General features: G+C 37.7%; 5 protein-coding genes and 2 long non-coding RNA genes across 12 annotated transcripts; 1 reads left to right on the top strand and 6 right to left on the bottom strand.

The window, feature by feature from the left end:
* Positions 1–44,309: 44,309 nt before the first annotated feature.
* Positions 44,310–48,180, bottom strand: LOC122298842 (U-box domain-containing protein 33-like). Its single transcript, XM_043108690.1, has 8 exons — positions 47,951–48,180; positions 47,708–47,814; positions 47,459–47,580; positions 47,036–47,137; positions 46,226–46,691; positions 45,960–46,064; positions 45,374–45,748; positions 44,310–45,183 (listed from the first exon to the last, which is right to left on the bottom strand). Exons 1-8 carry the CDS (start codon positions 48,135–48,137, stop codon positions 44,479–44,481), a joined length of 2,169 nt encoding a protein of 722 aa, XP_042964624.1. The 5' UTR covers positions 48,138–48,180; the 3' UTR covers positions 44,310–44,478.
* Positions 48,181–51,718: 3,538 nt separating this feature from the next.
* On the bottom strand, positions 51,719–53,825 carry LOC122298815 (U-box domain-containing protein 33-like). Of its 4 annotated transcripts, none has more exons than XM_043108669.1 (4): positions 53,679–53,825; positions 53,416–53,571; positions 52,809–53,180; positions 51,719–52,646 (listed from the first exon to the last, which is right to left on the bottom strand). In XM_043108669.1, the coding sequence occupies exons 2-4, from the start codon at positions 53,485–53,487 to the stop codon at positions 51,942–51,944; spliced, it is 1,149 nt and encodes a 382-aa protein (XP_042964603.1). In that variant the 5' UTR covers positions 53,488–53,571; positions 53,679–53,825; the 3' UTR covers positions 51,719–51,941. The 4 variants fall into 4 exon arrangements, with proteins under 4 accessions (XP_042964603.1, XP_042964609.1, XP_042964606.1 ...); XM_043108675.1 differs by having other exon boundaries at positions 53,340–53,520; XM_043108672.1 differs by having other exon boundaries at positions 53,416–53,520.
* Positions 53,826–62,311: 8,486 nt separating this feature from the next.
* LOC122298831 lies at positions 62,312–66,042 on the bottom strand. Its single transcript, XM_043108683.1, has 8 exons — positions 65,962–66,042; positions 65,565–65,803; positions 65,235–65,444; positions 64,951–65,043; positions 64,771–64,866; positions 64,018–64,677; positions 63,781–63,916; positions 62,312–62,681 (listed from the first exon to the last, which is right to left on the bottom strand). The coding sequence occupies exons 2-6, from the start codon at positions 65,628–65,630 to the stop codon at positions 64,315–64,317; spliced, it is 828 nt and encodes a 275-aa protein (XP_042964617.1). The 5' UTR covers positions 65,631–65,803; positions 65,962–66,042; the 3' UTR covers positions 62,312–62,681; positions 63,781–63,916; positions 64,018–64,314.
* A 10,566-nt stretch (positions 66,043–76,608) lies between these two features.
* LOC122298837 lies at positions 76,609–77,643 on the bottom strand. Its single transcript, XR_006239517.1, has 2 exons — positions 76,961–77,643; positions 76,609–76,846 (listed from the first exon to the last, which is right to left on the bottom strand). It is a non-coding gene; the product is annotated as an uncharacterized LOC122298837 (long non-coding RNA).
* A 24,373-nt stretch (positions 77,644–102,016) lies between these two features.
* LOC122298798 lies at positions 102,017–108,148 on the top strand. The gene is made up of 8 exons (XM_043108655.1): positions 102,017–102,775; positions 102,863–103,163; positions 103,450–103,672; positions 104,024–104,091; positions 104,218–105,874; positions 105,979–106,142; positions 106,534–106,720; positions 106,813–108,148. The coding sequence occupies exons 3-8, from the start codon at positions 103,522–103,524 to the stop codon at positions 107,448–107,450; spliced, it is 2,865 nt and encodes a 954-aa protein (XP_042964589.1). The 5' UTR covers positions 102,017–102,775; positions 102,863–103,163; positions 103,450–103,521; the 3' UTR covers positions 107,451–108,148.
* A 926-nt stretch (positions 108,149–109,074) lies between these two features.
* Positions 109,075–111,624, bottom strand: LOC122298805. Of its 2 annotated transcripts, none has more exons than XM_043108663.1 (4): positions 111,398–111,624; positions 110,887–111,004; positions 109,622–109,701; positions 109,075–109,540 (listed from the first exon to the last, which is right to left on the bottom strand). In XM_043108663.1, exons 2-4 carry the CDS (start codon positions 110,956–110,958, stop codon positions 109,279–109,281), a joined length of 414 nt encoding a protein of 137 aa, XP_042964597.1. In that variant the 5' UTR covers positions 110,959–111,004; positions 111,398–111,624; the 3' UTR covers positions 109,075–109,278. The 2 variants fall into 2 exon arrangements, with proteins under 2 accessions (XP_042964597.1, XP_042964594.1); XM_043108660.1 differs by having other exon boundaries at positions 110,887–110,976; positions 111,398–111,623.
* An 11,131-nt stretch (positions 111,625–122,755) lies between these two features.
* Positions 122,756–124,909, bottom strand: LOC122298794. 2 transcript variants are annotated; one of them, XR_006239516.1, is made up of 3 exons: positions 124,494–124,909; positions 123,262–124,392; positions 122,756–123,172 (listed from the first exon to the last, which is right to left on the bottom strand). It is a non-coding gene; the product is annotated as an uncharacterized LOC122298794 (long non-coding RNA). The 2 variants fall into 2 exon arrangements; XR_006239515.1 differs by having other exon boundaries at positions 123,262–124,266; positions 124,494–124,906.
* Positions 124,910–144,179: the final 19,270 nt, after the last annotated feature.

Genomic DNA, 144,179 nt, shown 5'->3' with positions numbered 1-144,179 from the left:
ACATTTATAGCTACCATTATAGTTATGAGGCTCTTAATTACCTTTTGTAGTGATTGGCTGATGTTGATCCCATAATAAGCCTCTTGATCATTTAGAGATGAGTTTTAAGATTCCCTTCCTGATAGAGTCCATTTCAATGGATAGCATTTGAGCATGTACCTAGATTTTGAAATAGTACCACAATCCCAAAAGATGTTAGAAAACTTGTTCCAATCAAGACGATAAGAATTAAAGATGCAAAGAAGAAATTTAAAGGAGATCTAAGGATCCATATATAAAGTATACCCCCGTTTGTTGGTAGAAAAGAAGGAATTCCTCCATGATTGTATGCATATTTTGTGTATCAATTTCCAAGCATTCTCTTACCTTCCTATCCGTCAGTAAGTTTTGCACTAAAGTACAAAAACAACTCCAAAACATCATAAATATTATACGTGCAAGAAAAATAAACAAACATTTTACGTGCAAGTCGGTGCGGAGGAAGGTCATGTGGAAGACACATCTACCTCGCACTACAACACAATTGGTCTTTTGTGACAGAAGAAAACGTCACAAAAAATGACTAAAATGTCACTAAAGACATTTGGTGACAGTTCGAAACCGTCACGAGTACTGTCACCTAATATGCGTCATAGAAAACAATTGGTGACTGTTTACTATTCAACAGTCACAAAAAACATTTTTAGTGACGGTTGGAGATCTTCCATTTGATGTCACGTTCGAACGTGGAATTTTTTGTGACAGTTGAAATCTGTCACAAAATGTAACATTCGAACGTCCAACAAAGAGTTCGAACGTTAACTCAACTGATTGACATTTGAATGAGAAAATTTGACGTTCGTTGGTTGTAGTTCGAACGTATCATATTTACGTTGGAACGTCAAACAAAACATTCGAACGTAAATCCTTTAAACATTCGAACGTTATGTTCATTTTGAGAGTGAATATGTTCGAAAGTTGGGTTGTACATTCGAACGTTATTTCGTAATTTTGTGTAATTACATTCAAACATTAGTTCTAACGTGAACCAACATTCGAACGTTTGTTATTTACATTCGAACATATAGATCAAAAATACTATTTTCATAAAATTAAAAAATATACAAATGTTATCATCATATTACACCATCAAATTATAAACTAATAATGTTTTATATAGTTGTAAAATTAGATATTAAAAGTTCTATACAATGAGAAAACTGAATTGATTTTATTTCTTCTTCTTTCTCGCCCACAGGGATTCTACTATAGTGACATAACACGCCCTATCTGGACTCTCATCTCTCTCTGCACTTGTTCTTAAACTTCACTTCACATTCTTTTCTCTTGGTCTATATGTTGCTGCTGCAAACGTATCTCTAAATCAGATTGTACAATAATAACTAATTCACAAATACCAAAACATAGTCACAAATAAATAACCACAACATATGCTTCAAATCCACATACACAATTGTAAAACATATTCATTTTAATCTATAAATATACACAAATATTTATATTTTCATTTTAAGAATAAGCATACACACAACACAATTTTTCATTTTAATTCATCATATTACATAATTCATATCACAAATATTTGCTTTTAATTCATCAACATAAACAATTCAATTCCTTCTAATTCATCAATAATATCCAATTCAAAACATATTCACAATATATATAATCAAAATTCACTACTCAACTCACAATATTATACCCATATCTAATCCTTCAAAATCCACAATCAACTCACATTATACACATCAAAATATTTATCATTATCCACAACAAAAGCACAACAAAATATATAAACATCTTAATAAAGTTTAGAAATATACCTATTACTCACAATATCCTCTTACAAATCACAAGTTTTGAACAAGTCACAAAACCAATCCTTCAAAAAAATCACAACACTAGTTAGTTAAAGACATATATATATAACAACACAAAATAAATATCATAAAATTGCAAAACATTTAAATACCAAAATCAATGGAGAGAGCAAAAATATTAATCATGTGACGCCCCCAAATCCCCACGCACGGACACGGGGAAATCGAGACGTCCGGATGGTGACATCACGGGTCACCACCCTAACGACGTGTGCCAAGTGTGTGCAAAGACAACAAAGTGCACAAGAATAACGCAGCGAAAGAAAGTCAATAACTAAGTACCAGAATTTTTCTTAATGTAATACAAGCTGTTTAAAACATACATAAATAAAATATTACAAAAATCACAAATACAGATTTAAAACAAATATAAAACCCAGCATCAGCAACCCAGCGGAGCCACATCCTCGGGCTCAGCCTCCTCCTCCTCGTCCTCGAACTCTGCACCAAAAGCTAAGGAACCAAAAATGGTTCCGCAGGTAAGTATAACCCAAACACTACCAGATAAAAACACATATAATCCAAACAACATGAATGCAAGAACAACCAAAACACATGCCCCGCAAAACACATTTTTTACCACGCACGCCAAAAACCCAAATGGCCCATAAAAAACAGTACCATAAAACCAAACCTCGCCATTATCCCAGATAATGGCCCAAACCACCATTTTCCCAGAAAATGGATCAAATGCCTCAAAATTACAACTCGCCATTTTCCCAGAAAATGGCCCATAACCGAAAACCATAACAACAATCCGCTCCGTATGCACCATGATCTCCCCTAGGGATCATCCACACACCCTGGCTCAGTGCCACACCGCAGAGAACGGCTACGCGTGTGACACCTAAACGAGCGATGCCCAGACTCGCGCCCAGCGCGTACCGGGCCAGGCCATCCTCTAGCCGTCGCCAGCTAAGGGCCACGGAGTCGGTGAATAGAGCGATGCCTAGACTCGCGCTCAGCGCGTACCGGGCTAGACCCATCCTCTAGTTCCGCTCCCGTCATCACCCAGCGACAACTCAGGGGACGTCACTCAGTATTAACCACTCCCGAGTGACCAGAGGAGTTCCGATTACGCATACACCATGATCTCCCCTAGGGATCATCCGTATACATGGCTCTGTACCACACCGCAGGTAACGACTGCGCATGTGGCACCTACACGAGAGATGCCCAGACTCGCGCCCAGCGCGTACCGGGCTGGGCCATCCTCTAGTCCCCGCCACTAGAAGGACCACGGAGTCGACACGACATCGTTACCATATCGTGCGATCCGGTCGTCGCCCTGCGACAACCCAGGGGATGTCACTCAGTATTAACCACTCCCAAGTGACCAGAGGAGCTCCACCGTGATAATAACCCATCTCGGCTTGGGCTCGTGAGACACACGCACCCAACAGCCAAAAACGCCGATAAACATGATTTACTCAAATAAAATAAAATGCACATGTATGCAATATGCAAGGCACGCAAATAAAATGCAACGCACGCCTCACGGCACAACCAAATCAACCAAACAAAGCACTCCGTCCTCAATCCATCCGACCCCCGAACTCCTCGGACTCAGTCCGGAATCAACCAACCAGCAAATTAAATAATTGAAAGAGCAATATATATTTAAATCTGAAAATAGGGTTTGGAAAATACTTACAGCGCTATATGGCAATTTTAGAAAACACGCGGCGTTGCAAACGGCGCCGGAAAAGCAACGTCACAGTGAAAATTCACTGTGGCCGTGGGTTGTGAAAAACCCACTTTTGAACGGGGACAAACTAGGACACGAAATTGATAGGGAATGGTCTAGGGATGGTTGTGAAGCTATTGGAAGTGATGAACGGCCGTGGGTGGCGGCGGAATCGCCGGAAAATGGCCAAAAAACCCAAATCGGAAACTAAGCTCGTAGGAGCTGTTCCGGTGGTCGTTGGAGGCCGGAAATGGGTGGGTTACGACGGCAAGGGACCGGTGATGAAGTGGTGAAGAAATGGTGGCCGGAGGTGGAGCGACGGCGGCGGATCGGAGCAAAATCCGTGCGCCCTTCTTGGAGCTTTTCCGGCCAAACGGCCGGCCGGTTGGGGGTGGCCTTCGGAGGGGTGGTGCGCCGGAGGGAGGGGAAGAGAATGGTGGGGGAGGTGTCGCCCACGGTGGCCGGACGGCACTGGGTCGACGGTGGGACGGGGTTCGGCCGTGGGTGAGGAGAGAGAAGAGAGAGAGAGCTCGGGGGGGGTTCGGATGCGGGAGAAAGGAAAGAAAAAAAAGAAAAGAAAGAAAAAAAAGAAAAAGGAAGGAAAAAGAAAAGAAGGGAAAAAGAAAAAAGGAAAAAAGAGAAAAAGGAAAAAAATGTAAAAAAAGAAATGAGGTACAATCCTCATTCCGGAAAACACGCCGATAAGAGATTAAAAAAAACATAAAACAACTAAAAGGAATAAAACACAACATCAAATAAATTAAATACAAATTTTAAAAAACGCAAATAATTTAAAATAAATAACTAATATATTAATTAAAATAAAAACAACCATTTCAGCGAAAATACACTCAAAAGCGGGTCATCACATCCTCCCCTCCTTAAAAACAATTTCGTCCTCGAAATTGCAGATCAACCACCAACTCAAAACAAGCCACAAGAAAGCACATAAACCATCTGTGATCAAAATTAAGACACATACCTTCCTTATTCGAACAAATACGGGTACTGCTCCCTCATGTCCGCAGCTCGCTCCCAAGAGAAGTCTTGAGCTAACGGATCTCCCCAAGCCACTTTAACTAAAGGTATCGTCTTAGACCTCAACTGTTGCTCCTTCCAATCCAAAATCTGCGACGGAACAACTTCATAAGTGAGATCCGGTTGCAGCTGAATACCCGTTGGGTCGACGAAACGTGGCTCTTGCTGCCCAAAGCTCTTCTTCAGGGATGATACGTGGAAGACATCATGAACATCCCCAAAATAATCTGGCAAAGCAACTCTATAGGCGACGGACCCTACTCTCTCCAGAATCTGAAAAGGGTCGACGTACCTCGGATCTAGCTTCCTCTTCTTACCAAAACGCTTAACACCTCTCATGGGAGAGACTTTAAGGTAAACCCAATCACCAACTTCAAACGACAACTCTCTCCTCCTGGTATCAGCATAACTCTTCTGGCGACTCTGAGCTGCCGCCATTTTATCTCTGATGATCCGGACTTGGTTTTGCATCTCTTGAATTATTTTGGGTCCAATTATCCTACTCTCCCCAACTTCATCCCAACACAAGGGTGACCCGCACTTTCTCCCATAAAGAGCTTCATAGGGAGCCATCTGAATGGTCGCATGAAAGCTGTTATTGTATGCAAACTCGATGAGCGGCAAATGATTTTCCCAACTTCCTTGGAATTCTAGGACACATGCTCGCAACATGTCTTCCAGGGTCTGAATGGTGCGCTCTGACTGGCCGTCTGTCTGCGGGTGATAAGCAGTGTTGAACTTCAACTTAGTACCCAAAGCTGCCTGCAAACTCTTCCAGAACTGCGACGTAAACCTCGGATCTCGATCCGACACTATACTCTTTGGTACGCCGTGTAGTCGCACTATCTCCTTGACATACAAACGGGTCAACTTACCCAAAGAGTCGGTGTTATTAACAGGCAGAAAATGAGCACTCTTCGTTAACCGGTCCACAATCACCCAAACAGAATTCTTTCCACTAGGCGCTCTCGGCAAACCCACTACGAAGTCCATCGTGACACCATCCCATTTCCACTCAGGAACAGGGAGGGGTTGGAGCATACCTGCAGGTCTCTGATGCTCGGCCTTCACCTGACGGCATGTGTGGCATTTCTCCACATATAAGGCAACGTCCTTCTTCATTCCATCCCACCAGTAATTTTTCTTCAAGTCCTGATACATCTTTGTACTGCCGGGATGAACTGAATAAGGGGCCGCATGAGCTTCCGCCATGATCCGCTCTTTGAATTCTGAGTCTTTAGGGACCACTCTGCGATCTCGGAACCGAAGTATCCCATCATTATCCATGCTATAATGCAACGGCCCTCGAGATTTTCTGACTCTTTTTCTGATGATCAGCAGCTTCGGATCCTTCCTTTGGAGAGTCTTCAATTCTTCAAAATCAGTTACCCGAATATCAAGAACTGAAGATAAAATCTCCACTTGCTGCGAACTCTCTATAAGGAGCCTTCTCATCCCATAAAGCAACGAATCCATTTCTAACGGTTCGGCTTCATCTTCCAAATGTGACTTCCGGCTCAAAGCATCAGCAACTATATTAGCCTTCCCCAGGTGGTACTTGATCTCATACTGATAGTCACTGATTAGCTCCAGCCAACGCCTTTGCCTCATATTCAGATTTTTCTGGGAAAACAAGTGCTTCAAGCTCTTGTGATCAGTAAATACCTCACAAGCTTCCCCATACAAGAAATGCCGCCAGATCTTGAGTGCAAAAACAATCGCAGCCAATTCTAGATCGTGCGTCGGATAATTCTTCTCATGGTCCTTAAGCTGACGAGATGCATAGGCTACAACCCGTCCTTCCTGCATAAGGACACAACCCAAACCAAACTTAGACGCATCGCTGAAGACTACGAATGGCTTATGCGGTTCTGGGAGTGCTAACACTGGTACCGTCGTCAACATGTTCTTTAATTCCTGGAAGCTTCTCTCACATTTATCTGACCATACAAATTCTGTATTCTTCCGAGTCAAGGCTGTGAGAGGTCCGGATAGGCGAGCAAAACCCTCTACAAATCTTCGATAGTATCCGGCGAGCCCCAAGAAACTCCGGATCTCGCGCACTGTAGTCGGGCGCGGCCATGACAAAATGGCTTCTACCTTACTGGGATCAACAGCCACTCCGTCTCGGGAAATTACATGCCCAAGAAATTTAACTTCTTCCAACCAGAATTTACACTTACTGAGCTTGGCGTACAGTTGGTGTTCTCTCAATTTCCCAAGTACCAGACGAAGATGATACACATGCTCTTCGACATCTCGGGAATAAATTAGTATATCATCAATAAATACTACCACAAAGGAATCCAGATAAGGTCGAAACACTCAATTCGTCAAATCCATGAAAGCTGCAGGGGCATTAGCTAACCCAAACGGCATCACCTTAAATTCATAATGCCCATACCTCGACCTGAAAGCAGTTTTAGGCACATCCTGGTCTCTGATTCTCAGTTGGTAGTATCCCGACCTCAGATCAATCTTAGAGAACACGGCTGCTCCTTGAAGCTGGTCAAATAAATCATCTATCCGTGGGAGAGGATATTTATTTTTGATGGTTACCTTGTTCAATTCCCGATAATCAATGCACATACAGAGGGTTCCATCTTTCTTCTTAACAAATAAAACTGGTGCACCCCACGGCGACGTACTAGGCTGAATAAATCCCTTCTCTACCAACTCTTGCAACTGAGTCTTCAACTCTTTCAATTCAGTCGGTGCCATGCGATAAGGAGCTTTATGCACAGGTGCCGCTCCAGGTTCCAAGTCTATAGCAAACTCCATCTCCCGTACAGGGGGTAGTCCGGGCAAGTCATCCACAAATACATCGGGAAATTCTTCTACAACTGGAATGGCTGCCACAGACTTCTTCTCAGATGGCGTGGACACCATCTGAACCAAGAATGCATCCGCTCCCCATGCAATCTCTCTTTTTGCCTGAATCGCCGATATGATCATCGGCTTTTCTTTTAATTTACTCCCCGCAAATTCCAGACAATCACCATCTGGAAGCTGAAAGCTAATTATCCGACTTCTGCAATTAATACTCGCAGAATATCGGTATAGCCAATCCATCCCGAGGATGATATCAAAACCCAACAGCTTGAACACCACCAAATCAGCATCCAAGAACCTTCCCTCAAAATTTAACGGGCATCCCATAGCAACCTTGGAACACCACACCATCTCACCATCGGGTAGAGCCACTACCATAGCCTTCGGTAACGGTTATGTGACCAAATCACACACCCGTACAAACGTGGAAGACACAAACGATTGTGAAGCACCGGAATCAAACAAGGTACAAGCATAAAACTCATACAAACGAACTCTTCCTGTGATTACTCCAGCATCATGGGTCGCTGGTGCCTCATCATCCACCTCTCCGGGTGTGACAGCATAAACCCGGGCTTGCACTGCTTGTCTCGGGTTGGTTCTTCCACCGCGCCTACCTCCACGGCTTCCTTGAACCATTCTTGGACATTCTCGGGAAAAGTGACCCTGCTGGCCACAATTATAACATCGAGCCCCACCAGAAGAGCACTCACCCACATGGGCTCTATTACAAACTCCGCAAACAGGTACACGTCCTCCCATGCGAACACTTGAGGATGCTTGCGGTCGAGTCCCGGTCCGCTGAACAAACTTCTGAGGCGAACCCGAGCTGCTTCCTTCACCAGAAAAACTCCACCTCTTTTGCCCTGGAGGGGAGCCCATACTCATATTATTTTCCCGCTCTATAAGGGTGGCCACATCCACTAACTCCTGAAAAGTGGATATCCGATGGATGACCACCATACGGCGTATGTCATGACGCAGCCCCTCCTGGAAACGATCTGCTCGCATCTCCTCAGTGGCGACAAGGTGAGGAGCAAACCGCTCAAGTTCTATGAACCTCCGAGCGTATAGTTCCACTGTCGCACCCCCTTGGACCAGATTGGAGAACTCTCTTGCCTTTTGCTTCCTTACCGTTGCAGGAAAGAAGCGGTCATTGAACTCCTTCTTGAAACGCTGCCAGGTCACCGCAGCGAAAGATCCCAATTCAGATTCCAACAGCACCCTCTTGGTATCCCACCAATCAGAAGCGGTACCTTGCAAGAGATAGCTGGCGTAAAGTACTTGCTGTGCCTCAGTGCACCCACACACCTAAAAAGTTTTCTCCAAATCTTTGATCCATTTTCCAGCCTGAAGTGGATCCTCATTTCTAGTGAAGTGTGGAGTCCTATGCGCCAGGAAGCGCTCATAGGTGCATCCGGCTTGCACCATGCTACTGGACCCTCCTGGATACATCCAAGGCCCTCCCTGATATGGCCAAGGACCTCCTGGTTGTGGCCAATACACTCCTTGTGGCGGACAAGGCCCTCCTGGTGGTGGACAAGGCCCTCCTTGTGGTGGCCAAGGACCCCATTGTTGTGGCCAAGGTCCTTGTGGTGGCCAAGGCCCTGTCTGTTGTGGCCTAACGTTCTGCTGCATAAACTCCGTCATCTGCCGTATTGCTTCGGCTATGGAGTCATCCCTGGAGGTATTGTCCTGTGGTTCCTGAGTAGATTTCCTTGGTCTCCCTGGTCTCCCCATTTTCCTGTCACAACACCACTCTTGACCCTCCTTTAAGCAAACAAATAAAATCATCATAAAACCAACAAAAACAAAAACAACACTACACAGCAAGAGATAAAAGAAACCAACATGCCAAAACATAACTAAATAAATAAAAACAAGCAAATAAGCCCAAACAGATAAACAAATAAAATAAATCAAATAACAACTTTACTTAACATAAATTTTAAAACACAAACTTTAAAAGCATTCTGGTACTACCTACGGGACATGTGGTTTTACCCAGAGCCAAACCGCTCTGATACCACCTGTGACGCCCCCAAATCCCCACGCACGGACACGGGAAAATCGAGACGTCCGGATGGTGACATCACGGGTCACCACCCTAAAGACGTGTGCCAAGTGTGTGCAAAGACAACAAAGTGCACAAGAATAACGCAGCGAAAGAAAGTCAATAACTAAGTACCAGAATTTTTCTTAATGTAATACAAGATATTTAAAACATACATAAATAAAATATTACAAAAACCACAAATACAGATTTAAAACAAATATAAAACCCAGCATCAGCAACCCGGCAGAGCCGCATCCTCGGGCTCAGCCTCCTCCTCCTCCTCCTCAAACTCTGCACCAAAAGCTACGGAACCAAAAATGGTTCCGCAGGTAAGTATAACCCAAACACTACCAGATAAAAACACATATAATCCAAACAACATGAATGCAAGAACAACCAAAACACATGCCCCGCAAAACACATTTTTTACCACGCACGCCAAAAACCAAAATGGCCCATAAAAAACAGTACCATAAAACCAAACATCGCCATTATCCCAGATAATGGCCCAAACCACCATTTTCCCAGAAAATGGATCAAATGCCTCAAAATCACAACTCGCCATTTTCCCAGAAAATGGCCCATAACCGAAAACCTTAACAACAATCCGCTCCGTATGCACCATGATCTCCCCTAGGGATCATCCGCACACCCTGGCTCAGTGCCACACCGCAGAGAACGGCTACGCGTGTGACACCTAAACGAGCGATGCCCAGACTCGCGCCCAGCGCGTACCGGGCCAGGCCATCCTCTAGCCCTCGCCAGCGAAGGGCCACGGAGTCGGTGAATAGAGCGATGCCTAGACTCGCGCTCAGCGCGTACCGGGCTAGACCCATCCTCTAGTTCCGCTCCCGTCATCGCCCAGCGACAACTCAGGGGACGTCACTCAGTATTAACCAATCCCGAATGACCAGAGGAGTTCCGATTACGCATACACCATGATCTCCCCTAGGGATCATCCGTATACATGGCTCTGTACCACACCGCAGGTAACGACTGCGCATGTGGCACCTACACGAGAGATGCCCAGACTCGCGCCCAGCGCGTACCGGGCCGGGCCATCCTCTAGTCCCCGCCACTAGAAGGACCACGGAGTCGACACGACATCGTTACTATATCGTGCGATCCGGTCGTCGCCCTGCGACAACCCAGGGGATGTCACTCAGTATTAACCACTCCCGAGTGACCAAAGGAGTTCCACCGTGATAATAACCCATCCCGGCTTGGGCTCGTGAGACACACGCACCCAACAGCCAAAAACGCCGATAAACATGATTTACTCAAATAAAATAAAATGCACATGTATGCAATATGCAACGCACGCAAATAAAATGCAACGCACGCCTCACGGCACAACCAAATCAACCAAACAAAGCACTCCGTCCTCAATCCATCCGACCCCCGAACTCCTCGGACTCAGTCCGGAATCAACCAACCAGCAAATTAAATAATTGAAAGAGCAATATATATTTAAATCTGAAAATAGGGTTTGGAAAATACTTACAGCGCTATATGGCAATTTTAGAAAACACGCATGGGAGAAGCAGAAGAAATGATTCTGCTTCCTCCCATGCGTTTCTTCATTAAAATCACTCTGATTTGATATGACGTTCGAACGTTTAAAAAGTAACGTTCAAACATTTAAAAAGTAACATTCGAATGTTAAATTTTAACGTTCGAACGTTATTTAAAAATGAGTGAAAAATTTTCAGCATTTTTTCACGTTCGAACGTACATGCATATACGTTCGAACGTTTAAAAAGTAACATTCAAATGTTAAATTTTAACGTTCAAACGTTATTTAAAAATGAGTGGAAAATTTTCTGCATTTTTTCACGTTCGAACGTACATGCATATACGTTCGAACATTTAAAAAGTAACGTTCGAATGTTAAATTTTAATGTTCGAATGTTATTTAAAAATGAGTGAAAAATTTTTTGCATTTTTTCACGTTCGAACGTATTTGCATATACGTTCGAATGTTTAAAAAATAACGTTCGAACGTTAAAATTTAATGTTCGAACGTAGGTAGAAGAAATATACTCTATTATTATAAATAATATATATAATATATTAACTATATATAATATTAACTATATAATATTAATATATTAACTATATTATATATTATATGTAATGACTATATATATAATATATAATGAGTATATATATACTATATATATTATATAATATATACTAGACTATATATAGTATAGTATATAGCACTAGACTATATATATAATATATATTATATACTTAACTAGTATATAATATAGTGTATTATATATTATATATAGTATATAATATACTACAGTTAACTTATGGAATTTTAATATTAAATCATTGCGCTTCAAATTTCAATCTCTTTAAATTTGTAATAATTGTTCACAAAGAATGCATTATTTTATTTAAAAACTACATAAAATTTAAATTATAGTCATATTTACGAAATATTATATCTAACGTTCGAACTTCACCAACTAACGTTCGAACGTATGTGAAAGAAATGTACTCTATTATTATAAATAATATATGATAATATATATAGTATATTAACTATATATAATATTAACTATATACTATAATATATACTATATATATTAACTATATAATATTAATATATTAACTATATAATATATTATATGTAATGACTATAGATATAATATATAATGAGTATATATATACTATATATATTATATAGTATATACTAGACTATATATAGTATAGTATATAGCACTAGACTATATATATAATATATATTATATACTTAACTAGTATATACTATAGTGTATTATATAGTACAGTTAACTTATCTAATTTTAATATTAAATCATTGCGCTTCAAATTCAATCTCTTTAAATTTGTAATAATTGTTCACAAAGGATGCATTATTTTATTTAAAAACTACATAAAATTTAAATTATAGTCATATTTACGAAATATTATATCTAACGTTCGAACTTTACCCACTAACGTTCGAACGTATGTGAAATGAATGTACTCTATTATTATAAATAATATATAATATATATAGTATATTAACTATATATAATATTAACTATATACTATAATATATACTATATATATTAACTATATAATATATTATATGTAATGACTATAGATATAATATATAATGAGTATATATATACTATATATATTATATAATATATACTAGACTATATATAGTATAGTATATAGCACTAGACTATATATATAATATATATTATATACTTAACTAGTATATAATATAGCGTATTATATAGTACAGTTAACTTATCCAATTTTAAAATTAAATCATTGTGCTTCAAATTTCAATCTCTTTAAATTTATAATAATTGTTCACAAAGGATGCATTATTTTATTTAAAAACTACATAAAATTTTAAATTATAGTCATATTTACGAAATATTATATCTAACTTTCGAACTTCACCCACTAACGTTCGAACGTCACTGATTAACGTTCGAATATTACTGATTAACGTTCGAATGTCACTCAACATTCGAAAGTCACTGATTAACGTTCGAACGTTGGCGCTAAAAAATATTACGTTTGCACGAAAAAATATTTAATGTTCGAACGTTCATATAGCGCTCGAACGTTAGACGAATTCTCATCCAGATTTAGTCACAACAACTGATTTTTTGTGACAGTTTAGAGACTGTCACTAATTCTAAAACATCACTAAATCTTAATTTTGTTATAATGCCAGCTACGTCCTCCACACCAACTACAAGTCGAAGGACTCTGGACAACCATTTTTGGTTTATTAGTTTTTTCAAAGACATGAATAACTTGCCTATGGGGAACAGCTTTGCAGGCTCGTGAACATGAATGATGCAAATCGGCCTGCTTCCTCCGTTGTTTTCTAAAGCCCAAGACAGGATTGATTTGCAGTCTTTCACATCTTTTCCCACCGCAACGTATATGATCATATCCTCAGCCATGGGATTTCCTGGAAGTCTTATGGCTACTACTCGTCATAATACTTATTGGAAGAAGAAGAAGAATATCCTAGGCTACCACAAAGGTGCTATAATTTTCAAAACCCTTTATATCAATTCACCCACCAGTACAACTGCCAACACTACAAAAAGGTGCCGTAAAACTCAATCATCGAAGACCTACGTACCCATCTTTATATAAATAAGGAAGCTCGTACGTATATGGTCAAAAAACTAGTGTGTATATATATATATATATATTTATATATATATAGCCACAGCACAAAAGTCCGACAGCTTGCAGCCAAAAAGGATATAAAATTAATCCATTTCAAGGAATTTTGTAGTCTAAACTCTGAACACATATTTTCTACTTGCTCACGCGGTCCAACATACATTACAAAACTCCCAAGTGTTAAACACATATTGTGTTTAACACATGCTTAGGTAGACTGCGGTAATATTCTTAAAAATGTTTAAACAGTCTTAAAAGTTTTTTAATAAAAAAATCAAATTATTTAAATGTTATTTTTAATATCAAATAAGCTAAAAGTACATTTAAAGAAAATTTATTTTTTCCTCAAATTTGTTTAGATAATGCGAAACGTAATTTAAATTTTAAAAAAATTGTCAATGAGCAAAAATACTTATATAACTTTTGATAATTAAAACTTTTAAATTTTCAAAAATATATTCATAATTCTTAAAAAATCAAATAATCGTCATTTTTATTTTAAAAATCACTTTTTTAATATGTTTAATGTTTCGAAATAAATATAATATATTTGAAAATATTTTGAACATATGGATACGAAACAGTAAATAACTTTTTAATAATAAAACATATTAATTAAGGTATAAGCCCTAAAACTATAATATATATATATATATATATATTTCTCACCTCAAGCCCAAATATACACTTAATAAAAACTTGTGTGTTAAGACGTGGTACATGTGCGGCCGTACATTTTTCTCAAAATAATTTTTATGTTGATAAAATAACTAATACAAAGAGAAAGTCCGATCAGAACCTAATTATACAAATGTTGATTAATTTTATATAAATATATATATATATATATATATATATATTATTTATCTTTTCTTCTAACATGCAAGAGCTAGCTTCAGAGCTTATATATCAATGCATAGCAGTTGATGATATAAATCTAAGAGCTTTGCTACTCTGTCAATTGAGTAGTAGCGTTCATTGTTACTGTTAGTATATTTTAAATTTTTTTATTTTTTTCATCTTTTTTTAATATATTTAAATATTTAAAAAAAATACACTAGTACATTTAAAATCACTTTTTTAATCATTAAGTAAAAATAAATAAATAAAAAATTAAAATAACAAGTGATACACTTGAGCAGTACACTTTAGGCGGCAAAGTAGTGTTTCTCTAAAACTAATTAGAATCTTTGCTCGAATTGTTTAATTTGTGTAATAAATTATTAGTTGAGATTCGTTATTTAGATCATATAAGCTGGTTTTCAGAAAATAATTCAACTCATTGTTCTTACTAATTTTGGATACATATATGGATTCATTCGATCACCTCAGTTAGCTAGCTAGTTAGATTGCCATGCATGAATTTTTAAATTAAATTATAGTAATTTGTGATGCAAATTAGTGCTTTTGGTAATATGCATGGGAAGTAATTACAAAAAAAAATTCTAAATATAAGCCCAAGCATTATACCTTTTTTATTTTTTTTTATTTTTTTCTTTTACCAAATGTTTGGTATATAGATGATGAGTAAAAGAATTCAATTAATTTAAAAAGAATAAACTCAAAAATATTTAAAAAAAAAGAATTAAAAAAATTAAAAATACGTGGTGTATGGTGTGTGGTGTACATGCCTGTGTGTAGTAAAGCTTGTAATTCAATTGGAGAAAAAGTTACTTTCAAAAAATATTTTGTTCAAAATTAGCTTTAGTACTGAATAGTGTTTGGAGGGTGCGATGAGTGGATGGTTCGAATTCAGATATAAGATGAAATGATTTTATATAAAATATGAAAGTGAAATAAAATATTATTAGAATATTATTATTATTATTATTTTAAAATTTAAAAATGATGAATTATTTATTATATTTTATATAAAAATTTAAAAAAACTATAATGATGAGATGAGAAGAAATAAAATAAAATAAAATGTTTTCTAAATCTTAGAACGACGTTAATCTTCTTTGCGAATGCTAAATAAAATTTTTAATAGTATTTGGGGACGTTGATAAGTACTGCGCAACGGATGCTGCCCTAAACAACGCATCTTAATCACTTATATCTTTTCTAAGGAAAAAAAAAAAAAAAAAGGAAATAATTAAAATTTATCAATAAATAAATAAAACAAGCACTCCAAAGACCAAACCGAAGAAACTGTGTGGGTAGATTCTGAAGTCGTCAAGTCCGGTGGTTAGCGTGTAAGCAATATTTAAATATCTAATCTTATTTAATAAAAAGAAGAAGTTACCTATTAGCGATTTTACATATTAATATATATATTTATTTAATATGATTGATCAGAAAATAAAAATTTAATAAAAATTGTGTTAATTTAAATTTTAAATATAAAGGTAATAATATTCGTACATAAATTAATACACAAATCATTTATATGTAATATAACCCTTAATAAAAACTTGTAAAAGATTTAATACTTTAGTGCCGATTGCATGCCATTTTGCCATGAGTTACACTATTCAACTACCCACTGTTCATTCAATCTCCGCACTCCAGCCTACGTGACTTTTTTTTAATTAAAACACGCGTTTTGATCAGAACATTTCAATTTCTCCCCCCTCCCCCGGTTCGTCTTCATTTTCTTCAGAACTCTTCCCCTCGTTCTCTCCTCCATGCTCCCAACTCGTGTCCTTTGCCAGCCTGACCCTCTCCCCGCCCCGGCATCACTACGGAACTGTATGGGTTCATCACTCCGTCACGGTGGAACAAAAGTTTCCCTCTGAGTGCACCATTTCTGTACGAGTTTTCCAGTCTCACGGTTTCGACACGGTTTCAGTCCTCCAGCCTCACAGTTTTGGCACGGTTTCAGTCCTCCAGCCTCAAGGTTTCGGCACGATTTCAGTCCCCGCCCCGGCATCACTACTAAATTTATGCCATTCTCGAATGAGAATATACCCAAACTCAGCAACCATTAAAAGATAAAACATAGATCTAACAAACACAAAATTAAGGAAAGAAAGAAATATTTTGGAAGGTAGAGATTAAAAAGAAAAAGAAAAATAAAGTGCCTTCGGGGATGACGAGAAGAGGCTAAAAGAAGTGAGTCAGATGGGTGGGTCTTGGAATCCGTCGAGGATGATTTCTTCTAGGGTTCGGAATTGAAGAGGGTGAGAGAAATGGGTCTTTGTTCAAGGGAAAGAGACGTGAAGGGCGATGGGTGAGAGAGAAGAATCTCACAGTAATGGTATAGCGTAGCTGCGTTTAGGGGAGATGAAGAAGAGAGAGAAGAGTCTGAGGTGAGGGCGTCGGATTGAAGGGTGATGGAGAAAAGAGAGTGCGTAGGGAGTAGAGTAAAGGGTAACCCGGTTTATTTTGATAATAAACCGTGACGTGAAAGGAGTGTAGCGTGCGTTAGGCAAACCGGAGGCTGAATATCTTTTTTTTCTTTTGCCATTAGCATTTTTCAAAATAGAAAAGCTAAACTGACGTGGCATGCAATCATTTGTATCAGAAGCTTGCCATTAGTATTTTTCTATTAAAATAAAAATAAAAGTTTCGTAATTAGCATGTAAGTAGTACTATTAGGAAATATTAATTGAGAAATAATATTTAGAAAGTTTCGTAATTAGCATGTAAGTAGTACTATTTGGAAATATTAATTGAGAAATAATATTTAGAATTGTGAATATGTAAATATCGTATATTTATTTTTAAAATTAAATAAATACAAAACTTACAAAAATTAATTTTTTAATAATAAATTTCATTTTTTAACAAAATAACTAATATATAAAATCGTAAGTATATATAACACTATTTCTAATAATTTACTTTATTACTTTTCAACTAATACGCCTAATTTGTGTGGCGTATTTAAAAATAAAAATAAAAAAATAAAAACTAATTTGTACAATTATCAGGAATGTGAGTTTTGTACATTTTTTTTTTAAATTCATATTAAATATATTTTTAACGACCATGAATTTCTTTTCTTCTCTTTTTTTAAACAATCTGCTAGGCCTGCCATCTTCAAAATATATCTAGAGTTAAAAATAAATAAATAAATAAATTCCTTATATACATAGTCCTGCGTGCCTGAAAAATGGAAAATGATATACTTATCGCTCCTAAAAGCATCCGCATCTAATTCTTCATCTCTATCCTTATAATTTAATTCAAAATTATCTTTTCTCAAATTTTTTCTTAAATTTTGTTTATCTTTCAAAAACTTCCTACATCTCATTCCTCATCCTTATATCTATTCTATTAAATAATATTTTTCTATTCTTTTTTTGTTACTTTTTCTTTCACTTCTATTTACAAATTTAACTACTCAATATTTTTTCTTATTTTTTGAATTATTACTTTAGTGAATATTTTAAACAAAAATTTAAATTATTTTTTGTGGGTATGATAATATTTTTATAATTAATTTTTTTATATTTTCGTAATTATTTAAATTATTTTTAAAATTATTATTTAAAACTATAATAAATATGAGTATAATAAAATGTAGATAATTGGAAGTAGATAAATATAATAGAAAGTATACATAATTAGAATAAAATATTAATAAAAAGTAATATGGGGATGTACAGTAATAAAAAATAATTAGACTCCAACCTGCATGTTAATTCAGTTTATATATAAACTTTTTTCAAAGATATAAATAATTACTTGCCTAAAGTGATGCAAATCAAGAGGGAAATATGGATGTAGTTATGGACGTGGAGGCAAATCCGGAAGGTGCTATTAATGTAGAGGCAAATCCGGAAAGTGATGATTATCCGTAAGCAACGTAGCAGCAAAGGAGTTTTGGAAGTTCACGTCTTTTTTCGTGGCAAATCCGGAAAGTGATGATTATCCGTAAGCAACGTAGCAGCAAAGGAGTTTTGGAAGTTCACGTCTTTTTTCGGAAGTTCACGTTTTGTTTTAGTAGTCTAATTATACGGATTCTATTGTTTGTTTTGATCGTCCGAGATTATTGCTTTCTTTATTTAATTTTCCTAGTATGTTCTCGCTTTCCTAGTTTGGATTGGAAGTTGTTAATGTGATTTGATATTTAAAGAAATAATGAAAAGGAGGAAGGGGATTGTTGGTTCAAAGTTTTCGAGTTATTGTTGGTGTGATTCCAACGTTGCAGAGTGATTCTGCAGTAGCCAGCTCTAGAGTTCAATGAGAGATTGAACCTGGGGGTCGGCATCAATTTTGGCATCAGAGCAAGGTTTCGATACTACGGAGTTCTTCGTCTCATGCCTGTAACTCACAGTGGTACTTCATACGCCATGGCGAACAATCCAAACCCGAACAACCCAAATCCAAACGACCAAAATCCCACCAACCAAAACACAGACCAACCCCAGCTACAGCACCAAATCGACCAACTCGACACGGTCTTAGAGCAAATCAGTCATCGGCTTAATGTTATGGATGAGCGTTACGTGCGAGAGGAGTATGGGCCTTTCAATCGACGAAGGCGTGGAGCAGTTCATGGGGAAAGAGTGGATGAAAGTGACGGAGATGTGGAGGAAGAAGGGAATGAAGAAGAATATCAGGAGCTTGAGGACCATGGGCCGCGAGTCCGACGTCATAGGCGGAACTTTCGCCGAGGACATGTCGATCACGGTGCGGATTATCAGCCTCTTGATGAGCTGACTAAGAGGATGAAGATCGATGTGCCGGATTTTTATGGGAAGTTAGAACCCAATGCATTCGAGGACTGGTTAACAGCAATCGAGGATTATTTCGATTGGTTCGCTGTCTCGGAGGATAGAAAGGTCCGTTATGTTCGGATGAAATTGAAGGGACATGCACGAGCATGGTGGGGAAGTGTGGAAGAACAGTTACGCCGTACTCGACGTCCTGCAGTCTCCAATTGGGAAGAGATGAAGGAGCGACTGAAAGAAAAATATTTGCCCATTGATTATGAGCAAATGATGTTTGAGGAGATATTACAGCTCAGGCAGGGATCGATGAGTGTCGATCAATTCACGGACCGTTTTCATGAGTTGACTGTCCGCAGCAAGATTGTGGAAATCGAACAACAAACGTTAGCTCGATACTGCACTGGCTTACGGAGTGAGCTACGTAGAGAAATGTGGACTGCTCGTTTAATCAACGTAGAGGAGGCATACCAGTTGGCTCTCCGTATTGAGAGACAAACCGGCCCTACGGTTGGGAGGAGGATGACGTCGACAGATGCAAGACAAGAACGTATTACTCCAACTCCATTCCAAAGAGCACCAGTTTCGAAAGATCAATTTAGAGGCTCGGGAAGTGGGGATTTGAAATTGAAAGCAAAAGTTACAAATGATGGGCCACAGTGTTATAAGTGTAAAGGCTTTGGGCATTATGTTGTCGTGTGCCCAACAAGAGATAAGAAACTAGCCTTTATATGTGAGAAAGAGTTATTAGTGGTGGAAGTTGATGAAGACACAGAAGCAAGGGAGCTCAACGAAGATGATCACAGTGAAGAGGAGCATTTGAGTGCGTCGGAACTACCCAGCTGCGTGATCAAGAAAGTATTGACGGGATCAAGAAAAGAATTCAAGGCCAATTCCGAGTGGCTGCGCACCAATATTTTTCATACACAAATGGAGCATAATGGACGAGCTTTGAATGTCATTATTGATAACGGGAGTGGTATGAACGTGATTGCTGAAACTGCTGTTGAACGTTTGGGATTAAAAACAGAAAAGCACCCCACTCCCTATCGAATTAGTTGGGTTAATGAAACTAATTCAGTCCTTGTAAAATGACGGTGCTTGATTAAATTTTCATTAGGAAAAACGTACGTGGATGAAGCTTGGTGCGATGTAATTCCTATGACTGTTTGCCACATGTTATTGGGACGCCCATGGCTTTATGATCGGAAGGTTCTTTACGATGGGTATGCTAACACTTATTCCTTTGATTTTAAAGGTAAAAAGTTTGTTTTAGATCCTCTACAGGTTTCAGAATTTGAAGCAAAGAAGGAGGCTTGCCCAGTTTTAACGATGCGACAATTCACTCGAGTTATGCATGAGGACAATCTGGTGCTTATGGTAGTCCAACGTGAGGCAAAGCAGGGGGATGGTAATTTTCCCGTAGAGCTCTTGGCACTGCTAGAAGAATTCCAGGATATCATGCCAGATGAAATGCCGAATCAACTCCCTCCAATGAGAGAGGTCCAACATGCTATTGACTTGATCCCTGGTTCAACTTTGCCTAATGTACCACACTACCGGATGAGTCCAACTGAAAATGAAGAACTTAGCCGACAAATTCAGCAGTTGCTAGACAAAGGATTTATTCGAGAGAGCCTTAGCCCCTGTGCTGTTCCAGTTTTGCTAACTCCAAAGAAGGATGGTAGTTGGAGGATGTGTGTGGATAGCCGCGCAATCAATAAAATAACCGTGAAATACCGGTTTCCCATTCCACGTCTCGACGACATGTTGGATTTACTAAGTGGATCTTCTCTTTTCACTAAGATCGATCTCCGGAGTGGATATCACCAAATTCGTATACGATTGGGTGATGAATGGAAGACAGCTTTTAAGTCAAAGGATGGTTTGTTCGAATGGTTAGTTATGCCTTTCGGATTAACTAACGCGCCCAGCACTTTTATGCGTGTCATGACACAAGTTCTCAAACCATTTTTGGGAAGGTTTGTTGTTGTGTACTTTGATGATATATTAATTTTCAGCCGAAGTGTGCAAGATCATCTGAGCCACGTTGAGCAGGTAATAAAGGTCTTGAGAGCTGAACAACTCTTTATCAATAAGGAAAAGTGCTCGTTTATGAAAAATAGTGCCAAGTTTCTGGGTTTTATCATTTCAAATCAGGGAGTCGAGGCCGATCCTATAAAGGTACACGCTGTCCAGACATGGCCGACCCCCCAGAATTTTTCTGAAGTCCGAAGCTTCCACGGGTTGGCCACTTTCTATCGGCGATTTATTCGCAATTTCAGCACTATAATGGCTCCGATTACTGAGTGTTTGAAAGAAAAAAAATTTGTTTGGGGTGCCGCAGCAACCAAAGCATTTGTTGAAATTAAACAAAAGATGGGGCAAGCACCGGTGCTCAAATTGCCAGACTTTTCAAAAATTTTTGAAGTAGCTTGTGATGCTTCGCATGTGGGAATCGGAGGTGTTTTGAGTCAGGAAGGCCATCCCATTGCTTTTTATAGTGAGAAGCTTAACGACACTCGCAGGCGTTACTCGGTTTATGATATGGAGTTTTATGCGTTAATACAGACGTTGAAGCACTGGCGACCCTATTTAATCCATAGAGAATTTATTCTGTATACAGACCATGATTCTTTGAAACACTTAAATTCTCAAAGCAAGTTGAATGCACGACATGCACGTTGGATGGATTATTTGCAGCAATTTGAATTTGTTATTAAGCATAAGTATGGAGCTGAGAATAAGGTGGCTGACGCATTGAGCAGGAGACCCCATTTGTTACATATATCTTCCATTAATGCTGCAGAGTTCGAGAGTCTAAAAACAGAGTATGCTAATGATGAAGATTTCGGCAAAATATGGAGTGAATTGTCCAATCATGACCGACCATCAGATAGTGATTATATGCTACGCGAGGGATTTTTATTCTTCAAGTCACGCTTATGCGTACCACGTGGGTCCTTTCGGGAGTTTCTAATTTCAGAACTCCATGGTGGGGGTTTAGCAGGACATTTCGGGTATGATAAAACGTATGCTATTGTGGCTGATCGTTTCTATTGGCCTCGGATGCGGAGGGATGTACATACCGTGGTTGATCAATGCCGAATTTGCCAACTCAATAAGGGAACCAAGCACCAGTCTGGACTCTATACGCCACTTCCCATTCCAGACAAACCATGGCAGCATCTAAGTATGGACTTTGTTCTTGGGTTGCCAAAGACTCTCCGGCAACACGACTCAATTATGGTGGTGGTTGATCGTTTTTCCAAGATGTCTCATTTTATTCCATGTCACAAAACATTTGACGCATCCAAGGTTGCAGCAATATTCCTGCAGGAAGTTGTCCGTTTGCATGGCATTCCAACTTCCATCGTATCTGATAGAGATGTCAAATTTGTTAGTTATTTTTGGAAAACCTTATGGTCGAAACTGGGGACAAAGTTGACGTTTTCCAGTGCATTTCATCCCCAAACTGATGGCCAAACCGAGGTCACTAACAGGAGCTTAGGGAATTTATTACGCTGCCTTGTTGCGGATCACGTTACCAGCTGGGATATGGTACTTCCTCACGCCGAGTTTGCTTTTAATAACTCTGTTAACAGGTCAACAGGCTGTGCCCCATTTGAAGTGGTCTATGGATTCCGACCAACTACTCCACTTGATATTAATTCATTGTCGTTGCCATCCAGGCCAAGCGAGGCTACCTTGGATTTTTCTAGTTACATGCAAAATGTTCACGAAGAGTGCAAACGGCGCCTTACTTTCCATACAAATTCTTATGCAGCTTCAGCCAACTCCAAACGTAAGGATCGACAATTTAACGAAGGTGATATGGTCTTGGTTCGTTTAAGGCCAGAGCGTTTTACTCCAGGGAGTTTTACCAAGCTTCACGCACGCCGAGCAGGTCCTTTTAAAGTTACCAAGAAATTGGGAACTAATGCATATGTTATTGAGTTACCCTCTGATTTTGGTATTAGCCCTGTCTTTAACATTGAAGACCTTACTGCATTCAAAGGTGATACCAATGACTCTTCTGCATTACCAGCTCCAGAGGTCACCCCAGTTATGCGTATACCAGAAAACACAGCGCCACGAGATGAGGTTGCTGCAATTCTTGACCATCAATTTGTTTCCACTCGACGGGGCGGATATTACAAGTTCTTGGTCCAGTGGAGGAATCGTCCAAATTCGGACTCTGTCTGGTTGCAAGCATCGGAACTCAAACGTTTACATCCACATCTTTTTGTTGCTTACATTCAGCAAAACTTGCCGGAGTCAAGTTCTTCAGGAGAGTCGGCAATTGATGCAAATCAAGAGGGAAATATGGATGTAGTTATGGACGTGGAGGCAAATCCGGAAGGTGCTATTAATGTAGAGGCAAATCCGGAAAGTGATGATTATCCGTAAGCAACGTAGCAGCAAAGGAGTTTTGGAAGTTCACGTCTTTTTTCGGAAGTTCACGTTTTGTTTTAGTAGTCTAATTATACGGATTCTATTGTTTGTTTTGATCGTCCGAGATTATTGCTTTCTTTATTTAATTTTCCTAGTATGTTCTCGCTTTCCTAGTTTGGATTGGAAGTTGTTAATGTGATTTGATATTTAAAGAAATAATGAAAAGGAGGAAGGGGATTGTTGGTTCAAAGTTTTCGAGTTATTGTTGGTGTGATTCCAGCGTTGCAGAGTGATTCTGCAGTAGCCAGCTCTAGAGTTCAATGAGAGATTGAACCTGGGGGTCGGCATCATAAAGGGAACAGCTTTGCAGGCTTGTGAACATGAATGATGCAAATCCTGCTCCCTCCGATGTTCTCTAAAGCCCAAGACAGGATTAATTTGCAGTCTTTCACATCTTTTCCCACCGCAACGTATGTGATCATATCCTCAGCCATGGAATTTCCTGAAGTCTTATGCCTACTACTCGCTATATATATATATATATATATAGAACTTACTGGAACAAGAATGATCATCAAGAATATTATCCTAGTACTAAAACTGTCAACATGAAAAGCTACAAAAGGGTACTGGAAAACTGAATCATCATCAAAGAACTACGTACGTACCCAGGATCTTTATAGTCATGATCATGAAGAATCTCGATCCTACGTATATGGTAAAACAAACTAGTATATGCTCAAAACTATATGGTAAAGTCCGACTTGCAGCCAAAAAGCATATAAAATTTAGACATTTTTGAACATACGTAGTCTAAATTCTGAACAACACATACATATTTTTTAACATATTTTATTATTTTCTATTTACGGTCAAAGAAAAATCTCAAATATTTAACATATATATTTTATATTCGTAAATATATAATATCGTTTTGCTTAGTAAAAACTATGTCAAGTGGTACATGTGTGATCATAAAATAAGTACTAATACAGAGGCAAAGTCAGATCAGAACCTAATCATTAAAATGCTGATTAATAAATAATAAGTATACTCTATGCCACCTAATCTGCATCGATATGTATAAAAAATTAAACTGGTATTTGTGACTAATATTTTACAACCAAAATGACTATTTACGATGAAAACAAACTCATTTTAGTTAGAACTAGTCATTTCACTGGAAATAACTGATCGTAAATAAGCATTTTTCTTGTACAAGTTCCAAATACATAAAACTCATACAAGCCCTTGTAAAAAATCAGACCTCACCTAAAAAAGTTAAAAAAAAAACTATTCTTTATTAGTAGGATCCACTTTTTTACAAAAGATTTGTATGAAATTTGTTTACTTGAAACTTGTACCTGCTACTCATATATATATATACATACATATGTACATACATACATACATACATACATACATACATATATATATATATATGTGTATAATATCTCTTTTCTTCTAGCATGCAAGAGCTTTAGAGCTTAATTATATATCAATCATGCATAGTAGTTGATGATATAAAACTAATTGGAATATTTGCTCGAATTCTTTAATTTGTATAATCAATTATTAGTTGGGATTCGTTATTTAGATCATATAAGCTGGTTTTTAAGGTGGAAAAAAAAAATCAACTCATTTTTATGACTAATTTTGGATACGTGGATTCATTCCCTCAGTTAGTAAGATTGCCAGTACACGGAACATTTAAAAAAAATATATAATTATTATTAAAATAAATTATAACAAAAATCATTATGTCAATAATTTGTACCTCAAACCATCAAATCTGTTTATTTATTGAGAAATACTTTAGACACAAAAATTAATCAAATTTTATAAAAATAAATTTATAAATTAACGTATTATTTTAATGTCAATTTATAAATTTATTTTTATATAAATTTCTTTATAATTGTAACTATTCTTTTATTTATTTGCACCAAAATTACTCTGTAAATTAAATCTAGCATGCCACTTTTGCATGTATTTGCACCCAAAAATACATCCGTTTATTTAAAATTACTTTCCTTCATCGGCGGCCTAGCTAAATCTAACCATTAACATCGATAAAAATCCGACGTAGTTTTTTTTTTTTTTTTAAATAAGTACATAGAGAATTAAAAGATTAATTTTTTTGATAAAGATCCTATTTTTTTTTAAATGCGTAATATTTATATTTTTTATAACTAACATTACTGGATAATGAATAATATATTACTGAGAAAGGCATGCTGTCCTAGACACGTATCTGATTAGTTTCTTTTTTATAAAAACAAATAATAATAATAATAATTTAAAAAAGTTATCAACAAAAAATATCCAAAGACCAAACCGAAGAAACCGTGTGCGTTGACTCTGAAACCGCCAAAGTCCGGTGATTAGCGTGTATGAGCTTTTACTCCTAAAATAATTAAGGCCTTTTTGGATTGGGAAAATATTTTATCTTATTATTATAATTTTTTTAAATTTTTATATAAAATATAATAAATAATTTAATTTTTTTAAATTTTAATTCAATTTTTTTAAATTTTAAAATTATAATAATATTTTATTCGATTTTCATCTTTCATATAAACTAGCCTAAGTAAATTCAATACATTCTTTTTAAAAAAAATAGATAAATTTAAATACTTTTTAAAAATTATAAATTATATTTTTCTAAAAAGAATTTATGAAATTTACATACCTTAGAATTATACCTAGAATTAAATCTTTTTTTATAGAACGTCCCAACATATATTAAAAGGGACAATGCTAGGATGTCGCCCAACATGTGCCGATTCAAAATTTTTGAACATATTTAAACATTTTTTTTTAATTCTTGACATAATATATAATATATGACGAAAGTGAGAGAATCATAAAATGAAGAAAATGTTGAATTTGAAAGGGTCATAAGTCATGATCCTTTTTCAAGAGCCAAAAAAAAAAAAAAAATGGAAAGCATGGTTCATGATAAGATAGTTGCTTGGTAATCTAATCAAAAAGAAAAAGGACGAAAGTTCCTACCCACATAATATACTCAATTCAAATAAATATAAGAGCATTTACATGATTGCCTACTAAAAAATTCACCCAATTTTTAATTCAAAGTGTTTTCTTCTATTTTAATTACACTTTTTTTAAAAAAAAAAAAAAGATATCATACATTCCACACTTTTTTTTTTCCCTTGCTCTATTCAAATATTTTTTTAGTATATAGTTGTTATAGCAATTTTTTTTTTTTTTTTGATAAATTGAAACCTTCATTTATTCATGGAAGCAAAATTACAACTATGACCTAATACATAGTGCAAGCCATCTACTTACTGTTGGAGCTCCTATCAATACCCAAATTCTTTCAAGACTGGTATTATCTTAACTTCTAAAATTCTTTATAGATAAACTGTAGAAACAACACTCTGCCTAAAACAGAGACAGTTTTCATCCCCCTCTCTCCAGAGGAGGAGAGGGTTTTCATCCCTTACCCTCTAGAGGAGGGGAGGGTTTATAACTACCTAAATACAAAAATAATAACAATAATAATAAAATACGTACATAAAGATGGAAAAATAACGAATTATAATATAAAAATTGTATATCCAAATTTTTAATTTTGAATGAAAACAAAATACATAAACACAAAATGAAAACACTATGGCGGCACATGATGGACACGGGTCACCACGCTATGAGAGTGGCGAATAGACAGGTCTGAAGAAATCAAGGGCCCTGAACCCATAACTGTTTAATTCAACATAAAAGGTCTAAGTATTAAGAGGTCTAAGTATTAAGAAGAAGTTTTTACAAATAAAAAGAAATGTTATAATGATAAAGGAATTTTACAAAAATAATTTTATAAATTTACACAATTTGATATATAAAAAGTCAATTTTGTATAAAAATGTTAACTCCAAATCTTTTTTTTTCCTTTTTTATTCAATGTCTTGCCCCCACCATTGGTTCTAGTCAAAGAAAAGTCAGTTGAGAATTGTTGAATTAATTAGAGCATTGGCAATGGCCAATGCAAGTGTAAAATAAATAGAATTATGCGTAAAGTTGTCTACAATGGCTAGTCAAAGTTGATAAGTTTGACTTAAATCCTACAATCATTCTTAGGAGCTCTCCAAGTCTGGCGAGACACTGTATAAAGAGCAAAGAAGATTTTATTGATTTTCTTCTACCCGCTCCTCTCTCTTTCCCTCGGTTTCTCGTTTATTTCCCAAAATCCTCCAAGTCTCTTTTCTCTTTCTTTCTCCCGAACTGCTTCTTCACCCGTCGCCCTTCTTCAGCCCGCAACTCCTATTCAAGTCCAGCAGTCACCTTCTCCAGCAGACCCCGTCGTCTCCGAACTCTCCCAAGTAAGTCTCTCTTCCTCTCTCTTCCTCGCTCTTCTCTCCCTCTTCTCTGTTGAAGAGCATCAATCACTTTTAAAAATATTTAAATAAGGCATACACATGTGAAATATGACAATCAATCACTTTTAATATTTTCAAAATTTAAACTTTTAATCATGTCATGCACATGTGAAAGATGACAATCAACCATCTTTCAAAATTTTCAAAATATTCATGCACATGTAGAAAATGTTTAATGTTTTATGATAAAATATTAATTTTGAGCCTTAATCCTAATTTCAAATTTTTAAGAAATTTACAACATTACTTTATGAGTTTTAATGTGAACTTGTTTCCTTCTTACTCATGCTTGATTCTTTGATGTGCTTGACTCCATTGTGTAGAAAACTTGAGTTTGAGACTCCTTTATTCTTTGAATTCATTTGTTATCATCAAAATCAATGTGTAAATATATAATTATACGAAACTTGAAACATTGGGTTCAACAATACATAATTACCTTTTACATATAAAAGCCTGTGAATATTTTAATAGAGAACAAGAAAACAATGAGAGTGGAATTTGTGATTTATTTGTATTTTTTAAACTAGAATTAAAATAGAAAAAAAGTAAAATACTAAATATAGTTACAAAAAAACTTGTTTCTCCACGTGTTAATTATTGATAAACTGAAAATTATGAGATTTCAAATTCAAAATTGAAATTTCAAAAGAAAACGAACAAAATGGATATTGAAAATAAAAGTGTAAGTAAAACTGTAAGTACATGTAGCACTATAGTAGAAAAGAACACTTCAGAATTAAAATTTATTAATTTTAAATTTTAAATAATTTCTTAACTTAAAATTTATTATTAAAATGTAGATTTTTTTTTTACCTATACCTTAAATTTATTAATTTCTTATTTAATATTGAAAAATTATACAAATAATTTTCCTATAAAACAAAATATGATGGCCCACGAATTGGGTAGTTGCAAGTATTAGGAGTGAAAACTATCCGATTCAGTTGGGTTCGGTCCGGTCCGATTCAGTCCATCATTTTTTTTGGATCGGACCAGACCAAACATCTAGTCGGTCCGTTCGGTCCAGTCCGCATTCGGTCCGGTCCCATTCGGTCCGATCCAATTATTTTTTTAATTATTTTTTTAAATAAATCAATTAAACATTTTATTTAAATAACTAAATTAAAATTAAATAAATTATTAATATAGATTATATAACTAACTCATTAAAAAAAAATTTATGGTCAATGATTACATATTATAAATTATATATACATACATAATACATATTATCAATTATCAATTATATTTATATATAAATTATAATATATATATATATATTATATACATATATACATAATGGGGAATTGGTATTAGGTTAGTTAATTTATAATTTACTAATTGCTTTATATTTACTTACAACTCAAGTATTTTACAAAAAATTTATCTAATAACTTTAATTAGATATAGATGTAGATGTTAGTAATTAGTTCATGGTAAATTAGTTATAAGTTAATTGTAATATACACTACTTAATTAATAGAATATTATTTTGTAATTACATATTTAAAATTTTATATTATAAATGGGAATACGTTAGATGAAAATTACATAATTAATTATATAAAATAATATATATAAAAAATAAATATATATTTTTTAATTCGGTCGGTCCGGTCCACTTCGGTCCGAGGAATCGTGGACAGTGAATCCGACCAAACTAGCTAGGTCCGAAGGATCATAGACCGAATCCGAATCCCATCTTTCTCGGTCCGGTCCAGACCAGACCAAACCAATTGGTCCGATCGGTTTTTCCGATATGGACTGACCGTTTTACAGCCCAAGTAAGTATCAATCAAAAGTTGACACAGTAATAGCACATGCACACCAATCACCGGACTTTGACGATTTCAAAGTCTACACGGCGGGGCACAAGCAGTTTCTTAATTCGGTTTGGTCTTTGGATTGTTTATATATTCTTTCGATATTGAAGTGGTTTTAGGTTAGTTTAATTTATTTATAAATAGTAATATTTTATGAATTTTACTGAAATGCATTTCAATATAAATAGTAATAACTACAACATTTGTTGGCTTTTCCCGCAAGGGCGTGTGGTCGGAAAAGCTATGGTCTTAGTAGGAAAATATCATTTTTTATTAAATTTATCTATAGGAGACTAATGACTTAAAGTTGGTGACACTAAATATTTTTTTTACCAATTCACAAACTCATGAAAAATTGTGACATTTTTTCACCAAATACATAGTAGAGAAAGCCAACGAATTTCGTGGCAAAAGGTTACTCAAATCTGGTTGGTTGGTGAGAAATACTATATTTTATGGCAAAATGTGCTAGTGAGTATTAGTATTGTCTACTAGAGCATTTGGTAGAAAAAAATGTCTTCTGGCAACAAAAAAAAAAAAAGTATTTTCCACGAGACATATTTGCAGTAAATGGTAAAATAATTCAGAAAAAAATAAATAAATGTAAAAGTAAAAAATAATAATAATAATAATAATGATATCGTTTCACACCTACTAATCAACATTCAACTAAATTACTAAATATCACAAACAAACATGTATGCAATTCACAAGAGGCGATAGAAAGAGAAAAAAAAATATAAAAGAATAAAAATACAATTGTTTTGGCAAAACTCATTTAACTGCTCTTTTGATCTCAAATGTATACTTGAGTTCCAAACAACATCTCTTGTCATCATATTCAAGAAAAGATGGCACCATAGTTCCAAAAAAAAAAAAAACAGACTTCTTGAGTTTCACTGACAAAAGATTCAACCAAAAAGAATATAACCAAAATGAAATGGCACCTTCTCATTTTCAACTACTTGGGATACACGAAGTATAGTGCAAACAACTTCAACAACATATTTGAGAGCAAAAGACATGTACAAAGCCCAAAAAAAAGATATCAATTAAATTAACTGACAGCACCATAAGACACAGAAAGGACTCAGGGTATTATTCCTTAACAAAATTACAATACTCAAATTTTGAGATAAGTCTTTAGATCCTGCATTGCATCATGCATTAGAAGTAACAAACAGGTAATACAAGCATACACAATCACATTACCCAACCAAGCATACCAATACAACCCTTTCTCCATACACAATCAAATCCAATCCAACACTAATCTAACACCAAATCAGGTTCCATTTATTTCTGACATCCAAAAGCATAACAGAAATAATATAACCATAGGTAAAGTTAAACAACCCCCAAACCAGAAACAATTCCCCCCCCCCCCCCCACACACATCCCGCAACCATAGGCTCCACAACAATGATCAGGTGATGGGCATAATACTTGAGGCATGAGGCATTTGCCTTAAATTTTTTATAAAAAACAACATTCATTTCTTTTCTTTTTTATAACACGAGAACAATGGCAACAACCATTCATTGGGCTGTAAATTATTTCTTCATTAAAGTGTATCACAGAATAACTAAAAGAATAAAAACAAAAGTTAGTTCGGAAAACAGATGCATATCACTTCCATGCCAAGCTTATCTGCTGTATCACTAAGAACTGTTTCACTTTCCTCCAAAGTAATAATAAGTGGATGTAACAAAATCAATACAAGTACTTAACAATCAAACTGATAGCTAAAGTTCTAAGGAGAAATGGATTTCCCACTTCTATTGACGACCTGCAACTCAGGGCCCACAACCATTATTTTCTGCAAAAGAATGACAAATAGGAATAAGGAAATATGAAAATTCGATTTTTTTTTTTTTTACAAAAAGCATATAGATGGAAGAGGCATAATTACTTGAATTTATTTTTCTGAAATTCTTGGGGTCATCTTGGTCTTCAAAAGGGTATGCTCCCACTAACATGACATAGAGAGTTACTCCACATGACCATACATCTACCGACTAAATAAAAGCAAGAAAAGATATTATCCTCACTAAAACTAACAATTTCAAGTTGTTCCCATTTATAGCTACCTAAAAGTAGGAATGTTAGCAAGCACACAATATATGAGTTGAGTTTATTAGCTAGAGCAAATTATGTTACATGTAGAATAAGCTTCAAATTGCTTATTGTTGGGTATCATTACCAAAACCGAAGAAAAGTAATTGATTTAAGAAATTAAACAAGCAGAAAGAGGGAGTTTTAGCTTCCCCTCAAACTTGGATTGGGGATCTACATGTAGTGAACCAAATGCTAGTGTAGGACTGTAACTGGTGCCATATGGTGAAGGGAAATGCCATGTCAGACCAAGTTTAGTATAGCAACACTCCCAACGTATCAAAAGCACTTGGATTTTATGAGCCGATGCAAAAATATGAGTGGCCTTAGATGATGAATAACAAAAGACACGCAGCTTGAAGGAATGGCCCATCTAAGATTTATAAACCTCATCATATTTCTAGAAAACAAAGATCCTTCCCTCTCTCCTCCACTCCAATAACCCTCCATTATTCAAAAGCCAATCAAATGCTAGTGGGTAACAAGTGCTCTACTAGTTGTCACTTTATAAAGTCCAAAAACTCAACAAGCATTTAAAATTGGCAAAACTAAAGTTTCAAACCATACACCCAAATGGGGTGACTATAAAGTCACTAACTATATTAGATATTAAAAAAAGGTAATTGAAGGGACAAAAGGACAAGCAAAGGAGCATCACTTCCATGTGCATCCTAGCCAATACATTCACAATACGAACAGGGCATAAACAATATTCTAATTGTCGTGACAATTACAAAATGTCCCTTACCAGAGGTGCCCAATACATGAGAAAGATGAAGTCACACTAATCCAACTATTTCCTGGCTTAGCTCATGCTTGCATATATGCATATCACACCAACTCAAACTTCATACACAAGAAACTTAAAGAAAATTATCCAAAAATAACCCAAACATAACCTAACATGCAGGTACAAATAGTTTGCTCAATTCCTTTCTAAGACTTCTCATACAAACATCAAATTCACGACAGCAAGCTGCTTAAAAAGAAGAAAACCCCCTCCCTCCCTCCCTAGTTTTTCAAAACATACAAGTAAGACATGTCAGCAGCCAAACTACAAATCGCAATAATTCAACAACTTTACCTCAAAATGCATCAGAAATCAAACAAATGAACAGAGACAATGGCATGGTTTAAAAGGTTTAAACAGAGAGAGGAGACGAAAGAGAAATCACGAGATTTGAGGAGATGACGGTGGATGATAAGAGCCGCCGGGAGGACAGGTTCTCTAGAAACTTGGAAGCTTTTCAAAATTCCCTCCTCAAGCAGTACGGTGATAAAAGAAAGAGGGAGTCAAGTGCGAGTAACCAAGGGGAGGGAACTAGGGTTTGCGAAATTGTGAGGAAATGAGATCCGAATCGAGTGGACTTGTGAGGAACTAAGGGTGAGTCGGGGAGGGAGTTGCAGGAGAGAGAGAGAGAGAGAGAGAGAGAGAGAGAGAGAGAGAGAGAGAGAGAGAGTATCAGATGGGGAAGAAAGAGGGAATGGTAGAGCTGCAAACGAACCAAGTCGAGCTGAGTTCAAACAAGGGGTCTCGAGCTCGATAAGCATATATACGTGCTCGAACTCGACTCGAGCTCGACAAAATTTACAAACGTCTGATCGAACTCGAATCGCATAACATATATGAGGATTGAACTCGACTCGAACTCGTATAAGATAAATAAACAAACTGATATGAGCTCGAGTAGCTCGAGCTTGAGTTAGAGTTAAATACTCTATTTTTGTTGAAACCCAATGCCCAAATTGGAAGGCAGCCTCACTCACCCCTATCAGAGAAGCATGCAGCAACATAAGAGAAACAATGCAGAAATTAATCGCAATAGAGAAAATCCAGAGCTTCAACATAGAGATTGAAAACCAAGGGAGAAACATTGCAGAACAAGATGCAAATAAAAATAGCACCAACAAATTGCAGAAACAGTGACAAACTGACAATGACCCACTCAAAGACCAAACAAGAGACGAGGTGGTGGCTGACCCAGACGAGGGGTTGCCGCTCGACAAACGAGTCGCTAAGCTGGACCGGTAGCAGCAGGTGACACGCAGAAGCATGGCAAAACCCATGAGAAATGATAGAGTGCAGCGCAAGGATTGGAAGGGTTACGACGACGATCAGAATCAACAGGAGGCCCGGCCGTGTGGTGCAGTGGTGGTGGCGATGGGAACAATGAGAGTAGCTCACAGATGGTGGTAGGAAGAAGAAAGAAAAAAAAATGAAAGTAGGAGAATGGGGAGATAATGTCGTGCGGTGTAGGGAGGGGGAGGAGAAAAAAGAAAGAAAATGAAAGTAGCTACAGGAGAATGGGGAGATGAGGTCGGGCGGCACAGAGAGGGGGAGGAGGAAAAAGAAAAGAATAGGAAAGCAATGGGGAGATGAGGTCGTGCGGTGCAGAGAGAGGGAGGGGAAAATTAGATGAAACTAGGGTTATAGGGGCTCCAAAATGATGTCGTTTTGGATGGGTTTAGAGGGCTGGGCTCTAGTGCACGGGCTGGGCCCTTCATATTACCAAAGCCTACAAGATTTTTATTATAGTATTTTTATTATTTCTTATAGACTTATAGTGTCTTTTAAAAATGAAATAAATTAAAAAATATTTTTAAAAAATACTTAATAAATTCTTTTACAATTGGTCATTTGTAATGTGGTTTAAATAATTCAATAAACTTGTTTCTACTTTAAAAAATGACATTGAAAGAAAAGCTTTTTTTTTTCATTGATAAAATTTTACCTATATTTAACTAAGATGCTTTAGGCCATATATTTCTCTTATTGTCAATTTATTTTCCATCATATTGATATTTGTTTTTCATACATTCATTTTTCTATTATACTTAATAATTATTTAGGTGAATGCTATATAATAATTATATTTTAATAAGAGCAAATGAAAATGTAAATATTTATAATACTAGATTTGTATTTTTCACAATGCACATGTGCCTCTTACTAGTAATATTAAATATGGCCAAATAATCAAAATAAAATTAGATAAGAAAGTGAAGTAATCAAATTAAAGTTGCTTACTCTTTATAAACATTTGACTCAATAATTCTTTTGTGAACTTAATACATTATTATACTCAACATTATTCCTTCGTCACATTGTTATACATAAAGTAATAAAATATATTACTTATATGAAGTATAAAATATAATACATATAAGTTTATAACACATAAAATATATACAATACAAAAATATATATGTAAGAGTATATATATAAATATTACGAGTATTCTGACGAGCTCAAAACGAGTCGAATCAAGTTTATACGAATATTGTTCTCGAGACTAAACCGAATCTAGTCGAGATTATACGAGTTTTGCTCGTTTAATACTCGAACCAATATTAGTGCTCACGAACAACTCATTTATTAATGAACCGAGTACGAGTCGAATTTATACGAGTCGATCTCGAATTGTTCACGAGCAGCTCTGTTCATTTGCAACCCTAGGGAAGGGGGATTTAATTTTAAAACTATTTTGCGGGGAGTCGCTATCGCCGCTATCACCGCAATAGGTAATACTTGTCACCGCAAAAACTAATCAGAAAACCCGATTTAATGTTCTTTTATTTGCAGCGATATGTTGTCGCCCCAGATTAACCTTTTTTGCCACAAAAAGCTGTTTCCACAAAAAAAACTTGGCTTCGCCGCAAAAACCAACCTGCTGAAAGCTTCATTTTTTTTTTTTTTTTGTAAGTTTATTTCCCACGACAAGAAGCTGACACAGAAAACCTTTTTCTCGTCGCAAAATATTTTTCCTCACAAAGTTTTACATGCTACTTATCTTGTGGCAAAAGGCTTTTTTTTTTTCCCGCAAACCATTTTCATGTAATAAGCTATTTATTTTTCATGATATAATATCGTGGAAAAAAAATTCATGGGAAAAAGTCATATTTGTTGAATTGAGTTGAAATAAGATAAAAATTTAAAGTTAAATAAAATATTATTAAAATATTATTTTTATTTTTAAGTTTAAAAATTTTGAATTATTTATTATATTTTATTTAAAATTTTCAAAAAAATATAATGATTAAACAACATAAATTGAGGGTGTTAATATGCTAAATATTTATATGAGTTTGGTAGTTAAGTAGAAAATGTGTTCAACAATTTGAACTACAAAAGTCTTTGAAATGAAATGTAATAAGTGGTGATTTCACACCTTTGATGATCGAGTTTTCCATTCCTTTTGTATTCATGTCAGCAGGAGTACTGGTGACTTGATAATAGTTTTGAAATGAATAATTCTCCTTATCATTTTCACATTCACATCTTATATATTATTCTTATTTTAATCTTTTTTATATATTTTTTTTTATAATAAGTATGTGATAAATGGATAATAAGTAGAACAATTCAATTAGTTTAACAAAATTAAAATAAAATAAAACATAATTTTAAAATATATAAAATATATGATGTGGGATGATGAGTAGCATCCCTCCTAAGGTTGTGTATATAAAAGGGCCTGGCCCAATGAATCTGAAAGGCCTGACATGGGCCCACCTAACTTTAGTCGGGTTCAGCGGGTCAAACCCTTTACCGAGTTAATACATGTCGAAACCAATCAAGCCAGGACCTAAGATCACGAAGAAAAATAATTGATGCCTCACTATTCTCCATTTCTGTCTTGTCTTCAATCCCTAACATCTCTTGGAATTAGCCCAAGATCTTCAACTCCGGCCACACCCCTAGACATGAAGTTGCGGCGGCCACAAAGTTGTTGTTGTTGATGGAGTCGTTGAACTGTATTGTAACATTGTTGTTGTTGTTAGGGTTGAGCAACGTCGTATCATCAGAGAGGTTTCTTGGCTTGAGGTCCCAGACGGCACGGGTTTTGGCAGGGTTGAGGTTGGACCAGTATCTGTGACTGTTGTTGGTGATGGTCATGAAGGTCTTGGATAGTGATTTGAAGTGGGTTTAAGAGAGAGATTTGAGATGGGTTTAAGGTGGCGGCATTTGAGGTGGGTTTAATGAAACAAACATTTTCTTGACGAAGATCGAAACCAAAATCGAAATCCAATACTTGATGACGATAGGAGGAATAGATAAGAAAAATCAGACTTGATGCACCAAAACCGAGTTCTTTGAAGGAATCGCATTGTAGGCTTCAAACCCCTAGTTCGTAACGGAGACAATCATAGATTTCAGAACCACAGGGTTGATCTTGGAAATGGCAAAGTAGGAGAAGAGGAAGTGGAAGAGGAGGGAGGGGAGATGAAGGGGGAGGGGAGGATCGAAAGCAAAGTAAGGAGAACAGATTCAACCCGATCCGAACATTATGGGTTTGGTCGGGTCGAATTGCTGTGTGCTTTTCTGTCGGTCGGGTCGAATCAAATTCTGGTTTGGACAGGTTAATGTGCAGGTCTAATCCCTCCCACGTGAATGTATGTATATACATGGCGAATAGTGCGGATGAGACTTCAGGAAATTCCATTGCTAAGGATATGATCACATATGTTGCGGTGGGAAAAGATGTGCAAGACTGCAAATCAATCCTGTCTTGGGCTTTAGAGAACAATGGAGGAAGCAGGATTTGCATCATTCATGTTCACAAGCCTACAAAGCAGTTCCCCATAGGCAATTTATTTATATCTTTGAAAAACTTATAAACCAAACATGGTTGTCCAAAGTCCTTCGATTTGTAAGTAGCTAAGGATGTGTCTTCCACATGATCTTCCTCCGCTCTGACTAATTGCAAGTAAATCTTTTCTTTATTTTTCTTGCACATGTATTTATTTCTGAAGTTTTGGAGTTGTTTGAGTTGCTTCTCTTGTACTTCAGTGCGAAGCTTAATGACGGAAAGGAAAGTAAGAGAACGCCTGGAAATTGATACGCAAAATATGCATGCAATCATGGAGGAATACCTTCTTTTCTGCCAACAAAAGAGGGTATAATTTCTATATATATAGATCATTAGATCTCCTGTAAATTTCTTTTGTGATTCTTTAATTCTTAAATTGCCTAAGTTTTCTGACCTCTTTTGGAGATTGTGTTGTATGGTTTAATCATAAAATAAAAATAAATAAAAAACAATTCTCAACTGTAGCTCCCAGGAGCTACCATAGTGAAATTAACGTTATACTTCGTACTTAGCGCGTAAGCAGTACTATTAAAAAATAATGATACCCCTAAGTTTTATTTACTATCGCTCTACTACCCACAGCCTACGTGGTTTTCTTTTTATTATTTTCCGTCCTTTGCTCTCTTAGAATCAAAAAACTGTCCGAAATGCTTAATAACCCCATCTCCACCTGCCACGCTTGCTCAAAACTCTCCCTTCTGTACCCAAAAGTTGTCAATCGTTAAGATCAAGCAACCGCTAACTTAAACCATCCTCCCAAGTCCCAAACCATCCTCCCAAAATACACCCATGGAGAAAGACTCTGGCACAAGCCCCAAATGGAACTTCTTCGTCAAAAATTATCTTTGAACTGGTATATTTTGACTATTCATATTTAAATTTTTTTCTTTAAAACCTCATATAAAAAAGAATTATTTTTTTTTCTCATTCATGATTTTTTACAATACATACTAAGAAAACAGACGAATCAAAATCATCATCTTAAGATTATTCTAGGTTTTTGACGAGCGAATCTCAAAGAAATTAACGTCCACTTTTGCCAGAACATTTTTTTTTAATTAAGCTCTAAGAATTTTCTAAGTATTTAAAGATGGTGGGAATTAATCAGCCAAAAAGTGGAAGTTTGTTTGCAAGGGCATAAGTATAATAATATTATTCGATGAAGTTTACATTCCCTTGAAATTGTAGGAGAATCGATCTAAAATCATCCGATTAATCAAGAATTCCAAGAAATCAAAGAAAGCTCAAGAACACAGATGGAGAGAAAAACTAATCTTCGGTGAAAGTAAGAATGCGTAACTATTCAATGTACAGAGTAGTTCAACTATATATACAAGGAATGAAATACATGTGCAACGCACATGCAATAAAGTAAATTGACAATTAAAGGTTTTGTAAAACTAACTATTTATAATAATTGTTTATACTTCAATACTCCCCCTCAAGATGAAGTGTGAATATTGAGAACACCCATCTTGGAAAGAAAATATAGAAACTGATTAAGAGGCAAGGCTTCGGTAAATGCATCTGCTAGTTGATGTTGAGAGCTGACATGTAGAGTTCTAAGCACACCAGATTGTATCTTCTCTCAAACCAAGTGGTAGTTAATTTCTATGTGCTTAGTCCTCTCGTGAAAAACAGGGTTTGCTGCTATGTGAATTGCAGCTTTACTATCACAAACTAGCAAGGCTGGAAAATCATGAGTAATCCCAAAATCTTGAAGTAAAGCAATTAGCCAAGTTAGTTCACAAGCAGTGGAAGCCAAGGCTCTATATTCAGCTTCAGCTAAAGATCTAGAAATAGTATTTTGCTTCTTTGATTTCCAAGAAATCAAAGAATCACCCAAAAACACACAAAATCTAGTCACTGATTTTCTGGTGTCTAGACAGGTCTCCCAGTCAGAATCTGAAAAAGCCTTCAGTTGTAACGAAGAATAAGATGGCAGAAAAATTCCCTGACCAGGTGTAGCTTTGAGATACCGTAAAACATGATATGATGCATCCAAGTGTGTTTGAGCAGGTTTATCCATGAATTGACTTAAAGTTTGAACAGAATAAGCCAAATCAGGTCTTGTTATTGTCAAGTAGAGCAACCTCCCCACCAATCTTCTATAAACTGTGGGATCTTCCAAAAATGATGAATCAGTTTTTGTCAAACGCAGGTTAGAACTCATTGGAACTTTGGCTGATTTACAGCCAAGAAAACCATAATCAGCCAATATTTCTAAGGCATAATGCCTTTGACATAGTGAAATTCCTTTAGAAGTTCTGGCCACTTCTAAACCAAGGAAAAATTTAAGATCTCCAAAATCTTTAATCTAAAAAGCACTATGAAGAATGAATTTTATGTCTTGGACAGTTTTAAAATCATTGCTAGCCACAATCACATCATCAACATATACCAAAAGTGCAAGAAAAACTGAACTAGAAACTTTAGTGAATAATGAATAGTCACATTTGGATTGTTTAAATCCATGCTATAAAAGGCAATTAGTGAGCTTGCAATACCATTACCTTGATGCATGTTTTAAGCCATATAATGACTTAGTTAACTTGCATACCCGAGTCTCCCCCTTATTTCTATACCCTTGAGGTAGGGTCATATACACCTCCTCATCCAAATCTCCATGCAAAAATACATTATTTACATCCAACTGATATGAATACCAATTTTGAGAAGAAGCAACAACTAGTAAATAACGTACACTTGTAAGCTTGGCCACCGGAGAAAAAAGTGTCAATAAAATCCAACCCCTCTTGTTGAGTATACCCCTTAGCTACAAACCTAGCTTTATAACGTTCAATGGTCCCATCTTATTTATATTTAATTTTGTACACCCATTTACAGCCAATGGGATGTTTATCATGGTGACAATCCAGGCCTTTTTCTTGTTTCTTAATTGCTCACTGGTGATATTTCCAATTCTTGAAGTAGATCCATGCGGATTGCTCTTAGGGTAAAGAACGAGTTAGGGTTTATTGACGGTAGCTTGAATTTGGCTCCAAATTTGTCTAACCCTAAGTGTGATGCTTGGCTTCGCTGCAATGATATGGTGTTTTCTTAGATTTTGAATTATGTTTCCAAGAATATTGCAGCAAGTTGTATCTATATTGATACGGCTGCTGCACTATGGGCTAATCTCAAATAACGGTTCTCACAGTCCAATGGCCACGGATCTTTCAACTTCAGAAAGAAATTTCCTCTTTGCTTCAAGAGGACATGTCTGTAAGTGATTATTACACTCAGTTGAAAACTTTATGGGATGAATTGTCCAATTTTAGACCATTGTTGAATTGTGGTTATGGTCCTAATTGCAATTGTGGTATATTGAAAGCAGTATTAGAATACCAACAACAAGAATCTGTGATGCGGTTTTTGATGGGGCTTAATGATACATATTCTAATGTTAGAGCCCAAATTCTATTGCTAGACCCTTTGCCACCCATAAACAGAGTTTTCTCTTTAGTTTACAAGAGGAACATCATCGTAGTCTTCATGTTCCAAAATCTTCTAATCTGGACTCCACTGTTTTGGCTTCTACTACACATGATTCTTAGAAATCTGGTACAAGATTCAAGTCTTTTCAAAAATCGAAGCCCATTTGTAGTCATTGTGGACTGACAGGACACACAAAAGAAAAGTGTTACAAACTACATGAGTATCCTCTTGGCTACAAGAACAATAAACCTAGAATCAATTTTGTTGATGGTAATTTGTCTGGTAATATTTCACAGGATAGACAAGTTAGTGAGATACCTCCTTACTATTTACTCAAGAACAATGTGAACAGTTACTTTCTTTGCTTGAAATGCATAACTCCACTGACAAATCTGCTTCAGTTCATTTAGTAGATACCACATCTCGGCAAAATCCTCAGTCCTTTTTCAATCAGTCAGGTAAATCACTTTCCAATATGACTTTCAATCCTTGCTTGTTTTCTGCTAAGAAGTATCATTCATATCTTGATATTCCATGGATTATTGATACTGGAGCTACTGCCCATATGGTTAGCTCAGTGTCACTTCTTTCCTCTTATACAATTGTTCAATCAACTTTTGTTACATTGCCAAATGGTTACAAAGCACCAATTACACACATAAGAGTCGTTAAAATTTCATATTCTTTGGTTCTTAACAATGTCCTATGTGTTCCCTTATTTTCCTTTAATCTCCTCTCAGCTAGTAAACTTTTCCACTCTTCTAATTGTTGTCTAATCTTCTTAAACAAATTTTGCTTCATTCAAGACCTGTATGCATGGAAGACGATTGGTCTGGGTGAAGGAGTGGTCCTTACTATTTGCTACACAATAAAGCATCTATATCTGATGCACTTGATTCTAGTAAATCTTTTGTTTCAACATCAAGTTGTAATTCTGATTCTGTTGGTGTGGACCTATGGCATTATGGCCTAGGTCATCCTTCTTTTCTGAAACAAAGTTTGATACATAGATCATTTTCTGATGTAACTCCTTCTAGACATACAAATTATGATGTATGTCATTATTCAAAACAATCAATATTAGTAGAATTGTCCGTGAGATTAACACTCGGAGGAGAAACAAAGGACTCAGCCCTTGAGAGAAAAAAAAAATCAGAAATCAAGAGAAAATTTCTTCTGATACCATGTAGGAGAATCAATCTAAAATCATCCGATTACTCAAGAATTCCAAGAAACCAAAGAAAACTCAAGAACACGGATGGAGAGAAAAACTAATCTTCTGTGAAAGTAAGAATGTGTAATTGTTCAATGTACAAAGTGGTTCAACTATATATATAAGGAATGAAATACATGTGCAGCGCACGTGCAATAAAGAAAATTGACAAGTAAAGGTTTTGTAAAACTAACTATTTACAATAATTGTTTATACTTCAATAGAAATGGTTTTTCCGCTAAAGGTGGATATAGACAAAGAAGCTCAAGTTGCAACGTGGAGACCTTCGATTTGGACGTAGCGATTTTCTTTGGTAAGCAATACTAGGTTAATGTTTGGCAGAACTCCACCTTTGACAATGGTGAGTCGGTGACCCCTTGTAGTAGTTTCCCCAGTTCCTTGTCGTTCCTTACAGCCAAAAAGCACATGCCTTGGATTGATCCTATTCTTCTTGTTATCACATGTTGCACTCCTTGCCAACTCCAACACCTTCATTTCATCCCAACAATTCTTTAAGAACCATAAAAAAAGAGGTGATGCCGAGAAAATACATGAAAAATAAGTGAGGCTAAGTTGCAAATCTAAGAGTTTTGGCAAACAAAACAACTTGGATTTGAAATTTAAACATCCAGATTCCTTACATTTGCCTTTTCACTAAACAAAGAGCAATTAAAAAACAAAATGCCATTAATTAATTTTTCCAAAATTTCAACAGCCAAACACAAGAACAGTCAATCAAGATACATGGCATCAAAGACAGAAATGGCTAAAGAGTGTGTTTGTAGGATCCGAAAGTACTTCAGTAGCAAGAATTCAAATGAACGCAGCGAGGTAGATCGTTTTCTGGCATAAATCATCCAAAAGCTCTTTCATAGGCACTTGGACTTGGCCGATCTCTCTTTCACCCAAGCTCATGTCAGACTTGAGGTTGACGACGAGGGTGAGGTAGTTCTAATTAGCAGCAATCTCGTCGATGGTGAACTTGATGGGAAAGTTCTATTTGGGGTTGGTGCCATAATCTTTGTCGGTGGACGTCTGTTGGGTGCATGACTTGAGGAAATGGCATTTGGGCTCGAAAGGTAGAGTTATCAGTTTTAAGCGTGCGTGGCTTAAAAAGAAAAGAGAAAAAAAAAAGGGGTGGGGGGGGGGGGGGGGGGGAGAGAGAGAGAGAGAGAGAGAGAAAGCGTGTGGCTTTTGGGCGCCAACGGGAGATCAGTTTGAGCTTTTCTGACAAAGTTTTTAATCACAAAATGCAGAAGGGAGAAGAAAACGCAGAAAAAGAGGCCACATGGGCTGAGTAGTGGAGCGGTAGTAGTAAAAATGTAAGCGTACCATTTTCCATTAATTATACGTTAAAATTCAACATCCAAAGAAGTGTGTCAAGTCAGATGTGACAATTACACAATTCTCTATGCATTTTTAGTGATCCACTCTCATGCATATTGGCTTCAGAAGTCTTTGGGTTATACAAACTGAGCGAAAGAACAGTAGACTCCCATAAACTCACATGACCATGCATAATATCACCTCCCGTCTTTCATGAGGAATCTACTCTTTACAATTGAAATTGCATGCACAAACGATCTCGTTGACAAATTTATATATTGGGTTTCTGCCCATTACGTACACTGAGTAAACCCTTACTACTAATGATTCTGGTAACCTGGTACGTAGGTGGTTTATTGAAGCCGAGGGACAATTCTAATTTAAATCAGACCTTTTGTTTTATATGTATTTTATTTCATACACATATAAAACAAAATAATAATTTTAGGTATAAATTTCAAATAGACTAAGTAAAAAAGTAAGTCCCACTAGAAAAGAAGGTTTAATTTTTTTGCACTTTTTTAAGAGTGGATTCACGTTTTTACAAAGATATGTTTGGAGCATGTACAAATCATTTCTCTATAATAAAATGATACTCTTTTTCGTTTTGCAAAAAATATATATATATCAGAACATAAATGTGTGAGTATTTAAAGATCTAGCTATTAGTTTATGAAAACTTCTCTATCTTTGTTTGAAGATTTCTGGCTTATTGTACAGCAATACTATCCAAAAATATTTTCCAAAAGAAAATGATTATTCAAACAACTCATAAGTTCAATGGAGTTTTACAATGGACTCTCACCTACAAATACCACTCAAACTTCCATATTCCTGCAAAATACTTGACAATTAATCAAATTACTTGGCTGATAATCCTTTCAAGTACCTCCTGATGGATCCCTTAATGATTCAAGTAGCTCCAAGACACCCGTCCCAAGATCTGGTCTCCTTTTTCTGTTATTGTCAGAACACATCAGTGCCAATTCAGCCAAAGATTGAGCAACCTCAAATGGCCAACGTCCAGCCGAAGGATCCAAAAGAGATTCAAAATTGCCTGCACGTAAGGCAGATTTGACTTCATCTACTATAGAGTAGGGTGGTGATTTCCCTGTCAACAATTGCAGTAAAATGATTCCGAAGGAGTAAACATCTGACTTCACTGTAAGAACTCCTCTTTGAAGAAATTCAGGATCTAAGTAAGGCAAAGTTCCCTTTGGGACAGTGTTATGACTCAGTGTTACACTGTCACTTGAACTTTGATCACGGCTTAACACACGGCAAATTCCAAAGTCACTAAGTTTACATACAAAGTTGGAATCAAGGAGAATATTGGCTGGTTTCAAATCTCCATGCACTATGGTGTGAGGTCGAGTACTAGAATGAAGATACACGAGGACGGAGCATAACTCTATGGCGATCCGTAGTCGAGTCTGCCATGACAATGGAGGACTGTTGTCCTTGCATTTGAGTCGATCTTCAAGACTTCCATTAGGAAGATATTCATATATGAGTGCAAAAGCTTCAGGGCAAGATCCAATGAGTTTCACGAGATTGGGATGCCTCAACTGACCCAATACTCCAACCTGATATATATGTATAGAACCAATAACAGATCAAATTATTCAACCAAAATTTTTTAGATCAAATTACTATCATTAATACTTTTGAAAAACTTTTTTACTGAAAATTTCTCCAAACATATGAACTTTTTTAAGTAAAATATTTTTCAAATCTAAACAACTCTAGTGTTTTTCAATTAATGCATATACAAACCTCCATTTGGAACTCTTGCGAGCCTTGGGAGCCATGAGAATGTAACATCTTTATAGCTACCTCAGTTTGTAGGCGACCTATATAAATGTTGCCATATCCTCCTTGTCCAATTTTCTGGGATTCATTAAAGTCTTGAGTAGCTTCTACAATTTTAGAACGCGAGAATTCAGGCAGCTCGAGCATGTGTCCATTTGAGCCCTCTCCTAATTTTCTTTTTAGCCCTTCAGCTTCTTTCAGTGCATGATCACGCTCCATCTGCAACTCATCCCTTTCTTTCTGTAACTCTGCAATTTGGCTCTTTAATGATCTTTCCTGTTCTCTGGAAATTCGGAGTTCTTCTATGCAAATGTCTCTCTGATTCTCTGCATCTAGGGCCTGTTGATCAGATTATTAGCAATTTCTGTAAGATTTAAAAAGTTTACGAGTGTATTGTTTACAAGCATATTTGGTGAATGCATGTAGTAGCCATGTAAAATGCAGTATTTTTTGCAAAACGTGTAATGAGGTATGTAAAGAAAAACCCATGAATTCAAAGTGTTGAAGAAGTTTACTTATAAGTAGCAGAACCCGTAACTAAAACGCTTACTCTTCGTATAGCGTCAATCGTATATTCCTCTGCTCTTTGACGCACGAGTGCCTCTTTTTTGAAGGCTGCCTTCGCTTGTTGAAGCTGGTCTTCGAAGCTCCGGTCCTGTTGTGATCCATGAAACCTTTAATTTCTAAGCCTTGTCGTGTTTTATACCCATTTGATCATTGATTCAGATGAATAATGCCAATGAGAAATGTTAAACATGTTTTGGCATACAAATTTGCAATTGCAAAATAGAATGTAACAGAATGCTTTGCACATACCACAACATTGTGAGCTCCATTAGAAGAAGTTGATATGTTACTTGAACTGGAAATCAACCTTGGACTTTGTTGCAGAACTGAAGGAGCGAGCTCCAGAGTAGAAGAGCTTCTTGAATAATCCAAAGCCGCCGGCGGAGAGAGGGAGCAGCTATACTGCAATGCTTTGCCATTTCCATCATTCCATGAATTTAGTGTTATTTCAACCTCTCTTGTGGGAGAGCTTGCTGAGTAACTAGAACCCCCAGGACTCGTTGGCGATGAAAGCTCTTTAGAACGTTCCGGTAAAGGAGCAATTAGAGCAGCCAGAGCAGTGCTCCTATTGTGCCCAACCGTAACAGACCGTAATTTGGAGATGTCTGAGCATTCAATTACGGGACTGCCGACGCTGTTGTTGTTCGGCAAAGGACCAGACCGTGATCTATTTAGGTTTAATTGTCTAGTTTCAGTGTCTGCTGCACTTGCTTGCCTATTTTGGCAGGGTACTTCCATCAGGAGAATGGTAATGATCACATAGAAAAATTAAGGAGGATTTTGTAGTGTTTGCAGTGGTGTTTACATATTAACTTTTGAATTTCTTCAACTTTGAAAAAAATCAAGGATGATCCAAGAGTGATAAAAGTATCATATTGTACATGATGGAATGAAATGTTTGGAATTTCGTGGGTATAATGTTTTGCAGCCACAAATTATACAAAAGTAGTTTTGAAAAAAAAAAACAAAACAAAATGCTCAAGAGTCTAGACCTTATAGATATGAAAAGATCTGTATCATTACTGTATAGACCACCTCATTAAAAACTTGGAAGCAAACCTGGTAAAGATGAGGTGGCCCTTACAAATGACTTGTACTTGACAGGAGACGGGTGCCGTTTTACACAGATGCTTTGCTTTCGTAGACCCCAGTTCCACTTTTCTGCAAAATGGAGCAGTAATTAAGCAAGCTATCTCAATCCAAATATCAAAGCATGCACATGATGATCATGTTGAATAAACCCCAGAGAGATATTTCAGCCCTACAAAAATCTAACGTAGCAAGTTTTCACATCAGAAGTGTGTTTAGTATTGTATAATAGGCGGTTTACAGATAGATCACCTAAATCTTTAATACGGATTTGGATATGATCTTAGCTAGCCTTCTTGACTGAACTGTGAGCTTAGAGATCAGAGAAGAGGCAGACACAAGAATGACTCAACAATATCTATATATAGTTATAAGTAGGAGGTTCTTAATTACCTTCTATAGTGATTGGCCGATGTTGATCCTACGACAAGCTTTCTGATTCCATGTCTATAGATGAGTTTTAGGATTCCCTTCCTGATAGAGTCCATTTCAATGATAAGTGTTTGTGCATGTACCTAGATTTTGAAACACCACAATTCTCAAAAAAGGTCAGAAAACTCAGGGTGATCTACAGATTAAAGATGCGTAGAAGAAATTTACAGGAGATCTAAAGATCTATATATATATATATAGATATCATACCCCTTTTTGTTCGCAGAATTGAAGATATTCCTCCATAATTGCATGCATATTTTGTGTACCAATTTCCAGGCGTTCTCTCACCTTCCTTTCCGTCATTAAGCTTCGCACTGAAGTACAAGAGAAAAAGAGTACTCAAATAACTCCAAAACTTCATAAATAAATACACGTGTGAGGGAAATAATATATGAAAAATTTTACTTGCAAGCCGGAGTACTGGGATCGACGACATAAATAATTACTTGCCTAAAGGGAACAGCTTTGCAGGCTTGTGAACATGAATGATGCAAATCCTGCTTCCTCCGTTGTTCTCTAAAGCCCAAGACAGGATTGATTTGCAGTCTTGCACATCTTTTCCCACCGCAACATATGTGATCATATCCTCAGCCATGGAATTTCCTGAAATCTTATGCCTACTACTCCCCATATACATAGATATATAGATATATATATATATATATATATAGTACTTACTTGAAGAAGAATAATATCCTAGCTACCACGAAGCTCCAACATTTTCAAAAATATTACCAAGTCACCAGTAACGCTGCGCCTTGACTACAAAATGGTCGTGGAAAACCCAATCTTCAAAGGCCTACCCACGGTTTTCTCAGTCAAATATAATTATAAAAAAAAAAATTAAGTACAATATTTCTATAAAAAATATTTTATAATTATATATCTTCTTAATTATTTAATTATTTTCTTAGCAAAAATATTTTATTTGATATTTTATAAAAATAATTTAATCTAATAAAATTATTGTTATCTTATAATAGTATTATAAAAATTAAATTTTTACATATTTATAAATAAAACAAAATGATTACAAATACAATACAATAATTGGTTGGACCCCCCATCTATTAGATCTCCATAAAGTTAGAATCATCTCATTTCACTTCTTAATCCAAACACACAAAATTTTCAAAAAACATGTCAACTCATCTTAACTCAACAATCTCACTACTACTCACAAACTATCTCAACTCATTTCACTATTTAAATAACTCCATAATAAAAACTTGTTTGTTAAGTATTTGTGCCAATAAACATTTTTCTCAAAAATAATTTTTATATCCATAAATAACTATTACATAGATATAATGCTTGGTTGATGGGATCCACCATGTTCTCAAGTTTCTACAAAAAGAAAAGGTAAAATTCATTTTAATCTATTTCATATATTTAAACACATATTTCAATCTATTTATATTGAAATATATCTTAATAAGATTTATAAAATATTATTATTTATTTATAAACTTAAATAATCTGAAATTATCTCAATATCAATATATATATTATATATAAATAAAAGAGAATAAAGAAAAACAATCCCCAGAAGAAACTGTATGCGTGCCGCGTGCGTAGACTCTGAAATCGTCAAAGGTTCGGTGATTAGCCATTAGCGTGCATGTGCGCTTTTGATTAATTGATTGATACTTTCAACCACCCAGTTCGTGTACCACGTACTTGGCAGGCAAAAGTAAAAATAATTGTTCTCCTTAATAAGAATGTCGTCTGGCTGCTGACTTGAACAGTTCACAAAGTTGACTCTTTCTAATACTGTATTTATATATAAACGCACCTAGCCAGCTAGGCAGGAAAGTTTTCAACGTCCGAACATGAATGTGAAGTCAGATATGACGATTGCACTTACGTCTAGCAATTTGCATTGATCCTGTCACCTGATCGGGCTTCTGGTCTTTCCAACTCCTGCTTGGTCACTGAGAATTCTCATATGAAAATTTTGAATTTTAAGATTAAATATTAAAATATTATATTTTAATATTATTATTGTATTAGAATTTAAAAAAGTTAAGAAAAAGTTAAATTGTTTATTAAATTTTATATAGAAATTTGAGAAAATTGTAATAATGATATGAGAATTTTATGTTTGAAATGAAAATTTCTTGTGGCCAAACACAATATATTATTGTAAAATAACCACAATGTTGTGGCCAAACACAATGTTGTAAAATAACATTATAAAATTGTATGACCACCTTGAGCTAGCCGTCAAATGCACAGTGCATAGTGTCAGCATAGTACTGGATAGTAACTGGCATAGTAAATAGCCGACATAGCACAGTTTGCATAGTGCTAACATAGTATTGCATAGTAACTGGCATAGTAAATGGCCGACATCACACAGTGCATAGTGCTAGTATAGTACTGCATAGTAACTGGCATAGTGAATGGCCGACATATGCACAGTGCCAGCATAGTACTGTATAGTAACTGGCATAGTTCCCTTTGTACGCCTATATATATCGTTGAATTCTTTAAGAAATTCATAAGTTTCATAACTTCTCTGAGTTTTATCTCTCTCTCCTTTTAGAAAGTTTTATAATAAATCTATCCCCCTCTTTACTTTTCGATAGTTTCATAACAAAAATTAATTATTAATATTTTTTATATATTTTAAAAATATTTTAAAATGATAAAAAAAATATTTTAACCTAAGGGTCACGACAACTGTAAGGGCATCATAAGGTGCTCATTGAATTAATTAGCAATGGAGGCGGCTGTTTTTTATTTTTTTTATTTTTTTCTTTAAGGAAAACTTCCCTTGCCTTTGTGCAAACCACGTGTATATTTGTATTCGCATGAAGAATATTATATAACTATTTGAGGGAAAATCAATTTTATTATAAAATAAATGGAATAAATTTATATCAATTTATTAATTTATTTTATAAATTTTTTTTATAAAAATAATACTTTTTATTTTTCAAAAAGTTGAAATATTTCTTAAAACTTAAAAAGAAAAATACATGTAAATCATCTTCTACGACTAGCCCCCTTGAGCACAGAAGCTTTCATCAATCTAATATTACGATGAAAGTTAAAAGTTGAATAAAATATTATTAGAATATTATTTTTTAATATTATTATTATTTAAAAATTTAAAAAAATTAAATTATTTATTATATTATATAGAGGTAACAATATAATTATAAGTATCATTCCTTTCATATCCAATGACTTGCATTTTTAATGGATAGTTCTTTATGTAGATTATATGGATGTGACTTTTGTTGTTGTTTACATGTGTTTTTAAAGCAAGTATATGACTCAAGAATGGCAACTTAAAATAGAGAAAGTTGAAGTCGATCATTTGTGTGTAATATACAAATTGAGTTGCTTCTTCAGTGAACTTAAAAGAAGATTAGCATCGAGCCTAGCTGTGGGAATGGCGCTGCATGCAGCTAAATTCATCCATACAGGAAGAGCATGTGTAATGGTCATGAATAGAAGAACACTAACTAATAACTTGACAAAGGACCCAACACACCTTCTCCAATTCCAAAGACCTGAACCAAACCAACAAAAGAGAAACTATCCCCATCCCAAAAACTCACACCAGCACAGATGAAGGAAAAATGGAAAATGAATCAGTTTCTTATTATGACTGTGATTAAAAATGCAAGGTCATTATTTTAATGTAAACCAAAGACAAAACCATAAAGGTATAAGTATTTAGCAATCTTAATTAGCTTTTTTATTTTATTTTTCTTATCTTATCGAGTGCTAGAATTGTTTACAATTGAAATTACATGCACAAACGATCTCGTTGACAAATTTATATATTGGGTTTCTGTCCATTACTCTGAGTAAACCCTTACTACTAATGATTCTGGTAGCCTGTTAGGTGGTTTAGTTCAGACCTTTTATTGCTTGGAAAAAAAAAAAGAAAAAAAATGAAATTCAGACCTTTTATTTCATATACATATAAAACAAAATAATAATTTAGTTACAAATTCTAAATAGACTTTGTAAAGAAGTGAATCCCACTAAAAAAGAAAGTTTTTTGCACTTTTTGAAGGAAGGGTCCACGTTTTATAAAGACCTGTGCGGAGCAAATCTATTTGAGGCATATACAAATCATTTCTCTATAATAAAAGGATACGCTTTTGCTTTTTACACAAACAAATAAAGATCAGAACATAAATGTGAGTATTTAAAGATCTAGCTATTAGTTTATGAAAACTTCTCTGTTTTTGTTTGAAGATTTCTGGCTTATTGTATTGCAATACCATCCAAAAATATTTTGCAAAAGAAAAAAGACTATTCAAGCAACTGATCATAAGTTCAATGGAGTTTTAGAATAGACTCTCACTTACAAGTACCACTCAAAACATCCATATTCCTGCTAAAATACTTGACAATTAATCAAATCACAGAACATTTAACAATTTATAGCCAAGCTCCAACTTGGGTGATGATCCTTTCAAGTACCTCCTGTTGGATCCCTTAGTGATTCGAGTAGCTCCAAGACACCCGACCCAAGATCTGGTCTCCTTTTTCTGTTATTGTCAGAACACATCAGTGCAATTTCAACCAAAGATTGAGCAACCTCAAATGGCCAATGTCCAGCCGAAGGATCCAAAAGGGATTCAAAATTGCCTGCAAGTAAGGAAGAGTTGACTTCATCTACTATAAAGTAGGGTGGTGATTTCCCTGTCAACAATTGCAGTAATATGATTCCAAAGGAGTAAACATCTGACTTCACAGTAAGAATTCCGCTTTGAAGAAATTCAGGATCTAAGTAAGGCAAAGTTCCCTTTGGGACAGTGTTACGACTCAGTGTTATACTGTCACTTGAAGTTTGATCACGGCTTAACACACGGCAAATTCCAAAGTCACTAAGTTTACATACAAAGTTGGAATCAAGGAGAATATTGGCTGGTTTCAAATCTCCATGCACTATGGTGTGAGGTCGAGTACTAGAATGAAGATACACGAGGACGGAGCATAACTCTATAGCGATCCGTAGTCGAGTTTGCCATGACAATGGAGGACTGTTGTCCTTGCATTTGAGTCGATCTTCAAGACTTCCATTAGGAAGATATTCATAGATGAGTGCAAAAGCTTCAGGGCAAGATCCAATGAGTTTCACAAGATTGGGGTGCCTCAACTGACCCAATACTCCAACCTGATATATATGTATACAACCAATAAATTAAAGATCAAATTATTCAACCAAAATTTTTGAGATCAAAATACTATCATTGATACTTTTTCAGAAGTTTTTTATTGAAAATGTCTCCAAACATGCTAAACAACTCTAGTGCTTTTAAATTAATGCATTACAAACCTCCATTTGGAACTCTTGGGAGCCTTGGGAGCCTTGAGAATGTAACATCTTTATAGCTACCTCAGTTTGTATGCGACCTATATAAATGTTGCCATATCCTCCTTGTCCAATTTTTTGGGATTCATTGAAGTCTTGAGTAGCTTCTGCAATTTTAGAAAGCGAGAATTCAGGCAGCTCGAGCATGTGTCCACTTGAGCCCTCTCCTTTTTTTTTTAGCCCTTCAGCTTCTTTCTGTGCATGATCACGCTCCATCTGCAACTCATCCCTTTCTCTTTGTAACTCTGCAATTTGTCTCTTTAATGATGTTTCCTGTTCTTTGAAAATTCGGAGTTCTTCTATGCATATGTCTCTCTGATTCTCTGCATCTTGGGCCTATTGATCAAATTATTAGCTATTTCTCTAAGATTTAAAAAGTTTACGAGTGTATTGTTTACAAGCATATCTAGTGAATGCATGTAGTAGTCATGTAATAGCCACTATTTTTTACGAAACATGTAATGAGGAGTGTAAAGAAAACCTCCATGAACTTACAGAGTTGAAGAAGTTCATCGTCTTCATTCATTCTTTCTTTCTTTATTTCTAATGCACTCGTAACTAAAAGGCTTACTCTCTGTATAGCGTCAATCATATATCCCTCTGCTCTTTGACGAACGAGTGCCTCTTTTTTTAAGGTTGCCATCGCTTGTTGAAGCTGCTCTTCTAAGCTCCGGTCCTGTTGTGATCCATAAAACCTTTAGTTTCAAAGCCTTGTCTTGTTTTCTACCTATTTGATCGATTCAAATACATAATGCCAATGAGAAATGTTAAACATGCTTTGGCATGCAAATTTGTAAACAGAAAATAGAATGTAACAGAATGCTTTGCACATACCACAACATTGTGAGCTCCATTAGAAGAAGATGTTGATATGTTACTTGCACTGGAAATCAGCCTTGGAACTTGTTGCGGAAACGAAGGAGCGAGCTCCAGAGTAGAAGAGCTTCTTGAAGAATCGAAAGCCGTCGGAGGAGAGAGTGAGTGGCAATACTCCAATGCTTTGCCATTTGTATCATTCCATGATGTTAAATGGAGGGGCGCCCACGTGGGGCAGACCCCTCCCCTAGTCTGAATAACACATTGCTTTAAGGCATGCGTTACTTGGTTATAACGCATGGCTTAAAGGTCATGCATTACTGCCAATTAAATGGCAGTTTAAGGCTGGCCTTTAAGGCCAGTCGTGTAGGGGGACTATATATAGCTCCTCTTTTTTGGTTCTTAGTAATCATCTGAATTAGTAAAAATCTCTCTCTTTTTTGTTCTCTCTTAAAATAGTATTTAGGCTGTGGATTTGTTAAAATGTTACTCTAGTTTTAAACTACATAATACGCTTTACCACTAAGTGGAAACTCTTGAAATTTGTCAATCTGAAGAAACTTATGGAGCAAGTTTATAAGCTGAGCTTGAGGTACAACTCGCAGCCCAGTAGACAGCCCATCTCCTTAGTTTAGTAGGAGGTCTTGGGTTCAAAACCCATTGTGCTACTTTATTCTTTTATTTCATTTTTAAAAAAAATAAAAATAATAATATAATATAAAAAAATTGGCATGATTTAATATATGCTTAGATATATTGTTATATTACATGTGATCTTTTATTTAATGTTTTAGATTAAATGTGATTACATGTGAATATTTGTTTTTTTTCATGCTATTTTTTTCCCATAATGTTATATTATATGTGATCTTTTATTTAAGTTTTTAGATTAAATGTGATAACATGTATGTGTGTATTGAACATGTGGAAATGTGATATTTTATCATCTATGAATGTTAGATTTGAATGTTTAGACATTAGTCTTTATTTCTTTTAGTGATAAAATAAAAAATCTCACTAAGTAGTCTTAGTTAGAATTGTCAGTGTGAATGATAGGCTGAAAGAATTGCAATGACTCCAATAAGAACTGTAAATGCACTGTATAGCCAAAAGACCATGGTGACCCCAGTAAGAACTGTAAATGCACTGGATAGCCAAAAAGACTACAATGACCCCAGTAAGAACTGTAAATGCACTGATGGAATAAGAAAAATAGACTATAATGGTCTCATATGAACCATCTTTGTAGACTGGCCCAACAGGCTACTGTAGTCTAACTGTCTTTGTAGACTGGCCCAACAGGTTGCTATGGTCTGGGTAGCTGTCCTTGTAGACTGGCCCAAAAGGTTACTGCAGTTTTAGTAGGTTATGTCTTTACATGTGACTAGACCTAGATGACTACTTAAGATAGTTGGAGTATGGTTGAGATTTATGATAATAAATTCTCTCATATTTGTTTTTTAAAATTTGCGCGGGAATTAAGTTAGAAATTTAATAATTGGATATTGTGGCGTAAGAGATGATTCTGAAGCCTAACGATTTTTCGATCTTTTAACATGTCTAAATTATTCTTTTTCTAGCTTGAAAGGACGCGGCAGATTTCTTAGGTGTGTGAGTAATATCCCTTCTTTGCGTATTGTAGTGAAACGGCATCCAAGAATATTGTTGCCGACTTAAACAAATGGGAGAAATTAGATGGGAAGAGCTATGACATATGGCATCGCACGATCCAATATGTCTTAGATGAGCAAGAGGTCTTGGAGGCCTTATCTCACACCCTTACTATGCCCGAGGAAGGGAACTCGGAACAACACAAGATAGATCAACAAGCCTATATTCAATGGGCTAAGAAAAATCAGTGCGCGCGCATAATAATGTTAAGCAGCATGCACAATGATCTAATGTGCGAGTTTGAGTCTATGATACTGCCCAAAGCATGTGGGAGGCTTTGAAATTGAAGTTTGGTGGAACTTTAGCCACTAGGTTGCGTGGATTAACCATCAGGTTCAACTCCTATAAGATGCGCTTTGACCACACGATGAAGCAGCATCTTAGGGCTATGTCAACTATGATCTGCGAACTTCGGTCGGCAGGAAACAACCTGACAGATGAACAACAAGTACATGCAATGATAAGATCACTACCGAATTCTTGGGAGAATATGAGCCAGAACCTGATGCATAACGAGAATATCAAAGACTTTGAAGATGTCTCACGTCACTTGGAATTGGAGGCTGAATGCCTAGAGGGTGCTAAGCCCAATCATACAACCTATGTGGCTAATGCTAGTTCGTGTAAGGCATCAAGGCCTAAGCGCAAGAAGTTCAAGAATGGGGTAGCTGCTGGACAAATTAAAAATGTGTCAGGAACTTCTCAGTGCACCAAGAGGGGCAAGCGCAGAAAAAACAAATCAAAATTAGAGTGCTTCAACTGCGGAAAGATTGGCTACTTCACTCGTGACTGCACTGAGCCGAAGAAGGTACACTCTGACTTTTCTCGCATTGTTTTTGTAACTAGCCATGTGATGGTTGCTGACTCCTATCCTTTGTAGACTGTTGATTCAGGAGCGACCGAGCACATAGCGCGAGATAGAGTCGGATTTGTGGAGTATTGCCAGATTCCAACTGTGAGCCATGATATCAAGGTGGGGAATGGAGCTAGCGTAGAGGTACTGGGACTTGGTACCTACAAGCTGGACTTGCGGGGTGGCCGCACTCTTTTCCTCCACAATGTGCTATAGGCTCCCGAGATCCGACGAAACTTACTTTCAGTTGTTACTCTATTAAAACTTGGTTTTCGGATTGTTTTTTAAAACAATTATGTTTCCTTTCATTTGGGCCATGTGTTTTATGGCAATGTTTTTCTGCAAGACGGTTTTATGATATTGGATTTGGTTTATTCTAATATGAATGAATCTATTGCTTTTCTTTCTTCATCTGCTGATAATTTGGATTTATATACATGGCATGCTAGGCTTGGCCATATAGGGCAAGATAGAATGACTCGGTTAGCTAGAGAAGGCCTGATAGGCAATCTCACTAGGGTCATCTTGCCCACATGTGAACATTGTCTAATGGGAAAAGTTAAGAGAAAACTGTTTGGAAAAACCTTTAGGGCATCTTTTCCATTGCAATTAATCCACTCAGACATCTGTGGTCCAATGAGTATGAGGGCAAGACACGGAGGTGTCTACTTCATCACTTTTATATTTTTCACGTTACGGTCATGTCTACTTAATCTCCCATAAGTCTGAAACATTGGAATGTTTTAAGCGATATCTAAAAATGGTTAAGAATAAGTTAGACAAGAGTTTAAAAACTCTAAGAACTGACTGAGGACGAGAATATCTCTCTGAGTAATTTAAAAGGCTCTGTGATGAAAAAGGAATCAAAAGACAGTAAAACGATGCCGAATACGCTGCAGCAAAATGGCGTGGCGGAAAGGAGAAATCGAACACTGCTTGAGATGGTTAGGTTAATGATGGTGCAAGCAAACCTACCAATTTCTTTTTGGGGGATGCACTTTTAACTGCTACCTACATTCTTAACCGAGTGCCCTCTAAATCAGTAACTTCCACCCCATATGAACTATGGACCGGCGAGAAATCAAATTTGAGTAACTTGCGGTCATGGGGTTCAACGGGTTTTGTTCATGATCTTTCTCATAAGTATGGGAAATTAGGCCATAGAGGGAAGAAGTGTATCTTTATAAAGTACTCAGAACACTCTAAAGGGTATATGTTAATAGGTGAACAAACTTATGGAAGTGTAACTGAGATTGAATCACGAGATGTGGACTTCATTGAAAATGAATTTCCAAGTAGAGGTGAGGTTGATAGGAGTTTAGAACTTCATGAGATTGTGGAATAAGAAGAAAGTGCTCCAAGGAATTTAGTTGAGAATGAGGAAGAAATTCTTCAAGCTCCTACAAATAATAAAAAGGACTTAAATCCTAGTGAGAGCACACCACTTGTCAATCAATCACAACAATCTCAACCGCGTAGAAGCACGCATGAAAGTATTCCCCGTCGTTGTTTTGAGATTGAAGGGGAAGCTTTTACGGTAGCTCCGCATGATGATGATGAGCTTAGGACAATTCATGAAACTCTCTCATCTTTTACTAAAGATGAGTGGATGAAAACTCTTAATGATGAGATTGAGTCTATGAAGACTAACCAGGTCTGGGATCTGGGAACAAATGGGTTCTTAAAGTCAAACGCAAGTCGGATGGATCGATAGATAAATACAAAGCTCGCTTAGTGGCGAAAGGATATACCCAACAGGACGGTATAGACTATGAGAAAACTTTTTCACCAGTGGTGAGGTTTGCTTCAATTCGCCTGATTCTAGCTATAGTAGCAAACATGGATTTGGAACTCTACCAGATGGATGTTAAGATAGCATTTCTCAATGGAGAATTAGATAAGGAGATCTATATGGATCAACCAACGGGTTTTGTGGTCAAAGGTCAATAGTGCAATGTGTGCAAGCTCAAACGATCAATATATGGCCTAAAACAATTATCTAGCCAATGGTACCTCCGATTCCATCAAGCCGTTCTTTCGAATGGGTTTACGATGATCAAAGAGGACCATTGTATCTATGTCAAAAGGTCCAAGAAGAGTTTCATTATATTGTCATTATATGTTGACGACATACTACTAGCTGGAAAAGATAAAGGGTTGATAGTCGCCACAAAAGAGTGGTTATCCTTCAATTTTGAGATGAAGGATATGGGTGAGGCAGAATACATTCTGGGAGTTAAGATCTACAGAGATCGTTCAAAGAGACTTTTGTGTTTGTCCCAACAGACTTACATAAAGAAAGTCCTCGAGCATTTCCTAATGAATGGATGTAAACCCATTGACACCCCTGTTGCAAAAAGCGAAAGACTCAAGTAGAAAAAGAAAAGATGGCCCGTGTCCCTTATGCTAATGCTGTGGGTAGTCTGATGTACTCAATAATGTGTACTCAGCCTGACATATGCTATGCAGTTGGCTTAGTGAGTAGATTCCAATCTAACCCCAGACTGGCTCACTGGAAAGCAGTCAAGAGGATTATACGATATCTCAAGGGAACTGCAGACTATGTGCTATGCTATCAAGGTTCATATTTGCAGCTAAAAGGTTACAACGATACCGACTGGGGCAGTGACCTAGATGTACGTAAATCAACCACTGGGTATGCCTTTCTACTCAACAATGGCGCCATTACATGGAGCAGCAAGAAACAACCCTGTATAGCTTTATCCACCATGAAGGCAAAATACATAGCTTGTTCTGCAGCAGTTCAAGAAGCTGTTTGGTTACAGAGATTCCTCAAGCATTTAGACATTGGCACGGCATATGCTAAGGACTCTAAGTACCATGAAAGAAACAAACACATAGATATCAGATATCACTACATCAGAGACATTGTAGCGTAAAAGGAAGTGGTTCTGAAACACTTCTCTACAAGTCGCATGGTTGCTGATCCCTTAACGAAGCCCATAGCAAGAGATGTCTTTGAGGCTCATGTTAGGAATATAGGACTACGTAGACTGTAAATGTATTTTGTGTTTCAAATGACATTGAGGTGTAACCTTTCCTTTGGGATATTAATACAATATGATTCAGTTATTGTCTTTATCGTATTGTTTTCTAATTCACACACAAGATATGTCAACAGGTTTAGATCAGCTCACTCACACAAGCGATCGCCTCTAGTGCTTGAGAAGCGAGTAGAGATGAGACATTGTGTTTTTAGATACTTGTCCAAATGGATAAGTTAGTTAACATAAAGGTATGTCGTTTTAGTGGGAGCTAAGATAAGGTCTAATGAGAGGACTATGCATGGGTTACCCCACAACCTATGTAGCTTGTGGTTAGCCAGATGTGAGATCCTCTTTGACGCCTTGGGCGAGCAAATGAAGGAACTCGAGTTAGATGCTAAAGGAGCGGCTAGACTAAGATTTGTACGGTATTGATATAGACATATGCTCTTTGAGAAAGAGAAATCCACCGTAGCATGTGTTTCATACTACATATGCTTATTCGACCAAATGAGTAAGTGAGTAAATGGTTCCCCTCTTTCTCACTGTGTGAGTCTCATTTTTTAGTGTCCTTTACTTTTGACTATGTCACGAGATGGAGGTTATGATGTCCGCTACTTTGGCATATTGTCTATGGCCATGATTAATACGGTCTAAAGAGGCATTGCTGGGAAAGCGGTTCGACCAAAGTTGAATGATATGAGTGTAAATGGAAGATTCTTCGATATCGCATCTTCGATAGTGTTTGCTGACGTCAAACTATGACGCTACATACTGATAGCGACAAAGGTTGTGAACATATTGAAATGATTTGAAGGTAATCAAGCATTGTTCTGAGTTTTCTGAACTCAAGAGGGTTTCGAAAATGCTTGATCTGATGCGATCGAATGAGTCTAGGACATAACTAGATACTTTCGGGATATTACTATGCTAGTCTTCTCTGGGAGAGATTTAGTGTATGTACTCCCACCTTTCTACAGATGTGCTTGGTGGTCGCATGACCTATTTACTTATATGAATAAGATTGAGAACATTAGAGAGATGCTAACCTAGGATCATGCCCATTGTGTGCGAGTGGGAGATGTTAAATGGAGGGGCGCCCACGTGGGGCAGACCCCTCCCCTGGTCTAAATAACGCATGGCTTAAAGGCCATGCGTTACTACCAATTAAATGGCAGTTTAAGGCTGGCCTTTAAGGCCAGCCGTGTAGGGGGGCTATATATAGCCCCCCTCTTTTGGTTCTTGGTAATCATCTGAATTAGTAAAAATCTCTCTCTTTTGTTCTTTCTGAAAATAGTATTTAGGCTGTGGATTTGTTAAAGTGTTACTCTAGTTTAAAGACTATGTAGTATGCTTTACCACTAAGTGGAAACTCTTGAGATTTGTCGATATGGAGAAACTTGTGGAGCAACTTTATAAGCTGAGCTTGAGGTACTTTCTGCTATGTTTTCTTACACATGACTTTAGAGTTACTTCAACCGCTCTTGTGAGACAGCTTGCTGAGTAACTGGAATTCCCTGGACTCGTTGGAGATGAAAGCTCTTTGGAACGTTCCCGGAAAGGAGCAACTAGAGCAGCCAGAGCAGCATTCCTATTATGCCCAACTGTAACTGACCGTAATCTGGAGAAGTCTAGGCATTCAGTTACAGGACTGCCAGCCCTCCTGTTGTACCCCAAAGGACCAGACTGTGATCTATTTAAGTTTGCTTGTCCAGTTTCGGTGTGTGCTGCACTTGCTTTCCTATTTTGGAACACTACTTCCATTAATAGGAGAATGATGAAGATGATCACATAGAAAGAGGAGAATTTTCACTACTTCCATTAATAGGAGAATGATGAAGATGATCACAGAGAAAGAGGAGGATTTTCAAGTGTTTGCGGCAATGGCTTGAATTTTTTAAATGTTACATTATACATGGTGGAATGAAAGTGGGGTATGAATGTGGCTTGTAGCATTACTCTTTCTAAAAGATGATCAATTTTGTCTAAAACTTTAGTGTATTTTGGTCCTGTTATTTTGTCATCGTCCCTATTGTTGTTTTTGCCGTGAAAGCTAATGGTCGGAATAAGTAATCCCTTCATGAGATAAAAATTATTCCCACTAATTCCTCTGGTGGCTCCTTCGTGGCATATACTTCATGAGCATAGATAATTTACCCACCAACTTCCTCATTTCGTGGCAAAAAAAATATTTTTGCCATGAAAACTAATAGTGTCAATACGTAATTTCATCCGTGGGAAACTATGTTGCCAACCAAACTATTTTGGTGCAATTAAAACTTCTTCCCATGCGAGCATCTAATCGCTAATTACTTTTATCCACAAATAAGTATGTAGAGATTTTAGTGACATAAAGTTTTTTCCCATCCACTACCTCTTGGCTATAGTTAAATTTGGGTTGAAAACTTTTGGTGGCAAAAAATCCTATATGCAACAAATTAGTAGTCGGGTAAAATTTGATGCCATGCATCACTTTGTGGCTGGTTTAGTGGGTTAAAGTGTTTCCGCATCCAACACTTTTTGGCTATAGAGAGTTTTGGCAGGATGAATTTTGGTGGCAAATATGGTTTACACTTATTATGGTTACTATCCCCGTGACTTTTAATCGTGGCTAAAGAAGATTATCCATTAAAGATGTTCTTCACAATCGACTGTTGTGAATTTGTGATAATAACTTTTACGCTGCGTGTTAAAGGGGTGGGAAAATGCCACTGTGTTTGAGACTAATTAGTGGGAAACGTTTATTTGTTGTGAAATGTGGTGGTGGAAATCCTATTTTTGACCAATAGCAATATTGTTTAATATTTGTGGGGATCCAATTGCAGCATTTGGTATAACTTTTTCCCACGTAATGATTTAGTGGGCAGTATAATTTTTCCCATGGGTATTGTCACAACATCTGTACATTTTGTCACCAACAAAACACTATAAATGTCCAGATTTCAATATGACATTTATTGTTCTTAGGATGCATATATAACCTGTTTTTCAACTATAGTTCAATATGAGAACTATAGTTCTTAGGATGCAGTATACTTCTTGGCTATAGCCAGTTGATGCATATATAACCTGTTATTCAACAACAATAACTAATCCCAACAATGAACATGAACAACAATTTTAGAAAAAAGGAAGGGCTACCCAGTCAAAATATCAACAACAGATTGTATATTCTGTGTGTTTATAATCTGTCAACTCAGTTACATACACAACCACCAACAACTAGTACAAATCTGCCAACATTGTTCTTGCACCTATGATATAGAAAATCTCCTACAGAATATCCATAAGGGTGTTTACTTGAAGGCCATGAACCTAACTAACACATTTGGCAGCATGTTATCCAAGTACCTCCAATGGGATTAGTGCAGAGCAGGAAAAGAAGACCGATTCGTATGAGCATTAATGTAGAACTGGAGCCTATAATTTTTCCATTCTCCAGACATTCAGATTTACCAATATCCATCCACATAGCATGGTGCCAAATTGCTCCTGAAAGTGTAAAAAAGCAAAATCTATCAAATTTGACATAGTGATTTCAATGGGTTAAACTACATGACTAAAGCTAAAAGGTGGGGGAGCTTCTATAGTATTCAAATTATATCCATACCAGAAATAATAATTTTAATGCTTCCTTACTTGCCAATCATATTATATACAGGTTTGTGTATTTAGTTTTCTTGACTCTAAATGCAATTTTGGACAATGTCAACATCAAGCAATATCTATTCCCTGGGATTATCACTATATAAGCCACTACCAATTCTATGCCAACTGCTATTGCAGGTCCAGATTGCATATTAGTAGATTTAAGTGTGCTATTGCCTCATCCATGCAAACAATTAAATACCAAATGTTATATTCTATCCCAAAACTATTAGTACAATCAAGTATATGAAGTAGTTATTCTCAGAGAATGAGTATCGAAATTCAACAAACTTAACTCGCTTCATATCATATCTTGTTAAGAATCCATGACATTAGTATGAACTGTGGGAAAATATACTTGCTATAGCATGGGTAGCTGATTCCATTTTCTATTTTACCCAGTAATTCATAATTACTTTCAGATTCTCACAGTTCATAGTCGCTCATCTGTTTGACATTGACATACTATACCCCCGTGTTTGCTGAATGTAATTGAAGTTTACTATATTTAAAATCCACTCATGCTCCAAACTGTAAATATTGGTTGTCACTATTCTATGATAAACACAGCTCTATTTTGGCTTCTAGAGTATACTGTTATACCCTATAGTCAAGTTTTCATGTGGTACTTTTTTATATGTACCATGCAACTTAATTGTATACATTAGTATACAAATTGTTTTATCATAAATGGTCCTAACCAAGCACCACTCACAGATTTCTGATGGAAATTTATCCTAAGTTAGAGAAATTTGGTGTTTAACCTACCCAAGCTACTTAGTGTGTAGGTTATCTAGCTAATCTAACATACCTAAACAATTTAATTGAGCAAACCTGATGAAACAGTTCCACTGCCTATGTGTGTGATATTGAATAGGTTATTGGAGACTTTTACTTGAGTGACTAGAAATCTTAATTGATTTCAATAATTAAAGACACATACTGAGTTTGAATTTGCTGCCAGCCTTGATCATTCTCTAAGCATCTGAAACTGCTCTGAGATCTCCACCCACTCCTGCTCTACATTCCATGATCCATATGCTTCAGCTGAGCTTTTCCCCAACCTGTTAAAAGTTTCCCTGTCAATATATAACAATTAGCAGTTTCAGTATTCACAAGAATGTTACTCAAGGCTGCCATGTTTTTATTCAAAAATACTGGTGCATTCATCAAAACTTACCCTTTCCACATGGACCTAATCTTGTGAATGTGAAGGTAGTCAATTCCAAAAGTGATATTACTGCACCCCCAAAAAGTCAATGCTGAATACAAAAAGATGCAGATCCTAAACTACATTACTGAACTTCCCACAACTGTCTTATACATATCCACCCTAACTATACAAAACAACTACCAAAATTAGTACTACTTATAAACATAAGTCCATGGGCATTGGATTGAGCAAGCCATAATTGTAACAATCCACAAAAAACCCCCACCACCTACCCTTCACAAAAAATATCCTAGACTGAAATGCCTAAGCATCTTCATGAGTCTCTCTATGAGACTCACTTCCTCTCTCTAACTCACTTTGGCGATAGCTCATTAACAGTTTCTCATGCTCAGAAAAATTCTGCCTCAATGCAGCAATATCACCCATCATTTGATCTAGCTTGCTCTTGTACATTTCAGCCTCACTCTTGTGGCGTTGATTCTCCTCCGCTAGACGAATAAATGCTCGACTATTCTTCATTGCAGGAGAGGGGTCCGGAATCACCATATGCCCCATCCCTTGAGCATAACCAGATCTTTGTCCCAACACTTCTTTGAAGATGCTCTCAGCTGCTTCGACTACATCCTCCTCACTATCTTTCTCAGCTAACCTCTCGACCATTAAATTCTGAAAAAATTAATTTGTAATGGGATAAAATCAGCATTACTGTTAAACACTAATGCACTGGGTATGTCAAATTAAATTAGGAAGATGTCTTACATATTTGTGTTCAGTATCTGCATTGATGAATTGACCTTTTCGTGTTGACCAATGTGTTTCTTTATAAAATGCTATCATATCCAGCGCCAATGCCCTCTACAACACACAAGAAACAGTAGACGTGATCATCATTATTGCAAAACTTTAAGACTTATACCCCCAATCACAAAAGTCACTAACCTTCTCCTCTAATATCCTTATAAAGGATTTACGCCCACCGGTATGTTTGACTTTGAGTTTTTTCCTATTTGAACTGTTTGTTTTGGACTTCTCCTGCAATGATGTTCCAGAAAAATGACAAAGTCATTAGTTAGAATGTCTTTCCCTCATTTATACTTATTAATCAAAAACTGAAGCTGATTAGGAAGAACTTCTAACTGGTTGATATTTCAGACTATGTAGAAAATTTGGATGCATCTTTTTTGGATATTGTTACTTAGACAATACTATTCTACAATATTTACCTTGAATGTTGGACTTGCCCACCGTTCACATAGCTTTTCCCATACCGGTCTGGAGACCATGTCCGTCCCACCCCGTACGGCCTCTTCGTGTGATGCATATTTCAAATACCTCTTGTGTAGTGTATAATGATATGCATTATACTTATCGCCTAAATGTGACACAACCATCTCACGATGGTTGTCTCTCGACCAATCGAGAACAAAATCTGCCTGCATAAAATTAGTTAACATCAGTACAAATTTTAAGCACCTAACATCGTGTAATCAGCACATATGACTAATCAACCAACTTGTTATAGTGCACTTTTTTAGTAGAAAGTATAAAAGTACCCTAACACGGTCAATGAGCTCTTGCTTTTCGTCTTCAGGTACTAAACTCCAACTAGCATGCCTCATGTCGGCATGTACCTTAATAATCCATGTCAATCGGCCCGTGAATATTGATGCATTCTCACATGATGGCCCTCGATGACCTTCTTGTATAACCAGAGGGATCTTACCGACCTTCCTAAGTCGGTCAAATAACGTGCCCTTAGCTGGCCCTCTTCCCCGTTTCTTGCTAGGTCGATCTACATCAAGACATCAAAGCGTTCACACAAACCCAATCACTTTATTTGCTTACAGCCACCAGGAAAATATAATTAAAAACTAATACACAATATGTAATTGCTAACACGTCAAATATTAAGTTGAGGCTAAAAAATTCTGGGTTAGTTGCATTACATACCATTTTCTTGCTGCCCCTGTCCAATGTCTGCTAAAACCAAAGCCTCTTGTGCCCCCGCACCTCCAACATCCTGCGTTGATTCGTTTGAATTTGGCTCGTCCCGCAGTGTGGTTCTCGGTGGCAACACTTCTGCTTCTAAGCTGCTAGCAATGACAGCTGGACCGTGTGGGACTCGGCCCCCCCGAAACTTCACTGACCTCACCCTCATTACCTTTGCTCATATTAATCAGTTATAATATCAGTTGTGTATTTGCAAAGGATATGTAAAAACCACTTCTGATTACATGCTATTTAATGTGATCCTGGTCTTGTATTTGCATATTTCATGCCCATACACATTTACTCAGTGCGATAATATTTTTCTAGCAGTAAGCATACTGAAGCCACACCACCTACCTAATGCCTCTTTTCATCTAAATGATATTATGGCTTCCTTTTATTACCCACATTTTATCTTACCCAATAAATTACACCATTCATTAAAGGAACCCATAATGATTTAGCTCTTGTATAAGACATGCAGGTGTTCCTTTTTATGAGAATGAGGTGGCAGACGAACCATCTTTTGAATATCCTAATCACAGATCCATTTCCATGTTTCATTTCCCTTAGTCATGTTCATTTAAACCCATTGCAACATGTAACTGGAATGGCATTAAACTTTATTTATGATTATATTGTCATACTAACTGATGGGTCAACTCAACTCAGTAACCACAGTTCAAAATCCATATTTTATGGATCTAGACATAAAGGACAATAAAAACTCTGGATACTCCAAGGCTACCTGCTTGTGTTAAAATCAGATTTCTAAGTCTACTGCTACTCTCATAGACTTAGTGCCTCTACCCTCACTGTGATAATATTTTACTATTATCACAGTCTATGTCAAAACTAAACCGTAGACTTACCTGTTTTCGTCATGCATGGACTTATAATCTCAGTAATTATGTTAAAAAACTAAAACAAATGTTAAATCAAGTGGCCAAAACATGGATTTCCTCCAATTATTCTAATTAATTGACCATACAAAGTGATATCTCTGAAAACAGTAAATGAATAAACTATTACTTGCTGCATGACTGAAAATCCATCATCAGATACCATGTGAATGGGATAAAAGTTTGCACATCCAGTTTGTTATTGTAACCAAGATAGTTTGCAACAACCTGTATTTTCTACAGGCAACCATGTAGTAAGGATGTGATTATGTATTAGTACTTAAGCTTGAATCCTATGGTAGCTATACTTGCTATTCTGAAATTAATAGCAAGTATTCTAACATCCCTAACCATTAAAATATGCAGAAGTCAATATATTATGCATTTAGATGAAAGCATAGACTTGTGATACCACACCTTCCTAATGCAACTCATTGCAGTATACCTCAGCAACTCAAAATGCAGGATAAAGATGATGTTTAAATATTCTTGCAACATGTTTCCAAAATACAGCATGTTTTCAAATAGAAGTAGTTCCATACTGGAAAGCCTCAGACAGAGGTGATAGATAAGTAAGGCACTCGAGGTGTAGTATAGTCAAAAGAGTCTATTTTTAAAGTGAACTCCAGTTGGTAGGAAAGAAGTCAGTTTCATGATACTAGATTGATGATTGACTTAAACTGCTACGAACATCAATGTCCTAGGTAGAAGAAATGACATTAGTAAACTGAAACCAACATCCAGCTTGGAGACCCGTGTAAACTGGTGCATCAACTCATTTCAATAAATACAAAGTCATAGAATAAAGTAGTTGATGTGTAATAGGATATCCACTTGTAAGACAGTAAAAAAACTAGAGTCCTGGATGGCTATGAAGCTATATGCTTGGACAGAGGTGAATTAGCAACTTATTTCCCCACTGTATATACTGTGAAGAAGATGTGCAAAGAAAATGAAAACTGAAGTAGGAAGAGAAGAAGCAAGTGCTTGCAAATCATCCATGTCCAAACCTGATGCCAGAGTTGGTTTCCCTTGATATGCAGGGAAGGCCACAGTAGCTTAAACACTCTGGATATTTTTGAAGTTCAAAGTGTCTAGTGCGTAACTAAAATATTGACTGCTGCAACTCAGAACCAAATAAGACTGTTCTGATTCAGGATTGTGAGCCAGCTGTCCCCAAATATCTTACTTTGGCAGCTTGTCAGGCAGATCATCAAATCAAAGAAAGGGCGCCTTTTCCCATCTGAAAATTGACTATCCCGCCCTTGTACTTCTTCTCCCGCCCCTTACATATTACCAGTTTTTTGGATCCTGATCTTACCCTTACACTGCAAACAATTAAATACTCCAATTAGTAAAGTTTTGTTATATTTTATATGCACAAAAAATACATCCTACTCAGGTTCAACATTATTTCAAGAATAACTTACCAAATTGTTCCTGTTTTGAATCCTTGAACCGACAACAAGACGTTGCACTTAGGCAAATTATGTCACCAATAATACCATCAATATTAACCAATGCTATTTTTCAATCACGAATCTATTGGCACATTAATTTGCTCAACAGTTATAATAGCCTCTGTGAGCGTCCAGTTTTGAATCTCATGCTCAGAATTGTACAACACAGTTGAATACTCCCTGTTGTTACATATCAACTGGGTGCAAACATGTTTAATTGAATGTGAATATTTGCTTATTTTAAAAAGTGCAATACTGTGATATCAAGTCAATGGGATAAAAGTTTCTGTAAAGTTCTTTTTGTTAATCATTATGTGCCAAAATTCAGTCAACATCTCTTTATCATGTTGGTTCCAATATTATTGATTAATGGCGTGGGTCTATTGGCACATTAATTTCTTGGAAGCAGGCCCTTGTAAGCACATTCTGAAATTGCATTTTCGATTTTGACAATACTCCCACATGGGTATTGTGCTAGGCTGATCAGCACATCCACTCTTTCAGGTGCTTCCCAACAACACCACCAAACTTTTCCAGCACATTCTGGGAAAAGTTCCTGGATGGCTAAACCATGCCCCAACTTGTTCCTGAACAAAAAAGGAAATATACACCTAATTAATAGAAATGGCAGAGTGAGAGAGAGAGAAGAGAGAAAAATGGCTACTATCCTGATTTTCAAAGAACCAGGGACTAAGCTTTTCTTCATCCCCAGCATTCTTCAATAACTCAGTGGGCAGCTCCTCCATTCTCATCCTCAGGTTCATTTCAAGGAATGAAGAATTCTAGATTTACAGTAGTGATCCTAATCCTGCACAATTGAAAACCATACATTAAAACCAGGGTTGTTGCATGCTATAGAAGAGGCTAAAACTCACTGTATTCCTACTGAAATTGTTCTGGAAGGCTCAACTGATAAGCTTAACTGGATTCAACCAAAACAAGTGAGCCTCCAATACTGTAAAATGGAGCCTTTTCCATTGTTCCCAGTGCAGTCCAGCCACTGGACTTGGCTATATTACATGTAGGGGTTTGTAGAACACTTTGTGTACAGATTTTCTGAAATGTGTACACAAAGTCTCCATTTTAGAACTGAGCAACAGTTTACCCAATTTTGTAAATGTTTTGTAGACTTCTAAAACAAGTTATAAATTATTACAAAAAAGCTAGCAGTTGTAAGAAATTTCACCCATTAAATGCATAACACTTGGATGTTGCACATGGTTGGTACTTAGTTAAAAACTTGGATTGCTCATGAAACTTGTGTGGCCAGTTTCTACATACCTAACTCCAACCCTTAAATAGTTATAACAAACTCTAACCAATATTGATCTTCTTCTTCTCAGATGTGAACTAATGACGCAAATACATTTTGTCGTTATGTGGAGTTAATGACTTCCACATAATGCAAATAAAGAAAATATGGGGTTGTTGCATGAGTACACGTTATGACTCTAAAAGCTACTAAATATATGCTTGAATGAATGGAAAAGCAATTCCAAATTGTCATCACACATAAGGAGGCGTAACTTGTTTTACGAGTCTGAATAATATTAAGTTACATATAGTGATTTCAATAACTACACCGATGAAGTCCATTGGAAAACTTGGAATGCACAAAAACAAGCGGGGGCTGGAATTAAAACTCTTCTCCCTCCTCCTCATACTCGGCCTCGCTGTCAGAGTTACCATCGACACCTACATCATCCAGTCTCAAGTCATCGCCATGTAGTTCATCATCAATGAATACATCATCATCAACTTCTGTCATTGGTTCTCTATGCGATATGGAAGTTGGATCAACAGGCAAATGGTCTGAGTCTTCTCGATTTAATGGCTGGGCCATGGCTGACCCACTCTGTGGAATAGGTGGATAATTGTTAGTGTTGTTGTCACCATCATCATTTGAGTCACCATCTGATGCTTCATCATCGTCAATCCCATCATCAACAGTTGTATTTGCAGGAATGTTGTAAACATTCCTACTTGTCAATTTTTGGACTACCTGCCAACTGCCCCCCAATATCGGATCATTGAGATAAAAGACTTGATTTGCTTGGTCGGCAAGGACGAAAGGTTGATCTTTATACCATGTCCTAGCAGTATTGACTACCGTCATTTTGTCCCTAACACGTATCCCCCTTCTCGGGTCGCCAATGTCATACCAAGCGCATTGAAAGAGATATACCGAACGCCAACCCATGTAGCGCAATTCCAATATATCATGTAACACACCGTAGAAGTCAACATGGGATCCCTGATGCTCGCCATGCACGACCACCCCACTGTTTTGGCTGCGGCGATACCTTTCCCTCTCTTTCGTATGAAAGCGAACACCATTCATTATGCATCCGGCATAAGATGCGACCCATGGATCTGGACCACATGCTAAGGCATATATCTCATCTGTTACCGCATCCGGCCTAACTGAACGAAGCTCTCGAATCTACCAGACAAAGAATATATATGCCGAATTAGTTATATGTATATTATGAGATTGGAAGTAGGTACAGCAATGCAGACGGTTTCATATCTTACTCGTGATCTGAACCAAGATGGGAATTGATTCTGGTGCGTTTGGTCGATATTCTGAGCGTGATCTTCTTGGATCTTCTTATAGTGCTCCCTGTCAATATATGTGACACGATCATTCCCCATGAATGAGATAAGTGATATAACACATGATAATTGTTTTGTATTTAAGTAATAGATGATTGACTTACTCAATGTATTGCTCAATCTCCGAGCAATTATTAAGTATATACCATCGGGCATTGACGAATAGTGAGTCTGATAATTTGTGGGATCTTGCTGTTCCCAAAGGTCTAAGCTTTTGTGAGAACACAGATAAACTTTGCTCATTTCCCTTATCAGTTGAGCCAATACGAACATCAATGTTTCGTTCCTCGCGATTGTATCTAGTTTCAATATTATGGAGGTACATTGAGCAAAATGTCAGACACTCGATATGCACATATGCCTCAGCAATTGAGCCCTCTGGCCGAGCTCTGTTGCGAACGTACCTCTTGAACTTCCCTAGATACCTTTCGAAAGGGTACATCCACCTATATTGCACAGGTCCTGCTAGAAATGCCTCATCTGGCAAGTGAATGGCAAGGTGCACCATGATATCAAAAAAGGCTGGAGGGAATATCATTTCTAATTTGCAGAGAATGAAGGGAATATTAGCCTGAAGAGATGTCAACACTGATAAGTTCAAAGTTCGAGAACACAATTCTTTGAAGAACGAGCTCAAATCTATTAAGGCTTGACGTACATCAGACCGTAAAAACCCACCAATGACAACCGGCAAGAGTGATTGCAAGAAGACATGACAGTCATGGCTCTTCATTCCACTGATCTTTCCATCACTAGCGTTCACACAACGGGCAATGTTCGATGCAAATCCATCAGGAAATTTCACTTTTGACACCCAATCACAGAAAACCCTTCGTTCCAAGGAATTTAACATGTAGCAACCAAGACTCATACTTACTCGGTCCCCAGCATGTTGTAAATGCAATTCCTTCCTTATTCCAAGATTTTCCATATCCCTGCGGGCATTGGGAGAGTCCTTTGTTTTTCCTTCAATATTCAGCAATGTTCCTAAAACGCTATCGCAGATGTTTTTCTCAATATGCATGACATCAAGGTTATGTCTCAAGGCCAAGTCTAACCAATATTGAAGCTCAAAGAAGATAGATTTTTTGGTCCAATTTAGTTGATTGGGCGTTCGCTTCCGCTTCGAACTAGCTTTACCAAACTGGATATGGTTGGAGACCTCATATAATTGTTCTATCAATTCCTCTCCCTGGACCCTTGATGGTTGGAGTCCATGCTCTTCGCACCCATTGAAAGAATTTTTTTTCCGTCTCCAACTATGATCAGGTGGCAACCACCGTCGATGCCCCATATAGCAATGCTTTCGCCCATAGACCAACCACTGTGAATTTGTGCCTTCTCTACATGAAGGACATGCCATCTTGCCCTTTGTGCTCCACCCAGAAAGATTGGCGTATGCGGGGAAGTCATTGATAGTCCAAAGTAGTGCTGCATGTAAGCTAAACATTTCCCCACTGTACGCATTAAACGTCCGAATACCCTCTTCCCATAGTTCCTTCAACTCATCAACAAGAGGACGCAAGAACACATCAATATCATTCCCTGGTGACTTAGGGCCAGGGATTAGTAACGACAAGATGGTGTATGGATCTTTCATACATGACCAAGGGGGCAAGTTGTAAGGCACAAGTAGTACTGGCCATATACTGTACGGCTTACTCATGTTATTGAATGGGTTAAACCCATCACTCGCCAAACCGAGTCGAACATTGCGAGGATCTTGGGAAAAGGCAAGATGTTTGTTATCAAAGTCTTTCCATGCCTTTGAATCTGCTGGATGTCGCATGCATGATGGATCGTCAACACGTGCATCAACATGCCATCTCATGGCTCGGGCAGTCTTTGTTGACATAAATAGCCTCTGCAAGCGCGGCTTCAGGGGGAAGTATCGAAGAACCTTTTGTGGTACCATTCGTTGCTCACTTGTGCTTACAACCCACCTAGATGCCGAACATTTAGGGCAAGCATTGTACGATGCATTTTCCTTCCAAAACAACACACAGTCATTTGGGCAAACATGTATCTTGTCATAACTGAAACCCAAGCCACGCTCTAAGCGACGAGCATCGTTATATGAATCTGGGAAATGAGCGTCGGGAAATGCAGCATGCAGAAGCTTGAGTACCATGTCAAAGGACTTCACGGTCCAACCACCTATGCTTTTGATGTGAAGCAACTTGACCATGAATGATAGCTTCGAGAACTTCGCACATCCAGGATAAAGTGGCCTTCGTGCGTCAGCAACCAACTCCTCAAAATTATAGTTGGTTGGAGCATCAGAGGTGGACCCGACATCAAAGTTGTGGGCATTTCCATCATTGCTACCTGGATTATCCATGAATGACCCATGCCGAATGTCATCTAACATCTCATCGACATCATCCATGTAGTGATTGGAAGGAGATGCATCATCATCTACATCTTCAGAGAATGTAGAATTTAGGATCGGATCCTCTTCTCCATGAAAAATCCATATTGTATAGGTTGGATCAATCCCTTTTAAAAACAAATGATCTTCCACAATACGAATAGAGTGGAAAGCCCTATTCCGGCATCTCTTACATGGACACCTAATCTGATTGGGTGTTGATGAATGTGCTTGCGCCATGGCTAAGAATTGTCGAACACCTTGATCATACTCAGTGGAATGCAATCTATCTTCAATATGCACCCAAGACTTATCCATCTTATGTATCAAGGTGAATTAGCAACAAAAGGCTAATTAGGACAGGTTTGGCACATGGACATAATGACCTTCGAATAGAAAATTAAATGATATTAGTCTTCTATCATAGCATGATGAGCTTTGTATACTAGAATACCATAGTAAATTCTACATGAATTAACTCGCACAGTGCTGTAAACCAGTAGTAGTATCTGAAAGAAGCTTATAATCATGAGATAACTAAGTGATAAAGTATTAATGGGTTTGTCACATTCCAAGGATAAGCTAAAGTATATGAAATCATATACTTGTAACCTACAAACACAGTCCAAACCCACAAACGTCAGTAATGTTTATGCTTCCAATAGTCATATTCTGTTGGAATCTTAGATGTAGTTAACGTGTGGGAAATGAAGGTCTATATGTACTCACCATGCAGAATAGTACATATGGTAAGTAGTAGGTTATCCATGGTTCAACAATAATAGGAACACATTTGCTCATAGAATGAACTATTCAGAGGAGGCAAGGATAAGGACATAAGGGCATTCTTTATAAGTAATTCTTTTTCAGAGTTAAATACATTAATTTATAAAAATTAAGGGCTACACCAATTAAATATTGTAGACTATTCATCTAGGGAGTAAGTTTGGTGACTAAAGATTTAGAATATTAGGAGGTACCATGCACAACTGGGGATCAAATTATATATTTGAGTTAACAGAAGTCCAGGTTTTGGGACTGGTCATGTATTAACTATATGTGAGATTTTTTCTAAGGGACCTTAATGCCTCTTGATGTAATAGTTCCCAAGACAGAGAATTAATCGATGCCTAAAGTATTGTTGTTGGTTTTTGGTGTAAACATTTGGGCGTTGAGGCTAAATGGGTTGCAATTATACCTACTTATATTGCTTACAGCCACAAAAGTAATAGTTAAGGGTGTATACAAAGGACTTTTAATCAAAATTGCACGTAGGGGTATCCAACATGATTAGGTGAGAGTCCACAAAGTTAAAAGCATCTAATATCCCCTGTTATTCAGCTGCAATGATGCCACGACTTGTTCGTAGTGGGTTTATTCAAAGCTTAACAAACCACAATTACTACCTTGGATTTGAAGATAAATTCTATTGAATGGTCCAGATTCTGTGGCAAAATACAAGTCAGACACATGATTAAGTGGTACTCAATCATGTGTCTGAACGTATGTATTCAAAGATGTTGAATGGATGAATGATCGAATCTAATGCTATCTACTTCAGAAAAAACTTATGGGTTTTGTTGAACACAAAAAGAGTCTATGATACCCAGTTAAAAAGGTGATCAACAAATGCAAATAAAATGAAAACATTACTGAGTTTGTCTTTAAAAACAGGGCAGATTGAAAGGGCACGCATAATTCAAAATTTTGACGCAATGTTGGGATTGATGGGTCGAGAACAAATACAAAGGGATATTACCCAATTAGTAAAGTTTTTTTTTTTTTTTTTATTGCTAATTCATGGCATAATGCCACCTTCCCCATTGGCTTATGTCCAGAATATGGTTTTGAATACTCTCAAGTGAATCAAGTATTCAAAACTGATTGTAGTAGGATGAATAATCATAAAAGTATATGATTAGGAATTTTTTGGTCCACTGGTAGTGCCTCTAAGCTGCAGTGGGGTTGCAGATCTACAGTTTCAGTAGCTAAACATGCATTTTGCTAATATCCATATTTAACTTCAATTACATTGAATCCACAAGTTTCAATACTGAATTTGAATATGTATTCTATCCCAAATATAAAATGTTGAGAATACTATTTGTACAAAAAACAAATACTGTATACACTGGAGTTATATGCTGAACATATCACTTACTTACATGTTTTTATATAACATATATACAATAATAGGAACAATATTGTAGACTGTTGATCTAGTTAGTGTTTTGGTGACTAAAGGATTATACCATTAGGAGGGGTTACGCAACTATGCCACAGTTGGTTTCCTCCTCAAACTAATAGTGGATGGAAGGCAAGTGGGCTTCCCCTCTATATAGAAGAATATGAGAACAAATTATTACTATATCTTCAATAGCTCTTGTTTCCACCAATATTGCAATATTGGTGGGGACCCCAAGAGAATACTGTTTTATGGTGAATGAGAATGGCTATAAAACAATATAAAAACCTCATTCATGCATTTAAGACTGAATTAATATGTATCCTAGAGTTAGGGGATGAATTAAGTGGCAATAAATTGGGGCTGGATGAATTGAAGAGGCTGGATCTTACAATTGATCTCGAGACTTGTGTAAGCATTGTTTCGATCATACCTACTAGGAGTTGGAGGCCTCAATTAGCGAATACTTGGCTATATGCCTTAAATAATTCTCTATGAAATCTATATATTAGAAATCAGTTCCCTTATATGATATTTGGAAAATTATTTAACAAGGAGTCATAAGCCTGGTAGGACTCGGTGACCTAACTGTTATTCAAAAATAGTGTGTTGGGTACCCACTATTATGGGTCTTGGGGGCAAGCATGAGTTGGGGGGGGGGGGGGGGAGAGAGAGAGAGAGAGAGAGAGAGAGAGAGAGAGAGCAGACAAGAGATAGAGGGGTCTGGGCTGGTGTTTCCTTGAGGGATCTCAGAGAAGTCAGAAGATAGGAAGGATGCCCATTATTCATAAGAAACCTATACAATAAATCCTCCTATAAAACCAAGGTATATAGACATATATACCAAAGGAAATTTGTGAACCGATCATTGAATTATAGGCTCAACCCAAGTAAAAGCAGCCTAATTGAGAGCATCCAAGTTGAAAGGACCATCGTAAATCGAGAATATTATCACATCGTGAGTCAAAACTAGGAATTTAAAGAACATCAAAAGAATAAAAACTTCGTAGAGACGAATACCAATTCTCCATGGAAGGATATTCGACACCCAAAAGAAACCCCAAAAGAAAAGAATTTTGACATGAAAAGACAATCTCCTATTCACGTATACCCACGATAGCTTATAAAAGTCAGATTAATCCGATCAAAATAAACCAGGCAACACAATTCGACAGCCATCCTTCAAAACCCAGAAAAAGGGGTCACAATCGTTAACAATCTTACATAGACTGAACCCAGAAAGTCGATCCTTTTAGCATACCCAGATCATCACATCCATCGGAATATCCAATTGACCATTAAACTTGATCAACTACCAAAAGAAGAAGAAAAAACTTAACACAATCAAATATGATTAAATAACTTTTCCATCTGTACATTATGATCATTACAGATCGAAACAGAACAATTCAGAAATGAGGATTACATATCAGAGAAACCCAGGATTCCTCAAAAGCCATCTGCATCCGTCAACAATTGCACAGAATTTCACCTTTTTCTTATTCAAAACAGAAAATTGCAGATCAGTTTGGAAAGAGATAGAAAGTGGGTGTCTAATCAGAGCTCTATTGTCTTAGAAAAACGGAATATGAATTTGGGGGCACTGAGATGTTCCAAAGGAATTGAGGAGATAAAGAAGGGAATTTTGGGAGAGAATGAACAAATTTGATCTCTTTTTTTCCTTTTTCCTTCTAATTTTTTACTTTCCTACGGGAGGTTGTGCCGTGTAACCCTTCTTCTATATAAATCTAATACGTTTTCTAAAGCGATGAGGCCAGGTGTCTCCTAGGTGGTGAAGGAGTGAAATGCTACATTGCCATATATTTATACTCTGGGTCAGCAGCTTCTTATCGACTGGGGTAACTCCTTCACCTTAAAATGGGGCTCTCAATTTTTAACTACCATCTTTGAGTTTGATACGAACTGAATATTTGAAAGGATTAAGATATATCAGCATAATTTGACTCGAATCAGTTTTAATTGACCTGATTAATTAATTAATGAGTTATCTTTCCACCAATTCCTATAAATATTTAACCGTACTCATCCATTATCGAAATACACTTGAATTTTGTTAGTCTAGTCTCTCATGGTACTGATCATAGTAAAAACAACTAGATGATAATTGAGTGACAAAAATTTATAATTTTTGTAGTTAATAATCTTATTATTATTATTATTATTATTATTATTATTATTATTATTTGCAATAAGTATTATATATAGCGAATTAAGAATATCCTTCAAAATCAAAATCATTTGAAAAATTAAAATTCTAAAAAATTCAATACAAGAAAACTGTTTATTTCATGTGGTCAGCTATTTTATGAGAAAAGGATTTTTTTTTTGTCAAAATGAGTCTGTTTTCGTCTCAAATAGTCATTATCACCGTAAATAATCCATTACAAATCCTTGTTTTGCTTATAGTGATTGTACTATATATCCATGGGTTTTGTTATTGACTACTAATGCAAGAGGCCAATATATAATCAAAACTCACTTCTAGGGGTGTAATCGGTCTAGATCATTCTGGTTTTGACTACTAGTATTAATATTACTATATAAAAATGATTTAATATAGTATTAGTATACTAATATATATTAGTATTATTATTGTATTATGTATTTATCAAAATGATTCAAAAGAATATGTTGAGAATTTATTAGGTTTAAAAATATAATTAATAGATATATTTATATTAATAATATATGACCAAACAAAGGTTCATGTTTAATATTATAACTTTATGTTATAAATTATAATATAATATTATTTTATATATAATTATATATCTAATATTAAAAATTAATTACATATATAAACACGAACCGGTCCTAAAAATTCTAGAACTAGAACCGAACCGATTCTATCCAGTTTATGGAATCATGGAATTGGTTTTGAACCGAACTGGTCCAAAACAGATCCACGGTGGAACGAAATGCAATATGCGTGGTGAACTATTGTAAACAATAACTCATGATGTGGCTGAATATAGAGAAAAACTATATGGTACCTTTATCACCTCTTGAAGTCCTCTGTTATCATTATTTTTTGACTACATACATGAATTAATATACTGATTCCACTCATATATTTCCATAGATATTGTTGATGCATGGGTAATTTTAAAAATTAAGAAATATTCTAAGCAAACTGTGGCGATCGAGAATGAGAACTCTACTCTTATAATTTTTTAGTGTATGCAATCTGCTTGCTAAGATCTAGTACTACTGATCAACTACTGCACCAATTACTAGATTTCAATGATCATATGTACTGTTCGATCACCAACTGAGTTTATAACACATGAACTTGTATATATCATGTCATGTGATAGGATCAGATTCAAATCCCATAAATAAATTGAAATTGGATTACTATATAAATAATTATGATGATGTATACTAAGTGACTCATCATCATAATTATTTATATAGTAATCCAATTTCAATTTATTAAATCGTAAAATCTTTATTTACCATATATATTTACAAGTAAAATCTTTATCTTCAAAACTTAACCATATGGGTATACGTAACTAACATTTTCTCACATAAATGACCCCTGGTGATCATTATACCCATAAACCCTGATGTTTGCATTCTTTTCTTCTTCTCCTTTTTTGGTCTCTTTACATTGTAAACACACTACTTACTATTGAACAATAGTTAAAGAAAAGTCAATGCAATTACCACGTGACATGCTTTCACAGCAGTAACAAAGAGAAAACCTTTTCAATTATTTCCAAATTAATTAGAAGCAGATCATCCTGAAAAGAGGTTTTTTAAGCACCTTTAGACTTATTCATTTCGTGTTATAAATATTTGGTGATCAAAAGAAGGAAGCTAAAAGGATAATTAAATAAAGTAAGTATAGAGGCAAGTGAACACAGCGCCAGCAAGCAAGAGGAGGAAATAGAGAGCAATGGAATTTGCTCCCCGGCCTTCTCAATGAGGAATGCTTGGAGATCAAATTCATGTCCTCCCAAACCCTTTATCAAACAATTAGAGAGCAGTACTGGTACGATGTTGGACGCATTCAGGATAAACTAACAGTTTAGTTTGGCAAGTTGCTGAAAAAGACAAGGTACAGGGTAACAAGAAGCACATCAAATGACTAGACCTGTTTACTCTCAAAGCATATCTTATCGTTTCAACCAAAACCCAGCACAAAATCAAAACCCACTTCAACCAAACCCTCATCTTGAAGAGAAATACAAGCATCGTGATCCTCTAAGCAAAACTCAGCACAAAATCACAAACATTTGGGGGAAATACGGTAAATAGAGGGACTACCTGGCTTGAACGGTGAAGACGACGGCGACGACGAATGGCGATTCCCAACAGTGACGGCGAACGGCAACGACGAATGGAATGGTGCACTGGCTAGGGCTTGTGAAACGAAGAGAAGAGGGAGAGGGAGTCGGGACTCTGCCTTGGTTCAAGGATTAAAACGCACGAACGGTATCGGTTTCGACCGATAATCAACGTGGTTCAACCCGCAAATGACGTGGATCCGAATAACCCGACTTTTGTCGGTTGGGCTCAGGCCGGTTATTGCGGACGGATCGGCCCACTGCTTTTTTTGCACAGGCCTAGCCCCAATTACATGAGTTTCTCGTGGGAAAAAGCTTATACCCATCACTACCAAAATTTTTATCTCAGTTTTGACTTCCATGAAGACAACTCGTGAAGACAAATTATTGTATCGTTACAAAAGCTATGTTCTCACTAATTCTTATCCACCACTATAATATTATGGGAAAAAGTCTAGTTTTACTCCCACTAGACATTTTTGTGACAATAGCTCACTTATTGTCACCAATCTATATGGTGTAAAAAGAACTCATGGCAAAAACTCCAATTTGTTGTAGTGTTGGCGTGCTTTAACTTGTTTCATATATGTGTTAGTAAGTTAACGTAACAAATTCTTAAATATGTCATAATGATAAGTGTAATTAAAAATGATAAAATTTAAAATGAAAAGTGACATTATTTTGTAGTAGCAGTTACCGATTATGTGGATAAAAATAAAAAATGTTTTGCAGCCACAAATTAATACAAAAGTAGACCACCTCATTAAAAACTGAAGCATAACTACAAAACAGAAAGCTGATAGCAAAAGAATTACATATTTGCAAGTGTAATTGACAAAAGCAAGCTTGGAAGCAAACCTGGTAAAGATGAGGTGGCCCTTGCAAATGACTTGTACTTGACAGGAGACAGGTGCAGTTTGACACACATACTTTGCTTTCTTAGACCCCAGTTCCACTTTTCTGCAAATTAAATGGAGCAGTAATTATTAATTAGCTATCTCAATCCAAAATATCAAAGCATGCACATGATCATGTTGAATAAACCAGAGAGACACATTTGAGTCTCTACAAAAATCTCACGTAGCAAGTTTTCACATCAGAAGTGTGTTTAGTAATGTATAATAGGCGGGTTTACAGATAGACCTAAATCTAGATCTTTTAATATGGATTTGGATATCTTAGCTAGCCTTCTTGACTGAACTGTGGGCTTAGAGAGAGAAAGAGGCAGACACAAGAAATAGTCAACAATATTATATATAGTTATAAATAGGAGGTTCTTAATAACCTTCTATAGTGATTGGCCGATGTAGATCCTATGACAATCTTCCTTATCCCATGCACAGAGATGAGTTTTAGGATTCCCTTTCTGATGGAGTCCATTTCAATGGTTAGCCTTTGTGCATGTACCTAGAATATTTTGAAACACCACAATTCCCAAAAGAGGTTACAAAACTCAGGCGATCTAAGGATTAAAGATGCACAGAAGAAATTTACAAGAGATCTAATGATCTATATATATATATAGAAATTATACCCCCTTTTGTTGGCAGAAAAGAACGTATTCCTCTATGATTTCATGCATATTTTGTATACCAGTTTCCAGGCGTTCTCTTATCTTCCTTGCTGTCATTAAGCTTCGCACTGAAGTACAAGAGAAGACGTACGACTCAAACAACTCCAAAACTTCAGAAATATATGTGCAAGAAAAATAAAGAAAAGTTTTAATTACTTGCAAGTCAAAGCGGAGGAAGATCGTGTCGAAGACACATCCTTCGCTATGACTTACAAATCGAAGGACTCCAACGTCCATGTTCGGGTTTATCAATATTTTTCGAAGATACAAATAACTTGCCTAAAGGGAACAGCTTTGCAGGCTTGTGAACATGAATGATGCAAATCCTGCTCCCTCCGATGTTCTCTAAAGCCCAAGACAGGATTAATTTGCAGTCTTTCACATCTTTTCCCACCGCAACGTATGTGATCATATCCTCAGCCATGGAATTTCCTGAAGTCTTATGCCTACTACTCGCTATATATATATATAGAACTTACTGGAACAAGATCGATCAAGAATATTATCCTAGTACTAAAACTGTCAACATGAAACGCTACAAAAGGGTACTGGAAAACTGAATCATCATCAAAGAACTACGGACCCAGGATCTTTATAGCTAGTCTTGATCATGAAGAATCTCGATCCTACGTATATGGTAAAACAAACTAGTATATGCTCAAAACTATATGGTAAAGTCCGACTTGCAGCCAAAAAGCATATAAAATTAAGACATTTTTGAACGTACGTAGTCTAAAGTCTGAACAACACATACATATTAAATGGGAGTTCTGATTTTGCTCTCCTGAACCGCGTCCCCGTCTCTGCTCTCTCTCAAACCTCCCCCAACCCAGAGCCGCGCCACCCCCGGGGGGGGGGGGGGGGGGGGGGGGGTGTGTGAGCTTCGCCTCCTGCTCCCCTCCCTCTCTCTATCCGTTTAATAGTTTTTTTTCCGGTTGTTAGGTTTTTTCAGGCCAATAAGGGAGGATTACCGCCCCGGGCCGCCCAGCTGCCGAACGTTAACACACGCCCCTCCGGGATGCTGCTTAGATGCCGATCTACAAACCCACCGAACGCGGTGCCAGGCGGAGTGGGGCGTAGCTTGCACGCGCGGAACGAAGCTTGGGCTCCCTACGGCGAGTGGACCTCACGCGCAACCACGGGCTACCTTCAGAGGATCTTCTCGGCCTTTTCTGGATCCTCAGGCTTTGGCTGTCAGCCTCCGGGTGGCGGTTTTCCTCCCAGGTTTCTTTTTGAGTCCGGCACGGCCTCTGTTTTCGCCGGTAGATTTGTCTTTCTTTTTTTTTCGGTGTTTCCTTTTATCGGCGTCCAGTTTTCTTTTTGTTGTTCGGTCCATGCCGCGGTTGGCCTGTCGCCGAAGCAGTACCCTGTATCTCCGTTAATGGAGGTTGCTTTCGGTGTCTGGTGTTGTACCCTGTATCGCCAGTGGTTGTGCCCGAATTTTGTGTAGCAGATGTTGGTGTTGTTGCACGGCTCTGCTGCTGTGTTTTGTTGTTTCTTTGTTCTACCCTTTTCAGGTGGAGTCCACGGTGAGGTGAGGTGCTGTTGGGCAGCCTCAATCTGAGGCAAAGTGCTCAGAGCGGCGGTCGATGCTACGGCTGGTGGTCGTACGGCCGGCCTTCTTTGAGAGGTTTCTGTGGTCCGTACGCAAGCTGGGTGCTCGTGCCGTTAGGTTTGTGATGCCGATTGCCTGTGGAGGGTGTGCCGCCGGAGCCCTCCCGTGCTCGTGGTTGTGTTTTATTTTTATTTATATTTTTTAGTTTTGTTGGTTTCTTGTTTTGTGGGATTTCTATTTTTTAAATAGTTTTAGTATGGGTCTGTGCTATTGAACTGTTTGTTCGTGGTGAATGTCTCCGCATTCCGCCTCCCTAGAGGTCGTAGGAGCTTTTCAGTCTCTGATTATACAGAGCGCTTACTCTCTTTTTGAGAGTCTTAGAAGTTTAAGGCAATGTCCGTCACTTTATGTGCGGGGAAGCTCCTGAGCAGTTGCGTTAGTTGATTTTATAGTCTGGTTCTCCTGACTTATAAGTCACATTTGTAACTTCGTTTACCGAATGAATGCAATGTAGCATCTTTCTATCAAAAAAAAAGAACAACACATACATATTTTATTATTTTCTATTTACGGTGCAAGAAAAATCTCAAATATTTAACATATATATATTATATACGTAAATATATAATATAGTTTTGCTTAGTAAAAACTTGCATGTTAAGTAGTACATGTGTGAACGTAAATTTGTCTCAAAAGTATTTTTTTTATATCCATAAAATAAGTACTAATACATAGACAAAGTCAGATCAGAACCTAATTATTAAAATGCTGACTAATAAATAATAAGTATACTCTATGCCACCTAATCATCAATATGTACAAAAAAAACTGGTATATGTGACCCACTTTTTATAACTAGAAAGACTATATACAACGAAAACAAACTCATTTTAATTAAAAATAATTATTTTGTTAAAAATAACTTATTGTAAATAAGCAGTTTTCTTGTATATATATATATAAATGATTTGTACGAATTTTAAATATACAATACTCGTATAAGCTCTTGTAAAGAATCAGACCTCACCTAAAAATGTATAAAAAAAAATTATTTTTTATTAATAAAATCTACCTTTTTTTTAATAAAAGATTTGTATGAGATTTATTTACTTGTACGAAAGACTTGCATGCCACTTTTGCATCTATTTAATTGCACCCAAAAATACGCGTAGATCCTAGACATGTATCTGATTAGTTTCTTTTTTATAAAAACAAATAATAATAATAATAATTTAAAAAAGTTATCAACAAACAATATCCAAAGACCAAACCGAAGAAACCGTGTGCGTTGACTCTGAAACCGCCAAAGTCCGGTGATTAGCGTGTATGACCTATTACTCCTAAAATAATTAAGCCCTCTTTTGGATTGGATTGAGAAAATATTTTATCTTATTTTTTTTATTATTATATTTTTTAAAATTTTTATATAAAATATAATAAATAATTTAATTTTTTAATTTAAAATAATAATAATATTAAAAAATAATATTATAATAATATTTTATTCAATTTTTATCTTTTATATAAATCAGTCCAAGTAAATTCGATACATTCTTTTTAAAAAAAATAATAGATAAATTTAAATACTTTTTAAAAATCATAAATTATATTTTTTTAAGAAGAATTTACGAAATTTATATATTTTAAAATTATACGTAGAATTAAATCTTTTTTATAGAACGTCCCAACTTATATTAAAAAGGATAATGCTAGGACTTCGCCCAACATGTGCCGATTCAAAGTCTTTCAACATAGTTAAACATTTTTGTTTTAAATTCTTGACATAATATATTACCAAAGTGAGAGAATCATAAAATGAAGAAAATGTTGAATTTGAAAGGGTCAGCAAGTCAATCCTTTTTCAAGAGCCCAAAAAAAAAATGGAAAGCATGGTTCATGATCAGTTGAGTACTGACTTGGTAATCTAATCAAAAAGAAAAAGGACGAAAGTTTCTACCCACATATTATACTCAATTCAAATAAATATAAGAGCATTTACATGATTGCCTCCTAAAAAATTCACCCAATTTTTAATTCAAAGTGTTTTCTTCTATTTTAATTACACTTTAAAAAATATATATATATATATCATACATTCCACTCTTTTTTTCTTGCTCTATTCAAATATTTTTTTAGTATATATTTGTTATAGCATTTTTTTTGTTTTTGGATAAATAGAAGTCTTTATTTATTCATAAAAGCGAAGTTACAGCAAGCTAACTACTTACTGTTAGGGCTCCTATCAGTACCTAAATTCCTTTGAGACTGATATTATCTTAACTTTTAAAATTCTCTACAGATAAATTGTGGAGACAACACTCTGCCTAAAGTAGAGACGGCTTTCATCCCCCACCCTCTAGAGCTGGGGAGGGTTTACTACTAGGGGTGTGCAAATTTCCGAGATTTCCGACTCCGCTCCGAATTCCGCTCCGAATTCGACTCCGACGGAGTCGGAGTTATCGGAATTCGGAGTCGGAGTCGGAGTTACTCCGACTCTCATAGTCGGAGTCGGAGTCGGAGTCCGGAGGCCTTGTTGACTCCGGATTCCGACTCCGAACTCCGACTATTTATACCTTATATATTATATATTGTATAATTAACCTTAGGTAGTCAAGTAGCTCAATGGTAGAGGCTTGGTTTTGTTTCTCCGGATCCTGTGTTCGAATCCCCTCATGCACCATTACACATTTTGCAAATTTTTTTTTTAGAAAACCTTAAACGACGCCGTTTTTAATAGGATATAAATTCATCTCTAACCCTACACATTTCTGCTCCTCTCTTCCCCCTCCAGCGCCTCCCCTTGACCGGCCAATACAACCCCAAAGACTTTGTCCTCTCCATCCGACGCCCCAGATCGATCATCATCCTCGTCAAAGCCGGTAATCCGGTTGACCAGACCATCGCCGCGCTCTCCTCCTTCATGGAACCTGGCGACACCATCATCGACGACGGAAACGAGTGGTACGAGGTCTCGGATCGAGGTCTCGGAAACAAGTCGAAATCCACGAGGTCTCGGACGTAAGCACGTAAGGAATAACGCGTTTTTATACTGATCCGAAAGGTGGGGGGGTTGATTTCGACTGTGAAAGATGGAATGGGTGAAGTATTAAGGTGGGGGGGTTGATTTCCCTTACATTTCGACTGGAAATGTAAGGGAAATGGGGAAAAGATTTCAGTCGTTCACTGCAAAGACGGGATGAGCTCCGAACACCGGAAATGGGGAAAAGATTTCAAGTTGAACCCAGCCCAAGCTCCGATCGGTGTTCCGATTAGCATTCCGAACTCCGACCTCCGATCGGAGTCGAACTCCGACCTCCGTTCGGAGTCGGAGTCGGAGCTCAATTTTGCTTCCGACTCCAGTCGGAGTCGGAGGTCGGAAGGCACTCCTCCGACTCCGTCGGAGTCGGAGCCCAAGCCTATTTACTACTACCTAAATATAAGAAAATAACAATAATAACAAAAAAGGTACATAAAGATGAAAAAATAATAAATTACAGTATAAAAATTGTATATCCAGATTTTCAACCTTGAATGAAAACAAAATGAAAACACTATGTGGGCGCATGAGAGACACAGGCTACCACGCTATGATAGTGGCGGATAAGCAGGTTTGAAGAAATCAAGGGCCCTAAAACCATAACTGTTTAATTCAAGATAAAAGGTCTCTAGAATAAGTTTTTACAAATAAAAAGAAATGTTTTAATGATAAAGAAATTTTACAAAAATAATTTTATAAATTTACACAATTTGATATATAAAAAGTCAATTTTGTATAAAAATGTTAACTCCAAATCTTTTTTTTTTCTTCCTCTTCTTTTTTTATTCAATGTCCTGCCCCCACCATTTGGTTTCTGGTAAAAGAAAAGTCAGCTGAGAACTGTTGAATTAATTAGCTGGATAATGCTAGGCTGCTAGCGGCCGGCCAGCAGTCAACGCTGGCGTAACTCTAGTTATAAATTTTTTTTTAAAAGTATTTTTTTAATATTTTTAATTATTAAAAAAATAAAAATATCTATATAATTTTATCAATATTTACTTTCTTAATTATTAAATAAAAACATTAAAATATATGACACAGTTTGAAAGAATCCACTAACATTTTATTAGCCACTGGGGAGGCTTTTTTTTTTTTTTTTTTAGGAAAACTTCCCTTAACATAGTGCAAACCAGTTGTATCTGTGCATCCATTGACGAATATTTGGGAATCCTGAAATTGCTAGAACTTTCATTTTGGGCAAGAAGAATATTATATAATTTTTTATGAAAAATTAATTTTATTAAAAAATATATTTAATAGATAATATAAAATTACGTCAGTTTATAAGATTATTTTTATAATTTTTTTTTTAAATTCAGTATTTTCATTTAAATGATTGAAATATTTCTTAAATCATCTCCTATAGCAAGCTCGCCCCCTTAGCACAGAAGCTTTCATCAATCCAATGTCATGATATGAATATATTTCTGTTTACTAAAAGGTTAATAAATGTTAAACTTGTGTTGAAATGTGGTTGAGAGCAGAAATTTTGATATTTTACTTCAAGTACTGCATGCATGAGATTTTTTGGTGCATACTGATTCATTTGAAGAATAATTGTGGAAATACGAGATGCAGGGAAAGATATATAGGACTAGCATTGAATCGGACGAGGGAATTGATAGATGCTTGCTCCGAGAAGAAATTTATTTTTCTTGACAGTTTATTTTGGGTAGATTTGGATAGTGAGATGAGAATTTTTAATTTTAGATGAAAGTTTAAAATATTAATTTTTAATATTATTATTGTTTTAAGATTTAAAAATTTTAAATTGAGATTTGAAAAAATTGAATTATTTATTATATTTTATATAAAAATTTAAAAAAATTATAATAATGAGATGAGATAAGATGAAAATTTTATATCTCATCCCGCTTACCAAACCTACCTGAATTTTGAAAAAAAATTAGAGAGGGGTCAACTGCCTTCCCAAAAGGCAAGATAGGTAGGTTGTCTTTTTTATTTATCTTTTCTTTTTTAAATGTGTAAAAAGAAATTATATTTCCAATCATGAAGTACCTTAAGACTGCACAATTTAAAAAAAAAAAAAAAAAAAAACTGATTTTCTAATAGTAAATTATATTATTTTTTAAAAAAAATATAATATATCTTATAATTCATTCGTAGTTTGTATCATTTTGTTCGATATTTGTTTTTTGGGCCTTTGGATTTTTGGGTTTGGATTGGCAGAGGTTGGACAGTGGGCGGAAAAGCTAATGGTGAAGGGGTTAAGGCAAGGCTGGGCCGGGGTGGATAAAAGATGACCAACCCGCCCAGGTGAGTGCAGGAGCCGGGTAAAAGGGTTTATACCATGCGTTACACTTTGTAGAAGTTGGCCCATAGGTTACATGGAGGAGGCTAGATTTTTAGCCCCTGCTCTCGTTGTTAGGCTTGATACAAAAGTAATGGAAAGCTATCTCATAAATATATGATCTCTCTGTAATCCCAGTGTTTAGGTTAAAAAATAGGAAAATACTTTAGCCACAAAAGATTACGTAAAATTAATCCCACAAATTGATGTAACTTAATATAGTTCATCAGATTGTAAAGTTATTTTTATTGTAAAGCAGATCTAATATATCAGATGAAACTACATCAGTTTGTGAGATCATTTTTATGTAGTTCATTTGTGGATGTAGCAGTACTCTAAAAAATATGTAGATGATGCTCTGGTTTTTACCATTTAGCACACTTCATCATTGAGAAGAACATAACCCAAGTAACATCATGCTCTTAGAATAACTGTAATTGATCCAATTTACAGCTTGAAGTAAATGTTTCCGCTGTGTATTTAATGATTATGCTCTGTGTTTGCTTGATCAAATCTTTGTTTTGACAAAAGCTTGCAATTATTAGGTTGGGGGGGGGGGGGGGGGGGAACTCTATGTACTATTTGGCAAATGATTCTAAATGTTTTAGGAAGAAGTCCTCTGCTTGCTTAAAATGAGTTTATGACAGAGACTGGTGCGTTTGCTGGTTGTTCAGGTGCAAGATATCAGTTCATGTGATGAAAAGACAAAGGTGTTTAGAGGAATTGTGGCTGAAAGACCCCATTTCGCTGTGTTTGCTGTGTGCCAGTGCCATGCGCATGTGTTTGATTACTGTTTGTACATTTCTTTCCACACCTCATGCCACGTGCTACAGTGTGTTTTTCTTCTTTCTCTTCCCCTCTTTTCCCTCATTTTCTATCTCTAAAGGCTAAAGCTGACTTCTAAGAAAAGATTTCCAGACAACTTTGTGATATGATGCAGCAAATTAGTGCCAAAAATGTGGGTTCGAGGGAAGCATCGAGGGTCTCCTTATTTAGAAGTTTCCCTACTTTATAAGTCGATATAAATGTCACGCTTTCCACGTCATTGACATTAAATAATTTGATTCACAAGAAGTGTTCAAAATAAGTGTTTAAAATATTTAAATTATTGATAAATCAAATTATTGGATGTCAAAAGTATAAAAAAGTATGGGTGGCTCTACCGTCACCCACTTGGGGCTCCCGCTAGTTTTTTTTTTTTTCTACATATATTTTTTTAACACTTTTAAATATTTCTAAAAAAATTAAAAAAAAAATCACAATATTATTAAAAAATATATTTACTTAATCATTAAGTAAAAATAATAATAAATAATAGATAAATAAAAAGTCTCAACAATAACTCACAGCTTCAGCAAGGGAAGAGTAGCATTTTTCAAAATGTATATATTTTCTAAACGGATTTATAAATATAATTTTTTTATTTTTGGAGAATAAAATATAAAATGAAAGGTATGCAATTTTATCAAAAATCGTACTCAAGCCTGGCCCATGACAAGTGTAAAGCCCACCTTAGCTCCTACATGGATCAAAGTAGGTGGCCCTCTTTATCTAAGCTTTGGTTTGACATTTTCACCTTACCGATGCTCTTTGTACCACTTCTGTTAACAGCAATTATTGGATAATATCATGACAGTTTTAATAATAATATTGACAATGATAACAATACCTAACAGCCATAAACATGAATTTGATATCTATATGCTCGGTTGCTTTCAAGTTTGCCCAGAATGAGATGATCCATGCCCTAGGAAGGGATTGATGTAAATAGAACAAACATCTCTCTTCGCGTATTTCCTTCTTCAATGTTCTTCGGTCTAGAAAGAGTTTTGAGCCTTTTGGTTGATAACCAATAGAGAAGAAAGTCTAAGGTCGTGTCATAAGTTTAATACTTTCTCTTATGGCTAAAACATTTCTGTCTTTTGTAGAAAATTCTTACTTGAGTGTGAGTGAGATTTGCGTATGTTGGGACTTTGGATTTCATGAATTTTATCGCTACTCGATTTTATATTCCATTAATTTTTCAAAGTGTTCTATAAAGCATATTGGACGTATAGCTAATGAAGCTGCTCACAGTTTGGCAAGATATGCCCGGCATCTTCAAAACTTAGTAGTGATGTGGTGGAATTCTTATGTTGGATGCATTGTTCAAATCATTTAGGCTAAGTCTTTGATGTAAATGTGGTTGGTTCTTGAATAAAGATTATTAATTTATTTTAAATATATATATATATATATATATATATTATACAATTAATTTCTAGAAAGTGAAGTTAAAGAGATTATTGTCCATTTGGTAAAGGTTTTAAAGTGGGACCCACTTGTGATTCATATCCTCCAACAACTATTAACATCCAAAAGACAAGTGCAGTGAATAATACAAGAAAGGGGACCTCCTTGTAATGTCACTAGCCTTTTCAAAAGGAAGATTAGACATAATAATTTATCAATTAAATTAAAAAAGGACATTAAACTTCCATTCTCTCAGCCAATGATTAGGTGGCTTGATTTTTATTTGCTTATTATTTAACAATTCATTCATCCTTTTGTTACTCTCTCTATCTAATGACATCTATTAACCTTGTCTTATTAGGAAGATTGTGACACTAATCAGCTCTTGAATTTCAATGCTATCATTCAATCTCATTCATTTGTCAATCATATGATATGATGCCATAGAGATTAGCATATCTCCCACAAAGCCCTTTGATTAATGAAACATGAAGCTTTATTGTTGAAATACCCATACCCATATATTCAACCTTAACCACTAACCAGAAGATCCCATCCCCTTCAAGATTGTGATTATATACTAATTAATTGGATTTAAACAAAAAGTAACATATGGCGATGAGATAAGACAGTTTTGTCAATGAGTCATTCTACTTGCAAATTAATATATACACAACTTCTTACTATTCACATAACCTCCACACATCATATTTTTTTTAATTTTTATTATTTTTTATTAAATATTTAATATATGGATAATAAATAGAAAATTTTAATTAATTAATAAGAATAAACTCAAAAAAAAATAAAAAATTTTAAAAATATCTTTTATATGAAGATTAAAGAGGTTAAGTAGCATTACTTAATATTTTTCGTATGACTGACGTAATAAGATTTACTTTAATAAAATTTTAAAATTATATTATCTTACAAATTAAATCATACGTTATGTCAATGGAGGAACATTAGGCTCCTCCAACATTAGGCCAACACATTGTCATTCATGTAAAGTGCATTTTCACTTGACATGACCTTTAATTTTATTTTATTTTTTTTTTTTGTTTTAAATGGAAGTGTTGGGCTTTCAAAAGAGAAAACATCCAATATAAAAAGAGGGTGGTTGGAATAGGTATGCCTAATACATACCTAAGCTAGTAGAAGTATAGCCTAGGCTACTCATAGTCAAAAATTAACCTAAGTTGGGATAAGATATAAATGAGGTTTGATTTCATCACAAGTTTCATGATTATCTCCACTTCTTTAATTAAACAATTAGCTTTAAATAAATAAAAGATAAAAAATAAAAAGGAGGGCCAAAGTAACAGCTACCCATCTTCTTCCGGATAAACATTGCATAACCTCCTCAACTTAGCATCTCAACCATAAAAAGTAAAAAATAATAAAATAAAATAAAAATTGATTCTTACAATTTTGCTTGTAAGAGAATATTTTTTGCTTGTTTATCAATTTTAGTAAGAGAATTGATACTTATAATCTTAAAATATACGATCTCCATTTACTTCTTTTAAAAAAATTGTGAATTTGAGATTTATATAAAAAATTTATTTTTTAAATAGTGACTCCCACTTTTTAAAAAAGAATATATAAGAACTACACACTTCAAGATTGTATCCTCCTTCTTCCCTCATTTCTTCTCCTCCATCTCCCTCTCCTTCTCTCATTTCGTAGTTTTTTTTTTTTTTTGTTCAAGGTCGAAAAAGTCAAATTTACAATTTTTCAGCAACTCTCTAGAGACACGAGAAACACAAGAAGACTTTCATACTACAAATTGTTTAGAGGATAGTGACAGTTTTGCAAAAATTACCGCATGTGGTCCTCACACGCCTCTCACAACTGCTCATGGTCCTCACACGCCACCTCTTTCAGCAGCTCTTCTAGCCACACGAACCGGATGATCAGAAACTCCACTACTAGATCTTTCAAACTTGACTTTTGTGGCTGAAAAACAACAAATTTGATGCCTTCATTCGCTGTCAAAATCTGCTAAAGTTAGTCCAAACTGTAATCCATCATTTTTTATTCTTGTCTTCCTTATTGTACAGTAAAAGTAAAAAAAATAAAGTTCGTCTCTTAGACAGTTGTTTTTATAAAGGTTGAGTCCTCTTTTTTTATAAAGTGTAAGGTTGAATCTCTATTTAGGCAGAGTATTGTCTCTTAGATATTTTTCTGTAAAGAATATCAACAACAGTAAAATTTAGATCAGTCCAATAATATATTAGTAGAGTTTTAAATAATTGATATAAAAATATCTTCGCATATATAGATATAAATTACTCTGGATAAATAAATGAATGATGGCATTTTCCGAGAGAGAGAGAGAGAGAGAGAGAGCGCGCGCGCGCAATGAAACAATTATAATACGACAGTTCGTGACAATATCATAAAGTCACAAGTACGAACAAACCATATTGCACCGACAGTATTACATAAGAGGTTTGATTATTGTAATTTACTGTCCTATTTTTTTTATATAAATCATGCGAAAAATATCAGCAAACAAATATAATCATGAAACTTGAAATCTAAGCCCTAAAAAATATGCTCTATAAAATTTTAAATGGGTCCCAGTTGGCATTGGAGGAAATTAAGTTGGTGGATATATATAATCATTGAGGAACTAGAAAAATAAATTATCTTTATTTTTATTTTATTTATTATTATTATTTTTGAATATATCTTTGAGAGGAAGCAAGGAAAAAGCTGCTTTGCTTCCACGTCGGCATGCACAGAAATAGAGAAACACGAGCTGATCTGATCTCTCTCTCTCTCTCGCATTAGTTAAACTGTTAAGAGGAAAGTACGAAGTGAATGAGGCGGCCAAAGCGGATTAAATTACAAACTCTCTTTATATGTCATTATCCAAATAAGTTGCACCCTAATGTGAGCATCATGCACTGCTTAAAGCAATATATTTGGTGCTATGTTTTTGTATTTGTGGCCCCTTGTTTGGTAGCTTTGCATACCCTCATTTTTACTTTAGAGTAATAATTTATATAATTCTTAAATAGATAAATCTCAGACAATCTCTTGATAAAAAAATAGATCTCTCCGTGAAAAGTATAAAAAAAATTTTTTTAGTGAAATTTACTTTTTTACAAAAGAAAAATACAATACTTATCTATTTGGAATTTGCACCTAACATTACTCTGTTGGGCATATTCTAATGACAAGTTTTCGTCCGACTTTGGAGATTAGACATACTGGGATTTGTGTAATTTTTTATACGGTATTTATTTTCACCTGAAAATTAAAAATTAACATCGCTAGCATATTTCCAAATTCTAATAAACAAAGTGTTAGGTCTATACACAAATTTTACACAAATATATTTACACATTAATGTAACTTAATGTAATACGTTTGATCTATTTTATAATATGATGGGTCACGTTAAGATATATCAGTGTGTAAATATTTTTTATAAGATTTTTGTATAGACTAAATATTTGTCAATTTAAATACAACAAATTAAGATTTAAATGGGTGAACAAATATTTATCTGTTAAACAATTATGGGAATTGATTATAATTACCCATTAACACTATTTTTGTCACGTAGGGTATTAAATAAAAACAAAATAAAAAAGCATTCTTTTTTTGTCATATCATAGGGTGCTAGTGTCTTGGCCAGCTCTCTCCTCCAATTTCTTTTACACTTTTCAATCTAGAGGACATGATGCATCGAAAGTGGGAGTTGGGGGGGACCTATTGTCTCATATTGGCTCTCTCATTGATTGAAATTTTAAAAAATAAAAAATTAAATAAAAAATTTGAAAAATAAAAAAAGAAGACAAAAAGTCACTATTAGAGTTGGTCCCGTTTTAATACACAGACATATATATAGATGTGGGTTATACTACACAGAATCTTCACATCCGACACGTTAAAATTTTTAAAATGTAAAATAAAAGAGAATAAAAGAGTAAAATTATATATTTAAATAATATGAAGAGTGTGGGCTGACCTACAAAATTTTTATATGGTTGTTGGTACACCCATCGACAAATACTATCAAGAAATGTCATTGCGTGTGCAACTGTTTTTTTTTATTATTTCAAATATGTTTTTTAAACTCCTTAATCATTTTTTAAAAAGAAAAAAAAAATCACAAACTCATTAAAAAAAATATTTTCTTAACTATTAAATAAAAAAAATTATAATCGATAACTTCTCTCGATAATATTTTCTGTTGAAATATCATTTCTCTACACACACGTGTATATATATATATATATACAATACACCTTCAACTATTTCTTTTATGTCTAATGTTACTAACTCACTCTTAAATTAATTAATATCCTTTAGAATTTACTATTCCAATTATATGGTGAAACTGGAAGATATAAACACACATGTAATTATAATCTTATTTTTTTCATATCTTAATTAAGTGGTAAGTACTTACTAAATATATTAAAACAAACAAAAGAGAGAAAAAGAAATTCAAATATTTAAAAAATAATAATAGGGGATAGAAGAAGGGGATGAGCTGGAAGTATGGGGCAAAATATTCATATAGTAAAAATAGGTGAAATATTAATTGTTATCCTTTTAATTATCATATTTTTATCATTTCTAATGTAACATTAAATAATTTACATATAAGTTAATAAATAATAAATAATTTTTTCAATGTGAAATACTATATCTTGATAATATAATAAAAAAATATTGTTAGTGGCCAATTACACCATGCGTAAAATATTTATCAACAATGGCAACTCTGTTGACGTCCTCTTTTGAAATGCATTCGTAAATATGGGGATCGGCCAAAGCATATTGAAGGGATTTTTGGGAGAGGCGGTGCAACCTATAGGCTCAATCACCCTACTAGTGATGGGAAGGTCCAGCCCTTACACGTTCACCACAATGATGGATTTCTTAGTGGTTAAGACATGATCATTATTAAACGCTTTCAAGGTCATTACCACCTAAAAATAAAATTCTTCACAGAAGCATGAATAGGGAGAATTCACACTTGAAATACTATGTGCAAGAACTAAGGGATGGAGAAAAATATGTGAGAATGGCCGCATCTTCAGCACTAAGTGGTACATTTCCACCTTCACCACCAGAAGTAGCAGTACATGAGGTTGAAAAAGGAAACAAAGATGCACTAATCCAAGGTGAGGCCGATGAGCCCTTCGAACTGATCACATTGATCCAACTCACTCTGAAGCCACAATAAAGATCAGGGACTAAAATAAAGGGCAAAGAAAGGCAACAATTGAAACAACACCTCATTGAACATTGGGATATATTCTCCTAGAGTCATGAGGATATGCTCGAGATTTACGAAGAAGTCATAAAACACCGATTAAGTATCAATCCGAAGGTATGGGTAGTCAAGCAAAAGAAGATAAGCTTTAGTGTCTAGAAATACACGGCCATTGCAAAGGAAGTTGATTGACTCCTAGCAGCCGGATTCGTTAGAGAAGCCCACTATCCTGAATGGATCTCGAACGTAGTACTCATGAAAAAATCAAACGAAAGGTGGTGGATGTGCGTGGACTTCACCGATCTCAACAAAGCCTATCAAAGGACAGCTTTGCCCTATCCAGAATAGACATAATCTTAAACTCTACCACAGGTCACAGAATGCTGAGTTTCAATGACACATATCCAAGATGTAATCAGATCTAGATAAGCCAAGTCAACCAAGAAAAAACAACATTCATAACAGACTGAGGGCTGTATTGTTACAAAGTCATGCCCTTCAGCTAGAAGAATGCGAGAGCAACATACCAAAAATTGATAAACAGGATGTTTAAGGTTAAGGAACAAATTGGCCGAAATATGAAAGTATATGTTGACGAATTACTAGGCAAAAGTAAAAAACCAAAAAAACATGTAGAAGACTTTAGAAAAGCCTTTGAAATATTATGAAACTCAATATGATGAAGTGCGCATTCATGATACAATCAAGCAAGTTATAGGGCTTCATGGTATCAAAAAAAAAAAAAAAAGAATTGAAGTTAATTTAGAGAAAGTGCAAGCTATCATGGAAATGGAGTCCTGAAAGAACTTGAATGAAGTGTAGAAACTAGCTAAGAAAATAGCGGAACTCAACAAGTTCTTGTTTAGGTCAACAAATAGATGCCTACTATTTTTTCAAGTCTTACAGAAAACGCGAACTTGGGATGCCAAGTGTGAGAAAGAGCTCATGCAACTCAAAGAATATATGGCACATCTTCCATTGTTAAGTCAGATCAAGCAAGGAGAATCTCTGCTTATGTACCTGTCACTTATACTAGATGCCGTATCAACCGCCCTGATATGTGAAGAGGGAAAAACACAGAGGCCAGTATACTACATCAGTCGAGCATCGAAATGGACTAAAACTAGGTATCCCCAAATCTAAATGATAGCATTCGTAGTAGTAATAACCGCACGTCAATTGTGACCTTACTTTCAAGTGCACCCCATAAAAGTGGTGACGGCAAATCTCCTACAAAAGATATTACAATGACCAAACACCTCCGATACCTAAGTCAGACAAATTTTTCAACTCATACACCAAATAGAGGTACCATTCACTTACTTGACTAGTACGTCTCTTCTTGTATATATAGAGTTTCTCGGTAATGACCTTATCTCTTATTTGAGTTAGGTTAGTGATCTGAATCTCCTTCCTTTATCTAATCTTGTACGATCAAGAATGAATTTGAATTTACCCTACTAATGCAGAAGCTGCTGGATCTCTTTCCTGTGGGTGACGTATGGATCCTGAATGGGCAGCCCATATGACACTCGGCCTTTATCATGGTTCTTTCCTTTGGGCTCGGGGCCTTTAGGCTGCATAGATGGGCCTTTAAGACCTGGGGGAGACTTTAGCCTCTCCAATTATGATTAATAAAATAATTAATGATAATATTCATTAAAAAATAATAAATAATCTTTTCAATGGGAAATACTAAATCACAACACAATAGTTAAAAAGATTATGATTAATAAAATAATTAATGGCAACATTCATAATAGTAACCGTCAAGTTTCTTGTGAGAATTGGAAGGTAAATTCAGTATTTTATTTTTTGTCAAAATCATAATTACATGAATTCAACAACTGTGGGAAGCTCCAAATCCAGTCTGCTACGATGGATGTGCCATAAACAAATTTAAACCAAACGAGGGAGAATTTGAATACTTGTGGGGTCTTTTATTTTTTCTCCTTGCTTGTCAATCTTCTTGATAACCAATGAAATTCTTTCTATATTTGATAATTATAATGAATAAAATGCGAAGTGGTTCCCTCAAAGCAGCCGTTAGTATATTTTTTTCATTTTTTTTTTTACTCAAGAGTGCCCTTATTACATTTGTGTGTGTGTGTTTTTTTTTCTTTGTTTCTTGATTGAGAGTTTTTGAGAAACTGTTAGGGTTCCGACAAAAGCAACTAGAAGAAGAAGTGAAGAGGAACTCAAAGTGTGAAGTGATCTGGAACTTTCGAGCTGAGAGGAGAAATGAAGAAAAATCAAGAGAGGAACGACATCATGCAACCCGGAGTAGAGTCATTTAGTTATTTTAGTCAATCTGTCTTTTTTAGTATGTAAGGTGCTACGAACCGTTTAAATAATTGTAAAAATGCAATGTTTGGAAGAGTCTTCCAGACAATGTGTTCAAGCTATCACCTGTTAGCAAGTGATAGTGGTCAAATTATACTCGTCTCAATTCTGTTAGAGTGTAGCGCATAAATGTGAGTGAGGGAATTATTTTGAGGCATCTGAACAATTTGGAAATTTGATAGAGAAATATTGTAAGGAGGTTTGGGGGCCCTCGAAGTACTCCCATAGCAATACATTCTGTTTTCCCTTCAGTAGCAATTTATAATACACTTGGCATACATTGCTTCTTATCATTACATCAGCACTTGTTTCTCTATTCCATCATCTTCCTGAGATACACAGCAACCCAACCTGATTATTCCCACAACCAACATAATTCTTTACAGAAACTTTGAACCTCTACATGAATTTCTTCTACAAATATTTCGATGCCTTAATCTGCATGTAAAGGTCTTTATATACACAATGGAACCCAAAATGTACCGTTACAATTAAAAGAAACCCAAACTGTTACACATAAAACACACCTACTACACCCATTCACATAACATGAAATGCACTGTTTCATTTATTCTCTCAACACGTTGTTTTACTAATTTACTAAACGTCCCGTTTCGCATTCCTTCACTTCCTTTTGTCGTTAATCTTGTTATCTTCCAACGTCTCTTCACATAACAAACTTTGAGGGAATTGAGTAGCAACACCCTTATAACCAATCCATGCAGATGATGATCGTATTCAATCCCTAATTTAGTTCCATTTCAAAATCCAACACAAATATATGCTGTTGAACCCAAGATTTCAAGTTTTGTGTAATTATATATTTACACATGAATTTTGATGATAACAAATGAATTCAAAGAATAAAGAAGTCTCAAGTTCAAGTTGTCTACACAATGGAGTCAAGCACATCAAGGAAACAATCATGAGCAAGAAGGGAACAAATTCACATTAAAATTATAGAGTAATGTTGTAAATCTCTTCAAAATTCGAAATTAGGATTAATGCTCAAAATTAATATTTTATCATAAAGCATTAAAATACATTTTTCACATGTGCATGAATATTTTTGAAAATTAAATTTGAAAATTTTGAAAGATGATTGATTGTCATCTTTTACATGTGCATGCCTTGATTAAAGGGTTGAACTTTGAAAATATTAAATATGATTGATTGTCATCTTTCACATGTGCATGTTTTATTTGAATATTTTCAAAAGTGATTGATAATTTTTTAGACTTATACAAAAGGTAGATGATTTTGTTTGAAAAATTTGAAAAGTAAAGTGTGCTCATTTTGTCATATACAAAAAGTAAAAGATTAGGTTTGAATTTTTTGAAAAGGAAAGTGTGCTCATTTTGTCATATGTCAAAAGTAAAAGATTAGGTTTGATTTTTTTTGAAAAAGTGAATGATATTGTCTTTGACAATTGAAAAAGAAAAACCTTTTATTTAAATTTTTTGAAAAAGTGAATGATGTTGTCTTTGACATGTGAATCTTTTTAAATTTGAATATGAAGTCTCATATGCCTATAAATAGATCATTTGAGAGCTTCACATTTACAACACCAAGAGCATACAACATTCATTCAAAACTTTCATTCTCTCTTATCTAAGCATTGAGACTTAATCCTTGTTCATTTTGAGAGATATAGTTTGCGCTGTATTGTTCTTATTTCACTCATTGATGAGTGTTTTCTGATAACCTACCCACTATCAGCTTTTATATCAGAAAAATGGTGTGTATAACCCTTGTGCGTGTAGAAAGTATTCTACACGGGGAATAGTTGAATCACCACGTGTGAGGTGATTGCAAGTGTAGAGGGTGTTCTACACGGATCCTTTGTAGCGGTGTTGTTCAAAGGTGTAATAGGTTTCTATCTCCACCTGAAAGAAGTTGAATAGTGAATTTGGGAATTCTCAAGTGGTAGCTTGAGGCGAGGACGTAGGCAGTGGAGCCGAACCTCGTTAACATACTAAATTTGCTTCTCTCTTACCCTTACTCTTTATATTTATTGTTATTTCATATTTTATTTATATTTTATATTATATATTTGATTTATAATTGTTATTATTTTTTAATACAACTCAATTCACCTCCCCTCTTGTGTTAGTTATCTGGGCAACATATGCAATATTCCGAACTGAATATAAGATGATGATTCTCATATTTTTTAGAAGAAAGAAATTACTTTTTTATTTATAAAATATAGGACCTAGCAGTAAATTGATTCATTCTAACATCAGCCATATATTATTAGATCGAAGACATTTTTTTCTTTATTTTGGTTCTTACTCCCAAAATATATAAATTCATAATTGGAAGAGAACCTGAGTAGAGAAGGAGTAATATTTAGAATTAATAATATGCAATGATTCATTTTTAAAGCAAAGAAGTCGTACATTCCCAACCATAGAATATTGATTACGTAAAGACACTCCTAAATTACTCTTTTGGTCAACAAAAATATAATATTTGTGAAAAATATTTTACATACCAACTCTAAATATTATATAGATTAAGAAATTCTATTTATAATTCCGTTTGTTGATATATAAAAAAAATTTATTAATATAGAAGTATGTATCATGTTAGTTAGCATAAAATTATATTTATCTTTTTCTTTTATTATTATTAGAAAAATTCTATTATTAAGTTAGTATGTAGAGTATACGTAATAAAGTACTTATCTGGCATAAGTTGATTTAAAAAATAAATTTAAAATTTAAATATTACAAATTAAATTTTAAAATTTAAGTTATGTGAATAATGTGATCTGCATATCGACTTGAAAAACAGATGAGAATGTGATCATTCTTACTATTATTTTCTCACAATAAATGGTATGTTTACGTACTAACTTACAAATAACAAAATAACATTAATTACATATACCTTGTAAATTCCTTTGCATAATATTATGTTTAGCATGTCTATGTTTGACTTTATAGTTCATTCCACCATACCCAATTAGAATTTATTTAGAGCCTTTCAAACAAGAGGCAAATTTGAATCCAAAAACAAAATATTATTGGTGTCATAAAGGCATGGGTGAAAGAGTAATGGCAAAGTTGCTTCAAATTAACTTTGTAATCCAACCCGACACACTTAAAAGTAAAGCCATGAAACTTTTTGCCTTGGCGAAACTAGCAAAAAGCCATCAATGAATGGATAGTTTCAATGAATTTTAATCTCTATTTAGATATTAAGAATATTTTATATGATCTGTGAATAATAATAAAATAGTAATTAATAGTTTGTTAATAGTAGTCAAGTAATTTGAGAATATTTAAGAACAGTTGTATTTCTTAATAGATTATTAATATTATTAAAATGAAAGAAATTGAATTCATAAAAAGAAATGATTTGTACAAGTTTCAAATATACAAATCTTACGCATGCTTTTATAAAAATGTGAACTTCACCTTGAAAAAGTGTAAAAAAAGAAAATATTGTTTTAGTGGAACCCATCTTTTTATAAAGAAAAATATGTGTATTTAAATAAAAAAATAAAAATGATAAATCGTATATTAATATGTGATGCGGAGATAATATATATTTTTCTTTATAAAAAATCTATACGAGACTTGCCCATTTAAGTTTTGTAATTAATATGACTCATTTATAAATGGGTGATGTTTACATTGTTATCTATAATATTCCTTTGAATGTGTAGTATATGTTTGGTAGACTGTATACACCATGTTTTTTTTTTTTTTTACATGCAAAGCTGTTCTCAATCCGTGACTGATTTTTCAACGCGCACATACTTTCTATGAACCGCACACGCCAATTCTCGGATTGTTCCCTTGTACAACCAGCAGAAAGTGACGAGAATGAGAGAGGATTTCACACGCAAAGAGGGAGAGACGCTCAGAAAGTGGTGGTGAATTTGATGATGCTGGACGATGGAACTGCAGCAAAACAAAATGCAGACTGCCCAAACTTTCCTTACGGACAAAGCTCTCTCTCTCTCTCTCTCTCTCTCTCGCACACACACACAATGGGCCCAGCAATCCTACCCCAACTGTCACGTATTCTTCTACTGTCAGCCAACAACATTGTAAAGCTTTCTCCTCTCCCTTTCAATACCTCACCACCACTTTTCTCAGTCTTTAATGGCTGCCCCATTTGAGAAATTCTGCATAGAAAAATAAAGGGTCGGTGCAAGATAAGCATCTGAGCCTCTCTTTTTGGCTGTCACAAAGATGCCACATGGTAAAAGACTAAAAGTCTTTGTTTTTGGTAGAAGTTGCTGAAAAAAAATCATCTGGGCGTGTATAGGAAGCTTTATATTTTGGAAATCTATAGGGGTCAAACTGGGGTTCTCTTTCGGTTCCTGAAGCTTTGACATTGGGTGGAGTTTTTGGGAGAAGCTTTGGATCCTGACTTTGCAAATTGGAGGATTTGAGCGTTTCAAGCTTGTGGAGATCATTGGAATTTTTACTTTTCCATTCTGTATTGTTCTTTTAGCGGCTTAAGCATTAGCAATTAAATTAGTTTTTGTAGAGCGAAAGTAAACAAATTTCCAGAATCAATCCAATTGTGCTCAAGTCCCCAAAGTTGGATTGAACTGACGGTTATGAGATTTGGGTTTCTCAGTTTCAGATAAAGGCTTTTGTCTCCCTGAAGGTTTTGATCACTTTTTTTCCGCAGAGTTGTTCATCGATCAGTCTTTTCCATTAAATTTGATGGTGAATATTGTTGACCTGTGACCAGGTTGGGATTGCTAATGGTAGAGGGGATAAAGTTATCTCAAATGGTCATTTCTTTGAAGGGAAGAGCAGATAAATGGGAAGTTTGAGCGTTTGTAAAGTATGTGAGGAGCTGTTTAAGGCTTATGGGTGAAAAAAGAAGGCTTTGATACCTTGCCATCCAAAGCAAGCCTTAGTGCCATGCTCTTTACTCAGTTGAAAGCGTGAGGAGTTGAAATTGGAATCTGCTTGTTTTTCTCTGGGAGATTTATCCGACTGCAATTGCTATTCATTGACATACTGAATTTAAAAGCTCTATATTTGAGGTACTTCTTTTATGCATGGCATTTCTTAATAATCACTGTTGTCTTCAATCATTATACTGAAAATGGAAACTGACTAGAGTTTGTATGATCATTTTGCATCTCATCAATGGAAACCAAAATTCTTGTAGTTGTACCTTGATTTGCATGTCCAATATAGTATTTCTGTTTGAGTCCAGTGTAAATTAAACAGAAAATGTGACCCTAGAGTCATGAGAAGGGGATTAATTATACCTGTTTAACATACTTTTAACTGTTTTATTTTTTATCCCACTTTTCTGGTTATCAGGTTTAATGTGGCCATTACCAGTGTGTAATTTTTATTAAAGACGAAATAAACTTCAAGGATCACTCGGTCATTATGGGGAAGAGGTCCCAAAGACTCCCACTGCGGTATAGAAAAGATCAGTCAGGCTGTATGTGGGGCTTGATCAGCATCTTTGACTTCCGCCAGGGTCGCTCAACTCAGAGGCTGCTTTCAGATAAGAGTCGTGGGAGCAGGCATGACACCGGTAAGAAATTGGTTCACTAAGAACTGAAAGATAGATATATACAAATATGTGTATGGAATGTGTTTGGTTCAACAAATTGCTACTTTTAACATACAAGGCCTTTTCAAATACTACCGGTTAAAAAACTTATTTGGACTGACATGAATTGGTAAGTACCTGTGTTCACGTGTGGTGTCTGGGTCTGTGTATTATAGGTATATTGCAGGAGCATATGTTATTGTCAAACATGTCGTCAATTTACATTGTTTTCATTTTGAATCCGGATTATAGTTAGAAAGTAGGAGATTCCCATGAAACTCATTGAAGGATATTAATTCTTGCAATTGTTGGAATTTGTTCTTCTTTCTGCAGACGCTGGATATTCAAGTAACAAGTTTGAGGTTTTGACCATCTTGGATGGCAATAATCAAGGCACCCTTGTAAGTCTTGTCATTTTAGCCCCGTATCCAAATGTGAACTTAGTAACTTTAATGTGGAACTTTCTTGCGAAATTAAGTTATTGGTATGCACATAAATTTGATAGTATTAAATTCTAAATGTTCCAGGATGGTAAAGAGAGTACAACACCTGTAGGTAAGCCTAGTGTGAAGAAACTAATGGAAGAGGAGATGTTCATTGAGCAGGACCTGAAGAAGAAGAATAGCGATGCTGAAGTAGAACCAAAACCTAGTAAATTGGGACATGAGAGCAACATAAAGACCGACCACAAGAGAACAAAAAAGACTCGCAAGAAAAGCTGTGATATGGACAACCATGACTTGGATGCTTTGAAAAACTTGGTATCAGAATGCTCTTGTAATGAGTATGCAGGGAAACAATCAATAGAAAATAATCGCATAGATGATATAATGGAAGAGTTCTGCCGCTGGATCCATCAAAAGAGTTTAAGTTCCATGGAGCATGATCAGGATGATGAAGTTCAAATGCCATCAAACCAGAAGCAGTTTGATTTTGACGGATTGAGAGAGGAAATAAAGGACCTTATAAATCAGAAGTCTGTTAATGTGAAACATCACAAAGAATATGGGAAAATCCACCACTCCAAAGGAGTTGTTGGTGGTCTTGAGGTTTTAAGTTCAGATGAGGAATTGTTTCAGAAACTGGTGCAAGACCCAGACTCGCTGATGGCGAAATATGTTCTAAAGTTAAAGGACACTCAGATAGAGAAAGGCAAAGAACCCAAGTCAGTTCCTGAATCCAACTTGTCAGATCTGGAGCTCAGTGGCTTAAGACAAGCTAAGGAGGGTGTCGATCATAAGCAGCAGCGTAACTATTTTGGGAGAAAAGTCAAGTCTCAGGAAAGAAGCCCGTCAAAACAAAATGGGAATCCTGAAGCTTCAAATAGAATTGTTATTTTGAAGCCTGGACCGGCAGGCTTGCGAAATTCTAAAACTGAATTTGGTGCTGGCTCATCACCCGAACCGCATTGCATTGTTGGAGATAAAGCTTCAACTGAGAGAGTTGGTGCACTCTTTTTTCTTACTGAAATTAAAAGAAGGTTGAAAAGTGCCATGGGAAAGGAATGGAGTGGAATCTCTACAATTTCTGTTTCTAATAATTTTCCTCAAGATCTTCCAAGTTTGAGAGATAGTAACACGGAAATTGATAAAGAAAACACTGGGAAAAGTTCTCCAAGTACAGATCGTTTCTATACGGAAAGAATTGTTGGGCCTGCTGTTGGCGTTAACAAAGGAGGCGTGACTGGCAAACTGAAAGATCCTGAAATAAGCATGGAACATGAAACTGATGGTTATCCCAAGCAAAGGGTATCTAATATCTATGTTGAAGCCAAGAAACATCTATCTGAACTGCTGAGCAACGGGGATGAAGGTGTAGATTTTTCAAGCAAACACGTTCCTAGAACCCTTGGCAGGATTCTCTCTCTTCCTGAGTACAACCTGACTCCCACTAGCAGTCCTGGAAGGAACTGGGAGGATAAATTCGTAACTTCTCAGATGAGGATTTCTGCCTCGGATAAACTTCAGGAGGTCAGTTCAAACACATGGTCTCCGAAAAGAGAAATCATTGTCAGCCATCTAGATCAGGCAACACAAAACCTGGAGAGTGAGTTGTCTATTTCTGACAGCCCTGTTAATAGAGTACTAGCTCTTAGCTCAAAACCAAGTCCCCCAGAAGATCATTTTTATGGTAATGGAGAGGAAGGAGCCTTTGTTTCCATTAGTGATGAGATGAGTCCTGAAGGTATTATTTTATAAATTGTCCAATTTACCATGATTAACTTTTTCATATATTTTAAGCTTGTTTCTGGATTCTTCAGTGCTTAGTCTTTTATTATATTTCTGCAGGTGCTGTAGTGATTGGGAAATCAACTGACATTGTAGTTCAGGGAGAGATCAGTGTACTGTATGCTCCGCCTGATTCAAGTAGCTCTTCAGATACCAGAGATGATCTAAATGCTGAAACATCTGAAATTTGTGATGATTCAGAATTTTGTGAAAGCTTGAAACAGGTGATATATCATTGGTCCTATTCTTTGCCTAGGAATTGTATGCATGAATTTTGGGTTCCTAAAATTGTAGGCATGGATTTTAAATTCCTATGAAGTTGATGAGATCCAATCTACGTTTATTCTACCTGAGTATATAATTACTAAAGAACTCAAAATACTCAAAACTAGGGGATTCTTGCCCAGCTAAAAGTTCTTCGTAATTCTAAAGCTCTGTGACTCATCGCTTCCACCAGTGGCACTAGCACCACATTGGTAGATATCACCACCTTTCTCACTACTGGCACCAATGTTATCGTCGCAGGCATTGCCACAATGATTATCACCACCATAGCCACTATGTCTTCCGCATCAATCATGTTTGTCTTAACAACTATTGTTGTTCTTTTCGCAGGAATCATATGAGGAGAAGCAAGTGTCATCTCCTCCATTAGTATCCCCTTACAACTCTGTAATCAACCAGAAAGCTGAAAATCTTGAAAGTGCTGTTGATATACCAGAGCGGCCAAGTCCTGTATCTGTTCTTGAGCCGCTATTTACAGAGGATGAAATCAGCCCTACCAAGTCCACATCCCCATCTGGTAGGCATTCATTTTGAGATTTTAATGACTTGAAACAATTTACATTTCATTTTGGATAATACGCTAATATCAATTCATTCACAATTCTTCAGTCAAGCTACCCCTGCAACAGATTCAATTTGAAGAACAAAACTCTTCCACTGCAAGTGAAGTTAACTGTGCAAAATCATGCATGGAAGACAAGGAAGTCATATTTGAATACGTCAAAGGAGTGCTGCAAGCATCTGGATTGAACTGGGATGAGTTCTGTGTGAAGTGCCTTGCTTCAGACCAGCTTCTTGACCCATCATTGTTTGATGAGGTAGAGTGCTTTCCCAACCAGCTTGGGTATAACTGGAGGCTCCTTTTTGATTGCACTAATGAAGTTCTACTGGAGATTTGTCAGCACCATTTTGGTTGCTGCCCTTGGGTATCATTCATAAAGCCTAGCATAAGGCCAGTTCCAAACATGAAAAATATTATTCATGAGGTCTGGGAAGGAGTACATTGGCATTTCCTACCACTGCCTCTGCCTCATACTCTGGACCAAATTGTCAGAAAAGACATGGGAAGAATGGAAACATGGATGGATCTTCATTTTGACATTGATACTATTGGTGTTGAAATGGGTGAAGCAATTCTTGAAGACTTAATGGAAGACATCATATTAGGCTGTGCAAATGAAAATCAAGAGAGTGAGTATACTTCCGTTCTAACTGAGTTGGAAAATGGAAACAGCATCAGCTTGTAGAAGACAATCAACTTATTTGCATTCATGCCATACATTGACCCACACTGTGTCGAGGTGGTGAGAAAGCAAGTTGTTTCAACTTTCTTGTCCATCAGGGAAAAGAGATGGCATTCACAGATTTGGGAGGGACCTTTGGACATTCTTGGTATGATTTGACTTGGCTTTTCTTAACTTTTCCACAGAAATCCTGTAGATATCTTACAATCGTCAACGTTATATAACTATCATTGAAGAGCCTTCATAGATGGAAATCATAATTCGAAGGATCCTTCAGGGGTGAGGATCAGAAAATCCAGTTTTCAAACTGCGGCCTGCAAGAATACAAATAATGACTGCTTTCTGTGGCGATTTTTAAGTGATACAAGAGTAAAATTTGGATCAAGTTTGCATCTGACCCAGTAACAATATAGGTGTACTGGTAGTAGATTTGTAGCATTTGATGGGTGTTTTTGAGTTTGTTTGATTCTATTCATTCTTCTTTGGGCTCAGTTGTCTTTATTTTCAGATGTGTTTCTTTATTTTCTCTGTTTTGCTGCTGTATTTACCAAGGTATTGTGATTTGTAACTAAATGAGTGTAGCATAAAACAAGGTGAAGTGACTACAAATTAGGATCTGTGTTCACTATTCACCACACAAACCGAGTGTTATGCAATGGATTGCTGGAAATAATACATCAAAATATGAAATGGTTGTTCCAGCTGGTCTTGGTTATTATGCACACCCAGAATTTTTCTGGTTGCTCATCTGTGTTGGATATTATCATTTACTTATATCATCAGTAAATAAGCAAACATGAAAGAAGCTGGGAAGTCTGGATTTGATCTCGTAAATATTGAGGAGCCAATAATATTTAGTGTTCTTTAGCATTGCTCTAAATTTCTCCAAATTTCGAGGAGCACACAATTTGGGAAACCCATCAAACTTATGAAACTCCTCCTCGAAAGCAGAAAAATATGTACTTCAACTGCACAGCTAGTAGAGTGACTCTCCAAGAAAGTTTCAGATATTTTATAAACTTGTCGCAGCGCATTTTGGAGATGTTCAATTCAAAACAATATATGTAATTATTTAAAATATTTTCTTTGAAAATCTTGTAAATATGTTTCAAAATGTTTTTTTATGGAATGTCATGCAATGAGATTAACCATGTCAAGGTACTCTTTCTCAAGTTCATTCTTTCTCCTTAATTTTTTCAAAAATTCAATAATATGTATGAATCCTTTTATTTCCTTTTATTTACAAAGAAAAAAGACAAAAATTGATAAAATCAAAATGACAATAATGACATGCATTATGACAACTAACAGAAATAAAGATTTTTAATTTAATTAGATACACTATTCTTCATTTATATAAGTTTCACTTAATGGCATATATTATTTCATTTTCATTGAATAATAATTCAAGTAGAGTGAATGATACGGCTTCAAACAAGTAATTTTTATTTAAATAATTAATAAATTGAGAAAGTAGCTTATGTGGTTTCATACGAATGAAGTTTCGTGCTTTGAAAATTATATAATAAACACACGGATGATTGGTGAACTTTTAAACAGTGTTCCCTAGTTAAAGGTAAAAAAAAAAAAAAAAAAAAAAAAAAAAAAAAAAAAAAAAAAAAAAAAATTCCTTGAATGTAAACATCATTAAAATGGAGCACAGCTCAATAGATTCCAGAATTATATTGCTAGACATATACAAAGCATAAGCATCCCTGGTGAGTATTCTACACAGAATTGATTTGTAGAGTCAAGTCCTAATAAACATTATACAACAGAGAACAAAATAGAAAAATACCCTAGAAGACTCGACATAGACATCTGTAAATTATTATTTCCGAGTTTTTTTTGCCTGTAAAAATGCAGTTCCAGAAGCAGCTGCTCTCTTCTTGTCAAATGCCCTTGTTCTGCTGTCTAAATCCTCTTCACTGTCATCATCATTTTCACCTCCATCTCTCGCAGGAGTGGATCCCTTGGCACTTTGGGCAGCTTTCCTTTTCCCTATGTTTAACTTGGCATGTAGTTTCCTTTCAAGCGGGTCATTTGAAGGTCCAACTTTGGACTGACGCGAAATTTTTGCACCCAATCCAAGTCTACATGAAAATGTACAGAGTTGTGGCAAACAGCATACAATGACCCAATAATAGCCACAACATAAATACGGTTATACATACCTGTTAGGTCGAGCCTGTAATTCTACTTCTGTTCGTTCATCTTCTGCACCTTTTGTCATGTTATCAACCCAGTGTTCCGCCTGTGCATATCAATAGATTGCCATGCACAAAGAAGTTACATACCGAGCATACACTGGAGAATTGGCAATAACGGCACAGTGGAAATTTGTATTTAATTCTATAGGCATTACAGCCAATCCAAATGCTCCAATAGCCTACATCAAATGCCTTGGCTTTATGGATTCTCAATGTAAGTCATTTCAGCTGACACACACGTAGATCAACAACCTAAACATCAAATATGAAATAATAAGAGAACTGATAACTTAGAGTACTTTGTATTTGAGTATCTCGGGTATTTTCTTTCCACCAAGGGTGGTGGTTCAATGCTCTTTGGGTTACTCCCAATCGGTTTGCATGTACTAAGTCCTAGGTTTGAGTCAGAATATGGATTAACCTTAAACTATTAGCATTAGCCGCCTAAGGAAGCCAACTCTGGTTGCCCCCCTCCTGCCCCCTTCATTCAGCCAAAAAAAACAAATACTGGTGTATTATGTTAGGCTATTGTTTGAAAACTAAACAGGAGAACCAGTTAGAAAACAAGGAGACCTGATAAGAAACCATCCAATCAGGCAAAATGCATAGAACAAATGTGCAGGAAATATCCACACTAACACCACTTGCCAGTCCTTTCAGGAATTTGAAAAACTACAGCATTTCTCAAGTGTATATATTTTTTTTTTATTGACACTGGGTGTCCGAGAATAATATCCCGACTAATCCCAAGGGTGCACAGGCAAAGAGTTTCCTGCAAGTGCACCTAGGGTAATTCAAGATGAAAAGCTCCCAGTCCAATGGCCCTAGAGATTGTTTGCAACCAAGAGGTTTTGAATTTCAGACCTTGGAGGGAGCATACCACCAAGACTAAGGTCCATACCACCAAGACTAAGGTCTTTACCACTTGAGCCAACCCCTAGGGATTTCAAGTGATTATATTAAACAATACACATTTTCTCTGGATACTTGATATGAGTTTATGGTAAATTCGTACAACTCTCTAAGAGTTCTACGGATATACAACACAGATAAAATCATGAGGACAGGAAGGAAAAAATAGCTGGTGTTTTTCAGTGGTCACTTCGGAAGTGCATCAGTCCCACATTAGAATGTTTACAACAATGCAGTTAAAAGCAAAAACATGAATCAATTATGCTATAAATAACATCACATGTTCACCTTCACAGTTCAAAATAAGGAATAATTACCAATTTCAATCCCTTATCTCGTATAACAATTTGAGGAAGGCCAGTTTTTCGCGGTGTCTCTGTAGTTCCCATTGCACCTTCTTGGCCAGCCTAAACAATTAATGTTCATGGTCACAATCTACGGATTCATATCCATAAAACAAATAATTTAGAGTGAGATAAATTATATAATAACAAAACTCTAGAGATTAGTTAGTAAAAAACTTGGTCTTTTATTCGTCTAGATTCATATATATTGTGTGTGTATGATAAAATTATTTGTTATTTAATAAATAACAAACGAGTGGCTCTTCGGACAGGATGAGGTGAATATATGCTTTTTACACCGACAAATGGGAGGCAGACCCTCTCTTGGCCTGTGCGACCGAAATCGGATATTAGATAATACCCACAACCAACGAAATCAAAACATAACAGCGAAAGTTCGGGCAAACAACATATTAATCGGGGGAAACTAAGGGAAGCAAAAGATACCTTACAAGAGGAAGAAATAGAAGAGGAGTAGTGTTACCTAGTGAGGCGATGGAAGATGGAGTTTAGGAAGAAGACTCGGATCACAGAGGTAGAGGTGCAAGGAAATTGTCAATCGCAAAATTTTTAATCGCGACGGTGAGGATAGAGAGAGCAACAGTGAGAGCAAGGAGAGAAACGGACTCACGGCGACGGCTTGAGAGAGAGAGAGGGAATAGAGAGAAACGGAAGGAAGGAAAAGAGTGATGGTTTTGTATCGTGTATGCAGGTCTTCATCCATTATATCACTCGCAATTGGTCTTCATTATATTTTTTAAAATACATTAATAAAATTTATTTATTTTTATTTTATATATTAATTTTTACAATATATCATTCATCAATTTATTTATTTTTTCTTTATATCATTTAAATATTATATTTTTTAATTTTTTTATTCATTTCAAATATGTTCTTTAATTACCACTAATATCCTCATATCTTTTGATATTTTCAATATCTCCTCATATAATATTATATAATTATGTCCTATTTTAAATTAATCTAAATTTATAAGTTAAACCAAAATATAAATTAATTCAAAAATTAAAAAAAGAGATTATATAATAAAAATATTCTCAAAGTATATACAACGGGGTTCTTGTACGTCTACAAGAATATACAAACCAATTAGAGTCATATACTTATTTGTGTATAATCAATTGGAGTCACCCCAACCAACACAACAGCCCATAGCATAGCAAAAAACATTCAAAGGCAACTGAGGAGAGATAAATTAATTTAAAATGTTTACAGCTATGAATAGTTTCCTCCACATGTAGCGAATGTATTGTGGCAAAGTGTAAAGTAAAGATGAAATAAAAGATTCATTAGACGTAACTTTTGCACAAATTTCTTTATATACATATATGGAAATCAGAATTGTATTCCAATAAATCCAACATTACATCAAAGACTCAACCCAAATGGTTTGTGCAATAAAATAAAAAAATGAATTTCACCACATAACTAAGTCTTCAAGATGTCATGCATATCTAGCCAACTTATGGGCTGCTTCATTGGCATTTCTTCCAACATGCTTTTGGGAAAATACTTCATCAATCTCTGAACTTCATAGACTAAGTTGCCAAATTGTGTCATAGTTTCTCTGTCACTCACTACTTCATTAACTAACAGGAGGGAATCAAATTCAATAAGCAAGTCTGCAATGCCCAGAGGAATGAAGATCTAAAGGCCTCGCAGCACAGCCAACAATTTGATTTCAATTGGATCATTAACCTCTCTTTCCCTGTTACTAGCTGATAGAATCACTCCACCCCTATCATTCCTTAAGATCACACCAACATCTGCACTACCTTGATCTGTAAAAGTAGCCCCATGCACATTAAGTTTCACAGTTCCAATTTGAGGTGGCCTCCATCAACACCGCTGCTAAATGCTCTGATCAGTCGAGCCTAGGATTACTTGATATTCCTCATCCAAAAACAAAGCATATTCTACCATCATACCAGGATTGAGCACTTGATTCTCATACATGTGCTATTTCCTTTGAAACCATATGCCCCAAGCAATGAGGAATAATTTTTCAAGCTCACTTTTAAGTCCCAATTGCTACACTTTCCTCACCTTATGCAGAAAATCTATTTGTTCTTCCTCCACCCTCAAACCATGAAAATACTGCTTCCAACAATCTTGGATAGAGGGACATAATAATAAAAGCATGATTAAACATCCTCATCTGCTCCATCACGCCATGGACACAAGGCCTCCATAATAACCCTCTTATCTCTCAGATTCTTTTTGGTTGGGAGCCACTTTTTGGAAGCCCTCCAAGCAAACACTCTAATTATGTTTGGGATCTTCAACTTCCATATAACTTCCAAATCTGCCTTTGTGCTTCAGCATTGGAGCATTCCCCCCTTGATTAGATTGTGCAACAAACTTGAAAAATCTATATGCACTCCTCACACTAAAAAGACCACTCCTCTCATATTCCCATATAATACAATCAGGTCTACCATCTGTACTTGCATGATCTTAAAGATGTCTGCAACTTCTTGTGGTGGAAATATGACTATAACCCTTTCTACATTCCACCATTTGTATGAGCATCAATAAGGCTTGCCACTCGATCTTCTCCTTGTGTTACTTGTCTATGGGGTTAAGCTTGTACTAACTTGTGATTTGGCAACCAAAAATCAGACCAAATATTGATTGAATGTCCATCCCCCACCCTCCATCTACATCCATTCATAAGCTTTTATTTTACTTCTCATATCCCCCTCCACACATAAGATGAAACTGAACCTAGTCATGCCTCCTGAAAACTTGAGTCTGGAAAATACCTTGCTTTGAATAATTTATGTAGCAAGTTATGCTCTTCCATAAGAGTTCGTCATCCATGCTTAGCTTGTGACGCCCCCAAATCCCCATGCCCGAACACGGGAAAATCGAGACGTCCGGATGGTGACAACCCGGGTCACCATCCTATCGACGGGTGCCAAGTGTGTGTAAAAACAACAAATGTGCACGAGAAATACGCAGCGGATAACGAAAGTCAATAACTAAGTACCAGAATTTTCTTAACGTAATACAAGCTGTTTAAAGCATACATAATAAAATATTAAAAACACAAATACAGTTTTAAAACGAAATATAAAGCATAACATCAGCAACCCGGCGTAGCCGCATCCTCGGGCTCAGCCTCATCCTCTTCATCCTCAAAATCTGCACCAGAAGCTACGGCACCAAAATGGTACAGCAGGTAAGTAAAACCCAAACACTACCAGATAAAAACACATAGGACTCAAACAATATGCATGAAACATGCCCAATGCACAAAGCCCATAAAACATAATTTTTTCCACACACGCCAAAAATCCCATTTGGCCCAAAAACATATCCTTTCCGAAAAACACGCCAAAAGTCACATTTGGCCGCCAAAAGTCCATTTGGCCCAATATCTCGCCAGAAGTCCATCTGGCCCAATATCTCGCCAGAAGTCCATCTGGCCCACGCCAAAAGTCCCATTTGGCCTCACAAACCATTATCCAATTTTAACCGTATGCACCATGACCTCCCCTAGGGGTCATCCGCACACCCTGGCTCCAATGTCACACCGTAGAGTACCACCACGCATGTGACACCTAACGAGCGATGCCCAGTTCCGCGCCCCGCGCGTTCGTAGCCAAGCATCCCCTAGTCCCGCTCCCGTCATCGCTCTCGACAACTCAGGGGACATCACTCAGTTTATTCCGCTCCCGAGTGACCAGAAGAGCTCCACCGAGATAATAACCCATCCCGGCTTGGGCTCGTGGTACACACGCACCCGCAATACACTTACGCCAATACACAGGCTTTTCACATAAATCCACAAACACACGTGCATGCACCATGTAATGCCATAACAATGCATAATAAAATAATCCAACAATCATAAATCAAATAAACAGGCAACTCCGTCCTCCATCCATCCGACCCCCGAAACTCCTCGGACTCAGTCCGGAATCAACAACCAACAACAGTAAATAATTGAATGAGCAATATATATTAAAATCTGAAAATAGGGTTTGGAAAATACTTACAGCGCTATACGGTATTTTTAGAAAGCTTGCGGCGTTGCAAACGACAGAGAAAAAGCAACGTAACAGTGAAAATTCACTGTGGCCGTGGGTAATAAATTACCCATTTTTGAACGGGGACAAACCAGGGCTTGGGATTGATAGAGAATGGTCTAAGGATGATTATGAAGCTATTGGAAGTGGTGGTTGGCCGTGGGTGGCGGCGAAAACGCCGGAAATAGGCCGAAAAACTCAAATCGGAAAGCAAGCTCGTAGGAGTTGTTCCGGTGGTCGTTGGAGGCCGGAAATAGGTGGGTTAGGACGGCAAGGGACCGGTGATGAAGTGGTGAAGAAATGGTGGCCGGAGGTGGAGCGACGGCGGCGGATCGGAGTAAAATCCGTGGGGAAAGAAATGGCTCTAGGTGGCTAACGGCTGGCCGGATGGGGGAGATATTTGGTGGGGTGGTGCGCCGGAGGGAGGGGGTTCAAACGAGACTGGCGGCGAGCCAAACGGTGGCCGGACGGCCGCGGTCTGGGCTGAAGAAGATTCCGGCGACAGGGGCAAAAACAGAGCAGGTGCAGCGACTTCCAGCGGCTCTCGAAAGCTAACGGCTGGTCCGATGGCTCTGAAAATTGGTGGGGATGATCTATGGTGGAAGGGGAAGAGAATGGTGGTGACGGTGTATCAAACGGTGGCCGGACGGCGGAGAACTGGCCGGTCAAAGGGGAGGCGACGGAATGGATAAAAGAGAGAAGACGCACGGGGGGGTTGACGCACGGGAAGAAAAGGGAGGAAAAAAAAGAAAGAAAAAGAAAAAGAGAGAAAAGAGGAAAAGAGAAAAGGGAAAAGAGAAAAGAAAAGATGTAGGAAAATAAATGAGGTCCAGTCCTCACTCCGGAAACCAAAACAGATCCGCCGAAAACTAGATTAAAATCGTAAAACTAAATAAATTAAACACAATATCCAATAAATTAAAAACCAATTTAAAACACAATAATTTAAAATAAATAAACCAATATATTAATTAAATTAAAAACAACCCTTCAGTGAAAATACACGCAAAAGCGGGTCATCACATCCTCCCCCCCTTAAAAAACAAATTTCGTCCTCGAAATTTGCAAGATCAAACACCAGCGCCTAAGATACAGGATACAACTCCCAACAAATCCAATGGTTATTATCTTCACACCATAAATTACTAATATCAACGACGTCTTTGCTTTACCTTCCAAACTTTCATTCCATTCCAACTTTGGTAACCTAATAGCCACTTCCAAAATTAACCATCAATAAACCAAATTGCACGACCAAAAGATTAATCTCCCATTAAAACTTCGAATCACTACTAATTCCTCAAAATCAACTCAAAGTTTGAACTTCTAGGAATCTCCAAAAATCATGCTTTCGCGCGCATTCTGATAACTCACCAAAAAACATAAAGGCTATGTCCTCAAAAATTAATATCATGAAATACAAGCTCAATCCACACCTAACCACAAGAAAACCTTTACCACATTTCCATAGAGAATCATATACTTCCAAAAACCACAAATCTCCACTCCTTCCTCGGGTGGCCATCGCTGCCCCAAACGAAAATCAAGATTCCACAAAAATATATCCATTGATTGATGACAGAAACCAGTACTAAACAACCTCCAGGCCCCAATTTGAAAACACATAATATCATCCCAAAATACATGTCTCTTGTAAAGATAAGAAACATCTCCAAAAGGCCCAAGTCCTTCCCGGCCAACCAACGAGAGCGCCTATAACTTCTATCTGATATCCCATACTTCAAACTCATAACCTATATTTTGAATAACATCTAATCTTGCAATAACTAACTCACTATAAACTACCATTGACTTCACCTAAACATAATCGAAACACTATTGGTAACTCACCCACCTACTTGTACTCTCAAAAACTTTAGTTTTAACACAACTAATTCCTTCAATAGCACTTCAGAAATAAATCTCAAGACAGGCCATACTGTTTAAATCTTCAATCCATCAAAACTATTAAACAACACTCATGGATCCTATTGCTTTATTACCTCATACACCATACATGGTGACCTAACGATCTCTTTCAAGTTAAATAACCATATCCTCAATTCTCCCAACTGGATACTTGATCTCCAAAGAAAAATATAGCCTCACCAATTTAAATTCTTATGACTTCAAGTCGCAATTAATTCTCAAGATAAACACAACAGTCTTTTCAAACTATCATTCCATTGAGTAACACGTTTCGACTGAACACTCCAATCGATTCACCATTATCACACGTCGATCTCATACGTCCTTAGCCGAAACCAATAGTCATTCCAACACACAAATAGCCCATTACTACTATTTCCATCATCTCGATTTATATCTGCCTATCAACATGAATCATTCCTAAAAGTCTCCAGAACATGAGGTCTCAACTTCAGTCAAATTCAATACCAACAATTAAACTATTGTTTCCAAAACCTCGATGGATCTATTTCTTCCGAACCGATAAAAATCATATCCTAAAATCTATTACTACAACCTCGAGTTAACAATAATCATTTTCTAAACTAGCTCGATATCTTCAATCCTCATAGAAATACACGAACTAGATCATTACCGCCAATCCTCAAAGAAATCTACCCTAGAAAAATTTTTCATATTAACAACTCAACTCTAATCAACCCCATTTTAATGATTACAAGCTAATCACTCACTAAAGTAGATCAAGCTACAGCACTAAGTCTGTAAAACTAAGAACTCAATTCTTATAATAAATCAGTCATTCAGCTCTGCAATTCTAAAACCTTAAATCAAATAAGAATCATCTTCCGGAACTTCTAAGATCAAGGAAACTTACATCCTATAAAAGAAAAATCGACTCCCAAATCTTTCAAATTCTAAAACATTAATAGATAATAAATCATTTTCTGAAATTCTCAAGATTGGTGGTTTTAATCCAAATCATTCACCTTAAAAGCTTGTAAAATCTAAAGCCTCAATTGCCACCAAATTACTCATCCAAATCACGAAATCTAAAACTCGAAATTTAATTATTTCCTCCCAAAGCTTGTCGAACCTAACACCTTAATTACCATAAACTTATATTCCTAAAATCTATAAGGCCCCAAACTTTAAAACTTGTCGAAACTTCATAAAATCTAACATCGAAATTTGTTGAACTTACAACCTACTACATTAAAGACCATTTCATAAACTCCACGGAACCAAAGAACTCAATTATTCTACTTCCCTAAAAGATCACCCAGATCATGCCACTCTCTCTGAGCCTCGATAATAAAAACAAACCACACAAGGCGTTCATCACTAAATATTAGATTAGACCCCTACCTGCCATGACTCCAGCATTCTGAGTCTCCGCAGCCTCGCCTCCCACGGTACCAAGAGTCACTGCGTACATTCAAGCCCGACCTAAAAGCCTCTGGTTAGCTCTACCACTGCGACGAGCTCCACAGCTTTCTTGAACTTGACTAGAGCATTCACGAGCAAAATGCCTCGTCTGACCACATTCAAAACATTGGTTACTATCTAGACGACACTTGCCTCCGTGAGCTCTATTACATATTCTGCAAATTGGCACCCGTTCTCCCATACGTACACCTGAGGCTGCTTGCGGTCGAGTTCCGGTCCGCTGAACAAATTTCTGAGGCGAACCCGAGCTACTTCCTTCACCAGAAAAACTCCGCCTCTTGTACCCTAGAGGGGAGCCCATACTCAGATTATTCTCTCGCTCTACAAGAGTGGCCACATCCACTAAGTCTTGAAAAGTGGATATCCGGTGGCAAATTACCATTTTGCATAAATCTGGTCGCAAACCTTACATAAAATTCCCTTAAACACATCCTTAAAGTTCGTTGAACCTACACTCTCCTATACTATAGCCTCGTTACATAAATTCTACAAAACCTTGACCTCAATCATCTTAAGCGACTTAAAGCTAATACCTCTCCTCATTGCTACGTGAGTTCCCACCTTACAAAGATTGCCTAAACCATGACATTCCCTTCAGATCTCAACATCATACAAGCAAACCACATCGCGAAAAATTCAAACCTACTACACTAAATGTTCATGCCTAATAATAGTATCCTCGATTATACCGCCTTCCTGCCACAACACAACCTTTGACCCCTTTTAAGAAAACAAATAAAACCAACAACATAAAACCAAAAACACAAAACCACAAGGCAAGAAACGAAAGAAACCAGCACGCAAAAACATAACCAAATAAATAAAAACAAGCAAACAAGCTCAAACAAATAAAACAAAACAAATAGCAACTTTACTAAACATAAATTTTAAAACACAACTTTAAAAACATTCTGGTACTACCTACGGGACATATGGTTTTACCCAGAGCCAAACCGCTCTGATACCACCTGTGACGCCCCCAAATCCCCATGCCCGAACACGGGGAAATCGAGACGTCCGGATGGTGACAACCCGGGTCACCATCCTATCGACGGGTGCCAAGTGTGTGTAAAAACAACAAATGTGCACGAGAAATACGCAGCGGATAACGAAAGTCAATAACTAAGTACCAGAATTTTTCTTAACGTAATACAAGCTGTTTAAAGCATACATAATAAAATATTAAAAATACAAATACAGTTTTAAAACGAAATATAAAGCATAACATCAGCAACCCGGCGGAGCCGCATCCTCGGGCTCAGCCTCCTCCTCTTCATCCTCAAAATCTGCACCAGAAGCTACGGCACCAAAATGGTACAGCAGGTAAGTAAAACCCAAACACTACCAGATAAAAACACATAGGACTCAAACAATATGCATGAAACATGCCCAATGCACAAAGCCCATAAAACATAATTTTTTTCACACACGCCAAAAATCCCATTTGGCCCAAAAACATATCCTTTCCGAAAAACACGCCAAAAATCACATTTGGCCGCCAAAAGTCCATTTGGCCCAATATCTCGCCAGAAGTCCATCTGGCCCAATATCTCGCCAGAAGTCCATCTGGCCCACGCCAAAAGTCCCATTTGGCCTCACAAACCATTATCCAATTTTAACTGTATGCACCATGACCTCCCCTAGGGGTCATCCGCACACCCTGGCTCCAATGTCACACCGTAGAGTACCACCACGCATGTGACACCTAACGAGCGATGCCCAGTTCCGCGCCCCACGCGTTCGTAGCCAAGCATCCTCTAGCCCTCGCCAGCGAAGGGCCACGGAGTCGGTGAGTAGGGCGATGCCCGGTTCCGCGCCCGGCGCGTTCGTAGCCAAGCATCCCCTAGCCCCGCTCCCGTCATCGCTCTCGACAACTCAGGGGACATCACTCAGTTTATTCCGCTCCCGAGTGACCAGAGGAGCTCCACCGAGATAATAACCCATCCCGGCTTGGGCTCGTGGTACACACACACCCGCAATACACTTACGCCAATACACAGGCTTTTCACATAAATCCACAAACACACGTGCATGCACCATGTAATGCCATAACAATGCATAATAAAATAATCCAACAATCATAAATCAAATAAACAGGCAACTCCGTCCTCCATCCATCCGACCCCCGAAACTCCTCGGACTCAGTACGGAATCAACAACCAACAACAGTAAATAATTGAATGAGCAATATATATTAAAATCTGAAAATAGGGTTTGGAAAATACTTACAGCGCTATACGGTATTTTTAGAAAGCTTGCGGCGTTGCAAACGGCGGAGAAAAAGCAACGTAACAGTGAAAATTCACTGTGGCCGTGGGTAATAAATTACCCATTTTTGAACGGGGACAAACCAGGGCTTGGGATTGATAGAGAATGGTCTAAGGATGATTATGAAGCTATTGGAAGTGGTGGTTGGCCGTGGGTGGCGGCGAAAACGCTGGAAATAGGCCGAAAAACTCAAATCGGAAAGCAAGCTCGTAGGAGTTGTTCCGGTGGTCGTTGGAGGCCGTAAATAGGTGGGTTAGGACGGCAAGGGACCGGTGATGAAGTGGTGAAGAAATGGTGGCCGGAGGTGGAGCGACGGCGGCGGATTGGAGTAAAATCCGTGGGGAAAGAAATGGCTCTAGGTGGCTAACGGCTGGCCTGATGGGGGAGATATTTGGTGGGGTGGTGCGCCGGAGGGAGGGGGTTCGAACGAGACTGGCGGCGAGCCAAACGGTGGCCGGACGGCCGCGGTCTGGGCTGAAGAAGATTCCAGCGACAGGGGCAAAAACAGAGCAGGTGCAGCGACTTCCGGCGGCTCTCGAAAGCTAACGGCTGGTTCGATGGCTCTGAAAATTGGTGGAGATGATCTATGGTGGAAGGGGAAGAGAATGGTGGTGACGGTGCATCAAACGGTGGCCGGACGGCGGAGAACTGGCTGGTCAAAGGGGAGGCGACGAAATGGATAAAAGAGAGAAGACGCACGGGGGGGTTGACGCACGGGAAGAAAAGGGAGGAAAAAAAAGAAAGAAAAAGAAAAAGAGAGAAAAGAGGAAAAGAGAAAAGGGAAAAGAGAAAAGAAAAGATGTAGGAAAATAAATGAGGTCCAGTCCTCACTCCGGAAACCAAAACAGATCCGCCGAAAACTAGATTAAAATCGTAAAACTAAATAAATTAAACACAACATCCAATAAATTAAAAACCAATTTAAAACACAATAATTTAAAATAAATAAACCAATATATTAATTAAATTAAAAACAACCCTTCAGTGAAAATACACGCAAAAGCGGGTCATCACATAGCTAATAAGGCTTGATTGAACAAATGCAGAACCTTGAAACCCATGCCTCCATTAGCTTTTGTCTCACACACCTTCCCCCAACTAACCCATCTGATTCTATTCTCATATTTCTTTTGTCCCCACCAAAACTTGGCCATCATATTCTCTAGTTCCTTGCATAAAGTAATAGGCAAATTAAAACAACTCCTATTGTAGGTTGGGATTGATACAACAACAACTTTAATCAATACCTCTCTCCCACCATGAGACAACAACTTCTCTTTCCACCCCTTCAATTTTGTCCATACTCTATGCTTGCGTTTAAAGAAGGCCTGCTTCTTTCCTCTTATCACCAAAGGAGGAAGACGAAGGTACTTATCATAATGTTGATGTTGCTGGACACCCCAAAAATTCATAATTTCTTCTTGCTAAGCTGCTTGGACATTTCTATGACTATTATTTGTTTCATAATCATTTTTGGTTTTTATGTTAGGTGATACCAATACCATTTTATCCATATTTCTCAAACTATACACATGGTTGCCATCCACCAATGCCACATGCGTGGTTACCAACATTTGTTCCTTGTCCTAATGCCAACCCATCTACATAGACTACTCAAGTGATAAATTTGTTACTTAAGTAGTGCACTTATTTTCACCATGTTTCTAATCGATTTAAAACATAGATTTGTTTTGTGGGTGTAAACTGTAGGAAAATCTAATGCCCTCATTTCACTCATCAGTTAACCTTTCGATTGATTTACACTTCGCAAATTTAAGCAATGCGGAAGAAATTCAAAGTGTCACACTTGACTGTAAGGAGGTTGAAAGTTTGTCTACGCCCACTGTTACTAATACTGTTGAATTTAAAGATGACGATGAGTTCGGGACACAAAATATAGTGCATACTGAGACGAGCAATAACATTGAAGAGCCCAAGTTAGGGATGGTGTTCAAATCTAAAAAAGAATTACTTTCTTATTATAAGAAATATGGAAAACAATGCGGTTGTGCCCATGGAAAGAAGGTATGGAACCGGACGTCAAATGTCACAAGGCTACGTCCAACTTCAAAAACAAAATATAAGACAAAGATAAATGTTACGTTTGTTGATGGGATGTTAAAAGTGTTGAATGTACACAATGAGCACAACCACGGTCTAAGTCCACAGAAATCAAACTGTGTCCAGTAACATATTCTCATAGTACAGAACAACATTCCAAATAGTTCCATAATACACAACATTCCAAATAGTCCCTAACATACAATGTACAAAGTTCCCATTAAATGGGGCTTCATTTTGATAGTATCAAGTACATAGTTATTAATATGGTAATAACCCAATCAACACGAAATTGTGTGTTCACGCCGTATACCTGCTTGTTGTATTTCAATTTCAACTTTTTTGTTGTGGACTTTCAACTTCCTCTTCACAATTTCTTCCCCTTTTTTTTGAAACTCTTCATCTTTCCGATGCAAGTCAACTTCTATCTTTACCAATTCTTTTTCTCAGTCTTCACTACTATCTACTCATTTAAAATAGTTGCAGTGTGGTAATCCCTGGTTATGCACTGAGGAGTATGTTAATATATAAAAATTTTGTACAAACCCATGAATCGTCAGGTCACAGTAATGAGAATATGTTATACCAAGGTATTGTACTCTGGACAATCAAAGAATGATCGTCCTGGAGTTCTTGGAGTATTGATATTCTAAGTGGAGCTTTCTCACCGCACATGCACCTTGGGTCGTCCCTCCTCAAACGATTAACAAGAGAAGATGTAGAAACTAACGATGTCATTTTAAACATGTCACAAGGAATTACAAATATAGATTTAAAAAAGTGTTCATATACAATGAGAAATGCTTGAGCCTTGCATTTCATGTTTAAAATATTTTTGAATACAACAATTTCATCTTCCCAGAAATTTCATTTTCCTAGTGAACAAACCATGTCTAAGCCCAGTGACATTAATCCTTAATGACAGCTACAGATTCAAAAGTATTTTGTCGTCTGCCCCATATCTAAGCCCATAGAATTCTATCATTGAGTTAAACTTCATTAAAAGTAACACTTTATCAAAACAGTGCTTTAAGATCACTGCTCTTCTAAAAGCCAAGAGTTCGATTATTTCTTGTAAGAATAGCCTTTTTAATCGCTCATATTATTACTACATATATAGACAACTAGAGAGACAATGGACAAGGGGTTATGACTAGTTATAAGTTTTTAGATATGGTGACCATAGAGCATGAAGACATAATCCTTTAAACTAGATGGAACAGTGTTTAGCTCCCTAAAAATTATCAACAGAAGGATCATAGGATTGAATAATTAAATTACCCAATTTAGTCTTTCAAGAATGATCTTGAATATGATATAACAAATCAACCTAGCAAACAATTTCATTGAGGATTAAACCATGTCATCCAGAGGAGAAATAATTTTGAATCCAACAATTTCATTTTCACAGCAAACAAACCATTTGAGAATGCAACAAAATCTCACCTAATATACAAAAATCAAAGGCATCCTCCAGCAGGAAGGTGTATTATTTTTTAGAATTCATCAAAGGGATTAGACTCATGAAACAAAAATAGGAGAAATTACCAGAAAACGTTCCTCCTTGAGAACTGTTCAAGTACACCACCACCTTTAAGTTCCCAACAAATGGATTAAAAATCTAGAAAACCCTTGAGAAGAACAAGAAGCATTATCTCATTTTCATGAATTTCCCAACCCATGATTAGGGCCATCGTGACATGAAGGGTTGATCCCACTGTAATGGAGCCCTCGTAAAAAATAGATAAATCTAGCCAAAGGAGTAACTGGGGAAAAAACATACAACAAAACAGAATCAAATCTAGAGAGAGAGAGTACCGTGGTGGGATTGATGAAAAGGGGAGTTTGTGCCCGTCGAACAGTTATAAAAATGTTAAGAAACCCATCTCGGATTGCGACACAGAGAAGGGAGATGGCGGAGGTTAGGGTTTATAAACCCATATCGGGTTCAGCTTCAGAGGTGGAGGATTCATAACATGGAGGAGAATGGAAGAGAGAGATGGAGGAGAGAAACTAAAAATGGAAAAGTGAGTGAAATGCATCGTATGAAACACATTGCATCCATTCAAATGAAACGTACTGTATCATTTTCCACGTGTATCCGTCAACTTTTTTGCACAACTTCTTGGGCCAAGTCTCTTCATCCATCATTTTTCTTTTTCACTGGCTATCGTCGAAAACACATCTCCTGGAGCTAATTTTTTTTTTCCCTTGAAATTGGATTCTTTGAACTCTGTGAAAGAAGTTTTTTTGAGCAATAATATAAAATGATCTATATGAGCCTTTCTATTTAATCCAGCAAGAGATGAGAATGCATTGATGTCGCAAATATCATAAATTCATAGGTGCGAATGTGTGTTTTGAGAACCATATAAGAATAGTATCAACGTGAGAAAATTAATGTATACTTTAATTATAATGAGTAAATATTTTAAATATAATTATAACTAAAATAAATAAAAAATAGTAATATTTTAATAAAATAATAATAGATTTACAGATTTTATTATTTTTATTTTATAGTTATTTTATTGTTGATTTATTATGTTTATGTTTAATTTCATGATAAATTATTACGCACATAATATTGGTTTTCTTGATCGTTATGAATTAAATTGTTTAAAATATAATCTGAGACTTGAATTAAATAATTTACAAGAAATGATAAAACATATTAAGGAAAAACAATTATTAATGAAATTAGATTATTGCTCAATGATGGAAATATATTATGTATATAGAAGTAGGCAAGCTGCAATAGAAGAATTAGAAGATTATTGTAACTTCTTAAGATCTGAAATTAAAAGTTTAAGAAATCAATTATATTCTTGCTTTAAAAAAAAAAAAAAGTAAATATTTGTTGGTGCATAATTGTGACGCCCCCAAAATCCCCACGCCCGAACACGGGGAAATTGAGACGTCCGGATGGTGACACCCCGGGTCACCATCCCATCGACGGGTGCCGAGTGTGTGCAAGGTAGCAATTGTGTACAGAGAGACACGCAGCGGATAAGAAAGTCATAACTAAGTACCAGAATTTTTCTTAACGTAATACAAGCTGTTTAAAACATACATAAATAAAATATTGCAAAACACAAATACAGTTTTAAACAAATAAAAAGATAACATCAGCAACCCGGCGGAGCCGCATCCTCGGGCTCAGCCTCTTCCTCCTCATCCTCAACTCCTGCACCAAAAGCTACGGAACCACAAATAGTTCCGCAGGTAAGTAAAACCCCAAACACTACCAGATAAAAACACATATAACTCAAACAAGATGCATGAAACATGCCCAAAGCACAAAGCCCAAAAACACCAGTTTTCCACACACGCCAAAAACCCACTTGGCCCAAAAACATATCCATTCCGAAAAACACGCCAAAAGTCACATTTGGCCGCCAAAAGTCCATTTGGCCCAATATCTCGCCGGAAGTCCATCCGGCCCAATATCTCGCCAGAAGTCCATCTGGCCCACGCCAAAAGTCACATTTGGCCTCATAAACCATTATCCAATTTTAACCGTATGCACCATGACCTCCCCTAGGAGTCATCCGCACACCCTGGCTCCAGTGTCACACCGCAGAGTACCACCACGCATGTGACACCTAACAAACGATGCCCAGTTCCGCGCCCCGCGCGTGCGTAGCCAAGCATCCTCTAGCCCTCGCCAGCGAAGGGCCACGGAGTCGGTGAGTAGGGCGATGCCCGGTTCCATGCCCGGCACGTTCGTAGCCAAGCATCCCCTAGTCCCGCTCCCGTCATCTCTCTCGATAACTCAGGGGACATCACTCAGTTTATTCCGCTCCCGAGTGACCAGAGGAGCTCCACCGAGATAATAACCCATCCCGGCTTGGGCTCGTGATACACACGCACCCGTAAAACCAGTCACGCCAATACACAAGCTTTTCACACAATCCCACAAACACACGTGCATGCACCATGAAATGCCAAATCAATGCATATTAAAATAATCCAACAATATAAATCAATAAAACAAGTAACTCCGTCCTCCATCCATCCGACCCCCGAAACTCCTCGGACTCAGTCCGGAATCAACAACCAACAACAGATATTTATGGAATGAGCAATATATATTTAAATCTGAAAGTAGGGTTTGGAAAAATACTTACAGCGCCATACGGCAATTTTAGAAAACAAGCGGCGTTGCAAGCGGCGGAAAAACAGCAACGTCACAGTGAAAATTCACTGTGGCCGTGGGTCTGAAAAACCCACTTTTGAACGGGGACAAACTAGGACACGGGATTGATAGGGAATGGTCTAGAGGTGGTTGTGAAGCTATTGGAAGTGACGGACGGCCGTGGGTGGCGGCGGAATGGCCGGAAATGGCCGAAAATGGCAAATCGGAAAACAAGCTCGTGGGAGCTGCTCCGGTGGTCGATGGAGGCTGGAAATGGGTGGGTTAGGACGGAAAGGGACCGGTGATGAAGTGGTGAAGAAATGGTGGCCGGAGGTGGAGCGACGGCGGCGGATCGGAGCAAAATCCGTGCGCCTTTGTTGAGCTTTTTCCGGCCAAATGGCCGGCCGGTTGGGGGTGGGTTTTGGAGGGAAGGTAGACCGGAAGGAGAGGAAGAGAATGGGACCGGTGGGAGGCCGAACGGTGGCCGGACGGCGGCGGTAGGGGCTGGGGAAGGTTGACGCCGGCGTGAGGGAGAGAGAGAAAAGAGAGAGTGCACGGGGGGGGTCCGAGTCGGGGAGAGAGGAGAGAGAAAAGAAAGAGAAAAAAGAAAAAGAAGAAAAAAAAGAAAAGAAGGGAAAAAGAAAAAAGGAAAAAGAGAAAAAGAAAAAAAGATGTGAAAAGAAATGAGGTCCAGTCCTCACTCCGGGAAAAAGAAACAAACCGCCAAAAAGATTAAAACCACAAAAACAACTAAAAGAAATAAAACACAACCTCAAATAAATTAAAATAAATTAAAAACCGACTTTAAAAACGCAATTAAAATAAAATAAAATATCTGATATATTAATTAAAATAAAAACAATTATTTCAGCGAAAATACACTTAAAAGCGGGTCATCACATCCTCCCCTCCTTAAAAACAATTTCGTCCTCGAAATTGCAAGTCAACCATCAACTTAAAGCAAGCCACACAAACGCGCATAAACCAACTGAGGTCAAGGTTAAAACACATACCTTCCTCATTCGAACAAATACGGGTATTGTTCCCTCATGTCCGCTGCTCGCTCCCAAGAGAAGTCTTGAGCTAACGGATCTCCCCAAGCCACTTTAACCAACGGTATCGTCTTGGACCTCAATTGTTGCTCCTTCCAATCCAAAATCTGCGACGGAACAACCTCGTAAGTGAGATCCGGTTGCAACTGAATACCTGCTGGGTCGACGAAACGTGGCTCTTGCTGTCCAAAGCTCTTCTTCAGGGATGATACGTGGAAGACGTCATGAACATCTCCAAAATAATCCGGCAAAGCAACTCTATAGGCGACGGACCCTACTCTCTCCAGAATCTGAAAAGGGCCGACGTACCTCGGATCTAGTTTCCTTTTCTTACCAAAACGCTTAACACCTCTCATGGGAGAGACTTTAAGATAAACCCAATCACCAACTTCAAATGACAATTCTCTCCTCCTGGTATCAGCGTAGCTTTTCTGGCGACTCTGAGCTGCCGCCATTATATCTCTAATGATCCGGACTTGGCTTTGCATTTCTTGAATTATTTCGGGTCCAATAATTCTACTCTCCCCAACTTCATCCCAACACAAGGGCGACCTACACTTTCTCCCATAAAGAGCTTCATAGGGAGCCATCTGAATGGTCGCATGGTAGCTGTTATTGTAGGCAAACTCAATGAGCGGCAAATGATTTTCCCAACTCCCTTGGAATTCCAGGGCACATGCTCGCAACATGTCTTCCAGGGTCTGTATGGTGCGCTCTGACTGGCCGTCTGTCTGCGGGTGATAAGCAGTGCTGAACTTCAACTTAGTACCCAAAGCTGCCTGCAGACTCTTCCAGAACTGCGATGTGAACCTCGGGTCCCGATCCGACACTATACTCTTTGGTATGCCGTGTAGCCTCACTATCTCCTTGACATACAAACGGGTCAACTTACCCAAAGAGTCGGTGTTGTTAACAGGCAGAAAATGAGCACTCTTCGTTAACCGGTCCACGATCACCCAAACAGAGTTCTTCCCACTAGGTGTTCTCGGCAAACCCACTACGAAATCCATCGTGATGTCATCCCACTTCCACTCAGGAATAGGGAGGGGTTGGAGCATACCTGCAGGTCTCTGATGCTCGGCCTTTACCTGACGACACGTGTGGCATTTCTCCACATATAAGGCAACGTCCTTCTTCATTCCATCCCACCAGTAAATTTTCTTCAAGTCTTGATACATCTTTGTACTGCCGGGATGAACTGAATACGGGGCCGCATGAGCTTCCACCATGATCCGTTCCTTGAAATCTGAGTCCTTTGGGATCACTCTGCGATCTCGGAACCGAAGTATTCCATCACTATCCATGCTATAGTGCAACGGCCCTCGAGATTTTCGGACTCTTTTCCTGATGTTCAGCAGCTTCGGATCCTTTCTTTGGAGAGCTTTCAATTCTTCAAAATCTATTACCCGAATGTCCAGAACCGAAGACAAAATCTCTACTTGCTGCGAACTCTCTATAAGGAGCCTTCTCATTCCATAAAGTAACGAATCCATTTCTGACGGTTCGGCTTCATCCTCCAAATGAGACTTCCGGCTCAAAGCATCAGCAACTATGTTAGCCTTCCCCGGGTGGTACTTGATCTCACACTGATAGTCACTGATTAGCTCTAGCCAACGCCTCTGCCTCATATTCAAATTTTTCTGGGAAAACAAATGCTTCAAGCTCTTATGATCAGTAAATACATCACAAGCTTCCCCATACAAGAAATGCCGCCAGATCTTGAGTGCAAAAACAATCGCAGCCAACTCTAGATCATGCGTCGGATAATTCTTCTCATGGTCCTTAAGCTGACGAGATGCATAGGCTACAACCCGTCCTTCCTGCATAAGGACACAACCCAAACCGAACTTAGACGCATCACTGAAGACTACAAACGGCTTATGCGGTTCTGGGAGTGCTAACACTGGTGCCGTCGTCAACCTGTTCTTCAATTCCTGGAAGCTTCTCTCACATTTCTCTGACCAAACAAATTCTGTATTCTTCCGAGTCAAGGCTGTGAGAGGTCCGGATAGGCGAGCAAAACCCTCTACAAATCTTCGGTAGTATCCCGCAAGCCCCAAGAAACTCCTGATCTCGCGTACTGTAGTTGGGCGTGGCCATGACAAAATGGCTTCTACCTTACTAGGATCAACTGCCACTCCACCCTGGGAAATTACATGCCCAAGAAATTTAACTTCTTCCAACCAGAACTCACACTTGCTAAGCTTGGCGTATAGCCGGTGTTCTCTCAATCTTTCAAGTACCAGACTAAGATGATACACATGCTCTTCAACATCTCGGGAATAAATCAGTATATCATCAATAAATACTACCACAAAGGAATCCAGGTAAGGTTGAAACACCCTATTCATCAAATCCATGAACGCTGCAGGGGCATTAGCTAACCCAAACGGCATCACCTTAAATTCGTAATGCCCATACCTCGACCTGAAAGCAGTTTTCGGCACATCCTGTTCTCTGATTCTCAGCTGGTAGTATCCCGACCTCAGATCAATTTTAGAGAACACGGCTGCTCCTGGAAGTTGGTCAAACAAGTCATCAATCCGCGGGAGAGGGTATTTATTTTTGATGGTCACCTTGTTCAGCTCCCTATAGTCAATGCACATACGAAGGGTTCCATCTTTCTTTTTAACAAATAAAACTGGAGCACCCCACGGCGACGTACTAGGCTGAATAAACCCCTTCTCTACTAATTCTTGCAACTGAGTCTTCAACTCTTTCAATTCAGCCGGTGCCATGCGGTAAGGAGCCTTATGCACAGGAGCCGCTCCAGGTTCCAAGTCTATAACAAACTCCATCTCTCGCACGGGGGGTAGTCCGGGCAAGTCATCCACAAACACATCGGGGAACTCTTCCACAACTGGAATGTCTGCCAAGGACTTCTTCTCAGACGGCGTGGACACCATCTGAACCAAGAATGCATCCGCTCCCCATGCAATCTCTCTTCTTGCCTGTATCGCCGATATAATCATCGGCTTTTCTTTTAATCTACTCCCCGTAAATTCCAGACAATCACCATCCGGAAGCTGAAAGCTAATAGTCCGACTTCTGCAATTAATAGTCGCAGAATATCGGTATAGCCAATCCATCCCGAGGATGATATCAAAACCCAACAGCTTGAATACCACCAGATCAGCATCCAAAAACCTTCCCTCAAAGTTTAACGGGCATCCCAAAGCAACCTTGGAACACCACACCATCTCGCCATCGGGTAGCGCCACTACCATAGCCTTCGGCAACGGTTCCGTGATCAAGTTACACACCCGAGCAAACGTGGAAGACACAAACGATCGTGAAGCACCGGAATCAAACAAAGTACAAGCATAAAACTCATACAAACGGACTCTTCCTGAACCAAACACACAACCCATGAAATCCAAAAAAAACAACGAAGAAACCAAATGCACCAAAAATAAATCCAACTTAAAAGATTAAATTAATCCATACCTGTGATTACTCCAGCATCATGGGTCGCTGGTGCCTCATCGTCCACCTCTCCGGGCGTGACAGCATAAACCCGGGCTTGTACTGCTTGTCTCGGGTTGGTTCTTCCACCGTGTCTACCTCCACGGCTTCCTTGAGCTCTAACGGGGCAATCCCGAGCAATATGCCCCACTTGGCCGCACCGATAACACTGGGGTCCGCTACTCGTCCGACACTCGCCCTCATGAGCTCTATTACAAATTCCACAAACAGGCATACGTCCTCCCATGCGAACACTGGAGGATGCTTGAGATCGGGTTCCAGTTCGCTGAACAAACTTCTGAGGCGAACCCGAGCTGCTTCCTTCACCAGAAAAACTTCGCCTCTTTTGCCCTGAAGGGGAGCCCAAACTCAGATTATTTTCCCTCTCTATAAGGGTGGCCACATCCACTAACTCCTGAAAAGTGGATATCCGATGGCTGACCACCAAACGGCGTATATCAGGGCGTAGTCCCTCCTGAAAACGCTCAGCTCGCAGCTCCTCTGTGGCAACAAGATGAGGAGCAAACCGCTCAAGTTCTATGAACCTCCGGGAGTATTGTTCCACTGTTGCGCCCCCTTGGACCAGATTGGAGAACTCTCTTGCCTTTTGCTTCCTTACCGATGCGGGAAAGAAGCGGTCATTGAACTCTTTCTTGAAACGCTGCCAGGTCACCGCAGCGAAAGATCCCAATTCAGATTCCAGCATCACCCTCCTGGTATCCCACCAATCAGAAGCGATACCCTGCAAAAGATAGCTGGCGTAGAGTACTTGCTGAGCTTCAGTGCATCCACACACCTCAAAGGTTTTCTCCAGATCCTTGATCCATTTTCCAGCCTGAAGAGGATCCTCATTTCTAGTAAAGTGTGGGGTCCGATGCGCTAGGAAGCGCTCATAGGTGCATCCGGCTTGCACCATGCTACTGGACCCTCCTGGATACATCCAAGGTCCTCCCTGATATGGCCAAGGACCTCCTGGTTGTGGCCAATACACTCCCTGTGGCGGACAAGGCTCTCCTGACGGTGGATAGGGCCCTCCTGATGGTGGCCAAGGACCCCCTTGTGGTGGCCAAGGTCCTTGTGGTGGCCAAGGCCCTGCCTGTTGTGGCCTAATATTCTGTTGCATGAACTCCGTCATCTGCCGAATTGCTTCGGCTATGGAGTCATCCCTGGATGTATTGTCTTGCGGTTCCTGAGTATTTTTCCTTGGTCTACCTGGTCTCCCCATATTCCTGTCACAACACCACTCTTGACCCTCCTTTAAGAAAACAAATAAAACCATCATAAAACCAACAAAACAAAACAGCACCACGCAGCAAGAAACAAAAGAAACCCGCATGCCAAAACATAACTAAATAAAACAAGCAAACAAAATAAACAAATAAAACAAATAAAACAACTATACTTAACATAATTTTAGAACACAACTTTAAAAACATTCTGGTACTACCTACGGGACTTGTGGTTTTACCCAGAGCCAAACCGCTCTGATACCACCTGTGACGCCCCCAAAATCCCCACGCCCGAACACGGGAAAATTGAGACGTCCGGATGGTGACACCCCGGGTCACCATCCCATCGACGGGTGCCGAGTGTGTGCAAGGTAGCAATTGTGTACAGAGAGACACGCAGCGGATAAGAAAGTCATAACTAAGTACCAGAATTTTTCTTAACGTAATACAAGCTGTTTAAAACGTACATAAATAAAATATTGCAAAACACAAATACAGTTTTAAACAAATAAAAAGATAACATCAGCAACCCGGCGGAGCCGCATCCTCGGGCTCAGCCTCTTCCTCCTCATCCTCAACTCCTGCACCAAAAGCTACGGAACCACAAATGGTTCCGCAGGTAAGTAAAACCTCAAACACTACCAGATAAAAACACATATAACTCAAACAAGATGCATGAAACATGCCCAAAGCACAAAGCCCAAAAACACCAGTTTTCCACACACGCCAAAAACCCACTTGGCCCAAAAACATATCCATTCCGAAAAACACGCCAAAAGTCACATTTGGCCGCCAAAAGTCCATTTGGCTCAATATCTCGCCGGAAGTCCATCCGGCCCAATATCTCGCCAGAAGTCCATCTGGCCCACGCCAAAAGTCACATTTGGCCTCATAAACCATTATCCAATTTTAACCGTATGCACCATGACCTCCCCTAGGAGTCATCCGCACACCCTGGCTCCAGTGTCACACCGCAGAGTACCACCACGCATGTGACACCTAACAAGCGATGCCCAGTTCCGCGCCCCGCGCGTGCGTAGCCAAGCATCCTCTAGCCCTCGCCAGCGAAGGGCCACGGAGTCGGTGAGTAGGGCGATGCCCGGTTCCATGCCCGGCACGTTCGTAGCCAAGCATCCCCTAGTCCCGCTCCCGTCATCTCTCTCGATAACTCAGGGGACATCACTCAGTTTATTCTGCTCCCGAGTGACCAGAGGAGCTCCACCGAGATAATAACCCATCCCGGCTTGGGCTCGTGATACACACGCACCCGTAAAACCAGTCACGCCAATGCACAGGCTTTTCACACAATCCCACAAACACACGTGCATGCACCATGAAATGCCAAATCAATGCATATTAAAATAATCCAACAATATAAATCAATAAAACAAGTAACTCTGTCCTCCATCCATCCGACCCCCGAAACTCCTCGGACTCAGTCCGGAATCAACAACCAACAACAGATATTTATGGAATGAGCAATATATATTTAAATCTGAAAGTAGGGTTTGGAAAAATACTTACAGCGCTATACGGCAATTTTAGAAAACAAGCGGCGTTGCAAGCGGCGGAAAAACAGCAACGTCACAGTGAAAATTCACTGTGGCCGTGGGTCTGAAAAACCCACTTTTGAACGGGGACAAACTAGGGCACGGGATTGATAGGGAATGGTCTAGAGGTGGTTGTGAAGCTATTGGAAGTGACGGACGGCCGTGGGTGGCGGCGGAATGGCCGGAAATGGCAAATCGGAAAACAAGCTCGTGGGAGCTGCTCCGGTGGTCGATGGAGGCCGGAAATGGGTGGGTTAGGACGGCAAGGGACCGGTGATGAAGTGGTGAAGAAATGGTGGCCGGAGGTGGAGCGACGGCGGCGGATCGGAGCAAAATCCGTGCGCCTTTGTTGAGCTTTTTCCGGCCAAATGGCCGGCCGGTTGGGGGTGGGTTTTGGAGGGAAGGTAGACCGGAAGGAGATGAAGAGAATGGGACCGGTGGGAGGCCGAACGGTGGCCGGACGACGGCGGTAGGGGCTGGGGAAGGTTGACGCCGGCGTGAGGGAGAGAGAGAAGAGAGAGAGTGCACGGGGGGGGTCCGAGTCGGGGAGAGAGGAGAGAGAAAAGAAAGAGAAAAAAGAAAAAGAAGAAAAAAAAGAAAAGAAGGGAAAAAGAGAAAAAGAAAAAAAGATGTGAAAAGAAATGAGGTCCAGTCCTCACTCCGGGAAAAAGAAACAAACCGCCAAAAAGATTAAAACCACAAAAACAACTAAAAGAAATAAAACACAACCTCAAATAAATTAAAATAAATTAAAAACCGACTTTAAAAAATGCAATTAAAATAAAATAAAATATCTGATATATTAATTAAAATAAAAACAATTATTTCAGCGAAAATACACTTAAAAGCGGGTCATCACAATAATTCTATTAACTGTAATCTACATAAAAGAAAATAGAGTATATTGAAAATCTTGTGATGGTAAGCCATGAAAATCAGTTGATTAGCCCATTCTTGTCGAGAAGGTTTTAAGGGTAGTCTCAGTAGTGTTCCTTCAAGATCTTAATCTACTTATTTCTCTTTTATATAGGAAATATTTGCATAAAAATTCTGTTTCAATGAATTCTTTATTCAAACCTAAAACATCTACTATCAACACACCTTTAGAAACAAAAAATGTAAACCAAGAAGATTATTGTGACGCCCCCAAATCCCCACGCCCGAACACGGGGAAATTGAGACGTCCGGATGGTGACAACCCGGGTCACCATCCCATCGACGGGTGCCGAGTGTGTGCAAGGCAACAGATGTGTACAGAGAAAACACGCAGCGGATAACGAAAGTCATAACTAAGTACCAGAATTTTTCTTAACGTAATACAAGCTGTTTAAAACATACATAGATGAAATATTACAAAACACAAATACAGTTTTAACAAATAAAAAAGATAGCATCAGCAACCCGGCGGAGCCGCATCCTCGGGCTCAGCCTCCTCCTCATCGTCCTCTAACTCTGCACCAAAAGCTACGGAACCACGAATGGTACCGCAGGTAAGTAAAACCCAAACACTACCAGATAAAAACACATAAAACTCAAACAAGATGCATGAACCATGCCCAATGCCCAAAGCCCGTAAACACCAGTTTTCCACACACGCCAAAAACCCGTTTGGCCCAAAAACACATCCTTTCCGAAAAACGCGCCAAAAGTCCATTTGGCCCAATATCTCGCCAGAAGTCCATCCGGCCCAATATCTCGCCAGAAGTCCATCTGGCCCACGCCAAAAGTCTCATTTGGCCTCATAAACCATTATCCAATTTTAACCGTATGCACCATGACCTCCCCTAGGGGTCATCCGCACACCCTGGCTCCAGTGTCACACCGTAGAGTACCACCACGCATGTGACACCTAACGAGCGATGCCCAGTTCCGCGCCCCGCGCGTGCTTAGCCAAGCAATCCTCTAGCCCTCGCCAGCGAAGGGCCACGGAGTCGGTGAGTAGGGCGATGCCCGGTTCCGCGCCCGGCGCGTTCGTAGCCAAGCATCCCTTAGCCCCGCTCCCGTCATCGCTCTCGACAACTCAGGGGACATCACTCAGTTTATTCCGCTCCCGAGTGACCAGAGGAGCTCCACCGAGATAATAACCCATCCCGGCTTGGGCTCGTGATACACACGCACCCGTAAAACCACTCACGCCAATACACAGGCTTTTCACACAATTTCACAAATACACGTGCATGCACCATATAATGCCATAACAATGCATAATAAAATAATCCAACAATCATAAATCAAATAAACAGGCAACTCCGTCCTCCATCCATCCGACCCCCGAAACTCCTCGGACTCAGTCTGGAATCAACAACCAACAACAGTAAATAATTGAATGAGCAATATATATTAAAATCTGAAAATAGGGTTTGGAAAATACTTACAGCGCTATATGGCAATTTTAGAAAACAAGCGGCGTTGCAAACGGCGGAAAAACAGCAACGTCACAGTGAAAATTCACTGTGGCCATGGGTTTGAAAAACCCACTTTTGAACGGGGACAAACTAGGACACGAAATTGATAGGGAATGGTCTAGGGATGGTTGTGAAGCTATTGGAAGTGGTGGTTGGCCGTGGGTGGCGGCGGAATCGCCGGAAATGGCCGGATTACCCAAAACGGAAACTAAGCTCGTAGGAGTTGTTCCGGTGGTCGTTGGAGGCCGGAAATGGGTGGGTTAGGACGACAAGGAGTCGGTGATGAAGTGGTGAAGAAATGGTGGCCGGAGATGGAGCGACGGCGGCGGATCGGAGCCAAAACCGTGCGGCTTTGCTGGGCTTTTTCCGGCCAAATGGCCGGCCGGTTGAGGGTGAGCTTGGGTGGGGTGGTGCACCGGAGGGAGAGGAAGAGAATGGGACCGGTGGGAGGCCGAACGGTGACCGGACGGCGGCGGTAGGGGCTGGAGAAGGGGACGTCGGCGTGAGGGAGAGGGAGGAGAGAGAGAGAGAGAGAGCACGGGGGGGGTTCCGGATCGGGGAGAGAGAAGAGAGAAAAAGAAAAAAGAAAAAAGAAAAAAAAGAAAAAGAAGGAAAAAAAAAAGAAAAGAAGGGAAAAAGAAAAAAGGAAAAAGAGAAAAAATGAAAAAAGATGTGAAAAGAGATGAGGTCCAGTCCTCACTCCGGGAAAACGAAACAAACCGCCAAAAAGATTAAAACCACAAAACAACTAAAAGAAATAAAACACAACCTCAAATAAATTAAATTAAATCAAAAACCAATTTTAAAACGTAAATAAATTAAAATAAATAACTGATATATTAATTAAAATAAAAACAACCATTTAAGCGAAAATACACTTAAAAGCGGGTCATCACATCCTCCCCTCCTTAAAAACAATTTCATCCTCGAAATTGCAAATCAACCACCAACTTAAAGCAAGCCACATAAACGCTCATAATCCAACTGAGATCAAGATTAAAATACATACCTTCATCATTCGAACAGATACGGGTACTGCTCCCTCATGTCCGCTGCTCGCTCCCAAGAGAAGTCTTAAGCTAACGGATCTCCCCAAGCCACTTTAACTAAAGGTATCGTCTTGGACCTCAACTGTTGCTCCTTCCAATCCAAAATCTGCGACGGAACAACTTCGTAAGTGAGATCCGGTTGCAACTGAATACCTGCTGGGTCGATGAAACGTGGCTCTTGCTGTCCAAAGCTCTTCTTCAGGGATGATACGTGGAAGACATCATGAACATCCCCAAAATAATCTGGCAAAGCAACCCTATAGGCGACGGACCCTACTCTCTCCAGAATCTGAAAAGGGCCGACGTACCTCGGATCTAGTTTCCTTTTCTTACCAAAACGCTTAACACCTCTCATGGGAGAGACTTTAAGATAAACCCAATCACCAACTTCAAAAGACAACTCTCTCCTCTGGGTGTCAGCATAGCTTTTCTGGCGACTCTGAGCTGCCGCCATTTTGTCTCTGATGATCCGGACTTGGCTTTGCATTTCTTGAATTATTTCGGGTCCAATTACCCTACTCTCCCCAACTTCATCCCAACACAAGGGCGACCTACACTTTCTCCCATAAAGAGCTTCATAGGGAGCCATCTGAATGGTCGCATGGTAGCTGTTATTGTAGGCAAACTCAATGAGCGGCAAATGATTTTCCCAACTCCCTTGGAATTCCATGACACATGCTCGCAGCATGTCTTCCAGGGTCTGTATGGTGCGCTCTGACTGGCCGTCTGTCTGCGGGTGATAAGCAGTACTGAACTTCAACTTAGTACCCAAAGCTGCCTGCAAACTCTTCCAGAACTGCGATGTGAACCTCGGGTCTCGATCCGACACTATACTCTTTGGTATGTCATGTAGCCGCACTATCTCTTTGACATACAAACGGGTCAACTTACCCAAAGAGTCGGTGTTGTTAACAGGCAGAAAATGAGCACTCTTCGTTAACCAGTCCACGATCACCCAAACAGAATTCTTCCCACTAGGCGTTCTCGGCAAACCCACTACGAAGTCCATCGTGATGTCATCCCACTTCCACTCAGGAATAGGGAGGGGTTGGAGCATACCTGCAGGTCTCTGATGCTCGGCCTTTACCTGATGGCACGTGTGGCATTTCTCCACATATAAGGCAACGTCCTTCTTCATTCCATCCCACCAGTAAGTTTTCTTCAAGTCTCGATACATCTTTGTACTGCCGGGATGAACTGAATACGGGGCCGCATGAGCTTCCGCCATGATCCGTTCTTTGAAATCTGAGTCCTTTGGGACCACTCTGCGATCTCGGAACCGAAGTATCCCATCACTATCCATGCTATAGTGCAACGGCCCTCGAGATTTTCAGACTCTTTTCCTGATGTTCAGCAGCTTCGGATCCCTTCTTTGGAGAGCTTTCAATTCTTCAAAATCAGTTACCCGAATACCAAGAACTGAAGACAAAATCTCCACTTGCTGCGAACTCTCTATAAGGAGCCTTCTCATCCCACAAAGCAACGATTCCAATTCTGACGGTTCGGCTTCATCCTCCAAATGTGACTTCCGGCTCAAAGCATCAGCAACTATATTAGCCTTCCCCGGGTGGTACTTGATCTCACACTGATAGTCACTGATTAGCTCCAGCCATCGCCTTTGCCTCATATTCAGATTTTTCTGGGGAAACAAATGCTTCAAGCTCTTATGATCAGTAAATACCTCACAAGCTTCCCCATACAAGAAATGCCGCCAGATCTTGAGTGCAAAAACAATCGCAGCCAATTCTAGATCATGCGTCGGATAATTCTTCTCATGGTCCTTAAGCTGACGAGATGCATAGGCTACAACCCGTCCTTCCTGCATAAGGACACAACCCAAACCGAACTTAGACGCATCACTGAAGACTACGAATGGCTTATGCAGTTCTGGGAGTGCTAACACTGGTGCCGTTGTCAACCTGTTCTTCAATTCCTGGAAGCTTCTCTCACATTTCTCTGACCACACAAATTCTATATTCTTCCGAGTCAAAGCTGTGAGAGGTCCGGATAGGCGAGCAAAACCCTCTACAAATCTTCGGTAGTAACCAGCGAGCCCCAAGAAACTCCTGATCTCGCGTACTGTAGTTGGGCGTGGCCATGACAAAATGGCTTCTACCTTACTAGGATCAACTGCCACTCCGCCCCGGGAAATTACATGCCCAAGAAATTTAACTTCTTCCAACCAGAACTCACACTTGCTAAGCTTGGCGTATAGCTGGTGTTCTCTCAATCTCTCAAGTACCAGACTAAGATGATACACATGCTCTTCAACATCTCGGGAATAAATCAGTATATCATCGATAAATACTACCACAAAGGAATCCAGGTAAGGTTGAAACACCCTATTCATCAAATCCATGAACGCTGCAGGGGCATTAGCTAACCCAAACGGCATCACCTTAAATTCATAATGCCCATACCTCGACCTAAAAGCAGTTTTAGGCACATCCTGGTCTCTGATTCTCAGCTGGTAGTATCCCGACCTCAGATCAATCTTAGAGAACACGGCTGCTCCTTGAAGCTGGTCAAACAAATCATCAATCCGCGGGAGAGGGTATTTATTTTTGATGGTCACCTTGTTCAATTCCCGATAGTCAATGCACATACGGAGGGTTCCATCTTTCTTCTTAACAAATAAAACTGGTGCACCCCACGGCGATGTACTAGGCTGAATAAATCCCTTCTCTACCAGTTCTTGCAACTGAGTCTTCAACTCTTTCAATTCAGCCGGTGCCATGCGATAAGGAGCTTTATGCACAGGAGCCGCTCCAGGTTCCAAGTCTATAACAAACTCCATCTCCCGAACAGGGGGTAGTCCGGGCAAGTCATCCACAAATACATCGGGGAACTCTTCCACAACTGGAATGTCTGCCAAAGACTTCTTCTCAGACGGCGTGGACACCATCTGCACCAAGAATGCATCCGCTCCCCATGCAATCTCTCGTCTTGCCTGAATCGCCGATATAATTATCGGTTTCTCTTTTAACCTACTCCCCACAAATTCCAGACAATCACCATCTGGAAGCTGAAAGCTAATTATCCGACTTCTGTAATTAATACTCGCAGAATATCGGTATAGCCAATCCATTCCGAGGATAATATCAAAACCCAACAGCTTGAACACCACCAAATCCGCATCCAAGAATCTTCCCTCAAAATTTAACGGGCATCCCAAAGCAACCTTGAAACACCACACCATCTCGCCATCGGGTAGAGCCACTACCATAGCCTTCGACAACGGTTCCGTGACCAAATTACACACCCGAGCAAACGTGGAAGACACAAACGATCGTGAAGCACCAGAATCAAACAAAGTACAAGCATAAAACTCATACAAACGGACTCTTCCTGTGATTACTCCAGCATCATGGGTCGCTGGTGCCTCATCATCCACCTCTCCGGGTGTGACAGCATAAACCCGGGCTTGCACTGCTTGTCTCGGGTTGGTTCTCCCACTGTGTCTACCTCCACGGCTTCCTTGAACTCTGACGGGGCAATCCCGAGCAATATGTCCCACTTGGCCGCACCGATAACACTGGGGTCCGCTACTCGTCCGACACTCGCCCTCATGAGCTCTATTACAAACTCCACAAACAGGCATACGTCCTCCCATGCGAACACTTGAGGATGCTTGAGGTCGAGTTCCGGTCCGCTGAACAAACTTCTGAGGCGAACCCGAGCTGCTTCCTTCACCAGAAAAACTCCGCCTCTTTTGCCCTGAAGGGGAGCCCATACTCAGATTATTTTCCCGCTCTATAAGGGTGGCCACATCCACTAACTCCTGAAAAGTGGATATCCGATGGCTGACCACCATACGGCGTATGTCCTGACGCAGCCCCTCCTGGAAACGATCTGCTCGCATCTCCTCAGTGGCGACAAGGTGAGGAGCAAACCGCTCAAGTTCTATGAACCTCCGGGCGTACAGCTCCACTGTCGCGCCCCCTTGGACCAGATTGGAGAACTCCCTTGCCTTTTGCTTCCTTACCGATGCGGGAAAGAAGCGGTCATTGAACTCCTTCTTGAAACGCTGCCAGGTCACCGCAGCGAAAGATCCCAGTTCAGATTCCAATAGCACCCTTTTGGTATCCCACCAATCAGAAGCGGTACCTTGCAAGAGATAGCTGGCGTAAAGTACTTGCTGTGCCTCAGTGCACCCACACACCTCAAAAGTCTTCTCCAGATCTTTGATCCATTTTCCAGCCTGAAGTGGATCCTCATTTCCAGTGAAGTGTGGGGTCCGATGCGCCAAGAAGCGCTCATAGGTGCATCCGGCTTGCACCATGCTACTGGACCCTCCTGGATACATCCAAGGCCCTCCCTGATATGGCCAGGGACCTCCTGGTTGTGGCCAATACCCTCCTTGTTGCGGACAAGGCTCTCCTGACGGTGGATAAGGCCCTCCTGATGGTGGACAAGGCCCTCCTGATGGTGGCCAAGGACCCCCTTGTGGTGGCCAAGGTCCTTGTGGTGGCCAAGGCCCTGCCTGTTGAGACCTCGCACTCTGTTGCATAAACTCCGTCATCTGCCGAATGGCTTCGGCTATGGAGTCATCTCTGGAGGTATTGTCCTGCGGTTCCTGAGTATTTTTCCTTGGTCTCCCTGGTCTCCCCATATTCCTGTCACAACACTACTCTTGACCCTCCATTAAGAAAACAAATAAAACCATCATAAAACCAACAAAAACAAAAACAGCACTACACAGCAAGAAACAAAAGAAACCAGCATGCCCAAACATAACTAAATAAAATAAAAACAAGCAAACAAGCCCAAACAAATAAAACAAATAAAACAACTATACTTAACATAATTTTCAAAACACAACTTAAAAAAAAAAACATTCTGGTACTACCTACGGGACATGTGGTTTTACCCAGAGCCAAACCGCTCTGATACCACCTGTGACGCCCCCAAATCCCCACGCCCGAACACGGGGAAATTGAGACGTCTGGATGGTGACAACCCGGGTCACCATCCCATCGACGGGTGCCGAGTGTGTGCAAGGCAACAGATGTGTACAGAGAAAACACGCAGCGGATAACGAAAGTCATAACTAAGTACCAGAATTTTTCTTAACGTAATACAAGCTGTTTAAAACATACATAGATGAAATATTACAAAACACAAATACAGTTTTAACAAATAAAAAAGATAGCATCAGCAACCCGGCGGAGCCGCATCCTCGGGCTCAGCCTCCTCCTCATCGTCCTCTAACTCTGCACCAAAAGCTACGGAACCACGAATGGTACCGCAGGTAAGTAAAACCCAAACACTACCAGATAAAAACACATAAAACTCAAACAAGATGCATGAACCATGCCCAATGCCCAAAGCCCGTAAACACCAGTTTTCCACACACGCCAAAAACCCGTTTGGCCCAAAAACACATCCTTTCCGAAAAACACGCCAAAAGTCACATTTGGCCGCCAAAAGTCCATTTGGCCCAATATCTCGCCAGAAGTCCATCCGGCCCAATATCTCGCCAGAAGTCCATCTGGCCCACGCCAAAAGTCCCATTTGGCCTCATAAACCATTATCCAATTTTAACCGTATGCACCATGACCTCCCCTAGGGGTCATCCGCACACCCTGGCTCCAGTGTCACACCGTAGAGTACCACCACGCATGTGACACCTAACGAGCGATGCCCAGTTCCGTGCCCCCCGCGTGCGTAGCCAAGCAATCCTCTAGCCCTCGCCAGCGAAGGGCCACGGAGTCGGTGAGTAGGGCAATGTCCGGTTCCGCGCCCGGCGCGTTCGTAGCCAAGCATCCCCTAGCCCCGCTCCCGTCATCGCTCTCGACAACTCAGGGGACATCACTCAGTTTATTCCGCTCCCGAGTGACCAGAGGAGCTTCACCGAGATAATAACCCATCCCGGCTTGGGCTCGTGATACACACGCACCCGTAAAACCACTCACGCCAATACACAGGCTTTTCACACAATTCCACAAACACACGTGCATGCACCATGTAATGCCATAACAATGCATAATAAAATAATCCAACAATCATAAATCAAATAAACAGGCAACTCCGTCCTCCATCCATCCGACCCCCGAAATTCCTTGGACTCAGTCCGGAATCAACAACCAACAACAGTAAATAATTGAATGAGCAATATATATTAAAATCTGAAAATAGGGTTTGGAAAATACTTACAGCGCTATATGGCAATTTTAGAAAACAAGCGGCGTTGCAAACGGCGGAAAAACAGCAACGTCACAGTGAAAATTCACTGTGGCCGTGGGTTTGAAAAACCCACTTTTGAACGGGGACAAACTAGGACACGAAATTGATAGGGAATGGTCTAGGGATGGTTGTGAAGCTATTAGAAGTGGTGGTTGGCCATGGGTGGCGACGGAATCGCCGGAAATGGCCGGATTACCCAAAACGGAAACTAAGCTCGTAGGAGCTGTTCCGGTGGTCGTTGGAGGCCGGAAATGGGTGGGTTAGGACGGCAAGGAGTCGGTGATGAAGTGGTGAAGAAATGGTGGCCGGAGGTGGAGCGACGGCGGCGGATCGGAGCCAAAACCGTGCGGCTTTGCTAGGCTTTTTCCAGCCAAATGGCCGGCCGGTTGGGGGTGAGCTTGGGTGGGGTGGTGCACCGGAGGGAGAGGAA

Source organism: Carya illinoinensis, chromosome 2 (assembly GCF_018687715.1).
Source record: "Carya illinoinensis cultivar Pawnee chromosome 2, C.illinoinensisPawnee_v1, whole genome shotgun sequence".
Taxonomy (NCBI): Eukaryota; Viridiplantae; Streptophyta; class Magnoliopsida; order Fagales; family Juglandaceae; genus Carya; species Carya illinoinensis.
Note: the sequence above shows the minus strand (reverse complement) of the source record. Positions and strands in the feature narration are given on the sequence as shown.

What these genes read in the sequence shown, in the direction of transcription:
- LOC122298805 (XM_043108663.1), bottom strand. Translation starts at nt 110,958, where the DNA reads ATGGGAACTACAGAGACACCGCGAAAAACTGGCCTTCCTCAAATTGTT. An exon ending in GAGATAAGGGATTGAAATTG is followed by an intron (nt 109,702 to 110,886) that starts GTAATTATTCCT and finishes TGATATGCACAG; the next exon opens with GCGGAACACTGGGTTGATAA. An exon ending in TTACAGGCTCGACCTAACAG is followed by an intron (nt 109,541 to 109,621) that starts GTATGTATAACC and finishes ATTTTCATGTAG; the next exon opens with ACTTGGATTGGGTGCAAAAA.
- LOC122298831 (XM_043108683.1), bottom strand. Translation starts at nt 65,630, where the DNA reads ATGAGGCATGCTAGTTGGAGTTTAGTACCTGAAGACGAAAAGCAAGAG. An exon ending in AGCTCATTGACCGTGTTAGG is followed by an intron (nt 65,445 to 65,564) that starts GTACTTTTATAC and finishes AATTTTATGCAG; the next exon opens with GCAGATTTTGTTCTCGATTG. An exon ending in CAGATACTGAACACAAATAT is followed by an intron (nt 64,678 to 64,770) that starts GTAAGACATCTT and finishes TAATTTTTTCAG; the next exon opens with AATTTAATGGTCGAGAGGTT.
- LOC122298798 (XM_043108655.1), top strand. Translation starts at nt 103,522, where the DNA reads ATGGGGAAGAGGTCCCAAAGACTCCCACTGCGGTATAGAAAAGATCAG. An exon ending in TGGGAGCAGGCATGACACCG is followed by an intron (nt 103,673 to 104,023) that starts GTAAGAAATTGG and finishes TTCTTTCTGCAG; the next exon opens with ACGCTGGATATTCAAGTAAC. An exon ending in CAAGTCCACATCCCCATCTG is followed by an intron (nt 106,721 to 106,812) that starts GTAGGCATTCAT and finishes ACAATTCTTCAG; the next exon opens with TCAAGCTACCCCTGCAACAG.
- LOC122298815 (XM_043108669.1), bottom strand. Translation starts at nt 53,487, where the DNA reads ATGGCAACCTTAAAAAAAGAGGCACTCGTTCGTCAAAGAGCAGAGGGA. An exon ending in TGATTGACGCTATACAGAGA is followed by an intron (nt 53,181 to 53,415) that starts GTAAGCCTTTTA and finishes TTTGATCAATAG; the next exon opens with GCCCAAGATGCAGAGAATCA. An exon ending in CCCAAGAGTTCCAAATGGAG is followed by an intron (nt 52,647 to 52,808) that starts GTTTGTAATGCA and finishes CATATATATCAG; the next exon opens with GTTGGAGTATTGGGTCAGTT.
- LOC122298842 (XM_043108690.1), bottom strand. Translation starts at nt 48,137, where the DNA reads ATGTATATGGGGAGTAGTAGGCATAAGATTTCAGGAAATTCCATGGCT. An exon ending in AATTCTGCGAACAAAAAGGG is followed by an intron (nt 47,581 to 47,707) that starts GTATGATATCTA and finishes TTCAAAATCTAG; the next exon opens with GTACATGCACAAACACTTAT. An exon ending in CGATTGACGCTATACGAAGA is followed by an intron (nt 45,749 to 45,959) that starts GTAAGCGTTTTA and finishes TCTGATCAACAG; the next exon opens with GCCCTAGATGCAGAGAATCA.